This window comes from Denticeps clupeoides, chromosome 3, assembly GCF_900700375.1.
Source record: "Denticeps clupeoides chromosome 3, fDenClu1.1, whole genome shotgun sequence".
NCBI classification, from domain to species: Eukaryota; Metazoa; Chordata; class Actinopteri; order Clupeiformes; family Denticipitidae; genus Denticeps; species Denticeps clupeoides.
The window spans coordinates 20,484,603-20,628,422 of NC_041709.1; the positions used below are offsets into that span (position 1 = coordinate 20,484,603).

Here is a 143,820-nt window from a genome sequence, read left to right on the forward strand (position 1 = left end):
CACTATGTCTTTTTGCACACTGTTAATCCCTAAAACTTCGCAATCTCATTTCTCTTTGTACTTGTATAAGGTGAGATGACTAAGTCGACTTTGACTTTGGCTATTTCTCAAATCCACTGCATTAAGTCTACACATCAAGCATTACTGCATTTGATCCCTCTCCTGATTTTTTTTGGACTCGCAATGCATCGCTGCTGTAAGATGGGAAATTCTAGTACCATAGCATTTCGTGCTTTTTGTCTGTGGCAAAGTTATTTCCAAAAACTTTTTTCTTTTCCCCAAAGCCCCCCATTTGTGTGGACTGTTGTTTTGCTGAAAAAGGCTGAAGTATTAGCCCAAACACATGGAGACCACTTGGGATAGTGGTGGCCTAGTGGGTAAGGACATGGACCCGTTATTGGAAGTTTGCCAGTTCAAATCCCGAGCTGCAAAGGTGCCCCCGTCCCCACACACTGCTCCCCGGGCACGTGTCATGGCTGCCCACTTCTCACCAAGGGTGATGGTTAAAAACACATTTCGTTGTGTCGCCGTTGCCCATGTTTATTTGCCCATAAACTAATTGTTTGATTTTATTTAAAAAGAAAAATAATTACTGAGGTCACGCAGTAATGCATGAAGAGCAGTAGTGGCCTAATGGGTAAGGAAAGGTACATGTCATCGGAAGGTTGCCAGTTCAAATCCCAAATCGCCGCGGAGCCACTTAGCAAAGCACCATACCTACACACTACTCCCCGGGCACCTGTCACTGCTGGATTAAATGCAGAGAACCCATTTCACTGTGTGCTCTGGTGTGTCAGATGTGACAACTATTCAATTTATGCGCGTAGAGTTTTGTGCTCATCGTCGGCATTTGCTTAAATTTCTGCAAAATCTCCCCTACAAGCTCTTATTGGGATTTATTTCCCGGTTAGGATTGTTGTAATTGTTACACATTAACTGTGTGTGTTTAGAGATGAATAAATCTGACTCCTCTATTGGAAAGCAAGTGTTCTCCATTATCATTTTTCATTTTATTCCTCTCTTCACCTGTCCAGCCAGTGCTTGATGACTTGGTCTGGAATAATTTTATTGGATTCCTTCCTCTGTCTTTGATTTGTTTCTTATGCCTCTCTACCTTAATACAAGATGCTGTATATCAGTGTTCTGTCAACCCAGGCTGAATCTTATTGAGATCCCTCATAAAGCTATGATCCTGGCTAAGTGTTTGACCTTGGGGGAACATGCAAGTTTTCAAAACAAATTGTTGTGCTGACCAAAAAAGAGCTTGTGTTAATGTTAATGCAGGGCCTCTTATGTGTTATTGATTAATTATATTGTAAGGAATTCGTTCAGATAAATGCAACAAATAAAAGAAAATTTGTGATGAAAATACATTTGGATTGGAGAGACGTGAAAAAATATCAACAGGAATTCTATTTTTCCTTTTTTTCTTCTTCTTCTTTCTTGAGAACAACTCTTTCCGCTCTCCCCTGGCCTCCGCTTGCCCACAGTCTATCAGACCCAGGCTTAATGAAATGCTGCTACCCACAATCCCTCTCTCCACAGGAATGGTAGCCCTGGGGCCATTAGTCGACTGTCTGCAGGAAAAAGGCACATCTACATAAGTTATTTCATTATCTCCCCGTGCGGCGAGCACGCTCCCTCTCCACCGCTCCTGCTCCAAGCATCCAGACGGAGGTCACTGCAGGCAGACGGAATTATGAGAAAAATAAGAGAAGACTTTCTCTAATGGCATCGCTGGCCCAATATTCAATATCATCACCTTAACTCTTGCTCGCTGAATAACTCTGATTCAAGAAGAGCTATTTATATATATATATATATATATATATATATATATATATATATATATATAGAGAGAGAGAGAGAGAGAGAGAGAGAGAGAGAGAGAGAGAGAGAGAGAGAGGTGTGTTCTGTCTGAAATGTCTGTAAAGTTTGTGAGAATGAACTGTCTTCCTCTCCCTCTCTCTTGCACTGATCTGGGCCCGCTCTTTGATTTGGGGAGGGTGATCTGGCTAAGACTCACTGTGAACACGTGGATTAGGGCTCGGACGTTCCGATAACGCTCAGATCAAAGTGCCCCTCCCCTTCTGCCCAGGCTGGAGAGAACGGACGTGTTGATGGCATTGGCCTCCACCGTGGTTTTATCAGCTCATGCACAGGTTGAGATCCTTTCTTTTTTATTTTCTGCTGCCTTCACTCGGTTGGCTGTCAACGGCTTTACCGGAAAAAAATATCCCCCAGCAATCATACTGCTTCTGCGCCCGCCAGGGACACATTGAAAGCATGACCATTCTGACTCGGATTTATTTTTGTTGTCTTACCACCCAAAATGTGAACTTGCTTTTCTTCCTGTGTCTCATTCTTAGAAAGACAGTACTAACACACTCACACACCTAAAAACAGGCATGTTCACTCCATTGCCTGACTAGTCGGACCCTGACGTTGATGCATGTGACAGAATGACTCATAAAACAGACATGCAAAACAGACGAAAGCCTGTTAATATTTTATGAGCATATTGCACATGATGGCACATTGTTTCACGATGTTCATAGCTGGGGTTTGGAAGGAAGGTCACCGCTCGTCCCCAAATCATTTTAGAACGCACAAATACAGTATACAGATTTAGGATGAGGATGCCAAAGCATGTGCCCATGAACATCCTCTAATAAAGCCATCAAACTCAATCCAGTAGAAGTTGTACCCTGTAACCATAAAATGACTTATTTCAATTATTGCTTAAAGTGTTGCAAGATTTCTTTGCATAGGTTCCGTCTTTATTTTATTTTTTTGATAGACAGAGATTAAGCTGGAAAGCAGGAGCTCTGTATCGAGATACTGAGGCAAAATCAGATCAGATCTGTGGATTATGGGTATTCTTGCAAGAGAGTTTCCAAAATCTAAACCACAGAAATGTGACCCTACAGGTCAATACAAAGCATTCCACAAAATTCCAAGAAATTTCCATAAAAAATCCATGACAAGATATTGGGTAGCTGTTTTTCAAAAACATGTGTATTTCTCCTACAGCTTTTTCATAGAAGGCAAGTCTTAAAAATATTATACTGGCTCAAGTGGTAACCACAAAGGCAGTACTTTATGTAAATAAACCTTTAAATGAAGAATATCATGTCTGCATTAATGCATATGACATGAGAAGGGCAAATTCTTAGTTCTCAAACAACATACCTTAAAATAATGTAAAAATGTTCATCAAAATAATGTAAAATGTTTGTCATAAACTGGACCATTTAGAAACTGAAATACAAAAATATAATTTGAAGCAACAACACACATACATACATACACACATACATACATGCATATATGTATATATTTTTATTCTTACTCCAAAAGGCCAAAACTGGGTGGGGGACCTTTGGAAGTGGATGATTAAACCAACTGATTACTGCAGGAAATAGGCACCGTGCACACTGCATATTATGGGCTGCTCATTGCATGTGACACCATTAAGGGCAGCATTAAACGCTAATTAACACGTTTCCATTTCACAACTCTAATGTCTCTTGACATGGGTGCCTTTTTTTTTGTTTTTATTAATCCATCCTCCATGCCATCGGGCTGCACGCCCCAGAACAATGTAGGGCCTTAACTCAACCACCCAGAGCTGTTCAGCGCTCCTCTCTGAGACTTTAATTCCCACCCACTCAACGGCTCCCAGGATTTAATAGAAAATGTGTTTATCTTGTTTTTTTTTTTTTTAATGATTGCATGTGAAGTCTCTGTATGAAAAATGCATAAAGAATGAAATTCTTTATGTAAAAAGGCTAGATGCTGCTGACTTTTGCATGTAAAAGTCAGCAGCAGGTTAAAAGAAGGGGCGGAAGACTCCTCCGCTAAACCTCTAATAGAGATGCATCGCCATATTTGATGGAGTCTTTTATTTTTTCCATTGCCGAAAAGATTATGCATGAGAGCACACCATTCTGCATGCAGTATTAAACAGGCTACTGAACACTTGCAGAAACAAGTGTTTCGCTTTCGTTCTGTGTTCAAACGTGTTGATTAGTTGCACCAATAGGTTTTGCGGCACACCTTAAGGTGAGGAGCACAAAACTAAGCAAAAACTAAATGTAAACAGAGACTATGTCCAAGGTCTCTGCACACTCACTACCACTGGTGTGAGGAACAAACACAATGAGAGAGAGATACAGACAGGCAGAGAGAGGGTGAGAAGCATAGACGTTTAAAGTAGAGAAACATGGAGATAAACAGAAATGGAGCAACAAAAAAAAAATAAAAAATTATTAGAAATAGAGCAAAATAAAAGACAGCGAGAGTGTAGAATATATGGGGCTGAGAGCAGGGGCAGTGAGAGAGGGGAACGATCTGATTTGTAAGACGACAGAGCCCCTCAGCAGACAGTGAGGGAATCGCAGGATGAAAAGATGACTACACAGCAGAGCGGAAGATGAATGGGAATGATGAGCAATACATTGTGGTGAAATTAGCCTCTTACAGGCTCCAGACAGACAGCCATTGGCTAATTCCCCCTTTTCCGTTGCAAATTATCACACTAGAATCACCAAGAAAACTTGGTGTCACTGATCAATTGAAGAGCTGATGCTCTGCAGGAGAGGAGCTGCTTGACCACCGACACACATTCATTTGAGAGGGGTAGGAAGTACTTTGACACATACTAATGCCAAATACTGAAATCTTGCTTCTGTCTAAAGTTACAAAATCCAAAAAAATGTACATTTATATTGCTAATAGCATAAAGTTGTTTTTTTTTATCTGCTTTCTGTCTGAATGCCTACATTTGTCTTCCTTGTTGGATTGCTGGTCTGGTCTAAGCATGAGTAAAATTAAAATCCTTTTCTGTAATCTGGCTGCTACAAATGTACGTGTGTATGTGTGCATTTTATTCTGTGCATTTCTTTCCTCTGGCAGATAAGATTCTGACTGGACGGAGCACCGGACACATGAAAAAGCTGTCCATTAGATATCAAGGCAAAGATGACGAAACTCCCCAACCATGAGATGAATGAAAGCAAGAAAAAAACATAAAATTGAATTCTGAGGCAAGAGGACCTCACAATCTAGTCTTTCATGTTCACTTTTCACCCCTCATATGCTCTTACACACATACGCGCACAGACACGCAAATAATCACGTGCAATGTCCCGATTAGCAGCTGTCTTTGTCCCTTGTCGGCCTGCCAATGCTGAGCACAGAGACTGACGTAGGAAGTGACAACTGTGGCACACTCAATGTCCTCCCCCTCTTCTGACAAAAGCCAGCAACTGCATGTAATAAATTCTGGGTGCCCCATTGAGCTGACGTTTTCTTAAATAATTGATTAGGTAGAACTGGTCGGCTGGCACCCTCCCTCCCCAGCACTGGCACCCTGGTGGCTGTAATGAGGCCCAAACAGAACCTGGGGACACGCCGAGTTTGACACGTTGTCTACCGCATGTCTGAGAGTTCCTCCCTCTGTTTGTATAATACTGTATAGTGCAGTGTGTGTGTGATTTGATCACAATTTAATGAAATGCAAAGGAGAAATGAAAGCCAGGAGGATATCAAAAGTCCCGTAACATCTTGTTCTGCGTCTCAACTCAGTGCGGCTTTTCCCTGGTCTGAAAAGGATGTGTACAGCAGACACAACAGAGTTTACATACTCACCTTGGTTGGTACAGGTTTCCCTCTGACACCATGAAAAGCCTGCACTCTAAATTAGCTGTGAGTGTGTGAGTGAATGGTGTGTGTGTGTGTGTGTGTGTGTGTGTGTGTGTGTGTGTGTGTGTGTGTGTTTGCGTGTGTCAGTCCGTGCATTTATGATATCTTGGACTGATCAACTCAAAAAAAAAAATGACCAAGACGACAACATCTGTTAGGTTAATTTTTTAGGTTAATGGCCAAACTATTCTTTTGGAGATACTTCTATTGGAGATACTTCTATTTCCTTCTAGTACTTCTAGTTTTTAGTTTGCTCCTTGTTTCAACAGCTTTTATGCGCCAGTCTGTAGTGATACTGAGGACTGTAAAATTCTGTTTTTATCATGTGCCGGTGTCTCTGATTGATTGGATATAAAAGAGGCATTGTGGTAATAATCAGCCACTGTAACGAATCTCAGCTAAATTACTCTCAGCCCACAACCAAAACTGATAAAAGAACAAAGTAGAACATTGTAATATAGTACTTTTTTTCAGAAGTTTGACAGAATACAAATACAGAGACAAACAATTCCCAATAACACACATTATTAAAATATTATATGGGTCATTTTTGTTGTATTCCTTTTTGTTGCATTGCTCATTACATTTGTCACGTATAACCATGCTAGCCTGTAGTTGGAACGATTAGCTGAAGTTTACTTAAGGCTTACGCTTTACGTAAATAATTCATTATTTTTGATTTCTGCAGGATTGTGTGAAGTTGTAAATCATCATTACCAGTGAGTTGTGTAGTTCAAAATGAATGGCCATTAATGCATTATGCAGTGGGCTTAATCTGCATTATGAATGAAGTCTTTAAGTTAAGGGTTACCTAAAGATGAAAACACATTGATTGCTGTGGCACCCATTCATCTTTAAATTAACCAGGAAACTCAATGCGCCAAGCCCTCACCCCCTAAACAGTCCCGACACAGATCAAATGCACTGGGTCATTTGAAAGGTTGTTCACAGTCATAGTTCGGTTTAATAGTGGAATTCATACTTACATACTTACATGCTCACAACCTCTGCTTCACCAGACCCTATATGATGAAACCAGAGCACCCATAGAAATTCCCCACACACAGAAGGACTCAAACGGGAGACAACAGCGCCATGTGACTCCTGCATATAATACATTTAACTGTATTCCCCAAGCTAGTGTATTGCAAACATATATAGACGCTCCTTTTCATTTCACGCACATTTCTGAAAACCTGTACAGTGTCATTGAAAATATGTGAGGTTATATGTTCTTCACAGAAAATGAGCCAAAGCCATGAATAATTTATTTTTTCTTCTGTAAACACTGAAATGCTATCCATGGGCTCGAACACCACAGAAGGATTAAACGTAAAGTAGAAATAATGGAAGATAACGTGAATAAATTTTCCACTAGATGATTGAATGGATGGATGGATGGATGGATGGATGGATGGATGGATTGTTATTCTGGTAGTCTTGGCCTCTGCATTCCTTCCTGCTTTGACTCTCACTGACTTCTGCAGAAGCTGTACATTTTTGCAGATTATGTTTGAAATACAATGGACACACTCAGACCGAAGTTGAAGGTAGGCAAGGAATTCAAGAAGCAGGCGCGTTCACCACACACACACACACACACACACATTTATATATTAGGATCTTGTTAAGAAAATGTATATAGATGACAGGGGGGGCTTTCATTTTGCTGAGCCCATTTGGGAAACGTATTGCTGCTGCGCTCAGGTCATTAACACTGTGTCTGGCCTCCAGAAATGTGGCATGAGGATGTCTATAGATTAGCTCCAATGCACATAACTTACATTTACCGTCCGGGTGTCAACCATTAGGAAAGAGGAACGAGCCCAGCACTGTAAATGGATGACTTTGGTCAATAAGTGGCATGATAATCCATCCAGCGGTAAGATCAGGGCTTTTGTTGGGAATTGATCTGAGGGGTCATCCTATCGGACCGGCCTCCTGGCATATGTAACTCCAAATCGGTATGGCACTTTTTTATTATCTTTTTGATATTGAAACAGAAATGTTACAGCTGTTGAGATTTTTTTTCTGGCCAATGAACATCAGAAACCACAGTGTGAGCTTCACTCAGGTTAGTTCCCAGTCTGAGAATGTAACCATAAAGCAACAATTTGACAATTGTCAAAATTCTGGATTAAAGAACAAGTTATAGGAATAATTTTGAATAAATCTGAATTATCGTAACTTTTTATGAACCAAGAGATAACAACATGGTAGGTCCTTGACCTCAAGAATGAATCCTTGACCTCAGGAATCAGGGATCATACAGCTTCTCTGTAATGTTCAGCAGATAATTTTTTTAAATGAATGCAGTAACTACAATGATGGTGGGTTGACAAAATAACATAGAGAGATGGTCACTAAAATCCCAGACAAAATACATAAAAAAAAAAACATTTAAAAAAATGCAGAATATTTGCTGTCAGTGACTTAACACATTCATCATGAGTGTACTGACAAGCATATTGACATATCAGACTTATCATCCAGGATTTCGGGTTTTGCATATCTGCACCAGAATGTTCTCTGCTGTGCGTTACATTTAATGCTTGTTTTTTTTGTTTTTTTTTTGAGAAATTAAAAACTTCCACACACAACAGGCACAACATTTCCCACAAGTTATATCTGATTGGATACCTTATGCAGTCCAGTCATCATTTCCTTTTTTCTGACGTTCACAGCAAGAGAGAGATCCTTTACACTTGGCTGATGAGGTCACGCCATCGCTGGCTATCTCCTCTCGCCCAGGCTGTTTCACAGGGATTTTTGCTTCCAGCTTCCCGGTAATTACATACGCCCTACCCACCCCGTCACATAATCAACCCCCCTCCCACCACCCCCCAGTTGGGATCCAGTGTTTGTGTCTCTGCACCTGAGAGGCCCGAGCCAGATTTATTCCTGAAGACTCCATCTCCCCCTCGCTCACTCTTTCTCTGGTGTGACGCGACAATGAGACGCTGAGATAAGAGTTTTCATTATCCTCCGTCTCCCCGGAGACCCCTGGCCACACTTTCTACGTCTCTCTCTCTCTGTCCTCTCTTCCCCCTTCCCTCATCTGTAGAATCTGATGCTTTCGTACAGCTGACCTTTTTTGGTTCCCTCTTTCAGTGTCATTTCTTTTTTCTTTTCTTTTGTTTTAAAAAGATATGCAGAAGCACCTCCTCTCGTTGACTCCTGAACCCCGCACCCTTTTCAAATCTCTGCTTCTCCCCCTTCTCCCGCCGGGGTTTTTTCTCGGAGACTGGCGCGCGTCACTGTGATAACCGCCTTCGCGACGCACGGTCCCCTGGTCATTCTCCTTTCAGCGTTGGCCGCATTGTTGCCGTGGCAGCTGCGGTGATAACGCTGTGAGGAGGCAGCCGCGCCTTATCGCTTCGCCTCAGCGAGAGGGGTCTCTTTTCCATCGGCACGTTTGTTGTGGCACATTTGTTCATTGCTGCTGTGTGGCATGCGGATAATGGCCTGGAACAATGGTGTCGTATTCCTGACGATTATGCAGACCAGGTCCCCGCAGCTCTGTCTCCTCTCTTTCTCACCGTGTGGTCCACCACGAAAGGGTAATTAAGCAGTGGTTTCAGTGTGTCATTGGCGAGTGATTCTGAACACGTACTAAAGCTGGCATTCAACATTCGTCATAAAGACCCTACAGACCTTACCTGTATGTTTGTATAAAAAATTTGCAGCGTTTCAGTTAAGGAGTTAGATGAACATCGAGATAAATTACCAACGTTGATCACCATATACTCCATATACACCTTCCGAATGGGGATCTTATCACAGTAACACCCCGAGGGTCAGGAAATTAAACTAAAAGTAAGAGCCGACACTGGTGTATGTGTGTTTGAAGCCCACTGGTGAATGATCTCAGACAACAGGTTAGATAAACTTTAATATAATTCGGAGCAACATTAGAACAACACCTTAACTGTTTGCTGAGAACATGTGGTTTGCTCCTTGCTAAAATAAAGACTTTGTGGTTTGCTGAATTAACCTTTTTATAATATTTAAGATGAAGAAAGGTATTGGTTAGTGAAGTTTACTGGGAGGGTACCATAAAGACTCAAGGGGTTGGTGTACCTTTATTAAACATGCATTGCATGTTATTATTACTACAGAATGGGGTATGCCCATGTGTATTTGAACTAGCATGTGTTCAAGGAGGTGTTCACTAGCAGTGACCAGAATAGCTCTAAACTAGTGTTTATGTTTTGCATGCATGGGGTTCTGTCTCCCATTAGGCAAGGCTGGGGCTCCAGGAGCAGGAATTATTATTTATGATCTTTCGCCAACCATCCAAAATCGTCATTAAAAATACAGAAAAATACAAATATGTTTGCAAACCACAGAGCAGCTAACTGACATACTCATACTCACACCGATATACATGATATGTGGTCGTGTGATTTGAATGTTTGCATAACTACAACCAAGATGGAGCCCCAATCTGTTCTTATTTTGGCACCAAGCCACTTTCAGGGACAAAATCTGATTCCGGCCGTTATAAATTAAGTATAAATAATCATATTTACTTTAGATTTAAATGGCACATATATGTATGTGCCCCAATAGCTGTAAACATTATATAGTATAGGATAAAAAATAGATGCCAATTGCAGTAATTGTGTTTCTTAGTGAAAAAAGCAAAATTCATATATTTCAATTTGGCAGAATAATTCCCGGTTACACATGCGTAGTAACACCTTTCAACATCAAATCAGCTTCCCCGTGCATGTTTGCTTGTGTGTGAGATGATAGTGAGAAAGCAGCATGTTTGGAAAAGAAGAAAATTAAAAAATGAGCACCAGAGACAAAGACAAACAGTTTGCAGATTGTATTTAATGAAGATTCTGGTGTTAACGTAAATATAATTAGGTTTTGGAGGTGAACAGAGAGATGATGCAAACGCAAATGCGGGTGTGTAAGCTGGAGATGGAAAGAGGAAAAATAATGTGCCTCCATAAAAGCGGGGAGGGAAAAAGAGGAGGTAATAACTGTTAAAGGGAAATCAAACCGGCCTGTAGTGTAATGCGCCTTATTTACCTTTCAATCAATAGCCAACATCCCATTAACTTTTAATGTGCGCTTCCACGCTGACCCGGAGATTGAACAAGCCTGGGATAGCCCACCGGGGCCAGGCCGTAAAACAGCAGCGCAGCAGCCAGGGCGGTCAGTCACTTCACCGGCGGCAGGGAGCGACTGACTGCATGCCACGCCCTTCGGTACGTTTATTTCAGCCCACGCACGTGCCGTCCCAACACAGCCGCCACCGCAAACAAGTCCATCAGCCGAATCAGTCTAGATCATTTGGGTTCATGGCTGGATGCGCTCTTGGTTTGTCGCAAGCAAGATAACTTCAGCAAATACAAATCGTATTTGATCATTTATTTATATGTAACACTCAAACATATCCATAGTCAGGTTCACTTAAGGAATATTTCTGTTTTAAATGTCTCAGTCAGCCAACCAATCGCTGATGTTGCATCAGCACGCGGCACAGTTTCTGGTTCATGTTTTCAAGTTATCGAGCACGATCGCTATTTCTGTGTTTGTATGTTTGCAGTGGAGCTGCAGTGTGTGCAGTTTCTGCTGAATGATGTGGTTGAGAGGAACGCGGCTTTTAGTGGTAGTAGGGAGGGTGGTAGTAGCCTATTGGGTAACACACTTGCCTATGAACCAGAAGACCCAGGTTCAAATCCCTCTTACTATTGTTGTGTCCCTGAGCAAGACACAGTGTCTCCAGAAGGGGGGCTGTCCCTGTAACTACTGATTGCAAGTCCCTCTGGATAAGGGTGTCTGAAAAATGCTGTAAATGTAAATGTAAATGTTTTAGAAAGAAACTCTATTATGTAAGAATGGACATCGCAGGAGCCTGTTTTTGCATTGCATAACAGATGTCTGCAGGGGGAAGTGTAACATTCCTGTGTCGATGGTTGAGGGTGAAGATTCGACACCCCGGTTTTTACATGCCTTTGTCCGACATCAACGTGCGAAGTATCAGCCGTCAGGACCGCCCACCCTCTTTGTCTTCACCAAATGGGAGGCACCGGGGGCGTGACATCAGAAACAACAGGTTCTGATTGGTCAGTGACAACTTCCTGTAGGCCAGTGACAACTTCCTGTAGGCCAGTGACAACTTCCTGTAGGCCAGGGGTATAAATGTCTGCACACATGTGGAAAAGGGACCTCTGAGCTATCTTGCTCAGGGGGGTTTCCCTCTCTTTCCCTTCTCTTTCTCTTCTCCCTCTTTACTCTTTCTTCTCATGTTTACTTTCTCTGTAACCTTGGTACCTTTTTACATTCAATATTCACATGTAACTACAATAATTATTTACCGGTGTTAATAAATTAGAAACTGTTCATTTCTAACCTCTGTTGTGCCATGCCTCTTTCTGCCAGGTAACATCAAATTGGAGTGGTTAAATACAGTGCTTTGTGTGGAGGGAGAAAGAGTTTTTTCTACACACTCTATTCTCTTCTCCAACACCACATGGTCTTCATGTGTGGCTTTTTACAATTACATCAAAATAAGGGTCTGGGTCGGGTGGTGTGGAGCAGCTCCTTTTTTTCTCCTTTTGGCCTGTGTGTGTCTGTGTGAGAGGGTGTGGTGTTGTGTGTAATGTTCTCTGCCCATTTACAGGGACAGTGTTCATCTCTTTCTCTGATTAACATCCCACCTCGGACCATCCCCTACTTGTATCTCTGCTTTTATCTTTTGCTCCATTCTGCCCTCCGTGTCACATCAGCCGCTCCTCCGTCACACGGCTGAAAATGTGCTGAGTCACGTCCCCTCCTCCAGGCACGCGCAGGTTTCCTTCTGATTCCGTTTTTTTCTTTTTGTTGAACGGTTGCGGCTATAGATGTGAAGGGAGGTACTCCAAAGCGGTTGCGGTGGGGTTGGGGGGGGGGGGGGGGGGGGGTGTGCATGTGTTAGCGACATCGCAACGGCACACAGGACTCACCCGTAAATGAACTCATTTTTCATCCTGCTGGCCCGTTAATGACCGCCACTTTCCCCACCCAGAGCCCCGGCCTCCAAAGAGACGTCCGACTGACAGCCCGGCATTTATCACCCCACGGCACGGGACAGGAGAGACAGAGAGAGAGAGTGGGGGAGCACTGACAGAAACCATAAGGGGAGGGGAAATGAAGGAGCGAATTAGAAAAGAGGAAAAGGAGTGAGACGAACATCGTGACTCCAGCTGTGCGTGCTGCATGGAGCAAAACTTAAGGGTCTTCAAGCAACGTCTCATTTTGGGTTCAACCGATAGATTATGCTAAAGTTGTTTTGTACAGAAGTGTCTACAGACACCTGAAATTAAGGTGCCAGTAATTGACGTGAATTCATATTTGTCCACATCTTTTGTGGATCACTACATGGCTGTGCTCTGCACTGCAATGGGAGCAGAAGCAGCACAGCACTGTTCAGACAACAGCTAGAGGGAGCATCTTGGCTGATGCGGAAGGCACGGATAAATCAGACAGGATGGGAAATGGGCTTTTAACATTGTCTACAATAAGAGGTTGTCAAGAAACACCCAAAGAAGAAAGGTGCTGAGAAAAAGAAAATGTGAACACGAAGAATGAATAAGGAGATGGCATTGCATTGGTAATGCATGTCTTCAGGAGTGAGTGCATTGGGCTGGCTGTGGACTTCAGTTTAAAGATGAGTCAAACTACTGCACCAATATACACTGCTCAAAAAATAAAGTGAACTTAAACAATATAACGTTACTCACAAGTCAGGTCACACTTTTGTGAAATTAAACTTTCCTCTTAGGAAGCAACACTGATCAATTTCATATGCTGTTCTGCAAATGAAATAGACAACAGGAGGAAATTATATGTAATTAGCCAGACATCCCCAATAAAGGCGTGGTCCTGCAGGTGGAGACCACAGACCACTTCTCAGTTCCTATGCTTTCTGGCTGATGTTTTGGTCACTTTTGAATGCTGATGGTCCCTTCACTCTAGTGGTAGCATGAGACTGAGTCTACAAGCCCCCCTTGTGCTCACCAGAGGTAACCTGACTGCCATTAGGTACCGAGATGAGATACTGAGACCCTTTGTAAGACCTTATGATGGTGTGGTTGGCCTGGGTTCCTCCAAATGCAAGACAATGCTAGACCTGGCTGGAGTGTCAGCAGTTCCTGCAAGATGAAGGCATTGTTTCTATGGACTGGCCTGCCCGTTCCCCAGATTTAAATCCAATTGAGTACATGTCTCAGTCCATCCACCAATGCCATGTTGCACCACAGACTCGCCAGCAGTTGCTGGATGATTTAGTCCAGGTCTGGGAGGAGATCCCTCAGGAGACCATCTGCCACCTCATCAGGAGCACGCCCAGGCGTTGTAGGGAGGTTGGATCAGCCTGCACTTTCACATTTCCATTTCTACACTCAAATGAAACATATTAATAATGCAACAACTGCATTAAGTCTTTGCACATTTTGGCACTTGGAAGTGTTTCCAAAAGCAACATCTGTAGTATATTTTTAGTAATCCTACTTTTGCAGGAGTACATTTTTCTTGGGTTCTTGGACTGTAGTTCTCCTTGAGTAAAATGTTTGACTGCTTCCTCAATCCAATTTCCAAAAATTCCTCAATAATTTCTCTTTTATTGTGTTTCACATCACACTTCAATATCACTCTATATCACAACCAAAACAATAAATCACCTCAATCACTTTTTAAATGAAATGAATAATAAAGATTTTCTCTATTGAAAATTTGGATAGCATGTTTAGAAAGAGGTAAGTTGTCCTTTTTTGTCTGAGTTGAACTGAACCACATTCCTCCATTTTTCAATTCAGTCAAAGAACCTTTACCCTTTGTATTTTGCATTTGGGTTTGGTCAGTTAATGACAACGCTCTTGACATGATGGGTGCACACCAGTGCCACGTGACACTGGTCAGCCCTCAATGTTCACTGTTGGTGAGGGTGGCGCACTGTTACATGCAAATTATTCTGCCGTCCTTGGTTCGTGTTACACGGTTTGAACGATAGGAATTTAGCACAAAACGGCTTCAGAGTGATATGGGGAAACCTGACTGGGACAATGGTGCTCATCCTTCAGGATGAAAGGATGCGTGGTATTTGTAACCAACACAACGATGCTGCCGTGAATGGGGCATCTTCTCACGCAAAAGAAAAAAATGTCTAAAAAGTAGGTGTTGGTGGCGGTGCTGTGGGGGTGGAGGGCGTTGGAGGGAACGAAAACCCATGAAATGACTCCCTCCTTATCTCGCCTTACCTGTAATTACGTTCAATTTGAATACCTATTGAATACTAATCTCAAGGTCAATGCGAGGGTCTTTTTTTTTTTTTTTTTTCTTCCCGCCATGACTTGTCCTTGGAACTCTGGGAAAGCGCTTATGAGGCGTATGAGGCTATTGTTTACCCGGGGAGAGGGAGCGAGAGGAGTGCGTGATTAAAAATGCAAGTGGGAGACAAAAACAAACAGCTCCTGCTGTCAAACACAAACCTAATTGTGCTGCCTGGAGTTCGGGCTCTATTGCATTACCCCGCTCCACGGCGATGAATCAAGCCCCCCCATCCTCCCCCAGAAACGACGCTATTATGAGTTCACAAAAGGCCCGGTTCAAAGTTTAGCCGCTGCGGGAGAAACAAAAGTAATTCTTTCCATTTAAGGGCCCGATTCATTACGGCAAATCAAGTTTCAGGGTTCAGCACTCGCTGGCCGAAGTTGTGAGGGACTGTACATCAGGACTGTACATCGGGGCAAGAGGTTTTGTGATGAACAGACCAGAAACAGGGTAAATATGCTGTAACATTAGAAGTTTTTACTTCTGCAATAAAAGAATCAGTTTTCTGTCTCTTAGAGTGAAGGGAGCTTCTAAAAAGAACAGATTCTTTTTTGTTCCATGTGTTTTTATGCACTTTTATTTGTTTCACTTCTCCTACTGTGAGATTTGAGTTGGTTGTGCCCAGAGCACCTTTACAAAGTTAATACATTTCCAAAGTAATACAAGGCAACGTGAGACAGAACCTGACCAGCAGAGAAAAGGATGCAAGAGCCTCCTTTTCTTAGTAGAGACAGACGAGACTTAAAGTGGAGGCTCAAACTGCCTTACTGCACAGATGGAGGATCTGAGTGTGTTTTTGTGTGTGTGTGTGTGTGTGTTTTCGTGTGTGTGTGTGTGCGTGCGCCTGTTTGAAACCACACCTGGCAATGAGTTTTTTTATCTTCAGCGGCATCTGCCGGAATGAGAATGGACATGGACATCAGGGCCAACACAGGCACCAGGCATTGTCAACTGAGCTTTACCCACCATCCGTGTTGCACACACACACACACACACACACACACACACACACACACTCACTTGCTAAATATAAATGCATCTTGACTCTGCTCTGCATTAATTTTTCCTGGCCAAATTCAAAATAGGAATTCTTCTGCGTGAATGAAGGGGGCTGATCTCCTTCAGGTTAAGGTTGTCAAGGCATGATATGTTTAAAGACCTCGGCATGGAACAGGCAGACAGAGGTGCATATTTTGGTGTAAACCAACCTTCCACACATTTACAGACACAAGTTGTCAATTGAATCATGGGTAAAGGTATGGAGGGGAAGGTGGAGCAATGCAATGACACAATGTATAAAATGTTGGATAGTTCAGATATTTAGCTCTTCCTCATTAGGAAAATGTACATAATTAAATGCATAATTACTTCCAACTGTACACATAAACACATAAAACAGACATGTGTGCGTGTGCCATTACCGAGACCACACCCCAAGAATCACTGCATTAAAGACAGATTGACTGGATCCTCACTGAGTGTACATTGGTGTGTGGACATGGATGAGTGTATATGTGTGTGTCAACAATGACTGCCATGTTACATGCCTTGCACAGACATATTCACAATGACACACATCTGGATGCATTCACACCAAACATAGCCAGTGTCTGTGTGTATGTGTGTGTGTGTGTGTGTGTGTGTGTGCCCATATCGGCTGCAGTGTCAGGGGGAGGCTGTGAGTCAGAAGTCATTACACCCACTATTAACTCCTGCTCAGCATCATTAAGCATGCTAATTGAGGGGGGACAACGACTCAAAAAACTTTCTAATGTCCACTCTGCACACACTTGAACACCATCACACACACACACACACACATACACTTACTTAAACCTCCATGAATCACAAAGATCACAATCACACACAGACACATATACAAAGACTTATAAACAGCATGGCATATACACACTAATGCACACATTGCATACACACACACACACATGCTCTTAAAGTTATATTAAATACCCAAACACTTAATCCCATGTGTGCATGCACACTTAAAACCTAAATGGTATATGGGTATAAACTAGCTACAAATTTGCGCGTGCACACACACCCACACACCGTGGCATATGTTAATTTCTCTCACCTGCTTGAATTATTTAGATCAGCATCCAACATTGGTTGACTTCTGGAACATGGACACACACACTATCCCATTCTCTCATAAGTCTGTAGAAGCATGAAAGCCAGTTGCTTTCAGAAATGGCACTTATACACGCACTCACGCAAGCTGTGTCAGAACAGGATGTTGAACAACAGGACTGCTGTGTTCACACCTCAATTTAAAAATAAATACTGTTTGTTAATAAAAATTACTCTTTTCCGACATGAGGAGAAGGATTCCTAATAAAACATTTGTGAGAAAGATAATTATTCTGTAGACCACAGTGGCCTCCATAGGACATTTTTGGAACAACAGGCTGGCGTAGGTAATGTCACTGAGTTCACAGCTTTATGTAGCTGATAAAGGAAGAACAGACATCAACAATGAACATTTCTGACTGGCATTTGAATATTTAGGGCAAAATGCTAATCAGTGCCCCCTATTTATACAAAATGCACACTCACTTGGGTAATGGCTTTGCAAAAAAAAAGTGGTGTGGCACTCAAAATAACAATTTGTATGCACAATTCAGATTTCAAAGATCTCACAGGCCTTCATAACCTCCAGAAACATTAATAATAATAAAATAGTAACAAAAACAGAAAATTAATTCCATAATTAATTCCATGTAGGCCTTTGATAGAAAATTTAAAACAAACAGTAAATGTTTACTGAAGGTTGTTTAATTCCAAATGTCATTTTTATACTAATCATATTGGGATTTCTATGGTATATTATCAATTATATATTTTTTATAATAAAAATCCATATCCACATTCATACCTACAGCACCATGCCACAGTGTCTGTTCTGTGTACTAATTAGGTGTTTCAAACAAATCCTCACTCAGACAAATGTTTGTCCCACCAATTTCTAGATTGAATAGAGGATGTTGCAATGAGGAAAGTCTTAGTTAGTGGTGAGTTCTGCTCATTTTCTCATTCACATTCCAAAATTGAGACTAATCCAGGACGGGGCGCCAGCCCACCGCAGGGCACACACACACACAAGCACATAATTCACTCAGACATAGAGTCACCAATTCGCCTAGTGTGCATGCCGAAAACTAGAGAACCCTTAAGAAAACCCGCACCAACACGTGGAGAGCGTGCAAACTCCACACTGACACGCGAACCGGGATCAGAATGAGATAGACGTGTAGGAGGAGAAGAGACCTCGGTGTTGCGGGACGCACGGAGGCAGGTAAGTTCCTCCGCGTTACTCTGCGAACGTGGACAGTGCGAGCCGCAACACCATGCTGATGTTGTTGTTTCCGTTTAAGGCACAAAGACACGACAGGACAGAACGGGATGACAGGAAGGAGTTCAGGTTTCGGGATGACAGAGAGGACAGGTACAACCCTTACTTTGCGTGAGGGTTTCGGAGCCGGGTCTGATGACGGATGTCATTCAATGACCGAGCAGCTGGCAGCTGCTCTCTCGCCAATTTATAGGAGTCACGTTACCTCGTTTCCGTGTTGCTCCAAGTCACATGATGGAATCATGTGACAGTACCCCCCCCCCCCCCTCCCCCTCCAGGGCCGACCCCCGACTCAGTCACCAGGTACTCAGTCACCAGAGACGGGTCCAGGAAGAAGCGACTTGGGATCCAGGACCATAGCCGGTCCAATGTACCAGATACTGGACCCCCCGACCCCTGCGCCGAGAGGCAATAATGCGCTCCACTGTGTACGCCGGTCCCCCATCAACGATGCGTTGCGGTGGCGGATCCGGAGCCGGAGGATGAAGAGAGGATCGGACAAAGGGTTTAAGTTTACTGACATGGAAAACTGGATGGACACGGATAGCAGGAGGGATTTGGAGACGGTAGGTGAGGGGGTTGATCTGGCTGAGGATCCGGAATGGCCCGATGTATCGAGGGGACAGTTTGTGTGACTCAGTCCTGAGACGTAGGTCTTGGGTGGACAGCCACACTCTCTGTCCCACTCGGAAGTGCAGTCGGCGAGGGTGCCGGCGGTTGTGCTGGGTGGACATCCTTCGGGAGGCGTCAAGGAGGGCCGACCGCACTGATTTCCAGGCCTTTCGGCAACCACGGATTAACTGACGGGCCAAGGGGACCCCACCTACGGGCACCTGGTGAGTGAAGAAGGTGGGTTGATATCCATGGCAGATTTCAAAGGGGCTATGGCCAGTGGCGGAGGAGACTTGCAGGTTGTTGGCCAGCTCCGCCCAAATGAGAAATCTGGGCCAGGTGCGTTGAGGTTCCGATGCAAAGCACCGCAGGTATCGTGCCAGCTGTTGGTTGGCCCTCTCGCTCTGGCCATTGGTCTGGGGATGGTAGCCAGAGGAGAGGCTGCAGGTTGATCCAATAAGGTGACAGAACGCCTTCCACACAGCTGAGAAGAATTGGGGTCCCTGATCGGAGATGATGTCTTGGGGGAACCCATGAAGGCGGACCATATGTTGCAGCACGAGGTCAGCGGTTGTGGCAGAGGATGGTAGGCCGGGCAGGGCGACCAAGTGGACCGCCTTGGAGAAGTGATCCACTATGGTCAGGATGGTGGTCATACCATTAGCTTCTGGCAGACCGGTGACCATCCACAGAGGTGATTGTGAGAGGATTGGTGAGGAGTTCCAGGGCAATGCGATGTAGTTGGATGAAAGAGTGGTCTATGAAGTTTCCAGCCGCCCCGGAATCCACAAAGGTGGTGGTGGAGATGACTCCCTGGTTCCATTCCAGGACGGCCGGAAGAGTGAGTCGGGAAGTCGCCGTCATCAGATACTGAGGAATTGACACACCGGCCTCCCAGCTGGGAGTCCCGTTTCCCAGGCGAATAGGGCAGGTCAGGCGGAGATGTGAAGGGGAAGCGCAGTACGCACACAAACCCTCCCGAAAACGCTGCTGCTTTTCTTCGGGCGTGAGGGTTGTCTGTCCCAGCCGCATGGGTTCCCCCCTATGGTCTGGAGGAGTGACGGTGGGCTGAGGTGTTGAGAAAGGCGGTCGGGGAGTCCGGTGCAGGGTTGGAGTGGGGGCCGCAGTTTTCGGGAGTGCCAGCTGCTGGCGATCAATCCTCAGCGTGAGTTGAATGAGGGTCTCGTACGTTGCTGGCATCTCCTGGCTGACCATCTCCCCCCGAATTTGTGGGGCCAGTCCCTCATAGTACATCATCCGGAGGGTGAGTCTTTGCAGCCATGGTCCGGAATCTTGCGGTGAACTGGCTGACAGATGAGGAACCCTGGCGCAGATGGTAGAGCTGCGACGCGACGTCTTCCACACAAAAGGTGTTTTTCAATTCCTCCACGAATTCGGAATATGACAGGGATGCTGAACTGGGTGAGCTGATTCGCGCGGCCGCCCACTCTGCCGCGGGACCCACGAGCAGGGTGAGTAGGAGGGCAATTCGGGACCGGGAGCTGGGGTAGCGGCTAGGCTGCAGCTCGAAAATTAACGAGAGAGTGGTGAGGGGCGCCTCGTCGCTCCCCTCGGTCCCGTTCCAGCGCTCCGGGAGCGGCAAACTGGGTTCGGGAACCACGGGGGGGAGAGGGCTCTGTGCAGCATTCGCCGCTTCATGCTCTCGGTGCGCGACAGTCATCTCATGTAAATGCTGCCGAAGGAAGCGAACCTCCTGCGACAGACATTCAATCAGATTTTCCTGCCGCGCTACTCGATCACATAAAGCAGCGAAATCTGAAGCGCTTACCGGCTCGGTCATTCTGACACGCGAACCGGGATCAGAATGAGATAGACGTGTAGGAGGAGACGAGAGACCTCGGTGCGGCGGGACGCACGGAGGCAGGTAAGTTCCTCCGTGTTACTCTGCGAACGCGGACGGGGCGAGCCGCAACAACACGCTGATGTTGTCGTTCGCGTTTAAGGCACAAAGACAGGACAGGACAGAACGGGATGACAGGAAGGAGTTCATGTTTCGGGATGACAGAGAGGACAGGTACAACCTTACTTTGCGTGAGGGTTTCGGAGCCGGGTCTGATCACGGGTGTCATTCAATGACCGAGCAGCTGGCAGCTACTCTCTCGCCAATTTATAGGAGTCACGTTACCTCGTTTCCGTGTTGCTCACACAGGGTCCGAACCAAGGTTTGGACACACAGAGTGACTGAGCAACATACAATCAGTAGTTAGATGGATACTCAAGGTCCTCCTGAGGAAACAATGGTACTGTGACACCCTGGGGTCATTAAGCCGTCACAGCCGTTGCAAAGGCATAATATGGAGTTGTGAGTAATCTCTGGTGATGCCAATTCAGCATGATTACTCAGGACTCCTCAAAAGCAGTTCTGAAGATGCTGCAACATTAATATTGTTACCTATTGAGACATATGTTTGTTTTCTGTCCTTTTGACACACGCCTGCAGGTTACTTTTAGGTCATTCCTATGTTACTGGTTTTTGGCCCTCATACCATTTTAGCTGTCATTTTGAATACAATTCGCAACCTAAACCAAAAGAAGAAGTGCAAAAGAAATAGTAAGCAGAGAAGAAGAGCAGCTGAGAAAAATGCCCCTGTTTGTGTGCCAAGACACCGCCAGCGTGATACACAGGATTGTGTTGCGGCGTGAGGTGCCATGGCAACCATACGACCTCTGTGACTTATTTGAGAGGTCCCTTTCTTTCGAGTCACACCAGTCACTCATTTTCTTTCTGCATGGACATTAACCAGCAGAATGGCAGCACAGCAGCAGCACGGTGGCCCTGCCGCAGAGTGCGCCCACCCTTTCTGACAACCACCGATACCAGCTCCCCGCACACGCCTCTCAACACCTTCATGCGTGACAGCGGAGCCATCAGTGGTCACTGACATTCTGCACCGTCCGACTCTAGCTCCCCACAAATGTCCACCACCAACTTCCAGCATGCAGGTGGAGTCAACCGCTGCCATCACCAGCCACACTCCCCACACCACTGCCTGTACCACAGAGTCCATGGCACCTCAGTGGCACCTTGGTGGATCAGGATTTGAACCAGCAACCTTCTGATTACGGGGCCACTTCCTTTTTCTGCTAGGCCACCACTGCCCCCGCTAGGCCACCACTGCCCCACTAGGCTACTATCCCCCTACAGACACCATCAGCCACTGACACCAGTGCTGCGGAGTTGTCGTGCGGGCTGTGTGTGTTTTTTCTGACTGAATTTAAACCCAACTTTGTTGAAAGACCACAGATGCGACAAAGATAATCTGAAAATCTGCTCAGATCTGTGTGAAATCTGCGCCATCCAAAAGCCCCACCATCACAGTGTGTTAGGATCATCGTGATACTGGGTTACACATGAGATGCCAAATATGCTAATTTGTGTAATGAACATGTAGAGGATCAAAATAATTATTCATGTGATTAATCCATTTAAATCAATCCGAGAGAATAATCTATGTAGCATATCAAGCAGCCAGTTGTTGCTAGAGGATTCACTGGGTCTTTTTTATCTGAAGACCATTGCTATTAATAGTATTAATAGTATTGTAGTAATAGTACTATTAGCCTGCCTTGGTATCAAAAATTATTTTAAATGTGATTTCTGAACATTTAAAATCATTGCTAACACTTTAAGTAATTAATTTTACACAGCACAGCACGAGGTGTGTCCTCTGCATTTAACCCATCACCCTTGGTGAGCAGTGGGCAGCAATGAAAGGTGCCCGGGGAGTAGTGTGTGGGTACGGTGCTTTGCTCAAAGAGACCTCAGTGGCGGTTTGGGATTGGACCCCGCAACCCTTTGATTACGAGTCCGTTTCCTTCCACGCTGGACCACCACTGCACTTAGGGTGACAAGGTGTCCCACTTGCATTTTTCCTGCAATCAACAAATGTTATATTCATTGGAATACTGATCATTGTTGTTAATAAAAAACTTGTTCATACATTATCTGCCAGTGTGCAGTTTCTTCTCTATGCGCTTTCCAGCATTGAAAAAATGAACCAGAGATTAAGGGGAGATGTCGTTAGCGCTCAGTCACTCGTATCTCTTGGTCTTGGAGGGAGTCGTGTGACTTTGCGTCTTTGCGTCTTGCTTGATTTTCAGGTGGGGGAGTGTCCTCGTGTGAGTGTGAGCCTTCGCTTTTCCTATTTCCACTTCCCCTATTTCAAAGTAGAGCCCTTTGTGTTTGTTCATCCAGTTTAAATAAAGAGATTTGGCAAAACTTACTTGCGACTGGGTTCTCCTCCCTTTCTGTGTCGTGACAGAGCCAAGCAAATCAGATAAAACATTTAAACAGGCCCTGTCCTTTCAGGTAGTTGTAAAAGAATCTTCCCAGAGATTTCATGACCACAGACAAAAATAATCGTTCTTTTAGTACAGCGTGGGCAAGAAAAATGGGCCAAATAGTCAAAAAGCTACAGTATAGACTGTGGAATAAAAGTTTAGGTTAAAGAATTTGCATTGGTAACCTATTTCACATTATTCCACACAGATATACTACTCGTGCCCAGTTTGGTTTGTCTGCATGTGGTCACCCAGGTAACAGTGTTTAAAAAAAAGACCCTTGGGACCAAATACTATGGGCTCTAATTTCTATTTGCAATCCCTAGTGTAGAGTTGAAGGCAGAACATTTTAATTACATGTCAGTGCTACAGAATGGGCCAAGAGGGGCGTTTAAAATCATATGAAAGTACACAAAAACGGTGCTAAGTGCAGGCCAGATACCTAATTGTTGAAGCCCATAGTTAAGCAAAGTTGTGTCCTAAACGCACACGAAACCACCAAATCTATTTGACAAGTGTTTACCTGCCTTAACAAGCAATTTATTGTGAAACAACAGTCCACTCTTGCAACACACGACTGGAAGCCTGAATAACAAGCTGCACCAAAAAGTTTTTGGGAAAGGTGAGTGGGACAGAATTAATAATTAGTAATGAGAAATCAATTTAGTGTTAATTGGACTCCTTCCTCCCCTTAATTCATTTGGAATCATTATATACTATGTGACATATTTTCTACATGCGCATATTTTATATTTATCCTATTTACTTGCTTGTATTTGTAAAGTAGAGGTGGCTAAAAGTCATGGTTAAGTTTAATCATGGGTAATGATGTTTCATCTGTATCGGACAATAGAAGTTGACTGAGAGTGACCATTGGATATGTTTTCTGAAATGCGAATACATGCATCAGTTAAGATTAAACAGGCTTATAACAGAAAGAAAGAAATCAGTATGTGACCAATGAAAGTCTTGCGCCTATTAGCTCAATTAAATTCAGCAAACAGCAAATTAATTCATCTGCTCTGCATTTCACTCGTGTGCTTTCCTGGTGTTCAGTTTTCCCCACCTTGAAGCGAAGAGAAACAGGTGGAGGAGTAATCACGCAGAAAATGAGTCCTTTAGAGAGGTGGACGAGGAACAGGGTTATGGCAGGAAGTGTGCCTGTCGACTCACCCGGGACTCAACCCGACCCAGTCTGACTGGAACTCGACCAGAGCTGCTCCATTTCAGTTGCCAAACCACCTCCACACTCTGACCCACACCATCATGGCGGTCATCCTTAGGCCTCCCCTCTCATTAAGTCTCCACCCCACTGGCCACACCTCACCTCCCTACAGACTGAGCAACTGTGACTGGGTAAACATGTGTGGCCTGATCTTATCCGGGGTCTGCATCATCTGAACCGCCAGCACCAGCCACAGCATAGCACAGCATAGTGCTTTCAGTTATATTTTACTCCTAATGGGTTCCAGCACAATCATATTCAGAAGATCTGGTTAGTCAAAGGTCTGCTAGACAAAAAAAACAAAAAAAAAACAAGACCTAAAACAATACTATTTATGGTTTCTTATTTCTTCTTCATTTTCAAGTTTGGATGAGTCAAAAGTATAAAGTCAGATGCGATTCATAGATCATCTCTCGGCTTTGAACCTTTGCCAGATATCGACTCCACGGTGGTTATGAGTCAAGAGAACAGAGGGCTTCATCGTTGGATGTTCCCCTTTCCCAGAGCCCTTCCTTACCAAAGGGGGGACTGACGAATGAAGATTATCACAGCGTGCCGCTGCATGTGCATGACTGCACTGATGTGACTGGACCCTTGGTCTCCATGGGTAACCTCATTCATGGAGAAAATAAAGACGGAAAGCGGGTCAATATCCCAGGATCTTCAGCAGGGCAATTTGCTTTAAGAATGTGCAAAAACAGCTGAGGTGGACCATTGATTGGCAACTGGGACTCAGAGGGGATTCTGGAGTCCAAGAAAAAAACAGTCCTGCCATCTGACAGACACCAAATGACTGGTGTTCGTAATTCCTTATTGTGCCAGAAGGAGTGCAGAGAAAAGAACTTTTGATTTACAACGTTTCAGAAAGCTTAAATGTCATAAATGTGATGGACTGTTGTGTTATCCTGGGCAGTTTCTGTCTTGCACTGACGGATGGGACCATTCAGCGTAAACCTTATTTCGACAACAAGCCATGTGGCTACCATTTGTTTGCCTTTTAACCACTGGTATAACAAGTATCACTCATTGTGTTTGTCAAGCAAGACAAACATTTCTCTTTTCATAGTAGAACTGCAAATATTTAATCATGCATCTCACAGTTCCAGACAAGATAGACTGTCTCCGTACAGCAGAGCCTTTAATTGGTGCAGTTGCATCATGCATCACACCACTACTCAGATCATCACACATATCTGTACCAATGAACACAGTACGATTCAGACATATCAAGGATACTAATTCAAAAGGCTGAACTATTTATCCTCTAAGTGAGGTCATGTTTACTGACATCAGTTACACTTTTTTTGTTGTTGTTGTTCGTGCCAAGAATTTATCCATAAGTTCAGAGTAAAAATGAAAAAAAAAAAAAACTTGATTTGCTTTCAACTTCCCCCTTGGTTTCGTTTAGCAACAGCTCATATTGCAACAGCCAAAATACCTGCAGCACTGCAGATATTTTCATTTATGCACAGTGCCCACAAAAGCCCACACACACCTTGCAGATATTACCTTTCATTGCATCACACCGTTAAATGCAACTTTCTTGCCATTTTTTTGCATACATTTACACTTTAACATTAATACGTACGTAAAAAACACTTTCGTGCAAAATAATAATAATAAGCAAGAAAACGTGTGATCTTTTAAAAAATAACAACTATCGTAAATTACCCAGAATGTTTAGCAGTTGATAAGGAATTTAGCCTCACTGTGGTTTGATGGTAGAGATTAGTTCAGAATTAAGTAGTCAGATCTTTAGCTGAGCACTGTTGCCTAATGTATGAAAATCATTAATATACCATTACGGACTTAGATATTATATATTATATATTATACTGTTCAAATAATTGTCTGATTAGATTCTCATTCAGTAACAATTAATTGTTTGAATGGTTTGTTCATTTTGTATAATTATATTGTGAATTATTCAGTCATAATATATGACTGAATAAGCCTAGCGGTTAAGGAAGTGGCCCCGTAATCAGAAGGTTGCCGGTTCGAGTCCCCATTTGGCAAGGTGCCACTGAGGTGCCACTGTGCAAAGCACCGTCCCCACACACTGCTCCCCGGGCGCCTGTCATGGCTGCCCACTGCTCACCAAGGGTGATGGTTAAAAGCAGAGCACAGATTTCGTTGTGTCACCGCGTGCTGTGCTGTGTAAGACAATCACTTCACTTTCACTATTTACTAAATATGAAAGTTTTTTTTTTTAAGTCTGCCTTCACTGAACATTTCAGTTTACTTAAGAAATCACTCCAGCTCTGTTGAAAATGTATGTTTATAAAGCACAGTAACTTATTAATACAAGTATTAATACAAGTCAATGTTTAATATTGTAATACTATATTTCGTTCTGGGTGAGTACAAACTCAGAAAATTGGAGGAGGGGTATGATGGGCAGAGCTTATGAAACAAAACAGAAGGGAAATCAACTTCCTGTCTGCTGGCCATATGTTATCACGGTGACGTTCCATGAAACCAGTCCCAACCTCCATCTCAGCCAGGCGCCCGGGCCCACACTGCATCCTCACTCATCCAACTGGCCAGTCATACTGAAATGCCCCAGATCCTCACATCATTATTAATATGAACAATAAAAAGGCAACTTTCTCAATTCATTCATAGAGCTGAACTGACTTCATTGACTACATAGACTAAAAAATAGAGACATCTAATACATCATGGCAACAGGTGCAATATGTGTATACAGTGCATCAGGAAAGTATTCACTGTGCATCACTTTTTCCACATTTTGTTATGTTACAGCCTTATACACACAAAACATGATGACAACATGAAAAAAGTTTTATTCAAAATAAAAGATCATGTGTACAAGTATGCATAGCTTTTTTTTTCAAGTCTTTTTGAATATGATGCCACTGTCACTTCCATGCGGGCATGACGCAGCGGGTGAACGGAGAGGAGGACGAAGAGTGACGAGGAATGAAGGACGCTTTCAATTGACATCACGGAACAGGGGTTTAATGGTGAATCACAGGACAGGGGAGACATCCGAGACGTAGACACTGGTGAACACGGAACATAACGTTAAAGACCTGACAGCGGACAGAAACGAACAGGGCAGCTTTATACAATTAACACAGGTGAAAACAATTAGGGAACATTACACAGGACAACAATGAAACTCCGTAACCCCCATTTCGGACCGGATCGTGACAGCCACAAGCTTGGCACACCTATCCTTGGCCAGTTTGGCCCATTCCTCTTTGCAGTACCTCTCAAGCTCCATCACATTGAATAGGAAGCGTTGGTGCAGCCATTGTACCTTCTCTTCTGAGATGTTCAATCGGATTCAAGTCTGGGCTCTGGCTGGGCCTTCAGGTACCTTCTGGGAAACATTAGGCGGGCTGTCATGTGCCTATCACGAAGGAGTGTGGGTGGTAGTAGCCTAGTGGGTAACACACTCGCCTATGAACCAGAAGACCTGGGTTCAAATCCCACTTACTACCATTGTGTCCCTGAGCAAGACACTTAACCCTAAGTTGCTCCAGGGAGACTGTCCCTGTAACTTCTGATTGTAAGTCGCTCTGGATAAAGGCGTCTGATAAATCATGCTCATTGGGACCTTCAAAGCAGCAGAATTATTCTGTAACCTTCCCCAGATTTTGTGCCTAGACACAATACTGTCTCGGAGGTCTACAGACAATTCTCATGACTTCATGCTTATATATGTTATATATTTCATATATTAAATTATATTATTGTGTGTAAAATTCTGAGGAAGAAATGAATTTAATCAATTTTGGAATAAACATAACAAAATATGGATAAAGTGATGCACTGTGAATACTTTCCAGATGCATTGTATATCCACTCTGCATATATCCCTACATTTATTCTATGTGTACATACTGTACAGTCTAATTGGTGTTTTTTCCAGAACATGTCAGCATGATTTCATTGTGTAAATCATCAAATGCAGTTCAATTATCAAGATGATTCAAGAACACAATCCCATGAACACCATATTTAATTTTTTTGGACCAATTTGATAAATTCATGACAGTACTAGACAGTCCGGTGAAATTAGAACTTAACTAACGAAGGAGAAGTTTACCACATGTCAGATTACCAAGTTTATTTACCTGACATGTGTGAATGGTTGCAAATGCTGAATGACAAACATATAGAACTTGGCCAGGGCCAGTACCATTTGCAGTATGAACATGAAGAAGAAGAAGAGGAGGATTGAGGATTCGTGGTGGTGGAATAGGGGGAAGAGGTCGAGGACAAAGACATCATGCTCTCCTGTATTAAATTTGGGCCACAATTATAGAGCATGATGTCAACCATCGCCTCTCAATGTCAGAAGCAGGTTGTATAGTGCAGCCTAATGTGCCTCGCTCTACAGTCTCCTCCATCCAAACCTTTCGCAGGGAAAACAGGTATGTAATTAGTCAATGATGGAATTATTGTATAGGAGACATTACCGTATACAGTACTGTGCATTCTGTTAAGCAAGACGTGTAAACTATTAATTTTGTGTGTGTGTGTGCATTTGTAAGTAAAATAGCAATATAGCAACATTGATAACTCATTCTGTAACAGATACATAAAGCATACAGTGCAAATTGTCATACAGTGTTGTCTTCTATGTGTAGGATTGTACGACAACCTCACATGGGTGACAAAGGAAAACTTCTAAATGAGCAACAAGAACAAAGACCTGTAACATGGTAATTGCAAATAATGCTATCACACTGAGACAGATTCGTGATGCAATCCTTCAAGACATTGCCATATTTCCAAATGTCGACTCTGAAGAAGCATCAGGGAGGAACTCTGTTCCATTTGGGAGGAACTCTGACAGGTTGAAAGAGCTGCAGTACCAGTATGTGTGAGTAAGTCAGTTATTGGTTGCCTGTCATTTTAACCTTACAGTAAGCAGTGGTTCTCAGTTTTTTTTTTTTTTTTTTTTTTTTTTTTTTGGGGGGGGGGTTCAGTATTCTCTTTACCGTCAGAATCCAGCTTTATCTGATTACAGCATTTTGTCAGAAAACTGCAACAGGAAACTGTCTTCAGTGTTTCTCCCTCCTCTTTGTGTGAAAAAATACTCTGCATAGGCCTTTACCCCAGGTTTGGTGTAGATTTGGCGGCTGATACATTTGCGCCGTTTCTTCCCTTGCTGCATCGCAAGTAAAAATATCCTCTGCAATGTGGATGAAAATCTATGGCCAAACAGAGAGCAGCGGAAGGATGGCCAGGAGGATGAAAATTGACAGCAACCAGTGAAAGTGTGTCACGCCTACGGACTGACAGGGGAAGGAAGCGCAGAGGCAGGACATGCTGGGAAGGGGGTTTTATACAAATGAACAATAAACACAAATAAACGCGGCTCGGTGGCCGAAAACAGTTTCACTTAAGAAAAGAACTCAAACAAACCCGCAGGGGGCGGAAATCTCCGGCTTTTATGTGCCGTCAGGATTGGCCACAGGTGATGAGCCCAGCTGCAGTCAATCCTGACAAAATGTTACTGTAAATGTGAAACTTTATTCACAGAACTGTAGACAAGATATATTTTTGTTTGTTGTTTGTGTTAAGATTTTGTACAGAATACTGTATACATTTTTTGTGTACTCTAATGTATGGAAGTTACTTTATGTGTGTGAATAAAAATATTTTTTCGGTGGTATGAGGGCAGTGTGTGTGATGTGGGGACGGTGCTTTGCTCAGTGGCACCTTGGAAATTCAGCATTTTTAAACCGCCAACTTTCTGATTAGAGGTCCACTTCCTTAGCCGCCCTTATCAGTTTTATACATAGTTGTGTAAGGATGGACATCACGGGAGCATGCCTTTTGTGTTGCAAAACAGCTGTCTGCAGGGGGAGCTGTGTCATTCCTGTGTGGATGGTTGTGCGTGAAGATTCAGCACCTCTGTTTTACATGCCTTTTGTCTGATGGCAACGTGTGAAGTGTCAGCTGTCAGGACCGCCCACCCTCTTTGTCTTCCCCAAATGGGAGGCACTGGGGGCGTGACATCAGAAACAACAGGTTCTGATTGGTCAGTGACAACTTCCTGTAGGCCAATGACAACTTCCTGTAGGCCAGGGGTATAAAGGTCTGCTCACATGTGGAAGAGGGGGAGGGAAAGCCTCAGAAGCCTTCCGGCTTCCGATGGAAAACCCCCTGAGCAAGAAAGCTCAGAGTCCCTTTTCCACATGTGAGCAGACCTTTATATCCCTGGCCTACAGGAAGTTGTCATTGGCCTACAGGAAGTTGTCACTGACCAATCAGAACCTGTTGTTTCTGATGTCACGTCCCCGGTGCCTGCCATTTGGGGAAGACAAAGAGGGTGGGCGGTCCTGACAGCTGACACTTCACACGTTGCCGTCAGACAAAAGGCATGTAAAACAGAGGTGCTGAATCTTCATGCACAACCATCCACACAGGAATGACACACCTCCCCCTGCAGACAGCTGTTTTGCAACACAAAAGGCATGCACCCGTGATGTCCATCCTTACAGTTGTATTCTGTTATCTAGACTTCTTCCACAGTGACAAGACATCCAGCCATTTTGACTAGCAGTGCTTGCACAATGCCAAATGGACGATGCATTTTTGCACTCATACCTATAGATTTTAGAGTTGCCAATGCACATACCTTTATGGAGAATGAGGAAGAAACCCACTGCCATACACAGGGAGAGCATTCAAACTCACCACACCCAAAGCCAGATTTCCTCACAACCTTGTTGCCCATTATTTTTCACAAATGCTTGACTTTAATGAGTATTACTTGTGTCAGACAGATGAGTATTACTGACTACAGCCTGAACAGATCAATATGAAGTGAAAGGGAAGTGATTGCCATTCTGAAACACAGCAAGCACAGCACATGATGACACAACAAAATGTGTCCTCTCCATTTAACCCATCAGCCTTAGTGAGCAGTGGGCAGCTATGACAGGCCCCTGGGGAGCAGTGTGTGGGGACGGTGCTTTGTTCAATGGCACCTTGGCAGCTCGGGATTCGAACTGGCAACATTCCGATTACAGGTCTGCTTCCTTATCCGCTAGGCCACCACTATCCCGTATAGGTAGAGAAGCAGTGTGGCAGAGGAAAAGAAAAAAACTGCAGAAGGGAAAGTGTAGGAGATGGGGGAATGAGATTTGATGGATCAGAATGAGGGAAGGAATGAGGCAGATAAAAAAAAGGGGTAACCAAAAAAAAAAGCCTTTTCTCACTCACCTCCATTAATTTGTATGAAGCAGTGAAATGGCAGGGGCATTAAAGGTGATGCTCTGCAAGCGTCGCCTCCCTCCGCTGCGACTACAAATTAAAAGATGGAAAACGGTGGGACAGAGGGAGAGAGAGAGAGAAGGAGGGGGGAAAAGCATTAATTGCTTGCCAATCGATAATACGATAATGACTTTGTGACAAATGGGCCGCTCGCAGTGGTAGGGGAGGGGGCCGTGGAGGAGGTCTCTGTGTTGCGGGAGACGTTTAAATAGGAACAGATGTGATTGGAAGTGGAAATATTTACTTTGGTTCCTACAGGCACATCCACCTTGGGCATTGCGACAGGTTTAAACAAGAGGCAGATGCCTCTAGGGAGGTTGTGTCTGGAGCTTTGAGCGGAAATGTCCTCGGTGCAGAGGGGCTTTACCGATGCGATGTGGAGAGCAAGCTGGTCACCTCCAACCATTTGATCCATTTTGACTTGTGTTTCCACCGAGGAATACTGCTCAAAGAGCGCAATATGCATGCAGTACAAGACGCTTGAAATGTCATGAAGTTAATTGGGCAATGACACATGAAAGAGAGCATTGTGGGTGTGTTTGTTGTTGCTATAATACCACTTTTAATCAGTTTAAACTATTCATAATTGGCTAAGTAGTTCTGCTCTGATAGAAAAGTGTTATCACAATGAAAGGGATCCAAGGCACGTTGCGATCCAAGGCACGTTTGTCGACTGTTGGTGTTGCTATTTTTAGGCAGTGAGATGACAGAACACTTTTGACCAACAAAAATGACATTGGTGGCACATTATTAATCAATATTTAAGTAAACGTGGGAAGGGGTTCAGCCCCCTCGGGCTGGGTTGTGTAGCCATTTTTGTTGTTTTGTTGTGGTTTTTTTTTCTTGATGTTTAATTCCACAAATAAATGTAAAATAATGAATGTAAAGTTTTATTCTCTAAATCACTGGGATTTTTTTGTTCATCACAAGGATGAACAGCGTTTGCCAGGTCGAGATTAGCTGAAAAACAATCTGGACATGCCATAGAGGGCATTGGTGACCTTCGAGGGCAGTGGTGGCCTAGCGGTTAAGGAAGCGTAATCAGAAGGTTGCCGGTTCAAATCCTGACGCACCAAGGTGCCACTGAGGTGGCACTGAGCAAAGCACCTTCCCCACACACTGCTCCCCAGGCGCCTGTCATGGTTGCCCACTGCACACTAATGGTGATGGGTTAAATGCAGAGGACACATTTCACTGTGTGCACCATGTGCTGTGTATCACAATGACAATCACTTCACTTTTTAAAAAATAAATAAATAAAAGCAATGTCCCAGTGACCGAGCAGGCAGGCAAGAGGACACAGGTAGTTTTTTAAAGAAAAATAGCAGGTTTTATTTAAACAAAAATTGACAAACAACTCAAAGTAGAAAATGATATTAAGGGGCTTAAAAAAGATACGATGAATGCCAACTGAATAAATCTACTAATTCCAAACCAACTTAAACTAACCTAAATCTAATTAAAAACTGACCTAACAACTGAACACAAACCATCAGAGGATACATAGGGTTAAGCAAAACAATCATGGGTGCAGAAACCCACCAGCTGTATCTTTCACACTGCAGTTAGTATAGTAAAGAGAAAGACTTCCCAGGCATTTTCCCTCTTGTTCTTGTTCGTACGGACCCCCCATGGAAGTAAATGGAGATGGATGAGTGAGCCTTCCGTATGTTCGATAGTCTTCCCTGTCATTCAAGCCGCCATAGAGGCAATTTGGGGCCTGGGGACAGAACACAAAACTGCCTAAAGACGGGGGGTGGAGGATTTTAAAGACAGGGAAGCATGGAGAGAGGGATGAAATAAAAAGAGAAAGGCTAAATAGGAAAAAAAAGAAGTGGCATGCAAAAAATGAGACTGAAAAGGAAAAAGAGACAGAGATCTCTTTTGGACCTGAGTGAGGGCATGAAAAAGAAACTGAAGATCAGAGAGTGACAGTGGAAAAGAGCCTCGGTAAAGAGAAAAGAGAGAGCGTGAGAGAGACTGTGAGATAAAACAAGGGAGTTAGAAGAAGGAGGTGAAGCCCGAGACAGGCTAACTGAGAGAAAGAGAGATACTAAAGAGAGGGGGAAAGAAAGAAGAGATTTCGGGGAGAGACTGAGAGGGAAAGAGAGAGTGACAGGGAGGAAGAGAAGGCCCATGTGGAGATTGATTGCCTACGATTGCCCAAGTCAAATCACCTGTCAGGCCGTCTTTGACACAGAATCCATTTTGTTGCACGCAGCCATTAACCTTGAAACACCTGGATTTATTTCCTCTCCCCAATGGGACGGGCCTCGACCTGAGCCCAGTGCCACCGACGTCGGGCTTTATTTAACGTCCTCTTCTCATCCAAACAAAATAAAGAGCGAACCAGAGTCAGTTGACTCCCAGGAAGAAAATGACTGAAAACACAAGGCTACGAATGCCAATTAAATAATGTAATTAGTACTGTAATCTGGCCCCTTTTTATTTGGGTATCCCAACCAGCGGTTGATAGTGTAACTTGCATCTCTTCAAGAAAACATCAGTAAAAACTAAATTGAGGGGTAGTGGTGGCCTAGCGGGTAATCAGAAGGTTGCCAGTTCGAATCCTGAGCCGCCAAGGTGCAACCGAGGTGCCACTGAGCAAAGCACTTGCCTAATAACCAGAAGACCCAGGTTCAAACCCCACTTACTACCAATGTGTGCCGGAGTGTCTCCAGGAGGACTGGATAAGGGTGCCTGATAAATGCTGTAAATGCACATGTCTAAAAGTGTAAATACTTTGTAAGAGTATGTATGTGTAAGTGATTTTTACAATTTAAGCACATGGTCCCCCCGCAGTCTATTAAGTTCCAGTTTCACAAACAAATCACACTGTATTATATTTCCACCCACTCCATTAAAACTTTCAAGTTACCCACCGAAACCCATATACGTCCACGTAAACACATAAACAGTTGAACTGGAACATCAGCCTGGAAAAAGTGGAAGATGATCCAGAAAGCATCAAGGAGGGAAGAGATGGCCAGAGTGAGCAGGTAGTGGCTGACGAGACTTTCTGTTAGCAGTGGCTCCAGATCACAGGGTGTTTCCACACACTGTCATGGTTAGATCTCTGTCAGAGATATCTTACTGAGCCTATAAAGAGGCTGTAAAATTGTGACTATGTTCCCTATAAACATTAACAGAAGTGAATTTTAATCATGTTACATGCTGAATGTGGGACTTTTTCACTTACCTGGTGACACCATATTGCATAATCTATACATTCTGCAGAAAATAATCACAAATACCATGCAATTCCTGGAGGCAAACCATTCGTTACAGCATCTGCATTAATATTGGCTAGGTTTGGAATTCCTGACAGACATCGGTGGAATTGCTTGTAGACAAAATGTGTTCCGCCAATGAAATGCTGTTATTCTGCACAAATTGATGTGCACTTTAAAGACTTAATTAAGCAAAAAAAAAAAAATCATTCTTGCCATTAGCCAAAATGGAAAGAGGGAGAATGTCACACAATCTGCAAATGTAAGGGCAAGAGGTGAAGACAAAAGTAAATAAAGGAAGCAAGGAACAGATGAATGGAATGAACATCCTGGACTAAAGACATGTAAACACAAAAACGACAAGATATGAACTGAAGATGACAATGAATATGAGACCTCCATCTGATGACTATAGTGACAGCTAATGAGACCGTGACATCCTCAAGGTCAGGCCCGGCAGCCTTTCCCCATATGCCCCTACCACAACTGGGCAAGCTTAAGTCAGCAGATGCATGTTCCACAAGGGTGTTCTCCAGGAAGGTGTGTAAGAACCTGGTACAAAGGCTCCTGCTTGTAATGCAAATGATCTCCATGCTCTTGCATTATTTATTATTTATAGAAACAGACTAATCATGTTCATTTTTCACATAAACAGCATCTCTGATGCCCTGTAGGTGTCCTGCTGTTCTGCTGAGCTATGCCTTATTACTGTTCATATTTTTTAAAATTCCTCCTTTCTTTTTTCCGGAAGTCTTTTTTTTTTTTTTCTTTGAAGATTGTTCTCTCATCAGTTTGATACGAATAAAGTGAATCATCAGCAGGCCTTTTTTAACCATCCAGACTTATGGCGACTTTCTTAATGCTGGATTTGCATAATAATCAAGGGCCAGTTTCGACTGCAACATCAAACTTTCTGCGGCTTCATTTGTGCCCAAATCAACACAGAAGTCTCATTAGCCGAGGAGCACTCTTCAAGTCCCACTCAGAGAGGGGAGAGCAGACGGACTGGAAAATAACTTCTCCAAAATGTGGCCAAGCTTCACTGAGACTGAGCAGCAGCATTTGTGAGCTTCTCAGGATGTGACACCCACCTCCCCGGGGCAAGCCGGCTCTGCAATGCTTCATCACTGATGGCACTGAGGGTAAAATGAGAGGGGCGACATCTCACATTGTCACGACAGTGTCGGCCCAGGTTATGGATGCACTAATGTGTGTCAGAGGAGAAAATAAAAGACCAAAACTCACACAGAGTGGCACTGAGGTGTGATAAATTTTTGTACCCTGTTTGTTCTCAATGCTGCGTGTGATCTGCAGTGACAAAATGTCAAGTTGGATTTCTTGGCCACCTGTTCTTTAGTCTCAGCTGCACAAGTGGGTTGATAAGTAGGAATACGATCCTTCGTCCAGAACATAGGAAAATCGGACAAACTAGATCCATTTTAGAAATGGATAACATGAGCCATACATGTGTGTGTGTGGGTGTGACCGTGTCCCCACATGTGAAAGTGAAAAAGTGAAAGTGAAGTGATTGTCACATGTGATACACGGCAGCACAGCACACGGTGCACACAGTGAAATTTGTCCTCTGCATTTAACCCATCACCCTTGGTGAGCAGTGGGCAGCCATGACAGGCGCCCGGGGAGCAGTGTGTGGGGACGGTGCTTTGCTCAGTGGCACCTTGGCAGATCGGGATTCGAACCGGCAACCTTCTGATTACGGGGCCGCTTCCTTAACCGCTAGGTCACCACTGCCATGTGTACAGCCCCAATTCCGGTGAAGTTGGGACGTTGTGTAAAACGTAAATAAAAAACAGAATACAATGATTTGCAAGTCCCTTTCAACCTATATTCAATTGAATACAATACAAAGACAAGATATCTAATGTTCAAACTGATAAACCTTTTTTTTCTATCATTTTGAATTTGATGTCTGGGACAGGGGCATATTTACCACTGCGTTGCATCACCTTTTCATTTAGCAACACTCAATAAGCATTTGGAAACTGAGGACACTAGTTGTTGAAACTGTGTAGGTGGATTTTTTTCCCATTCTTGCTTGATGTACAAGTTGCTCCACACATTTTCAATGGGAGACAGGTCAGGACTGCAGGCAGGTCAGTCTAGTACCCGCACTCTTTTACTACAAAGCCATTCTGTTGTAACGCATGCAGAACATCTCGCATTGAACGTGGCGCCTTCACAGATGCCATGAGCACTAACAATCACAGATACTGGCTTTTGAACTGATAAGAATCCAGATGGTCCTTTTCCTCTGTGACCCAGAGGATACAATGACCATGATTTCCAAAAACAATTCGAAATGTGGACTCGTCAGACCACAGCACACTTTTCCATTTTGCATCAGTCCATCTCAGATGAGCTCGAGCCTAGAGATGCCAGTGGTATTTGTGGGTGTTGTTGATGTAGGGTGGTAGGATACAAATCCAGCATTAAGAAAGTCGCCATAAGTCTGGATGGTTAAAAAAGGCCTGTTGTTGATTCACTTTATTCATATAAATAGGGTGTTAGTAGCCTAGCGGATAACCCACTCGTCTATGAACCAGAAGACCCAGGTTCAAATCCCACTTATTACCATTGTGTCCCTGAGCAAGATACTTAACCCTACGTTGCTCCAGGGGGAGCTGTCCCTGTAAATACTGATTATAAGTCACTCTGGATAAGGGCATGTGATAAATGCTGTAAATGTAAAAGTAAATGTATGGCTTTCGCTTTGCATGGTAGATGCTTGCACTTGTAAATGTAGCCTTACTACTTATGTGCAGAGATTTCTCCAGATTATACTTTGGGCGGAAGATGAAAATCTTAGATTTTGTGCAATTGTATGTTGAGAAATGTTTTTATTAAACTGCTATTTGCCCATGTTGACAAAGTGGTGAAGCTCGCCCCATCCTGGCTTGTGAACGGCTAAACCTTTGGTGGATTGTCCTTTTATACCCAACCAGGATTTGGCTAACAAGGTCCCCATTAGCTCCACACTGTCCATTCTGCCGTAGAGTTTGAAGTGATATTTTTTAGTACTCGTCACTCACTTATTGTGTTTGGAGTTTGATTTTGGTAAATTGAAGATGTTACAGGAGCTCTGACGGGAACGTGTACTCTCTTGGAATTGCTCACCAGCGCCCCCTTGTATATTACATTTGTACCAGATAGACCATGAAGTATGTCCTCAGGATTTATATGAACAAATAATTAGAAAGAACCACTTGCTAGTAAATTGTATTTTGAAGAGGTTTGTATGCCATATTTTGGTCTTCCAGAAATCAAACTCTGGTTTTTATAATTACATTTTAAAATGGGAGGAGCCCATAGCAGTGACTGACAGTGATGCCTGGGAGAACTGTCTGGAGTCTGATGAAGATGAGTGGGCATTGGAGAAACCCTGTGAGAGCTCTACAGGGTCTTCACCAAGTATGTCCCCCCGGTCCTATCCTACAGAACAGACATTCTGTTTCAATAGGATGGTAACAAGTCCAGACTTCGGGGCCAATGGGATCCGATGCCATTGCATAGAGGACTGTACAGGACCCAGCATGATGGGGCAACCACCGGAGTAGATGGATCAGGCCTCTTGGATTCTGAGATGGGCTGAAGGAACATGGGCTAAGACAAACCTCTGAGAAAGAGGGATGTCAGAAAGCAGCTAGAGAAGACATCAAGACAAGCCGCATTTGGAAACGCATTTATCTGCTTCTGGCCTGGACAGCAGTTTACAGCAGCAGTAGCAGAGTTTTTTTTTTTTTTTCAACAAAGAAAGAAGCACTTCTAAAGAATTGGATCACTGAGGGGGACATCGCTGGCACCCCCTTCTTTCCTCCTTGTTTGCAAGGCCGCGCTCCGGGGGGCTTATCTTAAAAACACCATCTGTAACTTGTTTAAAGGAGCAGCTCTGCCCAGTAACCTTATCATCCTGATTATGGCACAAGCTGAACTGATAGAAGGAATCATTATAGTTTGAATCGTCATTCGAAGCTGCCCTGTCTGTTTTATTTTCTTCCTTGTATCCCAGGCTGCTGTCACAAGTTGCATTCAGCATAAAACTCATTACCTTCTTGCGGCAGGTTTGGGAGGGGAAACTCAGACACTGTGTCTCCATGGCTGAAGAGAATTAATTAGAGGATGCAGACACCAGTGAGCCAGTCGGTCCTGACAAAGCTCCCTTCTTCCTTTCTTTCTCTCCCTGTATCATTATTTCCAGTGTTGTCACTTTAGTAACGCTGGGTGCATCCAAGGGATTGTGCTATTGATCCGCTGCGGCCTTTTTAAAATTTTCGGGATTAAATTTGCTTTTGTGTCTGTGTTTGCTGGTCACGGCTCTAAAAAATCCTGTTTACAGCAGAAGCGAAGGGGGGGTTTGGGGGGGGGCGGTAGAAGGACTGAGTTTCACCTCTTTTCATTGTATCTGCCGGACTCTCTGTCTCTCCTTCTATCTGCATCCTTCATAGCGGACCCTCACACACACAATGCGGTTTGGACGGGTTCATGCCAACAGGGAGAATCCTTATGCCTGAAACGTTATTGCGATGCAGATTACAAATCAGTTTCGCACCTCATCTTCTCACTCAGGTTTAGACTGACATGCACACACACACACACACACAACCATCTACAATTATAAAGTATTGAGTGAAGAGATGATAACCTCTTTTGTGCGTCCGTATCGACACCGGTGCATTCAAACGGCACTTCACTGAGCACCACTGGTCGATGTTTCAGCGCACGCTCCTGGCTGTATTAGTGCCATCCTTCTTCCAGAGGATGAAAGGGCAGAGGCTTATTGAGGCCGGGCTGGGCGTCCCGAAGGGAGTGGGCCTGTTATTGTACAGGAGGTGATTGGGGACGATTTCAGATGGTGCAGGCTGGGGGGAGCGAAGCACCTTGCTGATATAAAACATTGATCAGCATTGATTATGTGTGTGTGTGTGTGTGTGTTTGAACCTGAATGCTAGCCTCCATCTCTTACCTCTTCCTTCTCTCCTTACTATTTCTTCCTTGTTCTTTTTCTCTGGACGTCCAAATTATGTTTACTATAAAGAGGTCTTGGTGGGCGGGTGTTTTATTCGAATGGTGAGATGGAGAAAATCTATACAATAGATAAATAGCAGAAAGTGGGAAAAAAGCAAAGCACTGGCTGCAGGGTTGGGGATTGCTGTAAGGGGAGGGTGTTGAAAGAGGGTGTCTTCCAAAGTGTAAAGTGAAGCATTTAGTCCCGTTGACCTTCTGCATCGACTCCTGCAGAGATCCCTAAATTGCACTGGTGTTAACGATCGTAATGTGGCACTGAGTTAGAGTCCCCGGACACAAGTTTCATCTCCATGTTCCCATCAGAGCTCTCAGTGAAGACGTGCCACTGTAATAATGTCCATTCATTTAAAGCAAAACTAGATTAGCTAATCTGTTGTCTTCCAGACAATTTAGACTCCCGTTCGTTCCAAAAGTGGCTGAGTTGTTCTTATACATTCATTGCTCCCAATGAACTGGTGCATGGAAGTTGAATTTCAAATAAAAAGTTTCCCATTGTAAATTCTGCTCTACAGTCACTCAAGCAAGAGCATCTAAAGATCACGGCAGCTATACACCCATACACAATGTCAGGCCAAAGAAAAAATCATGTTGGGCGATATTATCCCAATAACAACTGCCCAATCCGTTCTGTGCATGTGTCATTTACTGCTCTCTAAAAAATCGGGACTGGATCAGCAAATAATAAAGGAATGGGAAAAGATTTTGTTTATCTGCCGACACAATTGGAGCAGCAATAGTACCCTCCATCTGCCCAGTGTCCCAGGAAGCCAGGAACCCAAACTTGACATCAGAGGTTGTGAATGGTGAGTGACATTAGTTTCCAATACTGCATACATGGCTGCAGGTAGCTGACCATAGAGCATAAGGCAGAAATTAGGAGAATTAAAATAGACCCTTTTGTCTTTTTGTCTAGCATTTGAAATGATCTCGTCTAAATTTCAGGTTTTCTTATCTATCTGAAGGAATTTGGTCAAGATACTGACACGCGCTGAAGGCCCTGCTGATTCTCTAGTATATTTCTGTCAAACCTGTGATGGATTTAGTATAGTTTCACATATATATAGTTTCCGACTTCTAGCTGTAAGCCTTTCTGTTTCTCTATCCTCTTTCTATTGTTTGTCATGGAATATTGTTTTTCTTCCAAGGTCAAGCTCTGATAAACAATGTGACCACTAGCAGGGCTGGCTCCAGCTATTTGGCCTTGAGACCCACACAGTAGATAGTAAGGTATAAGAACCTTGTGTGAGTGTGTGTGGTGAGTGTTTGCCAAAACGAAGAATCACCCAGATTCTTTGACTCTTCACCTGAACCTCAGATTTTGTCCTGAGAGCCTATCACCCGAGACAGTGATCTGTAAGATTCCAATCCGCGCACGCACACAGAATCCTGTGGAGAAACTGTGGAGTGCAGAGGGTGAGGCTCATCAGATGCCAGTTCCAGACTAATAGGCAGAGAAGATGAACCCGCCCCAACCAGCTCATCAAAAAGCCCATGGCCAAGCTCACAATCTCGATCTTTTCCTCGCCCCTTCTCTTTTGCACTGTGTGTCTCACTCTATTTCCTCCATCTCCATGCTCTCTCCCCCTCTGATCTTTCTGAAGTGTGTAGTGAGCCCATCCAGCTGTAACCTCGGCCGCTGGCCCCCAGGCTGCGTCTATCCTCTTGTTAAATAAAAGCTCTGACTAGCTGAGTGATGGACCGGCCTCCACCACTGGGCCCTGCTGGGCGGATCCCATATCACTGCCGTGAGCCGGCCCAACTCTGCCGTTTGTTAAATCTGCTGTGTGATGGATGGCACCAATTTCAACACCCAAACCCCGATGAAGCACCTAAGCCCCTTTTGTGCGCCTGCCCTGGCCCCCAAATCACCTCCAGCCCATCTCCACCTCTCCTCAGGTGCCTCCTATTCCTGCCCCCCGTGTGGCGAAGGACAGGACTGTTCTAAAACGGCATCCATCACAACAAAGGCCAGCGTTGCCACGGTGCTACATTTCAATTACAACCCCTTCCTGTACGCACACACACACCCACACTGACAGCCCCACATCTGCCTCCTGGCCCCTGAATCACAGCTGGGGATTCCTGAGTCACCCTTTAATATCAGACACACCCGCGAGCCGCTCCATCTCATTTTCCATCTCATTTGGGAGGCTTGTTTGTCTCCTCCAGCTGTAGGGGAGGAGCCCCAAACGAGGTCCCCTACAGGGCCAACGCGGCGCTGAACGCGGCTGGAGTTGTCCTCACAACAGAGTTTTGTCAGTCTGGCACCAGGGGAGACGGACGGTGCAAGACAGTGAGCAGGTGCGGCAGCGTGATCATCTGTTACACACACGTGTGTGCACATGAAAAAATATCAAATACAGCTGGGATCCAGAAATCTCCAATACCTATTTAGTTCTACAAATACATAACTGAATTCATAATTCATAACTATTTTGAAATGCATTTTTCAGTTTTTTTATGTAATTGTTCTGTCTCTCACTGTTATAATCAACCATTGAAATTAGACAGCTCTGGATAAAGGCGTCTGATAAATGCTGTAAATGATCATATATTTGTTACAAAATCACCAGGGAATCACATAATATTTATCCCAGGGTTATTACGCTGTTTTGACATGGCGGGGCAGTAGATCTGGAATGATGGCTGGACATGGCGAGGAACGACGTCTCAAACCAGGAGTTTAATACATGGTGAACAGGACAGGGGAGACATCAAGTAACAACAACACCACGGCGAACAGATAGAAAGTGAAAGAAAGTGAAGGGATTGTCACTTGTGATACACAGCAGCACAGCACACGGTGCACACAGTGAAATTTGTCCTCTGCATTTAACCCATCAAATACAAACAGGGCAGCATTATACAATCAGACACAGGTGAAAGCAACCAGGAACCATAATAACACAGGACGAACAACCATAATAACACAGGACGAACATGAAACTCCGGTCTGCATCCCAGACCAGGAGTTGCCCCTTCCGAATTGGATCATTACAACTGTATTCGAACTGTTAGAAGTTCCACTGTTAACAGCCTGTGTTTGGTTGCATCTTTTTTCAAGTGCACCAAGAGCATATGTGCCATTTTTGGGTGCATTATTTAAATCATCTTACTGTCAGGGTCTGCATGGTGATTATTCAGTTTTATCTTAGCAAATAGCACCTGTCTCAAAGCATTCATAGCAAGCTTTGGTCTAAGGAATGAATCATTATTAATCACAATGAATTAATTGCTAGTATTTTTGTTTTAGACCAAACTGAAAAGTATGATGTTCCTATCTAAATTTCTTTTTTTAAGTGTGTTGCAGTGCTCATCCATTCACGCAGTCCATTTTTTGGTCCACGGTTACCAAAGTCCTGTCCTGGTGTGACTTGGTGTGATGGGGAAATGAGCACAAAATGAGTTTTTATTAAACATAAGAAAAAAGGCATGAGGGCCAGAACGGAAAATAACTAAAATGAACCTGAAGGCGTGTGACAACTGTCAGGAAAGAAATAAACAGTTTTTCCACGTCAATCTCTGCTGGCAGTCTAGTGCATTGATGGCTCCTGATGGCTCCTGCTCCATTGGATTCATATCAAGTGAAAATGAAGTGATTGTCATCATGAAGCACAGCAAGCACAGAACACAGTGACACAACGAAATGTGTCCTCTGTTTTTAACCATCACCCTTGGTGAGCAGTGGGCAGCCATGACAGGTGCCCGGGGAGCAGCGTGTGAGGACGGTGCTTTGCTCAGTGGCAGGATTCGAACCGGCAACCTTCCGATTACGAGTCCGCTTTGTTACCCGCTAAGGTAAGGCGCCCATTGGCGCCCAATGGCCTCTGGGTGTCACAATCTGCTGCTTGATTTACAGCATTAATGACTCAGTTTGATTATTGAATTCAGCTGTTTTGTCACAGTGGATTCCGGGATGACCTGACACACCCCACAATGGTTCCCTATTTCAGTTTTCCTGCATCAGAGCTCCGTGTTCCGGAATTGCACCCCGAACCGCTGGGTGAAGGGATACGCCTTCATTTTGTTAAAGTCTTGGTAATGGTCATGGTCAGAGGTGGCATGCCTCCAGGGGTCTTGTGTGTGTCTTGCTGTGTGTGTTGATTGTTTTGAGTGTTTTGTGTTTTGCGGGTGGTGTGTGTGTGGAGTGTCCCTGCGAGAGTGTGAACCTTCCCTTTCCCGTTTCCACTTCCCCCCTCCCAAAGTAGAGTCCATTATGTTTGTTTTGTCCAGAATAAAGTAAAATAAAGTGTGTAAACTCTGCACCTTCTTCCTTTTGGTGTCGTTACATGTTTACTGATATTCCAAAAAAAAAAAATTCTCATTAATTATGAACGAGTGAAAATTGCCTCCTGGAAATGCTGAGCGATGGAGGACACTCATTGCGTGGAGCTTTAATGCATGAAATTTAGTGCATGCATTCGGATGTAGTGCATGCGCTGATTAGTTATTGCATCATAAAGCACAACGCATTGTATATGAGGCATTTTATATGTAGTAGCAACAGTTCCGCTTGTTTTCTTAACACAAAAAACAATTAATCAGAATAAACGATCCAACTTCCTCCGGAGGGTGCAGCAGAGAGTGTTGCTGGGCAATTGAGCAGGCGTCATGACTCATGGCGCACACAGTGGCATTTCTTCAAGAAGCTTCAGTGTTGCATCACCTTCAAAATGGAAAAAAGAAAAACACACGCTCGATACCAGCTTCCATTCATTCACTACATTTAAACCGACGCTCACAAGAGGACAACGGCCCTCGAAAGCTGACAGGAAGAAAAAGCCTACACTGGATCAAGCTTCTCATGTATGATATGCTGCATATGCTTATTATTGTCAGGATAAAGTTTATTTAGGAGACTCGTGGTATTCCTTATGCCTTAATAGTTTTGGTATCCACATAGCTTGTTAAAAAAAACATATTTTCCCAGAAACTAATGTGTGTGAACATATACAAAAAAACACAAAGACAAAAAAAAATATCCCAGAGCCTAGTCCATCTGAGCCGAACGGCAGTTCCTCTCTCACTGACGTGGGCCGGCCATTATCAGCTTCATTAATTAGCCACTTTTTCATATCTCCCAGGGGCCGAGGCTGTCGATTTAAAAATTCAAAGCAAGATGAGATCGGATCAATGATTCTCCTCAGATACGATCGGTTCAATGCACCTCGCTGCTGCTGAGGCCAGTGTTGGTGGAAACACAGGTCTGAGATCAGTTCCCATTTTATCTCATTATGGATCAAATTAGAATTGCGTGGGAAGGGCTGCTCCTAAATCAGGACACCTTCCTACACTGCTGTTAAACACCGGAATACTAAGAAGCCCAGCCAGGAGACGAACCCAATGCAGTGAGGAGAAAAGATATCCCATATTTTCTGCCTGACAATGCTATGTAGTGAGGTGTGATTTAGGGCTGTCAGGGGTACCATTAGCAAAGATGTGTCGATATCCGCACGGTGATTTATCTCTTCGCAAAGCCTGGAAAGCACTTCTATCTCATGTAACCGGAGTGAAATGTTAGATGAACTTTTGCTAGTTTCTGGCATCTGAAGTAAATTAATACATATATATACATGCTTACTTACTATGCCCATAACTTCTTTGCCAGTTACTTTGTCAAATTGACTGAAATGGTTCCCTGCTGTTCTTGGCCAGTGACAGTTTCGCAGCTTTATCACTTTTCATTTCATTTCTTTGGTTTTCAATTCCATTAACACATTTCTCATTGCGGGATGACCTTGCAGCAGGTCTAAGTACTGAAGCACAACAGCGACGTATAATGGAGGTGGAAAAAGCGGCTGCAAAAAAACAATTTAAAACTCTGCACACGCAAATTACTCCAGGGAGAAAATAGCACCTCCGTCATTAACCTCCCGAGCAGAGGAAGGGAAGAAAGGTGGAGTTTGACAGCAAAGAGTCGTAAGCGGGAAAATAGCCTCCTGGTTATGGTTTTAGCTTATTTTTAAATTGACAAAGTTCTTCTCTGGTAAGGCCTCCTACTTTCAAGGTTTTTTTTTCCCCTTTATTCTTAAAAACCTCTGATCTCTAATCCGTCTGATGAAATAATCATATTGGTTGGTGAGATTCCCGTAAGATGTTTTCTTAATTTGAAAACAACAAACACATATCTATGTGTATGTCTGTGCACATATCTGTTCTATCATTTATATGTTTCTAAGATTTTGTATGGATTTTACACATTTTAGAATTATGCTTAATGCCACTTTCGGCTGCTTCCTTTGATTGTTGTGGCTTGGCACCTGGACTGATACAGGAGGGTGATCTCTGGCAACTCTAAGATAAGAGCAGCGTTTTTTTTGCTTTTTTTTGCTTTTGGCGAGGCTGCGTGGGGGAAGGCAGTCTGATAGACACACCTGTACGGTGGATGGGGGGCTGTTTGAGACACCCTGGCACCCCCTCAGAACAACTGGCATCACTCCTCCGCAGATGGACACACAGGTGGGCAGCAGACAGGACGCGGAGAAGGGAGGGGACGGGTGTGGAGGGGGGTGAGTAGGGGGGCTGTGCCAGGTTTGTGTCTTCCTTCCTGGACGCAGCAGAGTGTTTTTGCAGCTCACACATCTGGACTGAGGGCTTTGTCAGTTTATGGGTTCATTATGGTTTTATACTGCCCCCTACTGCCCATAAATAAAAAAAAAAGGTGCGGGTAGGTATTATTCCTTGATAGAGTTCACTCTGCTCATCACTTTATCATTGTCAGAGTTTGTTAACTAAAAAAAAAAAGTAAATGTATTATATTGTATTAAAATAAATCTATACATGTTTAAAAAGAGAGCAGAACACAACCTTGTTTAGGAAGACGTTTATTCTATTTGAAGTGGTGCTTTGGTGCTGACCCCTAAAGATTTAACCATACCCCGAAATAATTTAACATTATTTTAACATCTTCTTTAACACCTCAATTTCACACTTAATTTTATTCTTCTGTGATTATTATTAGAACAGCTTTATAACATTAATTCTTCCAAATGCCTAACTGTATTATTATCGTCATTATAAACATATATTATTGCATGAAAGCTAAGGCACAAGCGCACAACCAATATTTCATTCAGAACAGAACTCAAAAACAGGGCTGGATGCTCAGAATTATAGCCAAAGAAATCTGTAAGAATAAATGGCTGACAAAACTAGGTACAAAAGGGGGGGATAAATATAAATAATAATGTTAACAGGACTGCAGACATTTGTGCAAGAAAGTAAATTGACAGTAACTTTCCTTTAGAATGCCACAGTGGATCACATCTTCTGCGTCTGTAGCTCTACTTCTGACTTTTTCTTGGCAACGCAGCTGCAGACAGGTTCTCGCATTCTCCAAGGCTCCAAAACCACATCCTCAACGGTTTTTAGTTTTACATTTAAATGTTCTAATTTCATAACCTTAAACAACCATAAATTCTACAGATTTTCCACCGATTAAATTGCCTTATTGTACAAACATTGTTTTCAACATTGTGTGTGCGCGTTGTGTATTTACTTATTTATTTAATTGCATGGAAATCTGCATGTAAATCTCTTCATACGCCTGCACTGCGGAAATCACAGAGGGTTTTCTTATCCGCAGGGTTGCACAGGGTCCCTAGCCTTGCTGTCTCATTGGCTATTCTTTTGCCCTTTATCTTAAAAATGTGATTAGAAAACTGCCGGCCTGTTGTGCCTTTGAAGAAAAAACAATATCATCACCAGCTGGCAAATGTGCAAATAGCATTGATTTTCCTAGAACGAAATACGGACATCTAATCGATGCACGAGTGTGTCTTCTCTGCGGCAGGCATGGAGCCCGGATCAATTTTCAAGGGGGAGAGCCGTCACTGATAAATAAAATAAACCTGTTCCCGGCCACATTTGCCTGACCTGGCAACCATTAAATTTGCATCAAATAAAATACAAATGCACTCATACTCTTTCAATGGCGTTCGCCCATACAGATTAGTGATTGCAGCGTTTCAGCTTTCTTTATTTGCTCAGCATCCAGAGGCAAATCACACACCTTGTTACCTTGCTGCTGTTTTGCCATTTAGTAACATTGATCGTAATTATTTTTGGCCAGTTACTGTCAGTGGAGCGGCCCGGCCGCGTGGCGCCTTTTTTCGGGCAGGTTAATGGTGAGCCCTCACCTTTGGCTCTCTTTCACAGAACTCATCTGGCCACCAAACTCCAAAACTAAATGATTTATTGATCTGCGACAACCTCCATATAACCTGTAAAATTACTTTATCACTCCGCTATTACCCAGCACGTAATGAGGAGGCTCCTAAAAGGCCAGAGAGATGGCAGGGTGGAGGCAAACTCATTCTCGACTGGAGGCTCTGTGAAATTTGAACTTTGATCAAGCGTTTTAAGATCTGATCTCCCTATACTACTTCAGCCGTCTGCAGTGGTCCACAATTCCAGCCAGACCGAGGAAGGTGATGGGATGGGAGCACCATGGGAAATCATGGCCAGCCACTCCAAATGGCCCACCAGAAAGTTTTGTACAGCCACACTGTACTGTATACATTATCTAAAATCTATTTAAAAAAAAAAAAAAAAAACATAATGCATTTTTTAGCACTGCTGCCTCACAATAAGCAGGTCTCCAGTGTGCAGTTTTCTCCAGGTGCTCTGCTTTCCACACAAAATCCAAAGGTAAGCAGTTTATATGAATTTGTGACTCTTTAAAACAGGTTTTCGGTTCCTAAAAAACTTTTTTCATGTATGATTTGTTCGGGGTTATAGGTCAGGTTGGAGGCGGAGCTTTGCTTTGCTCTGAAACCCATTAATTTCTATTGAGCAGTTGAGTCATGTGTCATGCACGCCGTAAGTGCCACAGTGCGCTATTTGGCGGCCTTGTGCATGTTGAACTTTGACCTCTAAGTGCTGTGACGCATTTTCGCACGACCTGCATTGAAGCAGGCTAGTGTTCGGTCTGGCCTTCTGAAACACACACACACAAAAGCGGTAATGGAGGAAAAGCTGATCATATCAGCTTCTGAGTGGCCAGAGACCTACAACATGACATATTCATCTTACCGGAAGTTTGATAAACCACGTATATTTTCTGAGCTGAGCCCCTAGGCGAGACCTATGAATGTAATTCGTTGTTTTTTGAGAGGAAGCACAAACCATGCAGCTGAGCAGTCTCACTTTTACTTTATATAGCTGAGCTGGGTCGAGTTGAGTCAGTGTTGATGTGAACCAATTCTTTGTCCAGTGTTAGGTTTATGTTATGGGAATCACCTGCTTCCGCCTTCCCAGACCATCGATAATGAGTTACATAACAGATATACATTAGCATTTTCACGTTACCGCACACGGAGATGTAGGAAAGCCCAAAACTGTAACATTTTTATCTTGTGTGAAATGGGGCCTATATTGCACTAAAGTAAATTGGCTCCACTAATTTGACAGTGTAGGTGAGTTTTTTTTTTTTTTTTTTGGAGGTTGTGGTGTTTGAACATAATGAAAATCTTTCAATGAGCCAAAGAGCAGACAACATGAATTTCCAATTGCATTGGCAGAGTAAACATCATAGTTTTTAATGTCTCTTAAAAGGCATCCTTTGCACGGTGGTCCTCTTACGTGTTAAGCTATTTATATTGAGGAAAAAACACTGTGCCATGATTTTTACAGGGATGGATTTTATTTTCAAATAAAATTTCACACAATATGACACTTAAACCCAATATGATTGATGAGCAAGACTTTACTATTACATCCAAAAGTCTTTTAATTGCATGGCAAATTAAGGTTTTCTTGACAGTGTGCAGCAAGTTTCCAGAATTGTTTGGCACTGTTTCAGGAGTTACACACTAGTGTCATTTGTAGTTGACAACATGTCTCGAAAGCAGCAAGACACTCTGCTTTCATTGTCTCATGCCGCCTCCTTGTGGAAATGGAGAAGAATTACATGTGGCAGAGCAACTGGTGAGACGTTCATGAGAAGGAAGCACACCTTATGTGGCATGCAGTGTGCATGCAGTACATTTGTTTTTGACACTGAAAAGCAATGCTTTTTTTATGCCCTCATGCTGGTAAACATTCACAATGTAACTGCAGACTTAATTGCACTGGTTTTACTATTGTACATTTTAATTATTCTAGATTTCACACAATGCATTGTTAAATCTCACAGTAAAAATATATATATTTTTTTAGCTTATAAGTAACAATAGCATGTTTGGCTATGCTGCAGGTGTAACAAAACAGTGAAATCACAAAGCTACAGGAGTGTGCTTTCATAGAAAACTGAATTGCAAAACCATATAATCTGTTCAACACGGACAAAAAGAAGAGTAAAATAATACCACTTCTTGTTATGAAATTCCAGTCAACTTTTTTTTTTGTGCAAGGGACTTCCCTTATCCTCTGTAGACATTTCTCAATAACGACATGCCCACTAAACTACAGCAAATGTGCATCAAATTAAAAGCGGTTATATTTTCTAAAACAAAAATAATGTATAGTGTAAAATGCATGACAACCTTGACACATGAAGCGAGAAATACTAACGGTAAAGTACTATGTTCTGGATTGGTTTTGATGTTTTTGACATGAGGTTATTTGAAAATGGCAAAAAATAATATTAATATTAAAGCCTGGCCATGGCACTCAGGCAGAGTGAGGTAAGAGTACTTTTGTACAAGCAGCACATAACAGGCAGCTGTAGAGGTGAAACGCAGGCAAAAAGTCCTTGAATTTAGCTGCTGAATCAAGCTTGAGGCTGAGGCTGACGCTAACGTGAGGTCGTTGTGCGAACATGCAGAATACAAAATGCTGCAAGTAAAAAGAGACTGTTCACACAAAAGAGGCAGTGAAATAGACCAACACAGTGACACAATACAATGTACAATTAACGATGAGGGTTAAGACAGGACAAGTGAGCGAATTATAAAAATAAGAATCCTTGAGTCTAAACAGACAAGGCTGACTGCCACATGGATATCAATTCTAGGATAGAATTGACGGCATCTTCAGCTATTTTCATATTCAGGAAGAGTGACTATCCAATACACGCAGACACATAATCATGTACATATCTGCACATGAAATGGTACGGGCTGTTTTTCATTTTAATAAAATAGAATTTTAACTCCTGGGGATTTCCAAAAAGAAAGATTCCTCAGCTAAAGGCCATGCAGTGCACTGTTGCCAGGCAACCAAAATAAGACAGAAACCCTAGATACAAGTCCAACACCGCACAGCATTCAACTGCGTTACTAGTTTGTTTAGCATGAGTATCATTTGCAACACTGCACATGAGGCTAGTAATTATTATTTTATACTAGAATTGATATGAATAAAGTTAGGTGAGAAAAAGCCTAATCGTTAACTTCTTAACCAAGGAATCTTGTTTTGAGGAACAGCCCCCGATTAGTACAGAATGGATCTCTCACTTGAGTTTTGCAAATTAAAAAAACAACTCTAGACAAATAGGAAACAGTATATAAAATCCCTGTGGCAGTTCATAAGGTGTCTGTAGGTACAGGCACGCTCAGCTTTCACAGCACTCAAAGACTAAAAGACAGATATGACAATAGAAATCACCCGCGGCAATCAAAAAGTATAGCATTTAACAGGAAAATTGGCAGAACAAATTGGCATCATACAGAGAAATGTTACTTTTCACTGCATAGAATAATTGATCAACAGCATAACATGCAAATAGCACAAAATAGCAGCGCATAATATTAAAAATAAAACACTCTTGAGCCAAGCTTGTACCATTTTAGAGTGGTCATTTTTAAAGGTTAATTACTGAATTTAAAATATACTGAAGTCACAGCCGAGTAAAAACATTATCTAAAATATATAAAGATTGGCATAGGTAGATTTGAGGACGTCACATTTCAGAGTGTATTATATAATGTAAAGCCTAAAGTCACATAACTCAATGCCTTCCTCTTCAACTTTTCCCATTAGGGGAATTGGACATTGCACATGGACGTTTTATGCCGTATGCCCTTCCTGATGCAACCCTCCCTATATACCAGCACCAAGAAAAGCATGGTCACATGGTTCCTAGCTGCTGGGAGAAATCATTAGAAATCATTCTAATACAGTATTATTGCATTGCATTGCATTGTACATTCAAAAGTTAAATAGAAGGCACAGGAAGAAGCATGAAGAGATATTTGTTCTCTGTAGTCTGGCCAGATGTTGTGCATAGAACTATTGATTAAAAATGATATTTTAATACTCCAATGTAAAGCTTAGAGAAGCAGAGAAGAGGCTGGCTACGAGAAGCAAAAAGGTAATTTCAGATCTCCAAGTTCAGGCCTTTTTGCCTTGCAGAATAGCAAAACAATATTATATGTTTAAATTATAATATTAAATTATCAAGTTTACTTCAGTGCACATTCAAGCAAATGCTAAAGATCCACCTGATTTTACCCCCTATCTGCTATTTCTACATTCCATTTTTTTTAATTATACAAAACCTTTCTTCATTCTCTTAAGCACATGCTTTCAGAAAAACCTGCAGAACTCCATCCTAGCAACTAAACCCACAGAAAATAAGCAATCTCATCAAGGTCTACTGGGTAATCAGTGAGGTGCTGCGGCTCTTTGATGTCAAACCGTTCCCCTTTATAGCTCTTCCAATGGCCAGCTGGTAAGTAAATATCCCTCTCCTGCTTCCCAGGCTCAAGCACTGGTGCCACCATGAGGTCATCTCCAATCAGAAACTGTGAGTCTATCTTATAAGCTGTCTCATCTCCCGTGGCGATCCACCACAAAGGGCGTATGATCGGATCACCGGTAGTCAGTACCTCTCCGGCTAGCTCCAACACTCGCGGTGCAACAAGGTTCTCATGGAGGCTGGTGAAACGACGTGCAATCTGGACCACTTCCTCATCGTAAGCCCACGGCGGGATGGAGAACTGCATCGAGGGCATGAAGGCCGACAGCTCTAACCAGCGGATGTAGAGCTCTCGATCTGGCAACCCACGCATTCCCTCGGTCCGGTTTGGGTAGGAATTTCCACCAATCATGTCAGGCAGGATGAACTGGTAGCCTAGGATGCTGATGGTAAGGACAGTGGGGATGAGGGACTTCAATCCCAGCTCGTAACCCCACACCGAGTCACGGTCAATAAGACGAAAAAAGCAGGAGATATTCTGTGACTGGTAGCCAGATCGAAGCTCTGCACGGTCATTGAATGGGATGGCCATCTCTGTGTAGCGACGTGTGAAGGTGCTTGGGTCATGGAGATGCACCCGTGTACGGAATTGCCAAGGTAGGTAATTTGTCTCCCCAGCATCCAGCTTAAAGGAGGAGATTCCATACTTTGATCGCAGTCCACGTAGCTGGGATGCATACCAATTCCGTGCTTCATGATTTGTGAAGTCTAGAATCCCACCAACACCGTTCCACCACTGTACCAAAGCTGGAAGATTCCCTGTTGGTTCCCTCACAAACAGTCCTTTCTCCACACAGTACCCAAAATTGGTAGAGTCATAGTTGACAAAAGGATGTGTCCAGACTGATACCAGGAAGCCATCTGCACGCAGCTGTTGGAACATTGATGTTGCGTTGGGGAATTTCTCAGGGTCAAACTCAAATTCACCATATCGGCTGGTATAACGGTCATCTAGCTCGAGGTGGCTGCAGTTGAAACCATGTTTGCGTATGTTGGCTGCAAACTCAAGAAACTTCTCCTGGTTGATGTCTTTCTTATGCAAGGCCCAAGAAGACCAGATGGGATAGCGGAACGTGGCTTTGGAGGGCACCTTGTTGGGTTTGTTGAAGTACCTACGCACCATGTACTTGTGAATGGATGTGACGTCTGAGCCGACACAAACGCGGTAGCTGAGTTCTGAATATGGAAGCTCCCCAATGGAAGTTTTGTAAGGGCTGTCTTGATATCGTGCCTGAAAGTACAATGTCATCTCTGTGTCATTCCATCCCAGGTGAAAGGGCACTGAGTCGTTGATCTTAATGGCAGTAGCATTTGATGACAACCAATAGCGTTCCAGGATGCCACCAAATTCATTACGATTGGAGTAAATATCACTTGTCACGAAGGGTTTGGCTGCTTGTTGGCCGGAGATTGAGATTGGCCAGTGCTGGGTAGCAGTCTCAGCTCCACCATACCAGTGTGAACCATTATAGGACATGGCATGTTCTACTGGCCGGTCTGACTCAAGTTCTTCCCAGCGAACACGGTAACACATGACAGTCTCTTTCGGTCTGACCGTCTGGATGAAGAAGTTCAATCTCCCAGCTTTGGAACGTGAGCAGCTCAAAATCGGACCTTCTTTAGAACATGAATCCAAGTCCAGTGTGCCTGACCTTGAGGTGAGATCATAAAGCAGTTAAGGCTTTTAATGCAGTTATTTTTATGCATCTGGTGTGAAGGTCACTAAATATAAACAGAACATGCATGATCTCCTAACAAACTGAAGCAGCAGCAGACATCGAAACTGCAGAGCATTTCAACATGTTCTGCAATGGTACTCTAGGCAGGCCAAAAAAAAAAATACTGCTCATCTCAAACAGACATCTTGGCCATGCCTTATGACGATGTTATACTCTAATGAATAATAATTACCAACACAGAAAGGAACATACTCAACTCCAACTAAGGCTTATTTACAGGTAGAACTTTTTTCACAGTGATTAAATGAATGTGTCCATGTTTTAATTGGCACAATAACATTTTAGAATTTAGTAGCCAAATAGAAGAAATCATATGAGCTTCTGAGAATGCGAAATTTGTAATCACCGAATTGTCTTAAGTCTTAAGGTACACTGTAAAAAATAAAAAATTGGGAAAACTGAAAAATTTAAAGCAACCTGCTGCAAAGCGTTTTCTTTTTTTGGTTCTCTCTAATTTACTTAGCAAATGAAGTTCACAGAAGGTTGCATTCAACTTTTAAGTTTTCCCAACGTTTTATTTTTTACAGTGTTTAAGCACCCCAAAATACAGTCAATTAGTAAGATGAACATAGTAAGATGAATGTTAACTTAGAAGTACATTCTTATAATTGAATAACATTTCACAATATTAATCATAAGAGTCTAGCAGAATCACAATAGTACATAAAAACTTCTCAAGTTTTCGGAGCAATCAAAAGAACGTGACAGACATTTGAATTATTTTATGAAAGCACACATTTATTACACTACAATGTTAGGGTTTGCTCAGAATTGAGAAAATAATACAATACATACCTGAAAGCCATCTTAAAGACAATAGCCCCTGTCTGATTCCGGATAAGGAAACCATCTTTGTTGAGGTCCAACAATTCCGTCTTCAGCAGGTCCGCTTTGCGCAGGGAGGCAATGTAGTAGCACCAGGCTGTTACCGCGGAAATGACGAGCACCACGCCCAGGACCCCCGCAGCGACTATTGGGCGAGTGTCCTTAGAGACCTTCTTGATGGGTGTGACATCAGTGATGGTCCCACCTGCTCCTCCAGGTACTACTTGATACATGGTGGGTTTCACCAGTATTCAGACATGCCAGAGTCCCCTGGAGTTTTTGCTTCCTATAGTCAAAGTTAGTCTTCTGTGTGCTTAGCCCCACTCCCTCACAACCTGGAGGTAAGAGAAACAAAGACTTGTTATGGGAACATAGAACGTTTCCTATGAACAGTTCTCTCTTTTCTGCTGTACAATACAGACTTGTGTGACACAATAAAAATGAAGTGACAAGATTAAGTCGTTGCATTTAAACTACGGCACCGAGGGGAACAGCCACATCCTTCAATGTTATTTCTTAGTCAGTTTGCAAAACAAGTACAAATAAATACATTTTTGTTGGATGATTGACAACAGAATTCACAACAAAGCATGTGACATTGAATGAGAGGAGTAAGAACATTATTAACCATATGAATAACTTCGTATACATCCTCTGCCAACAATATATTAAATTACTATGAAAAGTACAGGAAATTAGTGATCACCTCAAACAGTAGTAAAAAAAACTCAATAGTAGTAAACAGTGGTAAAATGTTGATATGTTGTCCATGATAATAATAATTTCATAATACAGATGGACAGTTCTTTACAGTACGGTCATCCATTGTTTAACTTTATGCTGAAAGTCTGTAGTGCACTGTAAACTGCATCTCATGAAGTGGTACACTTACGGCCCGCTTTTCATCCCCCCGTCTGTGTTATTTACACCAGATTCCGAAGATTAGACTTAGGGCTGGAGGTAGTGGCGAATGGCATCAGTTCAAACCGGGATTGGCAAATCTCTGCTAATGAAGTGTGAATCGGAAACTGTTCTTATTCCCTCAGAAGCCTCATTGCCAGACTTCATTACAGCCACCCCTATTTCTGTCACTCAGAGCCCCAAAACTACAACCAACAGCGGCCTGAAGGACCGCGTCCTGCCGTGTTTGCTCGTCTGTGAATCTTTGACTTGAGTCGTGTCATTTTAAACTGAAGGTAAAATCCGATAAACTGTGAAAACGCTGAGCTCTGTCAGAAGGGGCCGGTTTACGGTAAACACAACACGTGCTGACGTCAGCAGCGTCTCCGCGCGTCATAAACAAACCTGGAGTCCATGCAGACGCGATATTTAAAAGAAAGACAGAGAGAAGGAACCGCGGGAGCGCACGTACTCCGTGTCCCGGGCTTCCACGGGCTCCGCAGTGGCGCAGTTCAGGACGCGAAGAGCAGACGCCTGGACACCGCGTACCCGTCGCCGGCCCTCGCCGTTCCGCAGAGGACTAAGTTGTGGGACGAGCCGGTCCCGTCCCGACACACCGAGGAGTCGGGGAGGGGAGGAGCTCGGCTGTGTCACTTTCAGTCGCCAACACTGATCCTTCAGGAGAGAAGTGGGATTTGTAGTTTTACCGTGACGTGGTGTCATAGGATCTTCTGTGCGTTATATGTCCGGAGACTCGAACCCGAGCCTCGCGTCAGCAGGGAGACGTCGACCGCAAGGCTGACATCAGGCGAACGCGTGTGCGCATGCTCCAGGTTTACCCACAAATCATTGAGCCTTTATAAGTGACAGACTTGCAATACATTGAAATTTCCACTCTACGTTTATTCCACATTCCGTTCATTAACAGCCATTTCCATTGTCGTTTATAACATTTATGATCAATGTGTCCATTTAATTGGCAAACAATGACATTTCTAAATGACTACAGCCTTGAGAACAGTGATCTGCTGCATCACTGCATCCTGTAAAGGGTAGTATCTCCATAGGAACCTCCATTCAGCCTTATATAACGTCTAATATCTTCTCCTCTCAGTCATTAGACAAATTTCTTGACCATATATGACGACAGGGACTGATTTTAAAAATTGGCAACATTTACCAGCACCGCATCAGCTCCATTGCATTTGAAAGCTATTCCGCATTTCATTTATTGTGATCATTCATGTGCATTTAATTGTATTATACTAAATGATACATTTCAAACTTGAAACAACCATATTAAGTAACAATTTATTAAATATATGACTCCTGAGAAGATCATCACACAAAGAAGAAGCAAGGTCCCCATTCAATGAATCCACTCTGACACAAACTCGGGGTGGATGATGTAGAAGCCAGCCTTGTGCGGTTTGACCACATGGAAGCAGCTGTGTCCCCCACTGTAGGCCAGAAAAGTAGGATTTAGAGCCTTTTTAAAGCCACAGCCTGCCTCCTGCCATTATGGAACGTTCTCATCTGACACATTTTACTAGTGCAGGAATGCTCATGTCATAAGATGGAGAGCAACAGGAAATACCTTCTTATCTTCATTTTGTATTTGTCCACTACTGTGTGGCCATTTGTGAAAGTGCCGGGGAGAACAGTTTCATCATGGTGTGTGTAGTATCTTTACCTGGAGTCCGTTCTTGAATTGATCTGGGCAAACTGTGGTCTGGTCTGTGGTCTGAAGGGCAAGATGTTTTTTTGCGTGCCTTGAGTGTTTCTCAAAATCCCAGAGTGTCTCCTGTGGACAAGTTAATAGTTTATTTGAACACGATGTTTCCACTTTTGGCTGTAAAATGAGAAGCACATTGTCAGAAGGCACTTTTTTAAAGGAAGAGCCTAAAGCCCATAGAGAAAGCCCAGCAAGAATAAGTGTTGGTAGAATCCGATGCTGATCAGGAGCTCAACCATCTTTGGCAATCCCAGAAAGAGAGTTTGGGGTGAGATTCAGTACATACCTATGACCTAATGCGTGATGGGAGGTGAGGCCATTGCCAATTGGCTGGTGGGTCATCATTGTACCTGGCCTATGAGCAGAACCCATACTGCTGTAAACAACATATTTAACGCATATGCATATTGGAATGAATACATGTCTGTAGAATTTCTGCATTAATCTGAAACTGTTATTTTTGGTGGTGCTGAAAATGGCAGAAGAGTTTCTATAAATGGCACCATAGGGGCATAAATAACAACAATATTATTGATGGAAATATTAATTAGAGTGTTATTATTTGTCTAGACAGAGATCCCTCATTACCCTCTCAGGCTGTGGAGATCTTGCTTCTGTCTTAGTGCAGCATCAGGGGCCTGCGGTATGTTGATCCTGCCAGCACGGCGCAGCACACAGACTCGGGGAGAATTCAGGCTGCCCTTTTCCGCAGCTTCCACCTCCGCAGTGCTGAGTTTGGTCTTTGTGTGAGTGACCACGCCATCTAATGATTAAAAAGTGGGATTGTAGTTGGTTGAGGCTGATCTACTGATCTCAGTCCTTTATTTATCTGGTCCAGGGCTGTTAACATGCAATATGGCCTTGGAATCATTCTAGGAGTGCATGCAATTTCATAAAATCCTAAAGCAGTGGGCTTTCAATTTTACAATTTTTGAATACATTTACAGCAGCATTTATCAGACGCCCTTATCCAGAGCGACTTACAATCAGTAGTTACAGGGACAGTCTCCCTGGAGCAACTTAGGGTTAAGTGTCTTACTCAGGGACTCAGGATTATGAATAATATACACGATTGTTATTTACTGTACAAGTGGTACCACTGTTTGAGAACCAATGGCTTACACCATTGTTGTGAAATATTGTCTCTGCCCGGTTAGAAGTCATGGGTCTTTATGAGATAGCTGCCTCTAGATGGCTCTATAATCCCAATTTTACCTGGACACTGAACCGAAATGTGTCTGACCGGGGGGAAAAGTGGCCCACTATCCACCAAAGGATCCTTCACCCGGACCAGAGGTCTGGAGCCACGCTCCGTCTGCAGTCTCCTGGGCAGCAGAAAGTCCTGAATGAATGACAGAGATGAATGGGGAAATAAGAAACCTTTCCATTCTGCAGGAAGCAGGTTAGCATGGCATCCTGGAGCCCTGTTGAGCTGTGTGCCCGAGGTAGGTGAATAATTAATGTCACCATGTGACAGTCCTCCAGCAAAAATAAAAAAGCTTTAACTTAAATGTTTGTTTTATTATAAATCTTAAATATAGATAATGACTCATACGAGAGTATATATTATGAATAAGCTATACATTGTTAATGTTCCTGACTGTATTGTGCTAATGGTTGCTCAATAGTTCTCCACCCCTGCTGAAAAAAACACATAAACATGGAGAAATTGTATTCTAACACTTCTGACACATATAAACCATTATTCTTTACTTCACATTACTTGTTTTACGTACAAGTACACTTATGATAATTACCAATCAGTTTTAATCACTTAGTGCATTTGTTTCAATGTCACTGTAATACATAAATATTAATTTCCTCCATTTTATTATTTTACTGATCTTAAATTTAAAGCAATTAGCAACTTTAACAAGATACTTTGCATAACCAAATTCAGATAGCAACCGCAGCAAAAATGAATATTTACAGTATGTCCAGCAAGGCGAGTTTTTGCAAGGCACCAGATGAAGTGGCCTCCAGGTGACAATGGAGTGAATAATTAATGGGACACTCCTGGCTTTCACCTGCTGAGGTGTAATTAACACCTCCTTCTTCAGTGTAAGACAATTTAAGACTTACTTCTGGATTTGTTACTGCACTAACCGTGAAGCCGTAAAGGAAAGTCAAGCACCTGCGTGATTGCGGCTTTCAAATGAAATGAATAAAATCAGATGGGGGAAATATAAATGAATGCCATATCTATTGATTGACTGAAACAGTTGCATCCTGATTGGAGCACTGTCTTGCAGGATAACAAGGTCTCAATCCACAGTATGGTGAAGAGGAAATTTATCACAAGCAAGTGTGAAATATGGCATCGTGGACCAGTTTGGTGAGTAGAGGTCACAGTTACGCTGCATACACACTCATCAAAGCCGATACAGCCTTGTGTGCAGGACGCTGCTGTAAAATGCTGTAAATGTAAATGGTGTAAATAAGCACTGTAGAGATTATTTATATTTAGTTTCAGGTCAAAGTACCTAGTTCCTGGTTGTTAGTATCCATATGAAAATTGCAAGTAGTTGCAAACATTTGCAGGAGTGAATGAATAACAATGGCGCGAAACTTTAAATAAAGCGGTGTTGACATGACGTAACTGAAAAGTGTGCGTGTACATATAGTTCTTACCGGTCGCGGGTGGGGGTTGTTCTTGCGGTGCGCCGATGATGGTTGAGGTCGAGCCGGCCTCCCGCGGCTGGGAGGCCTAAATTCTGCTGAGTACGTACTGAGGGGAAGCTGGGGGCTCATCGTCTGGTCATGCACACATGGACACTCAGTCAGCTACCGCACACAAACAACACAGTGTGTTACTCCTCTGGGGTGCTGTGTGTGTGTGTGTGTGCCTCACTGATCACCACAGACACTCCCCCATTTGACACAACCTCCGTTTGTCAATCTCTCTGTCTCTCTCACACACACACACACACACACACTCACAGAATTTTCCTAGCACGTTAATTAATTAGAGATACAAGTAGTGGCCATTCCAGTTTACCTCACACTTTAACAAAAAAAAAGAGCTGGATGAATCTGTTAAAATTGGTCCCGCTGATGACAGCATGTGTTTTAAGCTCCATTGGTTTGAGGTGAAATCAGGGGGCCAAGAGCGGCTGTCAGCTGACACAGGCCGTAACTCATCGGGGTCTAATCTCTCAGTTCACCCCCGGCTTCACCCAGAGCCAGGTCTTTTCTCCGGTCTCATCTGTCACACACATGCAGAGACACACACAAACAGTGCACCCCGGGGAGCACAGCGCTCATCAATAATGCAGACAACTGCTGCAAAGGTGCATTGGACCCTGAAATGGACCCCAACACACATATACACTCAAATACATATATTTTACATACATATACATGTACATTACAATGCATGACAAATGTGGTACTTTTGTGGAGCCTCCAGATGTTCTCTGAGCTTTTGGAGAACACAAGGAGGTGATATAAAATTTGCAAGTTCCTAAGTTCCCTTCAGTATTGCTTCCATATATGACAGGGAATACCAATGAGCCTTCAGAGCCCTGTTTACCTCAGTCTGCGAATGCATGAGAAGGCTTGATAAATACTCGAAAACATCGGTGTGTATTGCATATTCACATAAATGGTGGTAGTAGCCTAGTGGGTAACACACTCGCCTATGAACCAGAAGACCCAGGTTCAAATCCTGCTTACTACCATTGTGTACCTGAGCAAGACACTTAAGTTGCTCCAGGGGGGGGACTGTCTCTGTAACTACTGATTGTAAGTCGCTCTGGACAAGGCCATCTGATAAATGCTGTAAATGTAAAATGCTGTAAATGTACACATGCATTTTTAAAGAGGAGGACGCTCAGACATTATTCTAAGAAGTGTCACATAAGACACATAACACAATACATTTTGGGGTGCATTGGTTCTAACTACAAACGTTGTGCTAAAACTCTTATAGTGTACACATTAAACCCTCAACACATGCCTGGAGTATAATATACAAAATATTGTATGGACCATAAAATAAAAAAATAGATGTTCAATCAGTCCTCTTTTATGGACAGTTCTGTTTTACGGGCCTGGAAAATATAGATGTCCCAACATGGCGTAAGTCATGTTGTGAATTGTGCTTCTGCATTGAGACCAGTGGAGGAAAATACATTGCTGATACGTTAAGTGCTACGTTCTGATTACTCTTACAATATCAACTGCAGTTACACAGAGGGGGGTGGAGAGCCTCATTACTTACCCATGAGTTCCCCCACAGCCCACAGCCATATTAAAATTTCATGGCAGTCACTCTCCCCGGTCCAGTTAAGAATCTAATACTCAGGACAGACTGGACTTTGTTTTAAACTGCATCCCAAGAAACTGCATGTTTCTTGGGGATTATTTGCATGGAACACAATCCCCACAGGGGCAATAACATCAAGCACCATCCATCCAGGATGGTCACAGTTGTGAGGAAGATGGAGACTCTTCCAGCAATTCTATAATGCTAGATGTAACCATTAAACAACTTCTGAACAACCTTTTTGTGCAAAAGAAAGGGCGACGCATAGTATGTTAAAATATATTTTAATGAAAAAATGTGTAGAAAAATGCACAGAAGAGAGGAGTCCCAGCTGGATTTAGTCCTGTGGTTAGTGATCTCACAATTAGTTACAGGTAGATTTTATTCAGTAAGAAGTGCACTCCACCAGCCATGTGACTCTCACTGACTCTTGGACTTTACAACCAGCTTGAGTCTACTGTAGATGTTTCCAAAATTCTGTTAGGAAAAGGTAATGAGACACAGTGAGAAAATGTATAATAAGCTAATTTACAACAGCCCATGACCTAAGTCTTATACTGAATACACACCTGAATACCGTAGTACACGACACCCAGGTATGCAGCTATACAGCCACCCAAGAAGAGGTCAAAAGCTGCTGGTTTTACCCTGATAAGCAGTGACATCATCAGAAATAATTATGTTAATTATTAACATTGACCAACTAAGCTGCTTGTATTGGCAGGTTCTGACCTGTACATCATCATCGGCTGCTTCATCTGGTCAAAAAAGGTGACCTCAGGGTCCCTGGGAGGGGTCAGAAATAAACTTGAGTACTGTGTGTATATCTATTTAAATAAAAAAAACCGATATGAAGATATCAAGGTTACACATTTACAATACAATTAGTGTAGTGTGTTTGTGTGTGTATGTTTGTGCACATACCTGCGGTCAGGTTTAAAGGTGTGTTTGTAGACTTGCACCAGGTGCTGCCGCAGCTCCTGCTCCAGGCTTGAGATCAGGAGTGTGTGTGTCGGCTCTCGGTCCATCAGCTGCGTTGCTCGAGGAACCGAGGTAAGAAATGACATCAGAGCCGTCAAACGACTGTCCAGGATCTCCTATTCAGTACCAGCGGAGGGTGAGGGTGACAAAAATGTGGGTTTCTTTTTATTTTGAATGTTAATGAAAATAATGAAAGTGTTTACATGGGGCAACCCTTCTTTACAGCTACAGAAGTGAAGTGATTGTCACTTGTGATACACAGCCGCACAGCACATGGTGCACACAGTGAAATTTGTCCTCTGCGTTTAACCCATCACCCTGAGTGAGCAGTGGGAAGCCATGACAGGCGCACGGGGAGGTGCTTTGCTGTTCTTTGCTTTGCTGTGGGGACGGTGCTTTGCTCAGTGGCACCTCAGTGGCACCTTGGCGAATCGGGATTCGAACCGGCAACCTTCTGATTACGGGGCCGCTTCCTTAACCGCTAGGCCACCACTGCCCCAGGGCAACTTTAAGGCAAACATTTTAAGAACTGATTTAATTGTATAGCAGAGTTTGTGTAGTTTATCTGTTACTGTAATTTGCAGTATTCAGACTGAGTGTTTGTTTTAGATTACTGTCTTACCATCTGACCCTTGAACACTTGAATCTCCTTTGGTGACCCCTGCAACACACAAACACACAGACAAATGATGAAGCAGACTTACATAAATGATGTGGTCTGCGTCTTTGCACATGTGTCTGCAAGTGCAAGCATTTGTGAAATTCCCCCAATTTACCCAACCTACTGGGATAATGTCCCACAGTGTCATTGGCCGTTCCATCTTCTGAGGCTATTTTATGAAATAATTCAACATCAAGGACAAAAACACTTTTTTTAAAAAGATGTGATGACGTCATGTAAGACGTAATATCATGACCAAAAGAAAATCGCAGAATTGTGTAATTATATGTTTGTTGTGTTGTGTTGTGTGTGGGTGTGTGTGTGTGTGCATACACATGTACCTTGTCAGACAGGCCATACATAAAATGGGCCAGTGACTCAGCAATGATGACGGCGTTGCGTTTGAGTTTCCTAAGATCTACCTGCGACCTGAAAGAGACAATGAGAAAGCAGACAATTGAGAAAGCAGACTGCAACAAACCTCATACAGTATAATAACACTGAACCACACGGGTCCTTCAGAAGATTTTTTGAGACCCATCCGACCTCCCTGAACTGAACCCAGGTTACAGAACACTCACATGGTATCTAGAACGGACCCCCTGACCTCAGACTTGTGGTCTTCCACATGGGACAAGGTGAACCCTGGAATTCGGCGAACTGCATATCGTTCGTGTTCCCAGGCCACAGTTGTCTCACCCAGATTAATCTTCTTATGGACCATCTCAAAGTGTACCCATGGAAACCGAGATGAGATCACCTGATAGGAAAAATGGTTGAACGCATTCCACATGAAAGTGAATGTTTTTGTCATGATACACAGCATAGCACAGCACACAGTGCACACAACCAAACATGTCCTCTGCACTTAACTAATTACCTCAGTGTTGGTTCAGGATTTTGGTTACAAGTCAGCTTCCCTACGCACTAGGCCACCACACATACTTCAGTGGATATAAATAATGTGCAGATACACAACTCTCCACTTTTAAATCAGTAAAAGTATGGAATACTTTTTGGAATACTATGGAGTTTCTATTTAGAATAAATACACAAATGAAAGTGCAGACCTATTAAAATGTTTAAACCCCTTGTCCCTGAGTCTGATCTTAAAGTGAAAGAATTGCGCTCTTTTCCTCTTTTTCGGTCTGTCACCCCTACCTGTTCCAGCTTCTGAATGAAGGTGTGCAGTGGGCTTCCAGGTCTGGGTGGACGTGAGACGTGAATGTAAAGCTCGTCACCACTGGCCAGCGTGTCCAGGCACAACACAAAGGCCACATTGTCATGCAGGAGGCTGGACTCTAGAGGGCAGCAAACAGAAATTAGTGGATGTGCAAACTAGAGGCTTTAATAATGCAATGCATGCTATTTGTGTTTTACCACAAATGCTGAAATCTGCAATTGTATTGTTAGAGATCAGCACTATGACGAGGATCCCCTGATCCCTGACAATACGTCTCTGGTACAAATTGAAGTCAACGAACTGTGATGCACTGCAGCTCAGCACATGATGCACACACCATTGGAGAGCAGTGGGCAGCCAGGACAGGCGCCCGGGGAGCAGTGTGTGGGGATGGTCCTTTGCTCAGTGGCACCTCAGTGGCACCCTGGCTGTTCGGGATTCGAAATGGCTACCTTCTTGTAAAAAAAAAAAAAAATGTCGGAAGTTTGTGAGTGTGACTTTCACCTGCATGGTCCATGTTCTCCTCCAACCAGCGTTTGGTGCCCAAGAAGTTATATTTTCCTCCACCGGTCAGAGAGAAAAGCAGATGGTAGCTGAGAGGAAAAGAGCGGCAGAGATGATTTACTGGTTTGCGCCTACACCAGACAGCACCTACTCACACGTTCCCCTTCTCCCTTGGTTCTCTCCTTATCTTGGCAAATCTGGAGCACTCATGCCATTAAGAGTTCCTCCTTCAACTTTAGCTTTAACTTACTCTCCTGTCTGACAACGAGGACAAATGGAGGGTTCCCTCTTTTGCCTTTTTATTACCGTGAAATGTTCTTGCCCCCCCAACTACTTACGGTGCTTTGCTTCGGGGGTCACTGTATAATCTCTGAAAGATGCGAGCCAGTTCCAGCAGAATGGTAACACCGCTTCCATTAGAATCTGCTCCAAACGACAACCACTGCACCCACACACACACAAAATATATATATTTGTATATATATATATATATATTAGTTTGAACACATAAAAATGTTTCACATCCACATGTCAGCTCTAAGATCTATGCTGCCTCCATCAGGACTGTGTTAAATCTGCCAGGATATGTTTAGCCACCGCAATAATGACAAACATATTATCCATGGCGGCATCTTATGAAGAGGAAGGCTTGACCTCTGATTATCAAGTGAGTAATGCATTTGCTAAAGGTAATGCTATCTGATGAAGCATTTTTGCTGAGCTAAGCACCGTTTTGTCTGGATCAAAGAAAGAAAAAAAAAATACTCAGGCGGTTCACTCCAATAAGCTGAGTGTAATTGCTTTATCAAGGCAAAAGGAGGGACACTGGGTAATTCCTGAAGTTGAAATGACTTTTCTCTAATTGCTGATAACATTCAAATTATCTAATTCGGCATGCAACCAGTACATTCACTTGGAAGTACTGCGGAAATTGTATTTATAAAATGCATAAAATATTAATCTCATGCTAAACCATAACAGGTCAGGTGATGTCCAGACAGTTTGGTCCATAAGACCAAACCCAGCACAGTGCATCATCAACAACAACAACAACATTTATTTCTTATATAGCCCAAAATCACATACAGTATGTCTCAATGGGCTTTGACAGGCCCTACAGTTGATACCCCCCACACTTGACCCTTCTGCACACAAGGAAAAACTCCACACAAAAAAAACTCTAGGAGAGAGAAAAAAAGAAAGGAAGAAACCTTGGGAAGGAGTGATACAGAGAGGGACCCCCTTCCAGGGTAGAGTGAAACTGCAAATGGTGTCAGTGCAGGGTTGGGGATGATATAATAATAAGTCCAGGATGTAGTCAGTGTCATGGTCTAGATTATGTGTCCACAATGATGTTACTGGTCCATTTGAAGATCCCTGAAGCTGTAAGATCCCTGAAGCTGTAAGATCACTGCCAACTGGTATTTTAAAAGCAGCTCTGAAATGAGATCTTTGATCTGTGCGTGGATAATTTAGGCCTGCAAGAGAAGATTAGCGACACTCACTGGAGCCAGACCATAGGAGTCATAGTGGGCAGTGATGACAATGGTCTGCGGATCCTCTCCTGCTCCTGGCAGCACCCCCTAGAAAAAAAGTCCCACAGAGGAACAGTTGATGGACCCAGACTTTCACTTCACCTCAGGACTATTGACACTCGCAGCGTTCAGTAAAAATGAAAGACATGGGTGGAAAAATGATTGTACAACTATTAGTTCAAATTTAGACATTTTCTGTGGCATCCCAAACGTCCACCTATGACTCATTTACTAAAATATACTGTCCACTTAAGTCTTTTTGTATCAGGAGAAACTGTATGTTTGATGAATCAGTTTTTTCCCCAAGAGTCACCTGTTTGTACCTTCATGACTGTTTTAATTTTTGTCATCATCAAAATGTGATGCTCATGAGTGAACTAAAAAAAGTGTTTGGCATAAATCTTCAGGACAGTTGGAAACATTGATTTTTGGTCATTTGTTTATTACATAACCTCATATGTTATTTCATTGTGCTGTGTTTTTGTCTACAATGTAAAAAAATGCAAGACCCTTAAATGCGTAGGTGCATGCACCTACAAGCAACCCCTTACATTCCTAATATCACATCTAAATGTATTGAGTTGGGGGCTCTAAAATCTGAAGGGAAATCTGTGTTCTCACCTCTAATGTAATGATGGCATTGTCAGTCACAGGCTTGATTGGGTAGCTATTGCTCACTAATATCTGAAAAGCAGTGGTGGAGACCATGCTGTGGAGCACTGTAGGAAGACAGGAAACATGAATGAAAACCTAATGCACTCACCATCCCCACCCCTTATAACAGGATGGGCTTGGGTTATATTTAGACTCTGTCACGATTCATCCAAACCATTACTCCAGACCTTTTTCAGTATGCAAACATTGTAAGACTTGTAAGCTCTGAGCTCTGCTCCTCTAGCTCCACCCACCTCTCACCAGTATGGAGGACACCCTGGTGGCTGCAGCGAGCTTCACTTCTTCATACATGCAGAGTAGCTGCTCATCTTCAGGCACCACATAGACGGGCATCATCGTGTCCTTCAGCAGGGTTTCCCTCTCTGCCCGCATGAATCCCTATGGTCACACACTGTTAGGTTTTTGGATTTCATTTTGAATGCTTCCTTTTATGCAGTTGGGACCCTCACTGAACACAGGTTTCTAATGTTTCCAGTTGTGTTTATAGACAATTACCAACAGCCATGAAGAGATCATAATGACCTGTGATATAAACCTGAAGATTACTTGACATTAAAAATATGTAGTATACTACATATACTACAATGTGATTATAATTAAAGACATGGATAAATATATAGATACACTATAAGGACAAAAGTATTGAAATGTTCTCAGTATTGGGAATTTGTTGTTTCTGTGTTAATGTACACCATCTGGCCTTGCAGGTAAAAAAGCAGACCCATAATCATAAGGTTGCAGGTGCAAATCCAGAGTTGCCAAGGTGCCACTGAGGTCCCCTTGAGCAAAGCACCGTCCCCACACAGTGCTCCCTGGGCGCCTGTCATGGCTGCCCACTGCTCACCAAGGGTGATGGTTAAAAGCAGAGGACACATTTCGTTGTGTGTCACAGTGTGCTGTGCTGCAGTGTTTCACAATGACGCATGTCTTTGAGGACCTTGCTTTGAGTACTGGGATAGGCATGCTGACAGAGATCATGATCTTCCCCAAACTATATTCACAAAGCTGGAAGCATGGCATTGTCCAAAATGTTGTGTAAAGGGGTGGCATTGACACTGGCCTTCATTGGAAATAAGTGGCCTAAACCAAACCCTCACACCATTATCATTATCACCATTATCGTACCACCATTAACAGAGAAGCACAATTCATCACTCCAAAGAACGTTTCCACTGCTCCATGGTCCAGCGATGGTGTCGTATACACCACCAACCCATTGTATGGGTCTTGGTGTGATGAAGCTTACTTGCAGATGCTCATCATGGAAATTCATTCAGTAAATGACACTTTTTATGACACTGGATGTTTAGAAATCTTTAGCTTTAGTGACTTTGACATCCTATGGTCTTCTGCTTCGAGGTTACTGTTGATCCTAAATGCTTCCACTTGTCTGGTATTATATGTCTGCATGACAAGGTGCTTGAGTTTATCTATGCAATGGGTCTAATTAAATTCAGTATTTAAGAGGTCCCAGTAATATTGTCCATATAGTATATGTTCTAGATATACAGATGTCTTTATATGGTTGAACAGTTTTTGCTTAGGGTCTTTCAAAACGTGACTTCCAGATTAAGTGAGTGAGAAAGGTGAGTCTACCTGTACAACGTCAGCGGGAACACTAGAGATGTTCTTTGGCAGCAGGATGAGAACTGCAGCTGCATTTTGGCTCAGGGCATCTTGGTAATGCTCTGCCGTGAAGTCCGTCAGCTTCATGATGACACAGCGACGCATCAGGCTGTGGTCATCTGAAGAACGCGCCTCAGCAACCACGATGGCGCCTCGACAACCTGAGGATAGAGAACTGAGAACTGAGAAAGGTTGAGACAACCTTTTTTCATTGCTGGACATATGCTGGGTTTTATTACACCACAAATTCTGCGACTGAATTCATATTTGATATTGCTGATGCTTCTGACAATGTGTTCCACACAAATTTCACAGTGTGTGTAATTTACATTGTAATTCTACATTGTATGAAATGAAGCCCATAATGCAGCCCTCAGTCTGTCACACTTCTGTCTTAAGCAGACCTCCATTATTTGAGATGATCCAGAGGGACTATGGTAACTACTGTCTCTGAATAAATGCTGTAAATCCTGGAAATTAGTTGCTCTGAGAAGAGAATGAAAAGGCAAATTGTCAATTTCTACAAAAATACACAGAGGTGTTAGTTCCTGTCAGGGTACCTTGCTTCTCTTGCAGCAGGTTGTAGTGCTGCATCCTGTAGGCGTTGAACTCGTAGGAGGAGGAGGCAGCCGGTAGCGCAGTCCCACACACCATCTGAGCAGTTATCAGCAGCAGAACAGATACTGCAGATGACTTTGGCCACATGGTGACACTTCAAATAAATCAGCCTACGGCACAGGTGAAAAAAGTTGTATCCGAAATGTAACTAGCAATAGTAACGTTGCAATAGAGGGTCATGGCTATTTCATTGGAGTTCCTAAGACGTCTGGTGTGTCACTGTAACCACAATGGCAATACAAAAAAAGTAGTGTGCAAATTAGTTGAGCAACAAAGGTGCAGAATACTCACCCAGTGAACAAGACCCTCCTGATGGAAACCCTTCAGCTGTAGAGTAAATGGGGCTTTAGACTCTTGAAGAGGCTGCTGATGTAAGACTAAAGTGCCTGTAAGCCCAGGCCACCATCTGTCCCCCCCAGCTAACATGCCTCTCCGTCAGTCACCATCAGACCAATAAGGCTAATCACCCCCTCGACCAATCCTGATTCCAGCAACAAGGCTAATCGCCAGATCCTCCAATCACTGTCATCAAACCAAGGCTAATCACTGCTGCCATACGGCATTGTATTGCACTACCAGGGGTGGTAGTAGCCTAGTGGGAAAGACACTCACCAAAATAAATTTAAAAAAATCCAAATTGTGTCCCTGGGCAAGTCACAGAACCTTAAGTGTCTCCAGACGGACGGTCTCTGTAACTACTGATTGTAAGTCGCTCTGGATAAGGGCGTCTGCTATAAATTCCATAAATACAAATGTATTGACAGCCAGACTCTGGTGTAGAGATGTTGTCCTGGAGAGACTACAGAACAAGTTTAGAAGAAGTTTAACACCGAAACTTTCTTTTCTGAAAAGTTTACTTGTCAGAACAGACAATGATTGAATTAATTGAGATAAGAGGTATGTTTGGAGGAGTGAAGGTAGGGCTGTCAAACATGGCAGTGGTAGCATAATGCTCTGGGGATGTTTTGCTCCCAGAAACAGTGCACAAAATGGATGGGATATTAAAGGAGGAAGATGACCTTGTAATTCTTCAATACCACCTCCGCTAAGTGGTTGAAACCTATAAAAAAAAAAAGGGTCCAACAATTTTAAATAAACTCTAGAATTTAAGACAAGATGAGTAGTCAAATCTGTAGCCATTTTGCGAGAAGCTTGCTGATAGCTACCAAAAGCATCTGGCCAAGTGTAACTTTTCTTGGAACATTTCACCCAATAATAGAGTGTGTGGCCCTGGGCATATTTTTGAAAATTCAAGAGTTTGTGTATCCATTTTTCTTAATAATCATTGAATTATAATTACATATATATATATATGTGTGTGTGTGTGTGTGTGTGTATACTATACACACACACACACACACACACACATATATATATATATATAAAATGCAATCATTAAAGCGCCTAAATAGATTAAATTCCAAGGGGAAAAGGATTTTAATTTTTTATTACTATTATTATTTTAGTCCAATGCATTACATTTATGTGGTCCCCATCATCCTTTGGAACAGTAGAAGGATAATTGCATATTTTATTAGTTTATTTATTCATCAGTTTACTCATAAAAACAGGATTTCGTCATTAATATGTTGCTATGGTTGGTGTTATTGATATTAGAATTTTTTTTTCTGACAATAAATAATTTATCATTCTTTTTTGTACAACCACTATTTTACAACAGTGCTTGAGATAACATGACATAAAACAAAAAAACAAGCCCACGGCAATGCAGGTAAAGTGACCAACATTTTAATGATATGCTACACCACACAGAACAGTAACATTGTTAAATACTGATATTGTTAACATTTTTACAATCATGATAATTATAACTGCAATAAAAAATGTGTTTCTATGTTAAAAAAAACCCATGAAATTCTTGCTTCCAGTTTTAAATAAATTAAAACAAGCAAAATAAACTGGCAATAAATATAACAAAAAAAAAAAAAAAAAAAAAAAACCCACCGCAGAGTTATACTTAAGGCGCTTTCTAAATTCTCAAATGCTGAGCCTAAGGTGGGCTGAGACAGTGAGAGAGAGTGAGAGTGAGAGAGAGAAATGATCTGCACTTCCATCATCCATGTCAGTAAAACATATAGTGTGTTAGTGGACAATTCGGCCTCCAATAGCACCTGACCATTTCGGACCCATGTGACATCCTCAGTGTCTGCAACAGGCAACACAGAGAGAGATACCCGCCTTTCACATGCATCAGTACTGTTCAGCATTAGCAAACCAGACAGCACAGAGCACAGACCTGTCTAGCATAACTCATCCATGGACAAGCCCTACCAGCAGAGGGAGACAACGGCCTCCATCGGCTAAGATATCATGGACACGCTGGCAGCTACCAGAGAAACAGGACTGGTCCTGCGATCCACTGAAAACTTCATTGGGGTCTACTCATGTGCAGAAAAGCAATCAGTGCTAGCTATTTATGGACAACTGAGAGAGTTCTGAATGGTTTAGATGGATAGAATGACTTTTTTTTAAAGGAATAAAATGTATTGCAGAAGTTTTAAAACTTGTATTAGTTTTGTGGTTGCTCTTTTAAAAAAAAAGTAGTAATAGTATCCTGGCAGTAATACTTCAAATCCTTTCAAAATTTGGTGTAAGAACGAATTGACTTTAGAACAATATTTGTAAGATGCACCATTACCTATCATCTCATGCACATGGAGAAAGATGGTATAAATTAATATTTTCCTGTAGTAATCATTCTTTTCTATATACCAGTGTGAGCAGCAGGACAAGTACACGAAATGTGTGTGGGGTGTTGGCAAGTTGCCAATGTCTGCGTGTTCATTAAAGCAGAATTCTGACAATTTGCGATATCCGAATTCATGTTAGATCTAATACAGTCATGCAGATTTGGTAAAAGACCTTCTGCCCCATAATCATTAGTTGAAACATCAGAAGAATTCAATAGTGGAACAGGCCCTTCGATTCTTTGGTTATAAAATGAAGCAGAATGTGGGTTTGTGAGTGGAAAGCAGACACTACCGTAAATGCGGCCTTAAACAAACATGACATGGTTATGCAGAATCGGGGTATGGCAAACTTTTTCTAATTCTATTCCCTCAATATGAAACATGTAAAAAAAAAAAAAAAAATTGACAACTACATTTTTGGAATTTTGTTGAATCATGGTTTGTCAGCACTGTTGCCATTATCCAGATTACACAACTGGTCGCTACTGAAGGATGGCACATGCTCTGGTCTAGCCAATCAACAGCTTCACGTGGCTGTCTTGTGACAATGTCACACGTGAAACCAAAAAAAGGCAAGCCACAAGCCATGTTAGTAATGAATAATTCAAGCAGAAGATGCAATTGACTTCATATATGCAGACAGGTTTGTGGCACAGGGAGGGAAAAGACCAGCAGTGGGAATCAACGGCATATCCAATAACAAACTGCTCAGTCTCCCAAGATTTTATTCCAGTCGAGTTTTGTATTATGGCTAGTATATCCTGGGCCTTCTATCACAGCATTCAGCATCCAAAAAAACAAAAAACCCTTAGTTGCAATCTTTCATCAATTCCTCTATCCTGTCTACATAAATGTACCAAAAATTTTGTTCAATACAAAGATTTGAATACCAAACCATTTTCTAATTGTTTCTAAAAGTGCAAGGGTGGCAATATCACATGGGTGTGAGGAAAGAGTATAATTTGGCAGTCCTACGTACAACCTCTGCAAAGCTTTCATTTGATGGTCATTAAAGACATCTGTGAATTTTTCATGTCATATTTTCAGATATATTTCAAATGTAGAGACAGACAACTAAATAAAACTGTATGCAAAGTACCATAATTACAGTATTTCTCTCCCGGCTGCATAGCTTCCTAAATTCAATCTTGTCCGATGCTACGTGTAAAGAAGCAGACACAACCAAACCATGACCTTCAACCATGGTCCTTGGAGAGGATCTTGTTTTACTGCTTTACTCAGCTGTGCAGCAATATCCAAAGCTAAACTGTTATTGTGGCAGGAGTGCAAAAAAAAAAAAAAAAAAATACATTTGCTACACATTAATGCTAGCTATCGTGGCGGTTAACCTGACAACACCTTCGTGCAAACTTTATGCACGACCTTCTAATGCAATGAGCTCAGCATTCCCTTACAACAAATGTCAAAACGCACAAGCCAAAATATGGGTACATCCAAAAATGCACATGAAACTGCCGATGAACAGTCATGGTGATGAACTGCACGTGTCCTGCCATAGGAGGAACTAATAACCAGTAGTAACCTTTTTTGTGCATTTTTTACATTATTCCTTTTCTCTTTAATATTAATAACAGTATATCTTAAGCTCACTTTAATCTTCCGTTACTTTAATAATTATTCTAGCTGGAGAAGCAGGGACCCTTCACCACCTCTCTCTCCCAATGGAGAGGACAGAGAGACCTGGGCTGGGAGTGACAGAGGGGTTGAAGCTTGAGATTGAAGAAAAGAGTGCTACTGGATCTGACAGGCGGTGGAGGAAGTGGCTTGGCAGCACATGCAGGTGGGGTTGACGGATTTCGGGGGGATAAGGTCCAGGTCCTCATCGTCGGGGATTTCGTCAAGCCTATAGCCATCCTTCAGCAGCTGGATGTTCAAGTCCTGGTTTATCTGCTGCAGGGGGCAGAAGGAGAAGATAAAATAAATCAGATAATAATTGTAAACATAACTGCCAATAAGTGCATACTTCATGCCAAGCATGAGGCTTCTTTGCTACTGTAAGGTCAAATGAGTCCACAGATTTACATGAACAAATATTAAACATATTTAATAATTTTTGAGCATCTGATGCGCTGACAAAGTTTTAAATCATCAAAAATGAGCAAGTGGCATGCATTTTGGGCGATTACACACCAAAAACAACAGTTGGTGTATCTTCAGGTTATAGATAACTTGATTATATACATAAACCCTGAAGATGCAGAGGACCAAAGCACTGTGCTTAGTGTCAGCACTTGATGACCGGTATAGATTTTGCAAGTGTTTTTTAGGTTGTAGTATAATACAGGAGGTGTACAGGTTTTTCTATATTATTACAGTGATATAGAAAAAGTCTATAGCTAGAGGGACAGATATGGTGAGGTCACTGGATGTTATTGGAGATACAGATGGATGGGCTGGTCAACAAGTAGCTGTTTTTTAGACATCTTACCTCTGCTGAGGAGTAGCCAGAAGAGGAATATCTGGACATATCAAAGTCATCATCACTGAAAAAGATAAAAAGGCGGTTAGGCATTTATTACGGTGGATATGTGTATCAAACAAATTATCTATATATACACACATCAATATGAATGCCTAAACAAATTAGAAGAAAAATATAGATATAGATTTGAAAAAATTAATACGGTTGTCCATCATACACAGGATGATATTGACCCCTTGACCTGTGCTTAAACATTAATTAAAAACCATCATGTCTGGTGATAGAGACCTGCACCAACAAATTAGTCTATGAAATCCATGAGGACAGGAATGCCATTCATGACATTCATAAGAGTCTATGTGAATGTGTGATCAAATAAATGTGATCGAGCTTGTTTCTGCAGTAGTAGAGATGAGATTCCCATTAAACTGAAAACATTTATCATTAGCAGACCAATAAAATACAATCCAGAATCATCTACTATTTCCTACAGTAATTTTAAATACACAAAAAGGCTATGGAGACCATGAAAGAGGCTTTTTGAAGACTAATATTAGAAACATTTTAATGTTTTGTCAAACAAAATAAACTATTGTGAGACAGTTCGATATTTTTGTCCATTTCAGAAAACGAAATTCATATATTATATAAATTAAAAATCACACAGAGTGAATTTATTAAAGCCTTTATTTCTTGTAATTCTATATTTCTTGAAAAGTTCAATATTTAAAACTAATCCAATGAGCACTTACCCTAATGAGCTAACTAACTCAAAAAAGGCCACATCCCACAACATCATTTTATATAGATCTACTATTATGAAGTGAAAGTGAAGGTAACACAGCACACGGTGACACAACAAAATGTGCTCTGCTTTTAACCATCACCCTTGGTGAGCAGGGTGATGGTTAAAAGCATTACCATGACAGGTGCCCAGGAGCAGTGTGTGGGAACAGTGCTTTGCTCAGTGGCACCTTGGCGGATCTGGATTCGAACCGGCAACATTCTGATTACGGGGGCACTTCCTTTACCGCTAGGCCACCACTGCCCCATTTGTCCCGGCAATAAAAAGCACTGATAACACAAAAACTACAACTTACAATGCAGTGCTTCAGGACCCTGCCAAATGCAATCCCATAATGCAATGCGCACTTTGTTGACAAACTAAGTTCACATGGCAATTTTCCAATGATGTGGAAAATGCTCCTGTACAGAATCAGATGGAGCTGATTTAGCTGCCGTGTAAAGATCGAATTCGGCAAGGCAACTGAAGCACTGAATTATGGGATCTGTAGTTTGTGCATTATCAGCACTTCATATTACAGTAGATCTATATAAAACGATCTTGCGGGATGTAACACCAGTGCTCTAAATGGTATCTCAGTCTGTGGCAGTAGGCTACACAAACATGGGGTAGACTGCTGACTTTACATATGTCCAGAAGACAGTCATTGACAAAGTGTGGTAGGAAGCGGTGCATCAGCAATGAATGAAAAGCAGCCAACAATGTGAGCAACATTGAAAACATTCCCTTTGTTTAAGAAAAGTGACGCAATGCTGTGAAATGCTGTCATCACTGCTGTGAAGAGACATATTAAACACGTTTACACTTTTTTTGTTTATTACATAACCTCATGCATGTAATTTCATCATTTTAAGTCATCGGCTTTATTCGACAATGTAAAAAAGCAAGAGATGGGGCTTTATGCTTTGCCCTTGCAAACTTGTGCCGGTTTGTGTCTGTGTCCTTGCTCTTCTGGGCATATCAAATACACTCACAAAGTCAGAAATTCAGGGAATATCATTAACATTAAGTGACCATTCACTGGACCTCACTGGGGAGTCTAAAAATGTTGCTTATTGTTATTACCTGAGAGCAGTATAAAAGAGAGTTAGTGTGTGTGTTGTGCAATTATATTACATTATATATGTTATACATGTTTTAATAGTGTGTGTGTGTGTATAGAAGAGAATTACAGACACTCAGCTCCAGTTGGAATAAAGGCATCTTGATTCTTTGTGTGCTATGTGAGTACCACTGGTCCTCCTGAGCCTCTCATTTACATGCAAATCTCAGCGTCCTTCAGTGGGCCCTGTAGACACTGATTATTTCTGCCTTTTCGGATCAGCACATTTTCCCTGTTCCAGTCGAGTGTATACGTCCATCTTAGCCAAGGCTATGGCTGATAATTATAATGACAAGATTATCCCTGACCAAATGAACCAGACTTTTATGTACCCTAGCCTCCCACACCATGGAAAAAAACCTGCAGAAACATAAAAAAAATCTATTTTAGGCACAAAAAGTGTGCACAGCCCTGTTAAAATTTTATTCAATAGAAAAACAGCATTTGGTCATGTGCATGCCTTTGAGGGCCAGAGGAAACTGGAGACCCAAAGGAAACCCGGGCCAACATGTGAAGAGCATGCAAACTCAGATTCGCATTGCCAACATCAGATCCGCATTGCCATGAGGCCCCATAGCAAATATTAAACTGAGAAAAAGACACACATTTCCTTAAATTTATGTTTATAAGAGTTTTTATATTTAAAAAAATAACTTAGGTACCTATCTGTATCCAGTGCTACCAGTGGTTTCTCATCTGGACACTGGTCTAACGACGAGTAACCTTTGTTGGGTACGACCAGCCTACAGAGAAAAAGAGAGACATGTTTATTAAGTGTCATAATAAACAGCATTTTCTATTGGGTGCATAAAGAATGTGTTTATACCTGTCTGACACTAATCAGACCTCAAGTGTAGGTTAAAACTAAATTTAATTTAGCAAATCAGTTTATATTCTCCGATTAATGTATAACGAAGCCGAGAATTCTGGAAAAAAAAAGCCCACACACAACTGTAATTACACTGATTTCAAGGTCACAGTGATTATAAGGACTCAGAGTCCAATCTCACCAGATGTGATTTTTTTGCTGTATCTCACTAATTACTTTACTAATTAATAATTACTAATTATTAATTTCATAAAAAAAAATCTGCATATGCACCAATCCTGAGGTATTGTTTGCGTGTGTGCATTAGTGTGAAACTCTATGCAAAAGTTTTTTGTTTTTTAAATAAATAAATAATGGCCAACAGCCTGTGATAGCATGATTAAATCACATGTTTTGTAGTACTTGTGTTTTGTTTTTGGAAATGTGTCTTGGAACAAATATCTATATCGAAAAAAAAATACTTTTTTTAATATACATGTAACATTGTGGTTTTGATTTCTGAACAGAAAGCTGCATTGTGCACTATAAACACTAACATGTGGAAGTTCTCAGGGAATCCTAATACAAATGTCCCTCATGAATTTATAAGGACACATTCATGTAGCATTAATGTAACATAACAAGATGCACAACAGAAATTTTCCAATGAAACCATAAACTGACAGCACTACTGAACCTCAGTCATTTCTCATTCTCCTTCATCACATTCCTGTAGTTGTAAGTAAAAGGAAAGGCATTTTGGGGCGAATATCCCATGGGTCCCACTGAATCTCTGTATAGATTTTTTTAAACAAAATGATGTACTAAGGTTTCCAGGTTAAAATGCATTCGTGCATTTGTGTGTCCGAACTGCCAGTCTGTTCCAGATGACTCTTTAATCTTCACACTGTAAACGGCCTGTAATGTACAGGCTTCTGTTAGCACAGAGGGCCTTTCCCGGTCGGTTAATCTACCCAGGGTTAAGCACTAAGGCCCAGGGACTGGGATTAAGGACCAGGATCAATTCTAAGGCCTCTGGTGCTGACTCACTTTAATTAAGATGACCAAAAGCAGGGTTTAATTTAAGGGTTTAAAAGTGTCTGCAGGCATCAATCAACCCAAATTGCTGGAGTTATGAAAGTTGTTCATATTATCCACCAGCACATCCACCCCAGTAAGGACTTTCTGAGAAAAGAGCAGCTCTTTTAATCACCAGTGTTTGACCTTTAAGACAGAATTTTTATTCCTCCTGTGCAGGAGCGTATTATTCGCATCTGTTAGACTAACCGCGTTCTGGACATCACATTATTCTTCTTGGGTTGCTGGTTGACTGGACTTCCCACAGTCCCATTCTTCACTGAGCCTTTTCTGGCCAGCTCCCTCTGTTTCTCTAGAGGAAAAAGGAAAAAAAAAATGACACTCTGAATAACACTTTCCAAACATATTGAAGGGAGGACCAGACCCAGGTCCATGTGAGAGATGATGAGTTGAGGCACCGGTCCATGACCCCTATTCCACCACGTGAATTTAAAATGTAGATGTTTACCAAGAAAGACAGTCAAAAGTCTATATTTGTTGTATTTGTTACTTTTTGCAAACCTAAAAAAGAAGCAAAACTCATTTTATGAAGAGAAGCTGTGTAAGTGGGACACACTCACCAATCTTGACCTGTAAGGGGGAAGGCTTGTAATTCATGGCCACGCCCTCCCCATCTCTCGTCTCTGTGTCTGCCTCGCAGGTGGCAGTAGCAGTCGGGTCCTGAAGACAGAAGAGAAACAACACAAACCCAAGATGGTCAAAAACAGCCTTCAAACGCACAAGCAACAAGGCAATGAACAGCCGTATGAATCTCTGAAGCCTTTGACACCCAGAGGAACGTACAGTGTGCGGTTCTCCCTCCTTGGAGTGTCGGTTACAGGAGCAGATGGGGACAGATACTGTGTGACATTTCACAGGCGCAGAACTAGTCGCCTGTTGTTCTCTCTGTGACAAAGAGGCCCTGAGCTGCTCTCACAGACACTGAGGTTAATTTAGTTCCCTAATTTCTTATTTGTTCAATTATTTATTCAATATGATTTTTTTTATACTGATTAAACAAAAAAAAAAAAAAGAAATTGATTCCTTTTGTGGCTAAATATTTGTTGTGTTATGAGTTATGGTGCGTTTTGTGAAACGAGAATAGCCCACATGAAAACGGGTAGATTGGTCAGTGCTGGGACAAACATTCCCCAGCATGGCTGTCCTACATGAACCAGTGCCAGTATGGGTTGCCGTGGCGATCTGGTGTTGCGCTTTGGGCTTCTCGTGACATCATGGGGGTGTCGTGAGGAGAACAGTGTATCTCTGTTTGAATGTGTCAGTGTGCTAAGTGGGTCTCACTAGAGGTTTCAAAGCAAAAACCCATAGGTTTTACTCTCTCACACACACACACACACACACACACACACACACACACACACACACACACACACACACACACACACACACACACACACACACTTAATTATGAGTCCTATTTAAAAAAGGGTGGTGTAACAGCTGAAAACACAGTCAACAAATTCTCTGTGGCAACGAGCCTTAACCACTTCATAGTGACTATGCCAGAGTTGGGTGGGGGAGGAAGAAGTGGAGCCTGTCCTACTCAGAGAGCACGATGACATACAGCCTGTGCAAGGACTGAGCAGCCATTGTTTGATGAGTAGTGAGTGAATAACCCTTGTGTGTGTGTGTATGTGTGTCTGCTGTTACTAACCAGCTAATCGCCTTCGTATCAGGGCCTTGATGGGCCAGGTAGTTCAGCGAGGCCAGAAATAGGACCATGATCCATGACAAAGTCCTATACTGGCATCACAGGGAGCCATTTAGATGTATTTGGGAATTTCAAATGTGCATCGGCAAATAAGCGTACTGAATATGATCTTGATTGAAATGTACTGAGAAAAATAATAGCACCCAGACTGTGTTCAGTCTCTCTAGTGTATACTTATATGTGCTGAAGGTCATTTCTAACAAAAAAAATAATAGATATGACCCAATCTCTACAACAGCACGACAAGATTGCAGCTATAATTATTTTCTGACTGAATCATTTACTAAAACACACAGAAATGCCTCTACTTTGATGAATAGCATGGCTGCAGTCACCTGCTGGCCGTTTTCGCTGGAGAACACACGAGTGAATGAGACAGGTGAAAGATACAGGATAGGCTGAGACCCATTTAACCCTGCAGTCACACTCAGACCAAAAGCAGAAGACACGTTTAATAGAAAGGCATGTTTCCTGGTAGATCAAGAGCGAGACAGAGAGAGGTCAGATTGGGCCAGAGCATGTGACAAAATATGCCTTAACCACTTAACCGCATTGGAGTAACAGATGTAGAGGGCTAGAGCAAATTTCCACATACTTTCTCCAGCTTTCCACCTTCACGGTGTCATAGTAAGATGATACGGTTGAATTAAATTGTTATAATCAAACATGATCAATTGCTCCTCCATCTTGGTTTCAGAGCTCACTTTGATTATTTGTTTCTATTGGACCCGTGTCAATGCGTCACAGTGAGCAGAGATCAAATTCAAAGCAAATTCAGTGCAAAATAATTATTAAGGCACACAGAAAGTGGTTTTAATAAGGATTTAAAGGTCCCTGATTATCTCACTTTGTGAGGTTATTTAACATTATTACGAGTTTCCCTAGCCTGTCTATGGTCCTGATGTAAAAATGAGCACAAGTATTTTTTAGTTCTGTCACAGGAAACTCTGAAGAACCAGTGGGCTAATTAATTTTTTTTTTTTTCCTGGAAAAATGCAAAACAAACAGTTTGCATCAAACATTTTTGTTGGTGAACAGTGTTCATGCCGTCATTTCCAACTTCTACAGGCCGTCTGCTTCTTGTCCCGCATCTCTCCTCCTCATTAACGATTAAAAGCTACACACAGTGAAATGATGCGTCCTGGGAAATCTCATTGTGGGACTGGAACAAAGTGGCTGTAATTCTGCACCAAGGCTGAATTTTGGAAAGAGACCTCAGATACAGTATTGGGACTGATCATGGGACTGTGAAGTGTAAATGTGGGAAATATTAATAATCACTGATTATCTCAGCACACAATTTTCTGATCAGTATCTTAAAAGTGAGCAGTACCTACAGCAAAACTTGTATTCATGATTATTTACAGTGTTATATAGGCTACAAGTCCCAAGATGGGTCAGACATGGTTGTGATGTACGTTTAAAAATCTACTAAAAGATTTTAGTAGTGTTTCCATGCTATTCATTATTACCAAATGCCATTCTCATTTTGCACATTTTATTTGTGCACTATAGTCACAATTTGTCTACTTCAAACTCTTGGGTAAGTGTCTTATTCTCAGTAATCTGGGTAACTGAGTACAGTATTCTGCTGTCCACACAAATATGCTTGAACTACTGGCATTGGTCGTTTTAAAAGGAATAAGTGATGTAACCAAACTGCTGAGTACTCCATCTTGAGCACATCTTGAGACATATTCCCTGTTATACCAAGTCAAGTTGGCAAATGTTTATAAAAAAAAAAAAAAAAAAAAAAAAAAAAAAACACACACACACACACACAAACACAAACACCATCTTGAAAAACATAATTTCACGTTTGCGATTGAATCAGACAATGATGTGAAGTCAGATAAACCCACGCAGCTCGACATCCTTGGGAAAAGCTGCTACAGCGTGAGCGCCCACTTTTAACCACACACTGTAAAACTAGTCGAGACAGAATCACCTCGGCAAACAAGAGAGTAGAAATCTGAAGTTTGAGGGACAAACAGGTTAGTAAAGGAGCAGAAGGAACGGACAGGGGAAGCCTTCATCATCAATTACCCTGATCTCGGACCCACGCCAGGGCTGGACAAACAACAACAGCCAAAGCACACACAATCGTACACATTCATACACGTACACATGCGAGACAAAGCGTTTCTGTACAACAATGGCTAAATTAGTAAAAATGTGTCTTCAATGACAGCATAATGTCCCTCAGACAGGCCTGGAGCTTCAAATTTTAACACCTGCAGCATAGCACTTCAAAGTGACACGGACATTCGTATCTGCAGAGTTTGTGGGTTTAATGCGGCCCACTCCAGCCGAAGGGCTTTTTCACGCTAAATGGCCAAGCTCATGATTCACAATAAAATCGTAGAAGCGATGCAGCAAAGGATTGTGGGGTGCAATCTAGGGCTATCAATCCATTGCAGGGACAAGGTTCCAGGACACCAGATTAAAACGGTGTTCATCTCGTAAATGGGCATCCAATGCATAGCATACTAGTGTTTGTTTACCACACACAGAGAGCATAGTGTTCCAGTCAGGCCGCGTGACAATGTGATGTATGGCAGGTTATGTTCAATCAAGGACACTTCCCAGCATTCTGCTGGTAAGGCACTGGGGTGTGAGAGCGTAGTAGGACGACTGCAGTCGTGCTTGCAGAGGTCAGATTAACTTTCACCATCGGGATTTTGCACCTTTTTTTTTTTTATGCACTAAATAACTAGCTGGCCTGCAGGTAACATCATACAAATTAAATCAATGTTGCTTTTAAGTAAGATTACAATTTATTTGCTTTTTTGATTGTAAACTTCAAATGCAATGCATGCTGGGAAGAAACAGCACTGTCTGACCCATATCAATGAGTCCTTTAACAAATTTCTCTAACAAATTAATCAGTGGTCAGAGTGCTTACTCTAAACAGTGAAAAATGCATTTTAGTACCCCCACGGCTCCAGCAATATCAGCTCTGCACCCAACACAGCACACACTTTCATTCCAAAATGCCCAAAGTCTGCTTCTTTTCACCCCAAGGAATCACCTTTTCCAATTTACCCACATGGCCTACTGGACAGAGAACTACTGGGGCGGATGACATGAGTGCCGATGATCCGTGATGACAACTCCGCTGTCAGAGATATGGCCCACACTATAGCTCTTCAGTTTTATTAAGGTGGAAGGACTTCATGAAGGAAGGAGGCCAGGCTCTAGACCAACAAAGGGCTACGAGGTCGATATCGGCGAGGCGCAGTCAAAAATTGAGGGATGCCTTTCGCTGACAGCTTGATGGACAAAGGATTTGTTGTCTGTTGCCCAAACTCATAAGGAAACTCATCTGTCAAATCCAGACAGCAAAACAGGCCAGACCAGACGTGGACTAGCAGCGCCGCTGCCCATCGGTGCCAGATCCCATTTCATGTATCTGATCTGCTTTTCCAACAACGTACGAATGACGTTGTCTGAAAAAACTGTGCAATCAGATTACTATGAGTATACTGCGGTTTCTAAAAATTCCTAAATGAACACATTAAGCCGTACATGTGGATACATGCATCACAAAAGATGCGTAGACAACAGCAAGGCCAACAGAGCACAATTAATATTATAACATAACAGAACGTTTTCTACACGTGTTCAATTCAACGTGGTATAGTTTACATGTTACCTGCTTTCAAATATATAAAATAGCGTTTTAATGTACATTTCGTTTAAATCTGTGAGCAGCGTAACATTAGGTTTTCTCTGGTTTGCTCGGTTTAGATGTTCTTCCTGAAAGCAATTGAAGATGAATGATGCAAAATCCAGGGCAAATATTTCTGCGGACCACAAATGCCAACAAACACAGTGGAGCAAACAGCTTTTTTAGCGCCTATTTATTTGGACTCTTTAGGAACCGTCTGGACTGGCCCGTGTAGCATCTTCGTGTAGCCCACCACCCTACACAACAGCAGACGTCTGCCTAGAGCTCCCACTACAGCCCGAGAGGACGTCAGAAAACCGGCCGAACGGGCGGCACCATCACCGCAACAGCTACTCACCAGCGGCTGCGTCTCCGGGTTCACCGGCGGGACGTGGAATCTGTCCATTTCCTCCATCATTTTGGCATCGAGTGTCGCTGCTCGGCTACGTGACGAGAATTCGCGCTATTTAACGGGGTTGCACAAGCATCCGTCCGATTTTTAGTTTGCCCGACGGACGCTCCAAAGCGTCTGCATCATCCCAGCCGAGCGTCAATCTGACAACATTACGAGCGCTTCCGGAATTACGTGGGACGTGCAGCGGAAGTGGCTAACGGAGCGCGGTCTGTCTTTTTAAAATCCCCAAACAATAAATCATTTTACTAATAATTACACGTATCATCACCAGATATAGCATTGTCAGCGATAGATTCTGGAAGATTTATTGCTAGGTGAAACTAATATTCGACGACACCTGAATTGTTATTTAATTGTAATTCTTAAATTGCGCTGCAAATAGCATAATGTATATTTTGTTAATTAATGTATAAGTACCCAGTAAGTAGTTATTAATTATCTGTGCTCAGTGTGAAGAATGTATGTATTTATCAAATTACGCATGTGTTGCAGATACTGATTTAAAGAATAAATGAATTCAGTGACATGCAATTCATATTATACATTATGGCATTCAGTGACGATTTTCTATCTAGCCCCAAGTTTCAGCTTTATGAGACCAGGAGTTGAATACAACATGAAGATTCGTCACAGTGTGTAGAGCTGTGATACTCGGTTCTTTTTTAGGATCCGGCTCCCTCTGAATCACTCAGTGAACTGATCAGGGTGCCTGAGTCAAATCGACAGATGTGACTCAACTGTAATTTTTGAATAAAAAAAATTAAGTAAAATGTCTTGTAATGAGAATGAATCGATTTCTAATTTAAACTGCTCGTTTGAGCGATTCCGGTTCGGTTACGTTTCCGGCCAGAGGAACTGCCGGATTCACTGAATTGAATTAAAAGGATTCAAACTCAGGTGGTGCAAAGAAACTGTACGTTTTTAACTTCCATGGTAGTAATCGGTGTTTTGATGATTAAAATATATATTTATGTGACGGAATTTAGACATTGTGTAGTTAGAACTCAAAGGATTTGGTTCAATCGGGACCTCAGATTCGCCCGAGTGACTCATGAATCACACAGGCTCTGTCGCTTAGCAACCGTCGGTATAAACAGAGTTCAGTATATTTTTACTATGATGCAGAGAGTCGGAGCGGCGAGAAAACAGGTAATTTGGAAACTGACTACTCAGATTAATGAAGAAATTTATACATTCCTTCATGTATAAATTGTTTTTTTGTTTCGACATGTCTACATTAATGAGCCATTAAGAAAAGTTTGTATTACTTAAAAATATCTATCAGACTAGACGTCCAGTTACTCGATAAAATGGTTGTTTTGCCCTTTTGCGGTTGTGTATTTTACTCTAATAATTTTTTCTGAGCCTGTACTTTTTCGCTTTAACTTGGGTAAATAACTTGAGTCATTACTTTTACCAGGGGATTTTTAACACTAGTACCTATGCTTTTACTAGAGTGTACTTTTACCCCCTTTTAGGCTCCCCTTGCACCTGCTAAAGCCCCTGCTGCTAAGACAGGGAAGGCAGCGAGCAAGAAAAAGGTTGTTTAAAGTTGTTTAAAAATTGCTAAACATTTTGTTAATTGTTGCATTGGTCTCATTCTCTTATTGTGAAGCAAAATGTTGACCTATTTATTCTTTAGCTATTGGCTGATTTCATAAACCTTGTCGGGTGATTAATGGCATTTTTGTGTCGTTTAGGATGATATTGATGAGACAGAGATGGGTGGTGGGGTTGAGGAGTGGACGCAGGAGAGGACCCTGGAGAAACCCGCCAACCAGCTGGACCTCAGTGAGGAGGTGAGCTTCACCCTGACGGCCTGCGTGTGGCTGCCAACCCACGGTTCAGTTCTGATGCCCCTGGCCACAGGCCGACCAGGCTGTTCATGCTGACCTAAAACAGGACAAATGGAGGCCATTATACATTAGCGCTGCAGTAGCACCCAGCATACCATAGTGAGCCAAGGACACCCGTGACCCCATCAACACTTCACTGTGTTTTCTTCCTTGGACCACATTTCGTAAGTCCTGACCACTGCAGACTAAGAATAACCCACAAGAGCTGCATTTTTGGAGATGCAATGACCCAGCAGTCCAGCATCATTGTTTGGCCCTTGTCAAAATCACTGAAATCCTTATGCTTGCCCATTTCTGCAACATTTTCTACGTTTCACCTCCTGTTTAAAATAGCCCACTTCACCCGTATTGTTCAAATATGGCTGACTGGTGTACTTTTGCTATAAAGAGCTAAGTCATTTTCCTCAGTAAATAAATAATCAAGTTTACTATTTATGACTGTTTTAGAAATATAGACATTTGTAAGGGTTTCACAAATTTTCAGGCACCCCATACAGTTGTGGCCTAGCGGTCAAGGAAGCGGCCCCGTAATCAGAAGGTTGCCGGTTGAAATCCCGATCCGCCAAGGTGCCACTGAGGTGCCTCTGAGCAAAGCACCGTCCCCACACACTGCTCCCCAGGCGCCTGTCATGGCTGCCCACTGCTCACCAAGGGTGATGGTTAAAAGCAGAGGACACATTTTGTTGTGTCACCGTGTGCTGTGCTGTAGTGTATCACAATGACAATCACTTCACATTCTTATAGAATACATTTGTGACATTAGCTGACATGCTGTGGCTCTTTATCTGTGTGTGTTCACCCTTAGGAGCTGAATGAAGAGATCACAAGAATCCTGACATCCAACAACCCCCACGCTCCTCAAAACATCGTTCGCTACACATACAAAGTACAGCACGCCTGCCATCCATTTTCTCTATGCTCCCTAAGGGGGAGCATAACAAGCATGTCAATTTAGTGTCTGCTATTATAGAGACAGGGTCTCATGTTAAAGGTCCCAAGACATGAATTTTTTATCCTTAGTATTCCCTTAATACTGTATCTGAACTCTCTTTCCAAAATTCAGAATTACAGCCACTTTTAGCCAGTCCCACAATGAGATTTCCCCAGGACTTCAGTGTGTGTAGCTTTAAATGCTAATGAGGAGGAGAGAGGCAGGATTCAAATTCAAATTCAAATTTTATTTGTCACATACACAGTCATACACGGTATGATGTGCAGTGAAATGCTTTTTGCAACTGCTACAGACCACAGTATTGCAAATGTTGCAAGTAAACAATGAACCAATATGCAAATATTGCAAACATAACCAAATATTACACTTTACGTCTTTAACATAAAATATGTGTAACTGGTAGGGTGAAGGTGTGCAAATGAGTTACAGTTTTTTTTTACAATGTTTAAAGAAAGGAGAAAAAGAGCCATAAACGAAAAAAAAAAAAAAAAAAAAAAGCAGTAAGGTAAAAAGCGCAGAGTCCTTACTGCTCTTTCTTTATGGCTCTTTCTTCTTTCTTTAAACATTGGAAAAACTGTAACTCATTTGCACACCTTCACCCTACCAGTTACACATATTTTATGTTAAAGACGTAAAAGTGTAATACTTGGTTATGTTTGCAATATTTGCATATTGGTTCACTGTTTACTTGCAACATTTGCAATACTGTGGTCTGTAGCAGTTGCAGAAAGCATTTCACTGCACATATGACTGTGTATGTGACAAATAAAATTTGAATTTGAATTTGAGTCATTTTGTGCAAAGTGGTTTTGTGCAAAGTGATTTTGTGCAAAGTGGTTTTGTGCAAAGTGATTTGTGCAAAGTGGTTTTGTGCAAAGTGATTTGTGCTAAAGAGTCCGGAGTGATTGGAGGTGAAAGTGCATGAGTTCTATGTACTGTTGTTGAGAGCCTGCGGGAAGAAGCTCCTCCTCATTCTCTCTGTGTTGGACTTCAGGGAGCGAAAGCGCTTCCCTGATCGCAGCAGAGAGAAGAGTCCATTGTTGGGGTGGGTGAGGTCCTTCACTATCTTCCTGGCCCTGGTGCAGCACCGTTTGCTGTAGAAGGACGGGGAGGAGAGGAGGTAACCTTTCCCGGTATGACGACATAAAGGGACAAATTCCAGATCCGACCATCTGAGCTGCCGCTCTCTGAAAGGGTGAATCAAAATGGTCAAAGCACCCTTTAAACCTATCGTCATTTCTAGCCACTGAGGTTGAGGTTGAAGTTTATTGTCATATAGGAAAGTAAAAGGTGACAGTGCAGGGTGGCTGGGGTCCTTCAGGATGCTCTTCGTTTTTCTTAGAGAGCGCGTGGTGTAAATGTCCGTTATTGCTGCAGGTGCATAGAGGGGCTAGGGGAACTCGCATTAATGTTAAATAATCTCACAAAGTGAAATGTTCATGTCATGGGACCATTAAACTCTAATTGGTTGAAATTGTAACTGTGTTGTGTGGTCTGCAACAGGAACGCACCTACAAGCCCATGAGTACTGTTGACCAGTTGGCTGTTCACTGTGTCCTGGAGGGGAACCTCATTCATAAGGACTCAGATGAGGCACGCAGCCAGAGAGCTCAGCAGGGGCTCATAAAAGGTCAGTATACAATGCAGACATCTTTAAATCTAAGTATTTATAAAGCCCACAAATTCACCTTGTTTAGTGTATTACTGCAGTTACACGTGGCCCCGTAATCAGAAGGTTGCCGGTTCGAATCCCGATCCACCAAGGAGCCACGGAGCAAAGCACCCCACACACTGCTCCCCAGGCGACTGTCATGGCTGCCCACTGGTTCCTTCAATAGCTCAGCTGGTAGAGCAGAGGACTGTAGTTGTACTGCCTGTATTCCTCAGGTTGCTGGTTCAATTCCGGCTCGAAGGACTTTTTGGGGGCAGAGGTGGCCTAGTGGTTAAGGAAGCGGCCCCGTAATCAGAAGGTTGCCGGTTCGAATCCCGATCCGTCAAGGTGCCACTGAGGTGCCACTGAGCAAAGTACCGTCCCCACACACTGCTCCCCGGGCGCCTCTCATGGCTGCCCACTGCTCACTCAGGGTGATGGGTTAAATGCAGGGGACAAATTTCACTGTGTGCACCATGTGCTGTGCTGATGTGTATCACAATCACTTTACTTTATCACTTTATTTTTTACAGGGAAATTCAAAATAACTAATATGTTAAATCCAAATAACATCCCAGTTGCTATTCTTCGAATCGATTGTGTTAGTATTTAATACTAATGGCGGTGTGTTTCAGAGAAGTCAGTGGAGTCTTTGCCGTCTACTGAAGTCGGCACTGATGGAGAAAAAATAGAGTTTCCGGTAAGATTTGTTCCACTGCTCATAAGTTGATATTGTGGTATTGTGCATTGTCCTGGCCTGAATGGAGATCTGGGTGAGGCTAATACCAACTACTGCACAAATAATGCAAGATATCTTTGGTCAAGCAAATGCCGCAGTTCATCCAGTTTACCCATATTGCTGACTGTCAACCAATGTGTCCAAGATACAGGACACACAGTTTTTCAACATTGGTGTATTATACATGCAATGTAACCATCAGACAATCCTCTTTATGCCTTTATGTCAGTCTAAACCAAGTGAATTGTGCGTATAGCCTTAGCACCTGAAAACACTGTAAAATCTGTCATAGGACGAAGACCCGGGAGAGGAGGCAGTGGAGATGGTGGAGGGAGAAGGAGGAGTGAATGAGGAAATGGGTGATGAAGAGTCCAATGTCAGGAAGGAGAGGAAGTTGAAGAATCAGTTCAACTTCTGGGACAGAGGTTCCCAAACCCTCAACAACCCACTCAGGGTAAGAACATGGCAGCTACCCACAACAAGATATAGCAAAAAAAAAAAAAAAAATTAGCTTGCAACCATTATAAAATGCCATTATAAAAAAATATATACACACACTCAGTCTTCCAACGAGTGGGCATCCCAGTAAATTCATCCCAATATCAGACTCTTTAATGCTCCGAGAAATTAAAACATCCCACAAGTTAGATCTTGGGTTATATGGGTAGTATTTTAATTATTGTCCATTTGGAATAAAATAAGGCAAGACCTGTTATCTGGCACTAAAATATTTGCATATTTTTACTACTATGTTTTTTCCATTATCTGTTTGAGTCAGTGCAAGCTGTGTATACATGTACTTTACAAATACATTTCACTTCCTTACATATTATATGCCTCAACAGTTGCTATGCATCTTTCATGGAAGATGAATCAGAACAAAATATCTTATTTTTATAACAATCTTAAAACATGTCTTGGGTCATGCAGCAGTGAAATCTGGTTTAAAATTAATTAATTTTACAATAAAGATTATTATTTGATTTTTGGCATATCATCTGCTTCTTATGATTAAAAGTTCTGTCATTTCAGCTCAACTCATTTTGTATGTCTTTTTGTTCATCAGGGTTCCTAACATGTCTTTTTCTTTTTCCAGCAACGAGGAAATCAGACGGAGCTGCCTCCCCGTGTTAATTTCTCAGATACAGCCAACTGGGTAAGGAGACACCAAAAGCAGGTTGGCTGGAGATATGTGAACTATAAAACACTGGCAGCCACAGCTTAACACATATACTGTTGTGTTGTTTTTATCTCTTTTTGTCTGATAACTCACTTTTTTGTGTGTGTGTGTGTGTGTGTGTGTGTGTGTGTGTGTGTGTGTGTGAGAAAGCCAACAGTCTTAGGCAGTTTTTTATACAATAGAAAGATGTCAAAGACCAAAGTCTCAAAACCCTTTTCACTTATCTGATTATGATTTGTGTGTGTTCATGTTGTATCATATGAGAATGTGTGTGTATCTATATTTGTAGTGTACGATGTATGATGTATACACTGAGGAGCTGCAGCTGCAGGAGAAAAATAAAGAAAAACAGAGAACACAATCCAGTAAAGAGGATAAGAGAGAGACAAAGCTGGTGCCGACAGAGACACAGGTGAGAAACCTGCAGCTCTGCTGTCTTCCTCACAGCACAAAAATACTATAAATTTAAAATGCTATAAATAAGAATAAGATTAAATTGTCATATGCACATTTTTTCTGTACAATGAAGTTCTTTCATGTTCTTTCATTATCTGCGACAATGAACGTAGCCAATCTGTTGTGCAGTGAAAACTTCAGGGCCTCAGATGTTTAAATGCAAGAACATGAATTAAATGCCTAAATAAAATGTAATTAATTAATAAATATTAATAGTAGTAATAAAAAGAAAAACAGTAACATTGTTAGTATTATAGCAATAGAGCCTTAACACATCTTATCAGTAGTATAACACAGAAAGTGTCTCTTTTGACCCATATTCTAACAGAAGCTGCTCATTTTCAACTACTTGACATCTTTTTTTTTTTTTTTTCAGAGCGATGACATCAGCAAACTTGCGAGGGTGTCCACGAACATGGAGCGTATGGTGGTTCAAAATATATTTGATGACATCGCCCAGGGTAAGTTGCCTTTATCAATTTCATGTAGAATTAAATATAGTAGCACATTTTCATGAACTCAATATATATTAATTGTAAGTAATCTTGTTGGCAACAGTCATCACCTTATGAAGTGCTCTGGAACGCTTACCTTCTCTGTCTCTCCTTTGGCAGATTTTCAGTACTTTGAGGATTCAGCGGATGAGTTTAGTGAAGGTGGCACTCTTCTCCCTCTGTGGAAGTTCCACTACAGTAAAGCCAAAAGACTGTCTGTCACGTCCCTCTGCTGGTCAGTTTATACTATTACACTTGTCTGAAAGTTGAGTCATGGCAACTGGACTTTCTTTCTTTAATGTAGAGATGTTTCATTCTGCATCCACAGAACTTTGTCAATCAACTATTATACTTGGTTACATGAGTATATTTTCACCTTAAAATTGAACACACATAGGGTCTAGCTTACAGAAATGCAGAGTATTATAAGAGTGTTTTTTTGTTGCTTTTTAGGAATCAGAAGTATCAAGATTTGTTTGGGGTTGGCCTTGGATCATGTAAGTGCTGCATTGTTTCATTCAAAATTGCTTGTTGAACTCTGTGTTCACGTAGATTTTTGTCCTTCCACAGATGACTTCACTAAACAGGGCAGCGGCATGTTGCTTCTTTACACTGTGAAGAACTGCACCTTCCCTCAATACATCTTCAGCACCGACTCAAGTGTCATGTGCCTGGACATTCACACCAAGATGTCCTATTTGGTGGCAGTGGGCTTTTACGATGGCTGTGTGGCTGTCTACAACCTGAAATTAAAGACTATGCTTCCCACCCACAAAAGCTCAGTGCTCTCTGGAAAACACACTGACCCTGTGTGGCAGGTATGTGCATCTCTATTACCTGCATTTCTATATATTTTCACATTTTCGATGTCCATCATTTGAGTTGGTTTTATATGATCATGGTTCTTTGACATATTTTTAAATGAGTTTGGAGCTATTTTCATCTTGGTCACTTGTATCCATTGACTGTGTGTCTGTCTCAGGTACGCTGGCAGAAAGATGACATGGACAACCATCATAACTTCTTCTCTGTGTCATCTGATGGACGGGTTGTGTCGTGGACCCTCATTAAGGTACTAAAGGAATATGTGTACATAAGATATACGCTATCATTGAAACGTTTGGATGCGTCTACTCATTTATGGTTCTTGGTTGTCATGGTTCCCATTCCACCTCCCCGCCCACAGGAGGCACGAGACCACACGTGAGGATTGCCGCTCATCATTGTGGTTTATCCCTTGTTGTAGCTTGCCTTCTTTCCTGGATTGCCTACTGCAAAAAGTGAGCAGCAACAGGAGGTAAACCACAATGATGAGCGGGCAAGGAATCAAGGTGGCAGTTGAGTATTTACTGTATTTACACTATCGAGTAATAAGGTTAAGTACACACTGAACATGAAAACTCTGGCCCGTCACACAGGACCAGAGCACACCCAGGGTCAGAACCGTGACATTATGATTTGAGCCTCTCCAAATTCTTTAAAAGGTCTCCATAACCAGCACAGAGTAGGTGCATCCAAACTATTGACTGGCAGTGCAGGTATGATGTGTTTTCTAATAACTCGTTTTGTGTGTATTTGTGTTCTTTTTCCATGTGTGTATGTGCATGCAGAATGAGTTGATGCACATGGATATCATCAGATTGTCCCCTGAGGGAGCTGAAACAGTGGGTAATAAACATACATTACACGATTGCATTATTATCTGTACATTGAAATGTATATAGTCCAGGATGTAAATGGTTCATGTAATCAGAAAACAGAAATAACCTGAATTCACATATTTATCATAATGTATTGAGAATAATGTTGGACCTTTAGCACACACATACACCAATAAGTTAGAAGGTGGGTCACTGACAGATTAGATTTCATCAGATTTCCCATGAATCAGGTCACCTGGGATTGGAGAATCTGCAGCATCTGTAGTTGTGTGCTAACCCCCATTGTGCCAGTGCCCTGAAACTGAGCTTCTAAAAAAACCTAGTAACAAAATGAATGAACTTATTGATTAAATATGTGTATGATAATAACATGTTTAATGTTTTTAGGAGTCTCTTTTAAGCTGTTTTTTTTTTGTTCTCTGTGAAGCTGGATATCCTTAAAATAAAAGACATTTCCAGCTATACTAACACTGTTTATCTGTCATGCAGATAGCGGGAGATGTATTGACTTCCATAAGGAGTTCGACAACATGTTCCTGTTGGGGACAGAGGAGGGCAAAATACATAAGGTGGGAATAAGACACCCCACATACACACACACATACAAACATGTACAAACATGAAAATTAAAATTTTTTAGATCTCTATACAATGAAAACAAACATTTTCCCAGCAATTATTACATAAATGTCCTCATATTTACACATTTAGGTCTGTGTACATGTGTGTACATTGATTCTTACACAGGGAAAATATTTACCTGTGAAGTTATGTTTTTGGTTGACGTTTTAACACTTTAACCATGAAGTATGAAGTCAATTGAGCATGAGACCATATTTGATGTTTCAGCAATTTTGCCTTTTCCATTTTTTGTAGACTTCATTCAGCAAATGTTAATTTTTCTTATAGATTTGTGCTTACAGGCTTTAGCCTTACAGGCTAAAAATATATGGGTTCACTAGAGGGCATCTGGACCTAATATGACTACTTTGTGTAAGAAGTCTAGGGCTGTCAAATTATTTTATACAGTTATCTTAAATGTATTAATCACACATTTTACAGTGAATTATTGTATTGTATTTTGAAGAGTAAAGCTCTAATTATTTCCTAATGGTTTAGGAACCAACAGATGATAAACCCAAATTTATGTGAACTGTGTGTCACATAATAAATTTTTATAGTGATTCCCATTCTCTACATGTCTGCAAAAACACATCCAAGTGCATAACGGACCCCACAAGGGTATTTCTCCAGTGTTTGAATGGCAGTTAATGACTGCTATATTAACTGCAAATTATATACAAGTCTCTCCCTCTCAGAAATACATACACTAATTATTTACTCCTCTCTTAGCTCTCCTTGGTCACATCTGACCTCTATACAGCAGTAAGATAAACCCCACCTCACCACTGGCTCACTAGGAACTAGAGGCATAAAAGCCCAGACAGGCAGCATGAGATTACATCAGAGCTGCCTGATCCCACTGCTGTTCATCTGTGGAAACCCTCTGTCCACTTCCTCTTACTCTCTGCGTTTCCCCACAAACCACCTATCCTGATAGCACTGCTGGGGATTGCTGAGTTATTCTCCTACGTGCTTATCCTCTGCCTTTTGTCTCTGCACTTTCTGTAAGGGCTGCGACATTCTGTCACATCGGCGAGCTGACAGGGGAGGGAAGTGCTTAGGTGGGACATAATGGGAACAAGGATTTATTAACGGTTATGAAACAACGGCACGATGGTCGAAAACAGGGGAAATAAGGGGAGAACTTAAACTAGGCGTGTGGCGATTGCCAGAACTCAAAACACTATCAAACAGTTGCCAAGTCCACAAAGAATTTCGCAGCCCCTGATAGGCGGCTGCATAGCGCCTTTTATATGCTGACTTGATTGGGCACAGGTGAAGTCTCCAGCTGCAGCCAATCCTGACATTCATATACACTCATTCACTCAAAAAGCATCTTGTTTGTTAAACTGCATTTAATTTAGTCTGAACTTCACAGTTAGTAAATCTGACTATTATCACTGTAAATACATTTTCTGTGATGGAATGAAATTAATGTCTGGTCTGCGCTTTAACTCAACTGTTTGTCCCTTTTCAGAGCTCCAAGGCCTACTCCAACCATTTAATTCAAACTTACAATGCCCACAACATGGCTGTGGAGGCAGTCCGATGGAACCACTTCCATCCCAGAGTCTTTATCTCTTGCAGCTATGACTGGACCGTCAAAATCTGGGACCACACAGTACCGTACGTTCGCTTCCAAGCTCACACAAACATGTACACACAGATACACACAAACAACACACAAGCACTACCAGTCAAAAGTTTGGATGCACCTACTCAATTATGGGTCTTGTGTTCTTTTATTATAGAAGATTATAGAACACCAAATGCTGTGATTCTCTTAAGTTTGACAACAGGGATGGAGGGGGTTCCAACACTCCTGAAGGTTTATTATGCTGAACATTTTCTTATCATTCACTCATGTTAATGAGCATCTTATGAAGTGGCTTTAGATGATGACATTAGTGATCAAAGCATCAAAATCCAATATGCCGCCGATGAGGTCGGCTGCCGTCGCGACTGCTCCGACCTTGTTTACCTTGTTTTTGTCGTCTAAGCTTACTTTTAACAACTCTTCACCGGTAAATCAACCACCATTGAGCACATTAGGTACAATAGAGACACCCTTGTTCTATTAGTATACAATGCATTGTATATGAAGCGGCGGCCCCGGGGAAACGAGTCCCGTCAAGGAACAGGCTGAGAGCCCGTGCACACCGCACACCTCTGCCTAGGGACATGGAACCGTATATAGCTGCGTCGTACAACGTCAGGAAAGCGGTGAAACGCTACGGGAAGAAAAGAGACTATCAATGCTACGTCTAGCGGAGCCAACAGCTGCGGACTGGAAGACTCTGCCAGCACAGAGAACTGCATCTCATCTCTCTGTCAGTGGATCTCCAGCTTCCTAACTGGGAGACCACAGGAAGTAAGGATGGGCGGACATGTCTCAGCCACCATCACTCTCAGCACTGGAGCCCCCCAGGGCTTTGTTTTGAGCCTCCTGCTGTACTCTCTGAACACCTATGACTGTGCAGCCACTACAAATTCCACCACCATCATTAAGTTTGCTGACAACACTGTCGTGGTGGGCCTGATTTCTGACAACAACGAGACAGCCTACCTGCAGGAGGTTGGAAATCTGGAGAATTGGTACCAGAGGAACAATCTCCACCAGCAAGACAAAGGAGTTGATAGTCGACCTTAGTACCAAGTAGAAGAGGAACTACCAGACCCCTGTCATCAACAGGAGCCCGGTCGAGACAGTGGACAACCTGGTTTGGGAACGGCATCATGCAGGATAGGCGAGCCCTACAGAGGGTGGTTCTATCAGCTGAACGCATCATCTGTACCAAGCTCCCTGACCTTCAATCGATCTACAGCAAGTGGTGCTGGACCAGTGTCAGGAAGATAGTGAAGGACCTCAGCCAACCAAACAATGGACTGTTCTCTCTGCTGCGATCAGGGAAGCACTTCCACTCCATTAAGTCCAATACAGAGAGAATAAGGAGGAGCTTCTTCCCGCAGGCTATACAAGCTCTCAACAACAACACTACATAGGAAATAACACTAATACACTCCAGCACTTCACTTTCAATCACTTCTGGACTATCCCCCTAGAATCCTTGCACAAATTCTTTTACAAATGTTTTACTTTCTCCTTTCACTTTACTCATTTGCACACCTTCACACCTTCAAATGGCACAATGGCATGTTAAAAGCATAAAAGTGTAATATTTGGTTATGTTTGCCATATTTGCATATTGATTCATTGTATTCTTGCAATATTTGCAATACTGTTGTGTATAGCGGTCGCTAAAGCATATCACTGCATATCATAGCGTGTATGACTGTGTATGTGAATTTGAAATTTGAATTTGAAATCATGAAGGTAAAAAAGAGTTGACTGAAAAAACAGATTCATCAAACAATAGCTCCATATTAGTCTCCAAAACCACCACAGAGTAGGTGCATCCTAACATTTGTCTGGTAGTATAATTGTATACATTGAAGTATACAATTTCAACTTCAGCACATTGTTCGTATACTGTAGTCACAATCCATATTTAAACCTACTTATGTTATGTTTGGTTTCAAATTCAAACATCGAAAAACAATTTTGAGCAATTTTATTGCACACACAAACACACATTATAATCAATGAGATGAGCCATGTAGACAGATGGTATTGTGTGATTGTCTGATTGATTGTGTGATCTGGTTACTTACTAAGGTGGCAGCGGTGTTTGTCAGTAACACTTCTTCACTGAATTTCTCCATTTTATTTATATCACAGTTAAAAGGCTGATTATGTTTGGGTGAAATTACCTAGTGCAACTACAACTTAATATGTTTAAAGTATTATATTAATACTGTTGACTCTGTGTGTGTGTGTGTGTGTGTGTCACGACTACGGACTTACGGGGGAAGGAAGCGCAGAGGTCTGACATACTGGGAAGGGGGTTTTATTATACAATAACCAAAGAAATACAAATAAACAATGGCGCGGTGGCCGAAAACGATTTAACTTAAATACAGATAAACTAAAACTAACCCGTAGGCGTGTGGCGATTGCCAGAACTCAAATTACAAACAGTGTTACCAACTGAAGTTCACGAAAATGCCAGCGACCCCGAACGGGCGGAAACGTCCGGCATTTATGGGGCGTCAGGATTGGATTCCGGTGTGGAGCCCAGCTGCAGGCAATCCTGACAGAGCCCCCCCTCCAAGGGCTACGTCCTCGGAGCCCCAACAGTACCATCAGTGGAGGCGGCGGGGCAGACGGCGGCAACCACAGGGCTCCTGCCCTGCTGTATCCTCCCCTTGGAGGACCCGGTCCCTCGGGCTGGCTCCCCGGCGTGGTCAGGCGTGGCGGCCCCGGTCCCTCGGGCTGGCTCCCCGGCGTGGTCAGGCGTGGCGGCCCCGGTCCCTCGGGCTGGCTCCCCGGCGTGGTCAGGCGTGGCGGCCCCGGTCCTTCGGGCTGGCTCCCCGGCGTGGTCAGGCGTGGCGGCCCCGGTGCCTCGGGCTGGCTCCCCGGCGTGGTCAGGCGTGGCGGCCCCGGTGCCTCGGGCTGGCTCCCCGGCGTGGTCCCGCTTGGCGGCCCCGGACCCTCGGCCTGGCTCCTCGGCCTGGCTCCCCGGCGTGGTCCCGCTTGGCGGCCCCGGACCCTCGGCCTGGCTCCCCGGCGTGGTCCCGCTTGGCAGCCCCGGACCCTCGGCCTGGCTCCCCGGCGTGGTCCCGCATGGCGGCCCCGGACCCTCGGCCCCGGACCCCTCGGCCTGGCTCCCCGGCGTGGTCCCGCTTGGCGGCCCCGGACCCTCGGCCTGGCTCCCCGGCGTGGTCCCGCTTGGCGGCCCCGGACCCTCGGCCTGGCTCCCCGGCGTGGTCCCGCATGGCGGCCCCGGACCCTCGGCCTGGCTCCCCGACGTGGTCCCGCATGGCGGCCCCGGACCCTCGGCCTGGCTCCCCGGCGTGGTCCCGCATGGCGGCCCCGGACACCCGTACCTGCACACAATAATCAGGGCCGATCCATCTGGGTACGTGTGGGCCCTGTCTCCACATGTCCCCTCTGACACGTCTTGTGTCACCCCCTGCACCGCGCAGGGAGATTGTCCCAGAGCCTCCGGCGACTGTTCCAGGCACCCCAGGCTGGTGCCTTCTGGGACTATGCAGCCCCTCTCGCTGCACGGCCCTGGTGCCAAGGGGGGGGCATTGCCAGACCATCCGGCTAGCCCCTTCTGCGTCCGTTGGGACAAGCAGGCCCTCTTCCTGCCTGTCCCAGCTGGGTCCTCATGCCTACCCGGGGGCTCTATGGCGCTCCACCCCTCTGGAGGCAGACGCAGGCCCCTGCCTGGCCCGCCCTCCTCACTGGCTACCGGAGGACCCAGCTCCATCGCTTCCCCACCTCCCCTCCCCTCAGGAGGAGTCCCCAACCGCCCTCAGTCTCTGTTGGAAGTCCCGAAAACTCCTGTCTGTCTCTCCCTGCTGCCAGAGGGTTGTGCTCCAGCCCCATGCTGATCCAGTCAGACACGTGAGGATGGTAGTGATCTCGTCTGTGTCTGCTGCCCCACTGAAGGGTCCCGGGACAATTGGGCTATCCCACATGGGGCTGGGCACGTCGCTGGAGATGGTGGTAGGTGTGTGGTGTGGAGGGGGGTGGACGTCTTCTCCAGCAGGTGTGGACGCTGGTGCTGCGCTGCCATTTCGCTGGGGAACGTCCGGGCAGAGGGAAGGCGGGTCGGCGACTGGAGCAGGAATGGAGGATTCCCTGCGAGGCAGTCCCAGCAGCGCAGTTGCTGGCTGGCGACCTCCCGTCGCCCTCTTCCACCAGCTTTCACTGCTGGGAGGGACGTGGGTCTCCACGGACCTCGTGACGATCCTGGATGGGCGCGATGGGCGGAGCCATCCCGGCACCGACTGCCCAAACGGCGTCATCCTGGTCGTCGTCCGTGTCAACCTCGTACCCCCGGAAGTCACATGGGTCATCACGGACGCCGCAATGATCTCGGACGCGCACGCTGGGCGGAGCCATCCCGGCACCGACCGCCCACCGAAAATCCACGTCATCATCGCTTTCGTCATCCGTGTCCTCCCACCGGTGACTCCAAGGGTCGTCCACCCTGCGGACATCCTGGACCCATGGCGCGATAAGCTCCCATGGGCAGTACTCTGGCCATTCGGGCTGGAGGCTGCCCACCTCCTCGCTGGAGGAACGCCGCCGTTGTTGTTGCCGCTTCTCACCCCCCTGGAAGTGACGTGGGTCCCCACGGACCTTGCGACGATCGCAGACTGGCGCGATGGGCGGAGCCCAACTCTCGTCTCCCGTGCTCTCGTCGTCGTCCGTGTCGTCCACGGGGAGCCTTGCCAGCAGAGCGCAGAGTTCTTGGCTCGACATGGCGAAGATCGTGGGGGTCGCATCTTCTGCGCTCGCTGCCCACGTCACTTCCTCGCTGCTGCCGACGCCAACGTCCTCGCTCCGCCCACTCACCCGCCGACGTTGTCGCTTCCGGGTTTCGCGGAGTTTCCCGGGGGTGACGTCATCACGCGGCGCCGCGTACCACGGCTTCTCGGGGAGAAAACGCTCCACCAGAACGGGCGGCGCGTCTCTCCCCTGGCGTCCGCGTTCGCCGCGCCGGGCTGCGTCCTTCGCGGCGTTTCTTCTCCTCTGCTCTCCACCTCTGCGCTTTTGGGTGGGTCGCTGGCATTTTCGTCACGACTACGGACTTACGGGGGAAGGAAGCGCAGAGGTCTGACATACTGGGAAGGGGGTTTTATTATACAATAACCAAAGAAATACAAATAAACAGCTGCAGGCAATCCTGACAGTGTGTGTGTTTGTGTGTGTGTCTGTAGGACTCCCATGTTCACCTTTGACCTGAATGCAGCAGTGGGAGACGTATCATGGGCTCCATACTCCTCCACTGTCTTTGCTGCTGTGACATCAGATGGAAAGGTCAGTGACTCCTCATGACTATAACTAACATGCTGTGTCTCAGTTCAGATGAAGCAGAAGGGAACATTAAAGACTTTTGTTAATACACAGCCTGTCCAAAAAAAGAAGTCACACACTCTAAAAGGCCGTAAAACTGCCTCTAGCCGTACATTCGCTGTGTTTCAATGAGCTTCTGCAATGTCACAACATTTAGTCCAGAGTTGCATTCATTTTAGACACACTGCTTACTTTTTTTAATAAATAGTTGCAAATAATGTAGACTGTTTTATTATGCCAAGATCTTGTAGAGGTGATAGGACAGTTGGACCGCTGTGTAAGTTCTATAGCAGGGCAGGGCAACCTAGTGTGTTATATGCATAACCTGACATTCCCCTTCAGTCGATTCTGCATAAGAAGATGGCCTTCACAATCCAATGTGACAGACGCTGATTTGACAGTGCCGGCCCCCTCGCCTGGCTGAAGCCAGCGCCAGCAGCAATGCAGTCTTGTAGGAAGACTTACTATATGGGCTCAAATGGAGCTTCACACAAAGCATCCAGAACTTCTGTTAGGACCTAGGAAGGAGCAGTGGGCCTATTGACATATGGCAAGAGGGTGAAATAGCTGCCAAATAAACCTTTATAGTTGAAAATGAGCCCCCCCGAAGAGGGAGAAACAATGTGACCATTGTGTCCAGGGAGACCAGTGCGTGTTTTCTCTGGATGCGAACAGATCTGCGCCTGCCCTGCCAAATTGATCCCAAAGTTGATTCACCACTTGTGGGTGGAACCTCCATTCCCTCACAGAAGGGAGGAGATCCGGCCCTGTGTTCAGATGAACGTGGTTGGCTCACAGAGTCAACATGTGACATGTGCTGCAGAACAGGAGAGCACGCGCCAGGGACAGCAGCGATAGGGAGCGTAGCCACCTCCTGTCTGTTTATGTGTGACACCACCATCGTGTTGTCAGCCCGACCTAACACGTGACAGAACGTAGAATGTGGAACTGAGTGTTCTCTATAGATTAATTAATAAGTTGAACTATACATCATTTCAGAAAATTAATCTAGTCAAACCCCTCAGCCAAATGCCCTCTGATCGTCTCTCAGACTGGCCTAGCATCAGTCCTTTTCCAATAACCCTGGGCCCTGTGCTGTTGTTACTAGAGATCTGTCTGAAGTAATCACTGTGTTAAATAAACCTACTTAAACACACACACACACACAATTATTGTCTCATTCTAATCTGATTGAAGAATGGAACACAGCAGCCCAGAATGGTCCCTTCAGCCACTCTACTCAAGGCTGTCATGACAGGTGTCTGTGTGTTTGAGGTTTGTCCAAGACCATTGTGCACAGTTTGTGTTTTGATGTGTCTTTTTCTGCCCAAAGGTCCATGTCTTTGACCTCAACACCAACAAATATAAGGCCCTCTGTCAGCAGCTTGTAGTGGCCAAGGACACATCCCAGCTGACACACATTGAGTTTAACCCTGTGCACCCTATCATTATTGTGGGAGACGACCATGGATACATCAACTGCTTTAAACTCTCTCCAAACCTTCGCAAGAAACCCAAAGTAAGTCTACTGACCTTGAGTGGATTTCCAGTAAAATAATCTTTTTTTTTACTCCATTACCTATTCTGATTTTCCCCAGTTTTGCATTTTTAAATAGGTTGTAATTAGGTTCTGTCACTGCCTTCCATCATTTTTTCTTATAGGATATGTTTGCATGGCTATAGACCAGATTTATTTCCTAACTACTTAAAGAAAAAAGTCTCCAGATTGCTTAGGCATAAACAACAATCACTTATCTGATTTTGCATATACTTTTAAATAACTAAACAAATTAATCACTGATCCATATTACCCTTAAATGTCCTATTTGCCTGAATTACATTTTTGACCAGACTAGATCAGATAGCAAGTATGGTTTTTGTACGTATTCAACATGAAAGGACTAATTTTTATTCTTGTTACACGGTGAGGTCTGTGACACATTGGCAGACATGCTAGGGGCTGGGGAGGAGGATCTGGGGCGTTTGGTCTGTGGGGGAGAGACTGGCGGGGAATGGGGACGTGGAGAAAGTAGGGGACGCGCCGCAGTGCGACGGGAAGGGAAGTCGGGATCCGTGGGGGTTACCGGGGCAGAGGAGAATAGGAAGACGGCGGGTTTCAGGGTTGTCCAGGAGCGTGGGCGGGACGAGAGGACGGCTGGGGAGGCAGGAAGGCAGGGGAACTGGAGGGGGGTCAAGCAATTCTCGGAGTCGGGGGCAGGCGAAGGTCGTAATTCATTGGTCGATAGATCTAGGTCGTGGTTTAATATAGCAAACGTCTCGAATGAGTAGTCTCATACAAAGAGCGTGCAGCGTCTCCTCGGGGTCACCCGACTTTTATACTCGACGCTGCACGCTTCCGTTTCCTCTTCCGGGTCGTGGTCTTTCTGGTTGGTCTGGCGCTCTCTGGTGGGCTGGATGAGTGTTGGCCATGACAGAGCCCCCCCTCCTAGGCCCGGCTCCTGAAGGGCCCGGCAGATCAGGATTGCGGTCATGGAACTCTAGGAGTAGGGCCGGATCCAGGATATCCCGGCGGGGAACCCAGGACCGGTCCGCTGGCCCGTAGCCCTCCCAGTCCACCAAGTATTCCAGGCCGCGGCCCCGTCTGCGTATGTCCAGGAGGCGACGGACTGTGTAGGCGAGCGATCTGTCGATGCGCCGCGGAGATGGTGGCCGAGACGGTGGGGGCTGCAGGGGGGACGAGTGTGCTTTGCGGAGGTGGGAGACGTGAAAGACAGGACTGACGCGGAGGGTGCGAGGAATGGCTATCTGATAAGCCACAGGGTTGATGCGGCGGGTGATGCGGAAGGGACCAATGAAGCGGGGTCCCAATTTTCGGGGGTTGGAGTGCATGGGTAGGCCTCGGGTGGAGACCCAGACCCTGTCCCCGGGGTGGTAGAGTAAGGCCGGTCGGCACCGTCGGTCAGCCTGTCGTTTCATCCGATCGGCTGTGTGGTTGAGGGCTCGGTGGACTTGGGACCAGACCCTGTGAAGCAGGTGGAGTCCCGCCAGGAGGAGATGTTGAGGCCAAGAGGTGGGTCGGGTCGAGCAGTAACACCATAGGTATGTCTCCATCTCCTGGTTGATTCTCTCCGTCTGGCCGTTGGATTGGGGGTGGTACCCCGAGGACAAGCTGACCGACACCCCAGTTGTCCCCAGAAGTGGCGCCAGAATCAGGCGATGAATTGGGGCCCACGGTCGGAGAGGAGATCCTCCGGGGGTCCGAACTGGCGTACCACTTCGTGGAGGACTATGTTGGCAGTTTGGGCAGCGGTGGGGAGTCCAGGAAGGGCCACAAACCTGGCCATCTTGGAAAATCGGTCCACTAGGACCATTATGGTGGTCATACCTCTGGCTCGGGGTAGGCCTGTGACGAAGTCCATGGATACGTGAGACCAGGGGCAATGGGGGCGAGGTAGAGGGAGGAGAAGGCCTTGTGGTCTCTGATTATCGACCTTATGTGCTGCGCAGATGGAACAGGCGGTGACGTACTCCTGTACATCGGCAGCCAGGTCTGGCCACCAAAATGTGTTGCGAATGTTGGCTAGGGTGAGCTGCCTTCCGGGGTGTCCGGCTAGTGGTGTGTCATGCCCCCATTGTAGGACACGTGGACGGAGAGCGGGTGAGATGTACGTGAGGTTGGGGGGCATGGTTAGAGGTGGGGGGTGGAGTGCGTGATCAGCAGTGACTTCCTGCATGAGGGTCCAGTGCACAGGGGCCAGGAGGACGGGTTGTGAGAGGATGGATGAGGGCTGATTGTCCTCAGCCTCCGGGACGTATCGACATGATAGTGCATCTGCCTTCGCGTTCTTGGTGCCGGGGAGATAAGATACGGTGAAGTTGAAGCGGGTGAAGAACATGGCCCAGCGGGCTTGGCGTGGGTTGAGACATTGTGCGTTCTGTAGGTAGGCCAGGTTCTTGTGGTCGGTTAACACCAGGAATGGGTGGATCGCTCCCTCCAGCCAGTGGCGCCATTCCTCCAGCGCTGATTTGATGGCTAAGAGTTCCCTGTTCCCAACATCATAGTTTTGCTCAGCTGGGTTTAGCCTACGGGAGAAGAATGCACAGGGGTGTCATTTGTTGTCTCGAGGGTTACGTTGGGAAAGGACCGCTCCCACACCGAGACTGGATGCGTCGACTTCTACCGTAAATGGGAGCTGGGGGTCCGGGTGGGCCAGGATGGGAGCCGTGGTGAAAAGTTGCTTCAGCTTGGTGAATGCCTGCTGAGCCAGGGGGTTCCATCGGAGGGTGGTGGGTTTGTTCTTGAAGAGGGAAGTCATGGGTTGGGCCACCTTGCTAAAGTTACGGATGAATCTGCGGTAGAAGTTAGCAAATCCCAGAAACTGTTGGAGGTGTCGGATGGTGGTGGGCACAGGCCACTCAGTGACTGCGGTGGTTTTGACCGGATCCATGGCGATTCCTTGTGGACTGATGAGGAATCCCAGGAAGGAGGTTTCAGTGGCGTGGAAGGTGCTCTTTTCTAACTTGACGAACAGACGGTTTTGTAGGAGACGCTGGAGGACTTTTCAGACGTGGGAGATATGGGTCAAGAGGTTGGGGGAGTAGATAAGGATGTCGTCTAGGTAAACAAACACGAATCGGTCTAACATGTCTCTGAGGACGTCGTTGACAAGCGCCTGGAAGGCGGCTGGGCTGTTGGACAGGCCAAAGGGCATGACCAGGTACTCATAGTGTCCCGATGGTGTGATGAAGCCAGTCTTCCACTCATCCCCCTCCCGTATCCGAACGAGGTGGTATGCGTTTCGGAGGTCCAGTTTGGTAAATATGGTGGCTCCCGACAGGAGTTCGAATGCGGTGTTCAGGAGTAGGAGGGGGTACCGGTTCTTCTTGGTTACCGCGTTTAATTTGCGGTAGTCAATACAGGGTCGTAGGCCCCCATCCTTCTTCCCCACAAAGAAGAACGGAGCGGCCGCTGGAGAGGTGGAGGGGCGGATGATGCCACTGGACAGGGACGCCGAAATGTGTTCATCCATTGCCCTCCGTTCCGGGAGCGAGAGGGAGTATAAACGGCCCCGCGGGGGTAAGGCGCCAGGGAGCAGGTCGATCGCCAAATCATAGGGTCGGTGCGGGGGCAGTTCCGCGGCACTGTCCTTGTCGAACACGGGGGCAAGGTCATGGTAACAATCGGGGACGCCTGGTAAAGGGGGACATGGTTTGGTCAGGGTTTCACAAGGGAGCAGGGTGGACGAGGGGCTGGCTTGGGCAGGGGCATGTGGCTGCATGGGGGCGTGGTCTTGTTCCCTTTGAACCGGGGACGTGGGCTTGGGTAGGCAACATGGCATTGGTTGAGGGGCATGGCCGAGTCGTAGCGTAGAGATGTTCTGGGGACGAGAGCGGTTCGTTGGTGTGGTCTGTTGGGGTTTGTGGCGGAAGCATTGGCGTCCCCACTGTTTAATTCGGCTCTTGGTCCAGTCGATGTGGGGTTCGTGGGTGGTCAGCCAGGGGTAGCCCAGCACGATGGGGTCATGGGGAGTCGTGGTCAGGTAAAAGGTCATGTGTTCGATATGGTTGGGTTTGAGGTAGGTGAGTAGGGGTTGAGTCTGGAACAGAACCCGACCCGAGCCCAACGGGTTTCCATCCAATCCCATGATTGCGCGAGGTGGATCGCACCGGGTGACCGGGAGCTGAAGTCGGGTGGCCAGGTCAATATCCATCAGATTCATGGCCGCCCCGGAATCCACCAGCGCTTGTCCCTGATGTCGTCCGGGTTTGGGCATCCTCCAGCAGAGGGCGATTGGGAGCAAGCAGCGGGTGGCAGAGCAGGGGGGGGATTTGGTGCTCACCAGGGGGCTCCAAACCTCGGGTGAGCGGGGGAGTTTTCCGCCGGTCGTGGTGGGATTCGCCGGTTGGGACAGCTGGCGCTAAAATGATTCCGACCTCCACAGTAATAGCATAGCCCCAGGTTTTCTCGTCTTCTGCGTTCCTGTGGAGTGATCGGGGGTCGAGCTCGGCCCAGCTGCATGGGTTCGTCAAAACCTCGGGGGGGCGGAGCCGTCGGGGCATCAGATCGGCGTGCTGCCGGCGCATAATAAGAAGGGGCGGGGTTACGCCGCTCGTGGCGGCGTGATTATACTGTCCAGAGTGTCCCCCCAATCGCGGTTTACCATCTCGTCCTTTACCGCCTCCCGGAGGCCGTTGTAGAACGTGGCGGGGAGTGCGGCGTCAGTCCACTCGCTGTCGCTCGCCAGGGTTCGGAACTCAATCGCGTAATCACTTACGTTCCGATTTCCCTGACGTAGCGACATGAGCCACAGTGACGCCACGCGTCGCCCAGTTTCGCCCTGAAACACGAGCTGGAGGCGGTCCAAGAAGGCGGGGACAGAGAGGCAGACCGGGTCGCGTCGTTCCACCAGCGGCGTGACCCACTCCAGCGCGCGTCCCGTCAGCCGGGTGATTATATAAGCGACCGCCGTTTCGTCATCGGGGAGGTGGGCGGCTTGGAGCCGAAGGAGCAGGCGGCACTGGGTTATGAACCCGCGACACCTCCTTGGATCGCCGTCGTACAGCGGAGACGGTGCGAGGCCCGCCAGGGCGGACGTACGTGGAAATAGCGCGGGAGCCGCGGGAGCCGCGGCGTCCGCGGCGGGACTGGGGACTGAAAGGCCGGGACCGCCGGGTCGGGATTGCAGCGCATGGACCTGCGCAGACAGATCGGCGAGCGTGGAGCTAATTTGCATTAGCGCGTTCTGCTGCTGCAGCTGTGTGTCGTGTTGGTCCCGGATTGTGTCGTGCTGCAGCTGCAGGGACGCGATCAGCTGTCCCAGCGTCTCCTGCATGGAGCCGATGTCTGCTGCGTCTGGAGATGGCATGCTCTTTCTGTCACACGGTGAGTTCTGTGACGCATTGGCAGACATGCTAGGGGCTGGGGAGGAGGATCGGGGGCATTTGGTCTGTGGGGGAGAGACTGGCGGGGAATGGGGACGTGGAGAAAGTAGGGGACGCGCCGCAGTGCGGCGGGAAGGGAAGTCGGGATCCGTGGGGGTTACCGGGGCAGAGGAGAATAGGAAGACGGCGGGTTTCAGGGTTGTCCAGGAGCGTGGGCGGGACGAGAGGACGGCTGGGGAGGCAGGAAGGCAGGGGAACTTGGATGTCGTCGTAGATCGAAGGGTCAAGCAATTCTCGGAGTCGGGGGCAGGCGAAGGTCGTAATTCATAGGTCGACAGATCTAGGTCGTGGTTTAATATAGCAAACGTCTCGAATGAGTAGTCTCATACAAAGAGCGTGCAGCGTCTCCTCGGGGTCACCCGACTTTTATACTCGACGCTGCACGCTTCCGTTTCCTCTTCCGGGTCGTGGTCTTTCTGGTTGGTCTGGCGCTCTCTGGTGGGCTGGATGAGTGTTGGCCATGACAATTCTATATTTTTGCAACAGAACTTGGGCAAATTAGAAACACCAGCCTTGTACATATTCTGAATGAGGACTGTCTGTCTATTCATCTTGAAATATTGTGTTTTCAGGGTCAAATTTTCTAATTTAAGTCCATGTAATGACTAATTAATGAAGGTGCCAGACCTGGTGACCACTGTTGTATAGGAAGCTGTATGTATTAGGCCTACCCTTTTAATAGTTAATTAATGAATTAATACATTATTAAAACCCATAATTACATCTCAACAAACAAACAATCTCTTAAATTGTTTCTCGTCCTCGTCTTCCTCCGTTTATCCGGGTCCGGGTCACGGAGGCAGCATCCAAAATAGGGAATTCCAGACAGCCCTCTCTCAAGCCACCTCCACCAGCTCCTCCGGCAGGACCCCAAGGCATTCCCAGGTCAGACTGGAGAAATAAATTCTCAAGCATGTCCTAGGTCGACCTGGGGGCCTCCTGCCAGCAGGACATGCCTGAAAAACCTCCACAGGGAGGCATCCAGGAGGCATCCTGACCAGATGCCCAAACCACCTCAACTGGCTCCTCTTGATGTGGAGGAGCAGCGGTTCAACTCTCAAGGCTGTGCCTGGCCACCCTACGGAGGAAACTTATTTCGGCCTCTTGTATCCACGATCTTGTTTTTTCAGTCACTAACCAAAGCTCATGACCATAGGTGAAGATTGGGACTGTCACGTCCCTGTCTAGGGGTCAGGAAACATGACAACAAACTAGGGGAATGTGTGCAGTGGGAAGACACAGATACCAAGCCCAAGTGAAATATTGTGCTTTTATTTACAGTGAGCAGTGAACAACAAACCAAACCAAAAGTGCTATATACACAACGACAACACAACAATCCACAGGAGGACAACACACCATGAAAGGAGAGACAAAACAAATATACAACAAAGCCACAACTAACCACACTAATCACTAACACACAACAACTCTTATCCAACTCTAACACAATCCAAAAACTCCAACTCCAAAACTCTCCTCTCGCTTCCTCCTCCTCCGGCTCCACAACAATGAGCCCTGAATGGTGGCTGGAATGGTCCTTATGTAGTTCTCTGTCCTGTGCGTTGATTGGTTGCCAGTTGACGAGGGAATTGGTGGGTGGAACTGTAATCCAAATCTCCTCCCCCAGCAGACAGCCTAAAAGAGAGAACAAAACAGAGCACCCCAAGCCATTCTACGGCCTAAAGGACGTAACAGGACGTAGATCGACCAGTAAATCGAGACCCTTGCTTTCAACCCGGAGATGGCAAACCCAGTCAAGAACCATGGTCCTCATCCCAGCCACTTCACACTCAGCTGCGAACCTACCCAGCAAGAGCTGACGGTCAGAGACTGATGAAGCTAAGAGGACTGCATCATCTGCAAAAAGTAGAGATGAGATTCTCCTGCCACCAAACTCGACACCCTCCACACCACGGCTGCGCCTAGAAATTCTGTCCATATAGGTTAAGAACAGAACCGGTGACAAAGGGCAGCCCTGGCGGAGTCCAACCCTCATCGGGAACAGGTCTGACTTACTGCCAGCTATGCGTGTGACAGACCAAACTCACACTCCACTGGTACAGGGACTGAATGGCCCTTAACAATAGTCCGTCCACCCCATTCTCCTGGAGAGCCCCCCATAGGGTACCCCTGGGGACACGGCCATAAGCATTCTCCAAATCCACAAAACACATGTGAATTGGTTGGGAAAACTCCCATGCCCCTTCCATCACCCCGCCCCTCCGCTGCTGTGTAGCTGTTTGACTACCTCAGCAACTTCTGCCCCTGAGATTGGACAGTCTGTACCCAGGTATCCCAGCTCTGGTTCCTCCTTGGAATGCGCTTTGGTGGGATTGAGGAGCTCCTAAAAGTATTCCTCTCCCGAGGCATCGGATGGTTTGCCAGAACCTCTTTTCAGCCGATCGGTAGTCTTTCTCCATGGCCTCACCAAACTCCTCCCACACCCGAGATTTTGCAGAGTGGAACAAGGTCCATTGGGACTCAATGTTCCACTACTCTCGGGACGCGGTCAAAGCTCTGCTGGCCGTGGGAATTGAAGACCATCTTGACAGGTTCTTCTGCCAGGCGTTCACTATACGTTTGGGTCTGTCAGGTCTATGTGGCATCTTGCCCTGCCATCTGATCCAACTCACCACCAGGTGGTGATCAGTTGACAACTCCGCTCCTCTCTTCACCCGAGTGTCCAAAACATATGGTCGCAGGTCAGTTGATACGACTACAAAGTCAATCATCGACCTGCGACCTAGGCTGCCCTGGGCATCTTTATTTTCGAACATGGTGTTCGTTATGGCCAAACTGTGGCTTGCACAGAAGTCCAATAACAAAACACCACTCAAGTTCAGATCTGGCGGGCCATTCTTCCCAATCACCTCCAGGTCATGGCCCTCCAGGTCATGCTGTCATTGCTGTCATTACCCATTCCCTGAAGGCGCAGGGAAATTCATCCCCCGGGGTTAACCCCAACAAACAGGCTGAGAGTCCAGAGCCAATGTGTCGAGGTGAGTCTGGCTATATCTTGCCAGTACCGCTCTACTTTTTCCACAAGCTCTAGCTCCTTCCCCTGCAAGAAAGGTATCATAGCCAGTTTCCTTGTCCGGGGATCAGACCCCAAAGCTCCCACCTTGGTCTGCCACCCGATCCACATTGCACCGGACCCTTAATGTTCCTCCTGCGTGTGGTGAGTCCACAGTTGGATGAGCCCATGTATCCAGTTCAGGCTGGGCAATGGGCAAAAGGGGCAAAAGCCCGGCAAATGCCCGGCCACCAGGCGCTCGCTCACAGGTCACATCACCAGGCCTGGCTCCTGGGTGTGACCCCGGTAACCCTCCGGGCCAGGTACACTGGCTCTTTGTTTTTCCTTTCATGAAAGGTCTTCTGAACTGGTTTTTGTCTCACCCTTTACCTGAGACCAATTTGTTGTGGGAGACCCTTCAGGCAACAAGTGCCCCAGACAACATAGCTCCTAGGATCATTAAGGCTCTCAAAACCCTTCACCCTGATAAGGTGACAGTTCAAGGAGGAGTCTTAAATTGTTACTAATTAAAAGATGTCCATTCTTGAAATAGTCACATGACTAATTTATGCCTCTTGTTGGCCCTTCACAACCATGGGCAGTGGTGGCCTAGCGGGTAAGGAAGCGGACCAATAATCAGAAGGTTCTGGGTTTGAATCCCGATTCGCCAAGGTGCTACTTAGGTGGCACTGTGTCAAAGTACCGTCCTAAAACACTGCTCCATGGGCACTATGCATCGTGTGCTGTGCTTGCTGTGTATCACAATGACAATCACGTTCACTTTTTCTTTCACTTCATTTTCACCACTCTCTTATTTATCTAGCACAAATCTCTTTTTGTGCCTACAGGAGAAGAAGGGACAGGAACCTCAAAAGGGCCCTGAGGCGGAGGCTACTAAGATGGAGAAGTTGCTGAACTTTCCCCACTTTTGATTTTACCAGCATTCAAGTTCAAGTTTTTCATATGACTCATAATTGAGTGATTTACTGTTTAATATGTCAATTAAATGTATCTGTTCAAACATCTCATCAAGTCTGTCTAAACCCAACTGTAATATAAAAGTTTGGCAAAGGTTTGACCCTTCATGAAGCAACCTTCCCCATTTTACACTGTCTCATGCGTCATTTCTTTATGTGTGAGTACAGGATGAAAACACCTATTGTAGACAGAAGACAGTTTAATAATTTGATAGAATTTGAAGACAGGTAATCTATGGTTTTAGACAATATTCACCATATACTGTATTACAAGTCCACTTACATAATGCATTGGCCATGGGTTTTTTTTCTTTGTTTTATAATTTTTTGACCATGTACAGTTGTGGCCAAAAGTTTTGAGAACGACACAAATTCTGGTTTTCACAAAATTTGCTGCTTCCATTTTTATTATGGCGAGTGGGCTCACAATTTTGCCTAAATACACAGCTATGAATAAAGAATGGTACCAAACCATCCTTTCATTGCAAGTTCTCCCAATCATGCAAGAACATTTTGGTGAGGAACAACGCCTTTTCCAGCATAATGGAGCATCATGCCATAAGGCCAAAGTCGGAACCAGGGGATCGAAACATTGAAATTTTGGGTCCATGGCCAAGGAAGCTTCCCCTTAAACTAATTGCGAACTTGTGGTCACTCCTCAAGAGGCGGGTGGACAAATAAAAATCCACAAATTCTGACAAACTCCAAGCTTTGATTATGAAGGAATGGGTTGCCTTCAGTCTGGATTTGGGCCAGAAATTGATTGACAGAGGCCTTAAAGAATGTCCAACACTACAAATATTGACTCTTTGCATAAATTTGATATAATGATCAATAAAAACCTTTGAAACGTACAAAATGCTTGTAATTGTACTTCAGTACACCACAGAAACAACAATTGTGTGTCGTCAGCATAGCAATGAAAGCTAATACCGTGTTTGCGAATGACGTGACCTAAAGGTAACATGTATAAGGAAAATAGCAACGGACCTAGGACAGAACCTTGTGGAACATGAAACTCTGTTTTACTATGTGAAGACGAATCACCATTGATGTTTACAAACTGATATCATTCAGTCAGATCTGATCCATCTGAGGGATATTCCCTTAATCCCACCACCAGTCTGTAACCTGGCAAGGAGAATAGCATGATCAATAGTGTCAAACACTGCACTCAGGGCAAGCAGGACAAACAGCAAGATCAGAGTCCAACAGCAGGTCATTAACCACTCTAACCAGTGCTGTCTCAGTCCTATGATGACGTCTAAATCCTGATTGATATACTTCATGAATGTTGTTGCTGTCTAGGTACACGCACAGCTGCTGGGCTATGACTTTTTCTAAAAAAAAAATTATATAAACAGAAGGTTGGATATCGGTCTATAATTTGAAAGCTGACTGTGATCAAGATCAGGTTTCTTAATCAGGGTCTAATGACTGCTACCTTGAATGGACTTTTTGTACGTGGCTAATGCTAAGCGACGAGTTAATAATTTTAAGGATAGGTGTCACAACTACGGACTTACGGGGGAAGGAAGCGCAGAGGTTTGACATGCTGGGAACGGGATTTTTATTATTAAATAAACAATAAACACAAATAAACAAATGCGGCTCGGTGGCCGAAAACAATTTAACTTGAATGAAGAACATAATCTTGCCTGCAGGCATGTGGCGATTGGCAGAACTCAAAATTACACGTGAGACAAAACCAGGTCAAGTTTGTGCAGAGAGTCCACGAAAATGTCGTCCCTTTCGAAGGGGCGGAAATCTAGGGGTTTTATGCGACGTCAGGATTGGCCACCGGTGATGAGCACAGCTGCAGTCAATCCTGACAGAGCCCCCCCTCCAAGGGCTACATCCTCGGAGCCCCAGCAGTACCATCAGTGGAGGCGGCGGGGTAAATGGCGGCAACCACAGGGCTCCTGCCCTGCTGTATCCTCCCTTTGGAGGACCCGGTCCCTCGGGCTGGCTCCCCGGCGAGGTCAGGTGTGGCGGCCCCGATCCCTCGAGCTGGCTCCCCGGCGAGGTCAGGCGTGGCGGCCCCGGTCCCTCGAGCTGGCTCCCCGGCGAGGTCAGGTGTGGCAGCCCCGGTCCCTCGAGCTGGCTCCCCGGCGAGGTCAGGCGTGGCGGCCCCGGACCCCCGGCCTGGCTCCCCGGCGAGGTCAGGCGTGGCGGCCCTGGACACTCGGCCTGGCTCCCCGGCGAGGTCAGGCGTGGCGGCCCCGGTCCCTCGGGCCGGCTCCCCGGCGAGGTCAGGTGTGGCGGCCCCGGACACTCAGCCTGGCTCCCCGGCGTGGTCCTGCATGGCGGCCCCGGACCCTCGGCCTGGGAGTTGGTCCTGGAGCCTCCGGCGACCATTCCAGGCACCCCAGGCTGGTGCCTTCTGGAACCATGCAGCCCCTCTTGCGGCACGGCACTGGTGCCAAGGGGGGGGCATTGCCAGACTATCCAGCTAGCCCCTTCTGCGTCCATTGGGACAAGCAGGCCCTCTTCCTGCCTTCCAGCTTCATCGCTTCCCCACCTACCCACCCCTAAGGAGGAGCCCCCACCCCAAACTGCACCCCCAAAAAAAATTATTTGAGGGAGCACCTCCCCGACTGGACTTAGGGGTACCTTGGGGCTCGTCCACCTTGCCAGTGCAGTTAGGTTAGGAACTCCCTCCCTGGGGTTCGGCTCCGCTGCTGGCTCGCCATCTGGTGGACATAAAGAGGGGAAGTGGGGGCGACATACAGACACAAATGCAACGCACACACACACAGACAGAGACAGACAGAAGAGAGGGAATGGGTAACTCCCTCTCTGGGCTCTCCGGGACCTCCTCTGGGGGCACAGCCAGGATCTCGGGAGGTGCGACCTTTTCGAAGCCCACCAGTGCTGGGTGTTCTTGCCCCGGATCCTGACTGCCGCTGGATGTGGTGGAGGGGCAGAGTTCGATCCCTGGCTAAGGTTCTGGCCGATCAAACTCTGCCCTCAGTCTCTGCAGGTCCCGAAAACTCCTGTCGGTCTCTCCCTGCTGCCAGAGGGCTGCGCTCCAGCCCCATGCTGACCCAAGCAGACTGCTGCCCCACTGCAGGGTCCCGGGACCCTTGGGCTGTCCCACACGAGGTTGGGCACATCGCTGGAGATGGTGGTAGGTGTGTGGCGTGGAGGGGGGTGGACATCTTCTCCAGCAGGTGTGGGCGCTGGTGCTGCGCTGCCATTTCGCTGGGGAACGTCCGGGCAGAGGGAAGGCGGGCCGGCGACCGGAGCTGGAATGGAGGATTCCCTGCGAGGCAGTCTCGGCAGCACTGTTGCTGGCTGGCGCCCTCTTCCACCAGCTTTCCTCACACTGCAGGGAGGGACGTGGGTCTCCACGGACCTCGTGACGATCCTGGATGGGCGCGATGGGCGGAGCCATCCCGGCACCGACCGCCCAAACGGCGTCATCCTGGTCGTTGTCCGTGTCAACCTCGTACTCCTCATACCCCCTGAAGTCACGTGGGTAAACACGGATGTCGTGACGATCTCGGACGCATGCAATGGGCGGGGCCATCCCGGCACCGACCGGCCAAATAAAATCAATGTCATCGCCGCTTTCGTCATTCGTGTCCTACCACCAGTGACTCCGAGGGTCATCCACCCTGCGGACATCCTGGAACCATGGCGCGATCATCTCCCATGGGCAGTACTCTGGCCATTCAGGCTGGAGCCTGCCCACCTCCTTGCTGGAGGAACACCCCTGTGGTGGTCGCTTACCCCCCCTGGAAGTGACGTGGGTCCCCACGGACCTCGCGACGATCGTGGACGGGCGCGAAGGGGCGGAGCCCAACTCGCGTCTCCCGTGCTCTCGTCGTTGTCGTCCATGTCATCACAGTCCACGGGGAGCCTTGCCAGCAGAGTGCAGAGTTCCTGGCTCAACATGGCGAAGATCGTGGCAGCATCCTCTGCGCTTGCTGCCCACGTCACTTCCTCACTGCTGTCTGGCTTTTAAATTTGAATTTAGGTACATTTACATTTTACAGCATTTATCAGACGCCCTTATCTAGAGCGACTGACAAAAACTAGAGTTCAGGGACAGTACCCCTGGAGCAACGTAGGGTTAAGTGTCTTACTCAGGGACACAATGGTAGTAAGTGGGATTTGAACCTGGGTCTTCTGGTTCATAGGCGAGTGTGTTACCTCTAGGCTACTACCACCCTGTAATTCTTAATTTAGAGGACGTTCAGGAAGACGTTGTAGGCTATGTGTCAAAGATCTTGTCGGCACTCAGTTCCTCATATTCTTCTAGTGTTCGGGAATATCTAATGAGGTCATACAGGAATACCAAAACCATTCTTAGATTTATGGAATTGGAATTCTCCAATTCTCTTTGAAATGTACTTGGGACATTAGTAATTCCTTTGGCCATTTGATTGAATTCCCAAAAGGCAAGTGGACAGACAAAGTCTGGTAATAACCAGATTTAAGATCAAGAACAGAGAACCATTCTGACCCAGTTAAAGCTGAGAAGGATTCTTCAAGATTTGGCAAAGCATAAGAATTTTTTACTGTTTGGTGATTCAAGTGCTTTCAGTATAACCCTGTACCCGTACTGACTTCCAAATGTGCCTGAGTTGGAACATTCATTGTATAGAGAATCAAGAGTGTTGGTACCAATTAAAACTTGAGTCTTGTTATTTCCAAAATCTGGAACAACAAGCGCAAGTGTGGATATTTCAGTCTACAATATCTTGAGGAAAGGTGATAGGAACTTCAATATAGCCCTCATATGGGACAGGTTGACCACGTGCTCCACTGACTTCAAGCAAGTTGTCTAAAGGCTTAATAGGCTGTGCTGACAAGCTTGCTTGGTAAAAGGACCAGGGAACGATGGTCACTTGTAATCCCGTGTCTATCAGACAACTGCAGTCAATGCCAGGAATTTTTACATTAGCTGTGCACTTTGAGCCTACTAAATTCTTAGGTAGGGCCCTTGAACTTTTAATGGACTTATAACGGATTGTTGCTTCTCACTTGTGGGTCTGGGGATACTTTGGGGGTCTGTCCCACAACAGGAACTCTTACATATTTAAAGAATCAGAACCATGTAAATGATTCCGTCAATCCCATTCTAGCTGTTTTGCTTTTAAAGCAGCCTTTTTGGTCACTACCAGTTAAGCATTTGGAAAGTTGTCACATGTAACAGAAATGTGTCCATCCTCTCAACAACGAAAACGTATCCTGGCCTTGGTCTTGAATTTTTAGGTTGCATCTTGCTTGCTTAGAATCCAAGAATTGGGATTTGAAACTGCCAGTGAAGAAGGCTGTTTGGATCTTATTTTCTGGCTTTTATTTAAGTGCAGTTCAGCAGTTTCTGAAGATGTCTTGCCACTGATATCAGTGCCTACAATAGTAGCATCTTGATAATAAGCATGAGCAGGTTGGCAATGAGACTGTTCTTTCTGTTTTGAAGTTGTTGTTTCATTCGTGTAAGTTTGGCATTCTTGTCTTCCCTTGGTCGAAGTAACAACAGGACTTCCTAGAGGGTTTCTCCCCAGCATTCTGAAAACAGTTCATGAACTTTGCAAAGAACCCATCCTTGTCTTCAACTGTGCCGTATGCAGAATCAAGTAAGTCAATATAAGCATGAAGGGCAGAACAAAAACCTAATGATTTAATGATGTCTGTGGCTGGGGGCAAGAGGCTTTCCAAACTCCTCCTGACTTTATGCAGGTCAGATACGGAGTCTTCTTCAAGAATTAGCTCGGCTCTGGTTCACCAGGTGTCATAAAGTGAAGTGATCACATGTGATACACAGCAGTACAGCACATGGTGGACACAGTGAAATTTGTCCGCTGCATTTAACCCATCACCCTTAGTGAGCAGTGGGCAGCCATGACAGGTGCCCGGGGAGCAGTGTGTGGGGACGGTGCTTTGCTCAGTGGCACCTCAGTGGTACCTTGGCGTATCGGGATTCGAACTAGACACCTTCTAATTACGGGGCCGCTTCCTTAACTGCTAGGCCACCACTGCCCCAAAATGACTTCATAGTCTTCTTCAGTGGTGGGACACGGAGTTCTTCAGAAAAAGTCCTGAGTTTTGGAGCTGTGTGAGCTGAGGCTACAGAACTGTCACTGTTCACAATGTGCTCTACAATAACTCCACAGAAGTACCTGGGGCAGATGTTCTAGCTGTCTGCATGGGTTGCAGACCAAAAGATGCAGAAATATCAGTGGATTTTCCTGTTCTGACATCTTGATGGCAGGTGTCATCAAAGACATCGAAATCGACATGCTCACTTATGGCGCTCAATGAGTCTGAGATCTGGGACAGCTCTCTCCACAGTATTTTACAGTATGTCATTATAAGACTTTGTGAAGCAATGCTCTTCAATGTATCAAGGTATGATGCAGTTGCATCCGTACTGCCTTCAGAAGGGTAGACAATGCTTAAGGTTTTAACTTCATGTATGAGTACTGTTATCTGTGTAATAAGGGAGCTATGGATTCAATGGCTGAATACTATAATTATGAAATTAGCTACAGCACCATGTTTTTAAAAGCATCCATTCTGCTATTCTAACTCAATCAGTATGATAGAATGATCTCCAGCCTTGTGCTCCTCAACACTCTCACTTGTGTTAACGAAGAATCACTGAAATGATCTCAGCAGGTTCTTTTTGTGGCGGGGCTGAAATGCAGTAGAAATGTTTTTTTTCTTTGCATTTTCATGGCAATTCATCTGGTCACTCTTCATTATATTCTGAAGTAAATGCTAATTGCCATAATAAAAACGGAAGCAGCTAATTTTGTAAAACTGTACATACAAATTATGAAACAGAGAAAAAATCCATGGTCAATGCATTATGTAAAAAATTGCTACAAGCCTAGTTCGTGGACTTGTAATACAGTATATGGTGAATATTGTCTGAAACCATAGATGACTTGTCTTCAAATTCTATCAAATTATTCTGCTGTCTTCCGTCTACTATGGGTGTGTCCAGCCTGTACTCACACATAAAGATATGAACCCAGCCACTGGGGACGCACGAGACAGGGGAAACGGGGAAGGTTGCATCAAGAAGGGTATCAGTGTAAAACCTTTGCCAAATCAATTATGCAGGGAACCAGAGCAGCTGATCTGCTGTGGCGACCCCTAATAGGAAACAGGAGCCAAACGAAGGTGACAATCACACACATTGGTTCCTGACTTACACAAACCTGTTTGTCCTGGGTCTAGGGCTTGTTATCTGGGACGTTAAAACTTTTATATTACAGTTGGCTTTAGACACACTTGATGAGATGTTTGAACAGATTCATTTATTTGACATATTAAACACTCAATTATAAGTCATATGAAAAACTGTCCATGTGAATGTCTGTGAAGATTCTGAAAGTTGAGTCATGGCAACTGGACTTTCTTTCTTTAATGTAGAGACCTTTCATTCTGAATCCACAGAAATGTGTCAATCTGAGGGAAGTTGGCTTGTGCCCCCAAAATTTATCCTCCAGGTTGGTTTCACCTCACTCCCGCCTTGAATAGGCTCATTAAGTGTCCTCATGAATGCTGGTAAACTCAAACGTGGGGAAAGTTCAGCAACTTCTCCATCTTAGTAGCCTCTGTCTCAGGGCCCTTTACAGGTTCATCTCCCTTTGTCTCCTGTAGGCACAAAAAGAGATGGGTGTTAGATAAATAGAGTGGTGAAATGAAAACACAGTGGTGAAAATGAAAGTGAATGAAAATGACAGAAAAAATGAAAGTGAAAGAAAAAATGAACGTGATTGACATTGTGATAAACAGCAAGCACAGCACACGGTGCCCAGGGAACAGTGTGTGGGGATGGCACCTCAGCCGAATGTGAGGGCCAACAAGAGGGATGAATTAGTGGGAGTATTTCAACAATGGACATCTGTTAATTATAAGCAGTAAAAATTTAAAAGCTTTTTTGTGTGTTGAGATGTAATTATGGTATTAATAATGTATTAATTAATTAAGTATTAGACACCTTTCTGTTACATGTGACAACTCTCCATACAACAATGGTCACCAGATCTGGCACCTTCATTAATTAGTCATTACATGGACTTAAATTAGAAAATTTGACCTTGAAAACACAATATTTCAAGATGAATAGATGGACAGTCATCATTCAGATTATGTACAAGGCTTGAGAGTCTAATTTGCCCAAGTTCGGTTGCAGAAATATTGAATAAAATCGTGTCCTCTCATGTTGAAGACATACAAAAACTGTCAAAAAAATAATTCTTCTCAGGAAACGTAGGACATTTAAGGGTAATATGGATCAATGTCTGCTTGTCAGCAATTACCACAATTAATTGTTTGAGTAATTTGTTTAGTTATTTAAAAAAAGTATATACTATGCAAAAGCAGAGAAAATGTGAAATGTGAACTTTTTTCTTTAAGTAGTTAGGAAATAAATCTGGTCTATAGCCATGCAAACATATCCTATAAGAAATAATCATGAACGGCAGAGACAGAACCTAATTACAACTTATTTATAATGCAGAACTGGGGAAAATCAGCATAGTTAATTGAGTAAAATGGAGTAAAAAAAACTGACCACTCAAGGTCAGTAGACTTACTGTTGGTTTCTTGCGAAGGTTTGGAGAGAGTTTAAAGCAGTTGATGTATCCATGGTCGTCTCCCACAATAATGATAGGGTGCACAGGGTTAAACTCAATCTGTGTCAGCTGGGATGTGTCCTTGGCCACTACAGGCTGCTGACAGAGGGCCTTATATTTGTTGGCGTTGAGGTCAAAGACATGGACCTTTGGGCAGAAAAAGACACATCAAAACACATTCACTGAAAAGCAATTAAAAATTGCATTAATTGACACACCTAAATTAATTTTCTAAAATGATGTATAGTTCAACTTATTAATTAATCTATAGAGAACACTCAGTTCCACGTTCTACGTTCTGTCACGTGTTAGGTCGGGCTGACAACACGGTGGTGGTGTCACACATAAACAGACAGGAGGTGGCTACGCTCCCTATCGCTGCTGTCCCTGGCGTGTGCTCTCCTGTTCTGACTCTGAGAGACACCCACGTTCATCTGAACACAGGTCCGGATCTCCTCCCTCCTGTGAGGGATTGGAGGCTCCACCCACAAGTGGTGAATCAACTTCGGGATCAGTTTGGCAGAGCAGGCGCAGATCTGTTCGCATCCATCCTCTATAGAAACAATGGACAGGGCTTCCTCAACCAGGGGCCTCTATGCTTATAAATGTCTTTTTTTTTAGCTGTGGTGTCAGGAGAAGGGTCTAGATCCATTCCTATGTTCCATTAAGGGCATTTTAACTTTTCTGCAGGACCTGCTGGAGCAAGGTCACTCATTTTCAACCATAAAGATTTATTTGGCAGCAATTTTAGCTTGTCATGATGGTATTAATGGGGTGCGCCAGGGTCTCACTCCCTTGCCATATGTCAGTAGGCCCACTGCTCCTGCCTAGGACCTAACAGTAGCTCTGAATGCTTTGTGTGAAGCTCCATATAGTTAGAGCCCATATAGTTAGTAGTTTCCTACAAGACTGCACTGCTGCTGGCGCTGGCTTCAGCCAGGCGAGGGGGCCAGCATTGTCAAATCAGCGTCTGTCACATTGTGCAGAACCAACTGAAGGCGAATGTCAGGTTATGCATATAACACACTAGGTTGCCCGCCCTGCTATAGAAGAACTTACACAGCGGTCCAAATGTCCTATCATCTCTACAAGATCTTGGCATAATAAAACATAGTCTACAGTATTTTCAAGTTAAAGTAAGCAGTGGGTCTAAAATGCAACTGTTGTGACATTGCAGAAGCTCATTGAAACAATGCCACAGGCAGTTCTATGGCATATTAGACTTCTTTTTTTGGACAGGCAGTGTATTAATAAAAGTCTTTAATGTTCCCTTCTGCTTCGTCTGAACTGAGATACAGCATGTTAATTATAGTCATGAGGAGTCACTGACCTTTCCATCTGATGTCACAGCCGCAAAGATAGTGGAGGAGTATGGAGCCCATGATATGTCTCCCACTGCTGCATTCAGGTCGAAGGTGAACATGGGAGTCCTACAGAGACACACACACACACACACACACACACACACACACACACACACACAGAGTCAACAGTATTAATACTGGATTTAAACATATTAAGTTGTAGTTGCACTAGGTCACAGTTCACACAAACATAATCAGCCTTTTAACTGTGATATAATTAAAATTAAGAGATTCTGTGAAGAAGTGGGACTGACAAACACCGCTGCCCCCTTAATAAGTAACCAGATCACATAATCAATCAGACAATCACACAATACTATCTGTGTACTTGGCTCATCTCATTGTTTATAATGTGTGTGTGTGTGTATGTGTAATAAAATAGTAAAATAGTTTTTTGATGTTTGAATTTGAAACCAAACATAAGTAGGTTTAAATATGGATTGTGACTACCGTATATGAACAATGTGTTGAAGATGACATAAATGTACACAATTATACTACCAGACAAACATTTGGATGCACCTACTGTGTGGTGGTTTTGGAGACTAATATGGAGTTATTTTGAAGAATCCAATGCAAGAAACATATTTAATATTTGTTGTATCAGGAGAAAGACCCATAATTGAGTAGGTGCATCTAAACATTTGACTGGTGGTGCATGTGTGTTGTTTGTGTGTATCTGTGTGTACATGTTTGTGTGAGCTTGGAAGAGAACGTACGGTACTGTGTGGTCCCAGATTTTGACGGTCCAGTCATAGCTGCAAGAGATAAAGACTCTGGGATGGAAGTGGTTCCATCTGACTGCCTGCACAGCCATGTTGTGGGCGTTGTAAGTTTGAATTAAATGGTTGGAGTAGGCCTTGGAGCTCTGAAAAGGGACAAACAGTTGAGTTAAAATGCAGAACAGACATTAATTTCATTCCATCACAGGAAATGTATTTTTTCTTAAAAAAAATAATTTTCATGTTTGTACATGTTTGTATGTGTGTATGTGTGTGTGGTGTTTGGGGTGTCTTATTCCCACCTTATGTATTTTGCCCTCCTCTGTCCCCAACAGGAACATGTTTTCGAACTCCTTATGGAAGTCAATACATCTCAAGCTATCTGCATGACAGATAAACAGTGTTAGTATAGCTGGAAAAGTCTTTTTTAAACATTTTAAGGATATCCAGCTTCACAGAGAACAAAAAAACAGCTTAAAAGAGACTCCTAAAAATATCAACGTTGCATGTTATTATCATACACATATTTCATTAATAAGTTCATTCATTTTGTTACTAAGTTCTTTTAGAAGCTCAGTTTCAGGGCACTGGCACCATGGGGGTTAGCACACAACTACAGATGCTGCAGATTCTCCAATCCCAGGTGACCTGATTCATGGAAAATCTGATAAAGTGTAATCTGTCAGTGACCCACCTTCTAAATTATTGGTGTATGTGTGCTAAGGGTCCAACATTAGCACACACATTATGATTATGATAGCTCCATACATTATGATTAATATATTAATTCAGGTTATTTCTGTTTTCTGATTACATTTACATACTGGATTATATACATTTCAGTGTACAGATAAGATTGCAATCGTGTAATGTATGTTTCTTACCCACTGTTTCAGTTCCCTCAGGGGACAATCTGATCAAATCCGTGGACATCAACTCATCCTGCATGCACATACACACATGCAAAAAGAACACAAATACACACAAAATGAGTTATTAGAAAACACATCATACCTGCACTGCCAGTCAATAGTTTGGACACACCTACTCTGTGCTGGTTATGGAGACCTTTTAAAGAATTTGGAGAGGCTCAAATCATAATGTCACGGTTCTGACCCTGGGTGTGCTCTGGTCCTTTGTGACGGGCCAGAGTTTTCATGTTCAGTGTGTACTTAACCTTATTACTCGATAGTGTAAATCCAGTAAATACTCAAAGGCCACCTTGATTCCTCGCCCGCTCATCATTGTGGTTTACCTCCTGTTGCTGCTCACTTTTTGCAGTAGGCAATCCAGGAAAGAAGGCAAGCTACAACAAGGGATAAACCACAATGATGAGCGGCAATCCTCACGTGTGGTCTCGTGCCTCCTGTGGGCGGGGAGGTGGAATGGGAACCATGACAACCAAGAACCATAAATGAGTAGACGCATCCAAACTTTTCACTGGTAGTGTATATCTTATCTACACATGTTCCTTTAGTACCTTTAAGAGGGTCCATAACACAACCCGTCCATCAGATGACACAGAAAAGAAGGTTTGATGGTGGTCCATGTCATCTTTCTGCCAGCGTACCTGAGACAGACACACAGTCAATGGATACAAGTGACCAAGATGAAAATAGCTCCAAACTCATTTAAAAATATGTCAAAGAACCATGATCATATAAAACCAACTCAAATGATGGACATTGAAAATGTGAAAATATATAGAAATGCAGGTAATAGAGACGCACATACCTGCCACACAGGGTCAGTGTGTTTGCCAGAGATCACTGAGCTTTTGTAGGTAGGCAGCATATTCTTTAATTTCAGGTTGTAGACAGCCACACAGCCATCGTAAAAGCCCACTGCCACCAAATAGGACATCTTGGTGTGAATGTCCAGGCACATGACACTTGAGTCGGTGCTGGAGCTGTATTGAGGGAAGGTGCAGTTCTTCACAGTGTAAAGAAGCAACATGCCGCTGCCCTGTTTAGTGAAGTCATCTGTGAAAGGACATAATTCTTTGTGAACAGAGCAAGTTCAACGAGCAATTTTGAATGAAACAATGCTGCACTTACATGATCCAAGGCCAACCCCAAACAAATCTTGATACTTCTGATTCCTAAAAAGCAACAAAAAGACACACTTATAATACTCTGCATTTCTGTAAACTAGACCCTATGTGTGTTCGATTTTAAGGTATGTATGTATGCTTAATAAACCAAGTGTAATAGTATAAACTGACCAGCAGAGGGACGTGACAGACAGTCTTTTGGCTTTGTTCTAGTGGAACTTCCACAGAGGGAGAAGAGTGCCACCTTCACTAAACTCATCCGCTGAATCCTCAAAGTACTGGAAATCTGGCAAAGGAGGGACAGAGAAGGTAAGTGTTCCAGAGCACTTCATAAGTGCATAAGTTCATAAGCTGTCGCTGACAAGCTTACTTACATTAATATATATTGAGTTCATGAAAATGTGCTACATGAAATTGATAAAGGCGACTTACCCTGGGCGGTGTCATCAAATATATTTTGAACCACCATATTCTCCATGTTCGTGGACACACTCGCAAGGTTGCTGATGTCATCGCTCTGAAAAAAAAAATTTCAAGTAGTTGAAAATGAGCAGCTTCTGTTAGAACAACATTACAAATATGGGTGAAAAGAGACACTTTCTGTGTTATACTACTGATAAGATGTGTTAAGGCTCTATTGCTTAATATTTATTTATTTATTTATTTGAATTTATTTAGGCATTTCAGTCATGTTCTTGCATTAAAACATCTGAGGCCCTGAAGTTTTCACTGCAAAACAGCTTGGCTACATTCATTGTCTCAGATAATGAAAGAACATGAAAGAATTTTATTGTACAGAGAAATGTAATTTCTTCTGTGCATATGACAATAAACACTTGAATCGTTATTTAGAGCCTTTAAACAGTTCATTTTTGTGTTGTGAGGAAGACAGCAGAGCTGCAGGTTTCTCACCTGTGTCTCTGTCGGCATCAGGTTTGTCTCTCTCTCGTCGTCTTCACTGGGTTGTGTTGTCTGTTTTTCTTTATTTTCCTCCTGCAGCTGCAGATTCAGCTCCTCAGTGTTTTCATCATACATAATTCACTGCAACTATAGATACACACACATTCTTCTATAAATCAACATAAATAGAATAGCTATTTAGCTAAAGAATAAAAAGGTCAATATTTTGCTTCACAATAAAATAATGAGACCAATGCAAGAATTAATAAAATGTTTAGCAATTTTTAAAGAACTTTAAAAAACCTTCTTCTTGCTCGCTGCTTTCCCTGTCTTAGCAGCATGTGCTTTAGAAGGAGCAAGGGGAGCCTAAAAGGGGGTAAAATTACTCTAGTAAAAGCATAGTTACTACTGTTAAAATTTCCCTGGTAAAAGTATTGACTCGAGTTATTTGCCCAAGTTAAAGTAAAATAGTACAGGCTCAGAAAAATTCTTAAAGTAAAATACACACCCATGTAAAACTGGTGAGAACAGAGTAAAAAAAGCACTGTATTCAAACCACTCCAACTTGATGTTACCTGACAGAAAGAGACATGGCACAATAGAGGTTAAAAAGATGATCAGTTTCTAATTTATTAACACCAGTACATTATTATTGCAGTTACATGTGAATATTGTATGTAAAAAATGTACCAATATTACAGAGAAAACAAAAATGAGAGACAGGAGGAAAAGATAGAAAAAGACAGTACAGCCAGAACCAAGCTTCAGAGACATCACCTGATCCAGGAGAAATATGGGAGGAGAGAAAAGACTCAAAAACCGGAAAGTCAGATTTCGGTGGAAAAGCAGCTCAGAAAGAAAGTCAAGTCTCGCTACCACACGTGAACAATCCTTTATACACCTGGCCTACAGGAAGCTGTCACAGACCAATCAGAACCTGTTGTTTCTGACGTCACGCCCCCGGAGCCTCCCGTCTGGGGAAGACAAAGAGAGCAGGGCGGGGTATCACAAGAACCTGTGGCAGGCATTTCACACCTCTTGCCATTTGACAAAGATATGGAAAACGGAGTTGTTGAATCTCCATACAAAACAAAAGCACAGAAACATCATGTTCCTGCGACGCCCTTTCTTACAGATGGTCGCTTGATCCCCGGGGCACTCGAGTATTCAGGTCCACAATGATTGTGCATCTGCTTGTTCGTCCTGCTCCTTCCTGTTCAGTTGGGAATTCAAATGTAGCCGATGGTGGGGGTTCTGTGTCCTTTACGATCTTCAGGCGTCTGAGATCACACTTGTAGGGAAACCTACCTCCTTGACAGAGATCAAATACAGCAGCATACATAGAATATTTGACTTGATCAAAGGCTTTGCACACTTGGTTGGGTTCTTTGTCTGGAGTCTGAAGATTTGGTGGGGTTCTTTGTTTGGAGTCTGATGAAGTCAAAAGGTTGTAGTTTTGCATATGGATTGTACACGTAGAAACAGTGACCATTGTACATTAAACCAAACCAGAAAATAAATGACAGAATGATCAGATATTGTACTGCAAAGACATGTAAATTTAGTGAGAAGCTTAAAATGATATCAGGGAATTCATAACTCTGCGAATTTGCATTGACTTATTAAGTCTAATCAACAACAGTGGCCGGAAAAATAAATACAAATAAAATGTCCCGCTTGTTGCCATATAATTAGAGAATTTCCACCTTTATTAGGGAATTCATCACTCTGCAGATTTGCACCGACTTACTGAGCCTAATCAACAACAGTGGCCGGAAAAATAAATACAAATAAAAAGTCCCGCTTGTTGCCATGTGATTAGAGAATTACACCTTTATCACTAAAAGTTATTGTTTGAGATTATGGCACTGTTGAGATGTTGCGAGAAACAGTTTCACATAAATATAAATTCTGATCCTAAACATGTTGACCAAACTGAACATGAGTTTAAACTGTAAACTATTAATTTTAATCCCTGATCAGTTATTATCAAATTGTTCAATGTGGGACATGGTTTATGATGTTCAATGTAATACCGGTAATCTAAAATGTCACAAATCTGGGTTATTACTGGTTACAGTTTGGTTTGTGAGTTCATCTATTGTGCCAGCCATATCCACATACCACATTGTAAGTGATACAGTTATTAGTCCATGTTCATTTTATACCTTGTCGGAGTAGATCTGGATTTAGAAATGCCTCGGTTTCTACAGTCCCAGGCTTTTTTTAGGATATGTAGATCCTTTTCATTTAAATTAAAGCACAGAGATTCTATTCCTCTCTATGCAGTCAAATTCAGATAAAAAAAGACTTACGGTTGCAGATCCAAATCCGAATAAAGGTATCACGTCAGGGTTATTATTTGTAAAACTGGTAAGAACAGAGTAAAAAACTCAGTCTCTCTACACACAAAAGCACTGTATTCAAACCACTCCAACTTGATGTTACCTGGCAGAAAGAGGCATGGCACAACAGAGGTGTTGAATCTCCATGCAAAACAAAAGTACAGAAACATCATGTTCCTGCGACGTCCCATCTTACACCCACAAAGAGGCAGAACAACCATTTTATTGAGTAACTGGACATCTAATGTGATAGATTTTTCAAAGTAATAGGAACTTTCATGATGGCTCATTACAACAAACGTAGAACCAATTTAAACATGAAGGAAGTAGCATTAATTCTCAGTAGTCAGTTTCCAAATTACCTGTTTTCTCGCCGTTCCGACTCTCTGCATCATGGTAAAAATATGAACTCTGTTTATATTGACGGTTGCTAAGTGACAGAGCCTGTGTGATTCATGAGTCACTTGAGTTAATCACCCTGATTTATAGAAGAACTTTCGACTCACGAATGTGAGGTCCCCATTGAACCAAATTCTTTGATTCCTATCGCGCCTGCTGGGAGGACAGCAACAGTGAGACACAGGATGAGGGGTTGGTACGAGCTGCTGCACTGTGGGTCACCACCCCCGACAACAGCTAGACCCTTGCTATCACTGCTACAGCAGTGGAGCAGCACGCACCTCGCGATCGAACAACAGCAGCAGCTGCGAGACCTGTTGACACCAAACAGCCACCTTTTTGTGGCGCGTGACAAGGATTGTGGTTGCACCAAATGGCTGCAACACCCTATCGACAAAGGGGAGCTGCCCCCGATCCGACTGCGACCCCATCGGATGCTGTTGGCCAAGCAGCAAGCAGAGATGGCGGCAGCTGGAGTTATCCAACCATCGGACAGCCCAGGGGCGGCGCCTCTTGAAAAGAAGGACAAATCCTGGTGGTTCTGCGTGGATTACCGGCACCTCAATGCTGTGACACGCAAACCCACTATGTGACCAGATCGCGGTGGTTCAGCTCCCTCTACCTGCGGAGCGGATACTGGCAGGTGGAGCTGACCCCGGAGGCCCGACCGAAAATGGCCTTCACGATAGGCCAGGGACTGTGGGAGTTGACAGTTATGCCGTTCAGGATGTGCAATAGCCCGGCCACATTCGAGCAGCTGATGGAGCGCGTGCTCACTGACATTCCTCTGACTAAATGTGTTGTCTACTTGGACGACATATTAGTGCACGCCCCCACCTTTGAGGAGGCGGTGGAGAACCTGAAGAAAGTGTTCGGAGCAGTACAGCGTGCCAGGCTGTGGTTCAACCCTGCAAAATGCTCCCTCCTACGGACGCAACAGGCAGTTTATTAAAGACTTCATGACACCAACTGCCCCGGCTGACAGAGACCGGTTGAGGACGGACCACGCCTCACTCACCTGGCTCCTGGGAGGGACAACTCGCTCAATGGATAGAGGCCCTCCAGGAGTATGGTTTTCATATCCAGCACCGGGCGGTTAAGCTGCACTGCAACTCAGACGCGCTCTCCTGCCATCCCTGTGAAGCTTTGCAGTTTCGTTTTTGCACACGTGCAGAGGAGCGAGAAGGGGGGGAGGCCACTGTACTTGTACTCGTTAAAAGTCCCCTCATACCGGGGGACCCCTTACATGCCGCTCGAACACAGATTTCTCAGACCGTGGTATCGGTATACCACGGTCTGAGAAATCTGTGTTTGAGCGGCATGTAAGGGGTTAATCACAGGCGCCAAGTGCCCGCCCCCTTGACCCAGGCCCCGCCCCCAGCTCAGAGTGGGGAGAAAGCGAGGCAGACATGTCAGCCATGTAGAACTGTTTCAAAGTGAATGAAGACGACAAAACAAAGGCAGACTGCAAATTGTACTCAGGTAAATTGTCCAGAGGAGGCTCAAAAGCGTATTTAACCCAAGTAGCCCTGTGTCGCTAATTAGCATAACCTTCCAGTGGATAGACGAGAGTTGCACTGTTCAATTTGTCTTATAATTATTTATTCTGTAATATGTTGAATACAGCATTCTTTTCATTTAAAAATAAATGTTCTTAATTCCAAACTAGTCCCCTGTTTTTTTGTTAAATTATATGACTAAAGCTGTTACCTGTACATTTAAATCATGTTTTTATTAAGTACTTGGTATCGGTATCGGCGAGTACTGAAATGCAAGTACTCGTTTTCCAAAAAAGTGGTATCGGTGCATCCCTAGTGAGGAGGCTATGAGACCGTTTTTATTGGCCAGGCTGCCTGTATGGCAAAAACGGGACCAAGTGGGTGCTCGCATGCCCCTATGCAGTCCTACATCGCAAGCATGCCCATGGAACGAGTGGCTGGTGGAGTGATTTTACCAAAAGCTCGCCACACAGCTAGGTATCCTCAACGCACAGCACCAGAGGGACTGGGACATGCAGATTTGATATCTTCAGATTTCCCATGAATCAGGTCACCTGGGATTGGAGAATCTGCAGCATCTGTAGTTGTGTGCCAACCCCCATTGTGCCAGTGCCCTGAAACTGAGCTTCTAAAATAACTTAGTAACAAAATGAATGAACTTATTAAAGAAATATGTGTATGATAACAACATACATTCTCTGTGCTTCACCTGTGTGTAGCTGGATATCCTTAAAATGTTTAAAAAAAGAGACTTTTCCAGCTTTATTGACTTCCATAAGGAGTTCGACAACATGTTTCTGTTGGGGCCAGAGGAGCGCAAAATACATAAGGTGTATTTTGGGACCATGCCGGGGAGCCAGCTGGAGGGTCCGGGGCCGCCATGCGGGACCATGCCAGGGAGCCAAGCGGAGGTTCCGTGTCCTTTAAGGGAAGGACACAGCAGGGCAGGTGCCCTGTGATTGCCGCCGTCCGCCCCGCCGCCTCCACTGATGGTACCGCTGGATGTAGCCCTTGATGGTACGAGGACCTAGCCCTTGGAGGAGGGGCTCTGTCAGGATTGGCTCCAGGTGAGGTTGCCAGCTGTAGCCAAGCCTCTGACTCGGCCCCTCTGCAGCGGCAACATTTTATTGAACTTGTGTGAACTTGACCTGGCAATGTCTTATGTGCAATCGCCACATGCCTGCAGGCTAAAGCATCATAAAGGTAACTCTGAAAAAAAAAAAGGTTCATCAAACATACTTCACTTTCTCCTGATACAACAAATATTAAATATATTTTTCCTTGCATTGGATTCTTCAAAATAGCTCCATATTAGTCTCCAAAACACCCACAGAGTAGGCGCATCCGAACGTTTGTCTGGTATTATAATTGTATACATTGAAGACGTCTTCAACACATTGTTCATTTTCACGTTCCTAACCTGAGGGGTCTAAGAAATGCAACAAGGGTGTGGAGTGGAGGACATCCTCTGTAACGCACACAACCAAACAAAGCATACATTTACAGTGAGCTAACAGATACAATAAAACAGCTGACTCAACACAACTAACCAACATCAGTAGGGGTGGTACAGAGGGGATTACTCAAACACGCACAAAGGTTAGCAAAAAGACACATTAAGCTAATAGGCTAACACAGGCTATCAACAAATCACACAAAGCAACAAGACATACGAATGAGATCCCCAACAGAGCTCCTTGCAGATCTCCGTGGACCCTGGGGACCTCCCAAAAGAGTAAGGGCCTAGCAGACCCTGGGGACCTCCAGAACACCATGTGAAGTTTATATAAGTGGAGGTGACCAATAGGCAGATGGTAGGTGGAGCTGGTAGGCTTCAACTCCTCCCATGAAGTCAACCTAAAAGAGAAAGGACACAGAAAACACAGCCAGCTACACAGAACACATAGAAGCATACATCCAGGGACGTAAAATTCATATACTGTAGACATAATCCATATTTAGACCTACTAGGTTTATGGGTGGTTTCAAATTCAATGATAGAAAAAGCTATTTTGTGCAATTTTATTACACACACACACATTATTAACTATGAGATGAGCCAAGTAGACAGATGGTATTGTGTGATTGTCTGATTAATTTGTGTGATCTGATTACTTACTAAGGTGGCAGAGGCGTTTGTCAGTCCCACTTCTTCACAGAATCTCCATTTTTGTTATATCACAGTGTTACAGAGCGAATTTAGTGACACACTTGCAGACATGCTTGGAGTGAGGGGAAAAGTCGTCGTACAGGGAGAGGACACTGGACGAGCTGGTTTAAGGACTGTGTGCTGAACAGGAGAACGTCTTGGGTGGCAGGAAGGTATGGGAACATGAATTGCCATCTTAACAAAAGGGGCAGGCAAGCTCAAGGTCAGGTTGGTGGCAAAAGTCTTGGTCAGGAGGTTCAATCCGTTAATCGATTGTCGTATGAAAAGGGGCAGGCAAATCTCATAGTCAGGGAGAGGCAAAGGTCATGGTCAAGAAGTTTAGTTAATCAGGTATGGGAAAGCAGGCTAGTGTCTCTGGGGAATAAATTCAACAAAGAGCGGGCAGCGTCTCCTTGGGGTCACTCGGCGCTGCCTGCTCTCATTTCCGCCTCCAGGTTGCTGTCTCCCTGGCTGGTCTGGTGCTCTCTGGTGGGCTAGAGGTGTGTTTGCCATGACAGAGCCCCCCCCTCCTTGACCTGGCACCTGAAGAGCCCGGCAGATCAAGGCGGCGGTCGTAGAAATCCAGGAGCAGGGCCGGATCCAGGATATCCCGCTGGGGAACCCAGGACTGGTCTACCAGCCCGTAGCCCTCCCAGTCCACCCCACCAATGGACATCCAGGAGGATGCGCCGCAGAGACGGTGTTGGGGGGGTGGGGTTGCAGAGGGGATGAGTGAGCCTTGCGGAGGTGGGAGTCGTGGAAGACTGGACTGACGCACAGAGTGCGGGGGATGGCCACCTGATACGCTACACGATTGATGCCACGGGTCACTCAGTCCTAGTTTTCAGGGACTGGATGACATAGGTAGTCCTCAGGTGGAAATCCAAACTCTGTCCCTGGGGTGGTATATTAGGCCAGGTCGGCGACGTCAGTCCGCCTGTTGCTTCATGTGAGGATCCGTACGATGGAGAACCCGGTGGACTTGGGACCAGACCTGGTGGATTTGTCAGAGTCGGCTGTTGACCGTCGGCACCGGTCCCTCGACCGTGGGCATGGGGAACCAGGAGGCCGGTGACCACCTCAAAGGGAGAGCCATAGACACATGGGACCAGGACGATGGGGGCGGTTCAGAGGGAGGAGAAGGCCTTGTGGCCTCTGGTTGTCGACCTTGTGTGTGGCGCAGGTGGAACATGCGGTGACGTACGCCTGTACATCCGTAGTCACACCTGGCCACCAAAACGTCTGGCGAATGTTGGCCAGGGTTCGTTGATGTCCAGGGTGTCCAGTCAGTGGAGTGTCATGCCCCCATGCGTGGACGGAGAGGTGGTGAGACATACTTGCAATTGGGAGGTACTGTTCGGGGTGGAGGGTGGCGGGAGTGGTCTGCCATCATCTCTTGCATGAGGTCCCAGTGTACGGGGCCTGTAGGAAGGGTTGTGAGAGGATAGAGGAGGACAGATTGTCCTCCGCCTCCGGGGCGTATCGGCGTGACAGGGCATCGGCCTTTGCATTCTTGGTGCCAGGGATGTAGGATACAGTGAAGTTGAACCGTGTAAACAATAAGGCCTATCGTGCTTGCCGTGGGTTGAGGTGTTGTGCATTTTGTAGATAGGCCAGATTCTTGTCGTCGGTTAAGACCAAAAATGTGTGGACTGCCCCCTCCAGCCAGTGACACCATTCCTCCAGGGCCAATTTGAAGGCCAGGAGTTCCCTGTTCCCAACATAGTTCTGCTCCACTGGGTTCAGTCTCTGGGAGAAGAAGGCGAAGGGGTGTAGAGGATTGCGTTGGGATAGTACTGCTCCCACACCAAAACTGGATGTCTCGACTCTACGACAAAGGGGGGATCCAGGTGGAACAAGATGGGAGCTGTGGTGAACAGCTGTTTGAGTTGGGTGAATGCTTGCTGAGCCTGGGGGTTCCATTTGAGTCAGGTGGGTTTGTCCTTCAGGAGGGAGGTCATGGGTTGTGTCCGGACAGCATTAAGAAGCCAGTCTTCCACTCGTCCCCCTCCCGGATCCGAACGAGGTGGTACGCGTTTAGGAGATCCAGCTTAGTGAAGTCGTTGGCCCCTGCCAGGAGTTCAAAGGCATTGTTCAGAAGTGGGAAGGGGTACCGGTTCTTTCTGGTCACTGTGTTCAATTTCCGATAGTCGATGCATGGTTGCAGTCCCCCGTCCTTCTTCCCCACAAAAAGAATGGGGAAGGAGAGGTGGAAGGACGGATTATGCCACAAGCCAGGGATGCCAAGATGTACTCATCCATTGTCCTTCGCTCCGGACGCGAGAGTACAGACGACCTTGCGGTGGTAAGGTGCTAGGGAGCAGGTAGATCATCAAATTGTAGGGTCTGTGAGGGGCCCGATGAGTAGGGACTCGGTCTGAAACACTACCTGACCCGAGCCCAACGGGCTGCCATCCAACCTTTGACCACACATGACCGGGAGCTGGAGTCGAGTGGCAGGGTCAATGTTGATCAGATTCATGGCCGCCCCAAAATCCACAAGAGCTCACCCCTGATGTTGGCCGGGTTTCTTCCAGCAGTTGGTGATGGGAAGCAAGCAGCGGATGGCGGAGCAGGGGAAGGATTTGGTGCTCACCAGGGGGCTCCGAATCTCGAGTGAGCGGGGGAGTTTTCCGACAGTCGTGGTTGGGTTTGACGGTTGGGCTAAAATGATTATTTCCCCCACAATACAGGAAGTGCAGAATTATTAGGCAAATGAGTATTTTGTCCACATCATCCTCTTCATGCATGTTGTCTTACTCCAAGCTGTATAGGCTTGAAAGCCTACTACCAATTAAGCTTATTAGGTGATGTGCATCTCTGTAATGAGAAGAGGTGTGGTCTAATGACATCAACACCCTAAAACAGGTGTGCATAATTATTAGGCAACTTCCTTTCCTTTGGCAAAATGGGTCAAAAGAAGGACTTGACAGGCTCAGAAAAGTAAAAAATAGTGAGATATCTTGCAGAGGGATGCAGCACTCTTAAAATTGCAAAGCTTCTGAAGCGTGATCATCGAACAATCAAGCGTTTCATTCAAAATAGTCAACAGGGTCGCAGGGGCGCAAAATAACTGCCCAAGCGTGCAGCTGCCAAGATGCCACTTGCCACCAGTTTGGCCATATTTCAGAGCTGCAACATCACTGGAGTGCCCAAAAGCACAAGGTGTGCAATATTCAGAGACATGGCCAAGGTAAGAAAGGCTGAAAGACGATCACCACTGAACAAAACACACAAGCTGAAACGTCAAGACTGGGCCAAGAAATATCTCAAGACTGATTTTTCTAAGGTTTTATGGACTGATGAAATGAGAGTGAGTCTTGATGGGCCAGATGGATGGGCCCGTGGCTGGATTGGTAAAGGGCAGAGAGCTCCAGTCCAACTCAGACGTCAGCAAGGTGGAGGTGGAGTACTGGTTTGGGCTGGTATCATCAAAGATGAGCTTGTGGGGCCTTTTCGGGTTGAGGATGGAGTCAAGCTCAACTCCCAGTCCTACTGCCAGTTTCTGGAAGACACCTTCTTCAAGCAGTGGTACAGGAAGAAGTCTGCATCCTTCAAGAAAAACATGATTTTCATGCAGGACAATGCTCCATCACACGCGTCCAAGTACTCCACAGCGTGGCTGGCAAGAAAGGGTATAAAAGAAGGAAAACTAATGACATGGCCTCCTTGTTCACCTGATCTGAACCCCATTGAGAACCTGTGGTCCATCATCAAATGTGAGATTTACAAGGAGGGAAAACAGTACACCTCTCTGAACAGTGTCTGGGAGGCTGTGGTTGCTGCTGCACGCAATGTTGATGGTGAACAGATCAAAACACTGACAGAATCCATGGATGGCAGGCTTTTGAGTGTCCTTGCAAAGAAAGGTGGCTATATTGGTCGCTGATTTGTTTTTGTTTTTGAATGTTTTTGTTTTGAATTTGTTTTTTGTTAAGTTGCCTAATAATTATGCACAGTAATAGTCACCTGCACACACAGATATCCCCTTAAAATAGCTAAAATAAAAACAAACTAAAAACTACTTCCAAAAACATTCAGCTTTGATATTAATGAGCTTTTTTGGGTTCATTGAGAACATGGTTGTTGTAAAATTATTCCTCAAAAATACAACTGGCCTAATAATTCTGCACTCCCTGTAATAGCACAGTCCCTGTATTTCTCATCGACTTCGGTCCTGGGGAGTGAGCGGGGGTCGGGCTCAGCCCATCTGCATGGGTTCGTCGGATACGAGGGGGGGCGGAGTCCTAGGAGCGTCAGGCAGCAGTGCTGCGGGGACACAATGGAAAGGGGTGTGTCAACTGCGTTCTTTGCCGCGCTCAGCGAGACGTCGGTCTATGGACATGGCCAGCGCGATTATACTGTCCAGCGTGTTGCCCCAATCGCGGTTCATCATCTCGGTGGGGAGGGCGACGTCAGTCCACTCACTGTTGCTCGCCAGGGAACTCTGGCTCCGTGGGAAGCACTGGGTCAGCGGAGAAGAGGAAGACGGCTGGTTTAAGGATGGTTCGGGAATGTGGGCTGGACGGGAGGCTGTCTTGGGCGGCAGGAAGATAGGGGGACATGAATTGGTGTCTTAAAAAAAGGGGCAAGGATGGACAAAAGTCGTGGTCAGAAGGTTCAATCCGTAAATCATATCAGGCAAATCTCAAAGTCAGGGACAGGCAAGGAATTAATCATGGGAAAGCAGGCTAGCGTCTCTGGCGAGTAAATTCAACAAAGAGCGGGCAGCGTCTCCTCTGGGTCACCTGACTTTTATACTCTTATTTTATACGCTCTCATTTCTGCTTCCGGGTTGCTGTCTCCCCAGCTGGTCTGGTGCTCTCTGGTGGGCTAGAGGTGTGTTGGCCATGACACACAGTTAAAAGGCTGATTATGTTTGGGTGAACTGTGACCTATAGCAACTACAACTTAATGTGTTTAAAACCAGTATTAAAACCGTTGACTCTGTGTGTGTGTGTGTCGGTGTCTCTGTAAGATGGGCTCCATACTCCTCCACTGTCTTTGCTGTTGTGACATCAGATGGACCTCTGAATAATGGCAATAACATTAGATGGCAACCCTTTAGCTACAAGCTTTGACGCACCACAGCTCTGGCCGTGAGTGGATCACCCCCCTGCCTATGAAGAGGGCCAAACAATGTGTCCATTGTGTCCATGGAGAGGCCAGTGGATGTTTTAAATGGATGCGAACAGATCGGCGCCTGCCCTGCCAAACCGATCCCAGAGTTGATTCACCACTTGTGGGTGGAGCCTCCATTCCCTCTCAGGAGGGAGGAGATTCGACCCTGTATTCAGATGACCCAGAACGTGGGTGGCTCTCAGAGTCAACACATGACGAGTGCTGCAGAACAGGAGAGCACGTGCCAGGGACAGCAGCGATAGGGAACGTAGCCACCTCCTGTCTGTTTAGACTGTCTGTCAGACTGGCCTAGCATCAGTCTTTTTCCATAACCCTGGGCCCTGTGCTGTTGTTACTAGAGATCTGTCTGAAGTCATTACTGTGTTAAATAAACCTACATAAACCCACATACACACACACACACACATTGTCTCACTCTAATCTGATTGAAGTGGAAATGGAACACAGCAGCCCACTCACATGGTCTCTACTCAAGGCTGTCATACATTGTGCACAGTTTTTCAGTGGCTAGGTGTGTCAATTAATGCAATTTTTAATTGTTTTTCAGTGAAAAACAATTTTTCTGCCCAAAGGTCCATGTCTTTGACCTCAACACCAACAAATATAAGACAGTTTTTGTACATATTCAACATGAGAGGACACGGTTTTATTTATGTAATGACTAATTAATGAAGGTGCCAGATCTGGTGACTACTGTTGTATAGGAAGCTGTATGTAGTAGTTAAGCATTTGGAGAGTTGTCACATGTAACATAAATGTGTCTAATACTTAATTAATTATCTAATACATTATTAATACCATACTTACATTTCAACACACAACAAAGCTTTTACTGCTTATAATTAACAGATGTCCGTTGTTGAAATACTCCCACTAATTCATCCCTCTTGTTGGCCCTCACATTCGGCTAAGGTGCCGTCCCCACACACTGTTCCCTTAGCACCGTGTGCTGTGCTTGCTGTGTATCACAATGACAATCATGTTAATTTTTTCTTTCACTTTAATTTTTTCTGTCATTTTCATTCACTTTCATTTTCACCACTCTGTTTTCATTTCACCACTCTATTTATCTAACACCCATCTCTTTTTGTGCCTACAGGAGACAAAGGGAGATGAACCTGTAAAGGGCCCTGAGACAGAGGCTACTAAGATGGAGAAGTTGCTGAACTTTCCCCACGTTTGAGTTTAACAGCATTCATGAGGACACTTAATGAGCCTATTCAAGGCGGGAGTGAGGTGAAACCAACCTGGAAGATAAATTTTGGGGGCACAAGCCAACATCCCTCAGATTGACACATTTCTGTGGATTCAGAATGAAACGTCTCTACATTAAAGAAAGAAAGTCCAGTTGCCATGACTCAACTTTCAGAATCTTCACAGACATTCACGTGGACAGTTTTTCATATGACTTATAATTGAGTGATTTAAAACCGTTTAATATGTCAAATAAATTAATCTGTTCAAACATCTCATCAAGTGTGTCTAAAGCCAACTGTAATATAAAAGTTTTAACATCCCAGATAACAAGCCCTAGACCCAGGACAAACAGGTTTGTGTAAGTCAGGAACCAATGTGTGTGATTGTCACCTTCGTTTGGCTCCTGTTTCCTATTAGGGGTCGCAACAGCAGATCAGCTGCTCTGGTTCCCTGCATAATTGATTTGGCAAAGGTTTTACACTGATACCCTTCTTGATGCAACCTTCCCCGTTTCCCCTGTCTCATGCGTCCCCAGTGGCTGGGTTCATATCTTTATGTGTGAGTACAGGCTGGACACACCCATAGTAGACGGAAGACAGCTGAATAATTTGATAGAATTTGAAGACAAGTCATCTATGGTTTCAGACAATATTCACCATATACTGTATTACAAGTCCACGAACTAGGCCTGTAGCAATTTTTTACATAATGCATTGACCATGGATTTTTTCTCTGTTTCACAATTTCTATGTACAATTTTACAAAATTAGCTGCTTCCGTTTTTATTATGGCAATTAGCATTTACTTCAGAATATAATGAAGAGTGACCAGATGAATTGCCAAGTCCCTCTTTGCCTTGAAAATTAACTTAATCCCCCAAAAAACATTTCTACTCTATTTCAGCCCCATCACAAAAGGACCTGCTCAGATCATTTCAGTGATGTTAACACAAGTGAGAGTGTTGAGGAGCACAAGGCTGGAGGTCATTCTGTCATGGTGATTGAGTTAGAATGAGACTGGATGCTTTAAAAGCAGGTCGATTCTTGAAATCATTGTTCTTCCTCTGTTAACCATCATTGCCTTGCATAAAAACGGCTTCACAGGCAAGGATGTTGCTGCTAATAAGATTGCATCAAAATCAACCATAGATCAGGTCATCAAAAACTTCAAGGAGAGAGGTTCAAGTGTTGTGAAGAAGGCTTCAGGGTCTCCAAGAAAGTCAAGCAAGCAGCAGGACTGTCTCCTAAAGAGATGGTTGCAGGATCGGGGTGGCACCAGTGCAGAGCTTGCTTAGGCAGGTGTGGTTGCATCTGCATGCACAGTGAGACGAAGAGTTTTAAAAGATGGCCTGATGTCGAGAAGGCCAGCAAAGAAGCCTTTTCTCTCCAAGGACAGGTTGATATTCTGCAAAAGGTACAGGGATTGGACTTCTGAGGGTCAAGTCATTTTCTCTGATGAAGCCCTTTTCTGGAATTTGGGGCTTCCTGAAAAAATATTCCCTTGTTGCTTATTAGATGTAACTTTCAAAGTGGGGATATTTTTACTGAAAAGCCAAACACTGTAGCAGCACTGTGGGAATGCACCTTGCTTTAATGTTTTCTGGTACTTCAGCATCTGCAGCAACACAGAAGCGTGGGATTGGCAGAGATATTAGCTGAGAGGTTGAAAGTGGAGAATAATTTCCAAGAGTGTTGATCACTGAATGCTAGTTCCACGGCCCAGTAGAGAGGAGCGAACATGTCCATGAGGATCGTTGTAATGGCCTGATGTTGGCCAGATATCTTTGACATCTGCACGAGTGCCTCTGTGACCTTGCTCAAGCAGACCTCTTTGCTGCACATGAGGAGTGACACTTTTTGGTGAAAAATGTTTCACTGAACATGTCTGTTCGCACATTAGATATTACTGACACCAGGTGAAATTTTCTCATCGTCATTATGTGGTGTTGTGTGTAGAATTCTGAGGGGGGAAAAGTGTTTAATTCATGTACGATTGGACTTAAATAAGCTTTTAAGTGACCTCTGATCATGATCATTCAAGACGTTTTCTGATAACAGTTGGTTAGAAGATATCTACAACATCAGTAAAGATGAAATAAAACATACTAATCGCTGAAGTAATTAAATAAATCATTGTAACACTCCCACTAAACTTGTTTTTACAATGATGAAATTTTAAAGAACCCACCACCAGATTCACCTATATATGATGCAAGGGAGGAGTTTAAGTGGAAGTTACCAAGTACATTTAATTTCTGTCTAGGGTTATGAACTCGCAGTGTGTCGAAGAGCTCAGGCTAGCCTGTTGGAATGGCTATAGCTGTATGCGATTCACCTCCCTTGCACTAATTTATAATTCCCATAAAACCACAACACATGACAACACACGTACAATAGAACTATATATTACAACTGAACATTTATTTCCATCCCCAACAATTATACAGGGGAAAACCCACACCACATAAACATTAAAACAATAACTCAAATAAAATAAAATACCCGGGTTTTAAATGTTCACACCGTCCAAGTACCTTTTAATATCGTTGGCGCGCTTGGTGGAGCTCAAACTGGTGTGTTGAGTCTACTCACTACTTCTTCCAATATTGTCCCCACGATCCGCTGCACTTCTGCCGTCTGCAGAATAAAACTTTCGTCGGTGCAGCTCCTAATGTAGAATTAACGCTCCTCGCGTGGTCCAACGCCTCCACAGCACCGGGCCGTCCCGCGTCGCGCTGGTCTCCCGGTCTCCGCCGCGTGCAGAGTTCCCACCGAAGTCTGTGCACTTCTACCCTTTATAGCAATTGCTATTTTTCTAGAAGTCAGCGAACCTCCGTCATGCACTATGCACCCTTATGCATGAAAAATATTTAACTCCCAAACTAGTACAACATAAATGCATGTGAATGCATTTGCTATTTTAACCAAAAGCGTGTAACTTCACTAATTAAATTAAAACTAAGAAAAAACGCTGTCTCCTGTCTCTTCTCTCCCAACTCTTCCTGTCACATGCTCTCCCCCTCTATGATAGGACAGCACAAAATAAACTCTGCATACCATTACACAGTTTAAACAAGATATAAACATATTATATGAACATATAATGAAACAAAAATACACTTGCTGTACAGATAATAACAAAAATAATACAAATAATATCAGTGCACCTGAGAGGGTGCTACATCATTATTTATGGCAGGGCAGCATATAAGCATGTCTAGATGTAACCTGTTTATGAATCCCAACTGAAACACTGGCCTGTTCTTCTATTTATTTCCGCTAGAGGGCGACATGACCATGTCAGACCCCCACAGAAACACACATTCTTCACCCATCTTCACTTTCCACATTCTCATGTTCTCTCTCTGGCACACACACACTTCTTTTTATGTCTTTATTACTATGTGGCATGTAAATTGTAACTGGAAGTTACTCAGAAATGAGCATGATGTCTGTGCACACAAACACATATCACAACATCCTTAGTCTCTCTTTCATAGCTTCTCTTTCAGTCTCTTATGCACACATTCAGATTCACAAACACATGTCAACAGAATAAGTGTATATACTCCTCCGTCAGAACTAAGCTCCCTCCAGCAGTAAGATAACCCCCATCTGTGGGCACAAAAGCCCAGACAGCCAGCAGGAGAGCCGCCTGATCCCACTGCTGCCACTCAGCCAGGACGCGGTCATCTGTGGAAACGCTTCTCCATAAACCACCTATTCTGATAGCACTGCTGGGGATTTGGGGGTCTTTCCTGAAATGTTTGTCAAGTGTTTCATGTGATAACTGTGCTGTTGTCTGCTTTTCTGACATAAGGCCTTTAACCCACACACAGAGTATTGATCCAGTCTTTTCTGGGCCCTGAAAAGCACCTCCTGTTTACTTTTGCCATTCAGTGTATACTTGGAAATATGGAATAAAGCAAATAAATGTGAGGCATAAGATGTTGCATAAGGGGCAGTGGTGGCCTAGCGGTTAAGGAAGTGGCCCCGTAATCAGTTCGAATCCCGATCCGCCAAGGTGCCACTGAGGTGCCACTGAGCAAAGCACCGTCCCCACACACTGCTCCTCGGGTGCCTGTCATGGCTGCCCACTGCTCACCAAGGGTGATGGGGGTGCCCACTGCTCACCAAGGGTGATTTCACTGTGTGCACCATGTGTGACAATGACTTCACTTTAAAGGTATTATATGGGTTAAGGAATGTCTGATTTCAATGGTCCTGACACGATTATAACAGAGGAGGAGGGAGCAGACAGGTTGTTGTGCTCAGTGTTGCCAGATTGGGCAATGTGCAATGTTTTTAACATGCAGGCTGCACACTCTCCATCTCCCCACTTTTCCAGGTAGAAATATCCACTGTGCTGACACAAACTGTGACTATTTAAAAAGACCAAAAACAAAACAACAAAACAATATTCATCTAATATTTGCAAAAATCTACAGTGCTTATCCAAATACGATATTCAGATTCAGCTCTACGCCTATAATGTTTCACACTACCAGTACATGCAATTGGTTTTCCACTTTAATAGAAAATATTTAAATAATATATATATTTTTTTTATTAACACTCCTCTCCTTCAGAGTAAGTAATCTGTGCTCTAGAGGAGAGCATCTCAGTTCTATTGTTCATGAAGAAGCTGACCCCACCGGTGATGTACGGCCTCCTCCAGCAAGCTTCTGCAGCCCTGTGATGTCGCAAGCATGCGTCTGGATGCAGTCAGGTGAAAGCACCTCCACTCCAGGCTCTTTATCTTGTTAATACGAGTGTATGTGTTTGTGTGTGTGTGTGTATGAGTGTGTGTGAGTGTGTTTTGCATCTGCATCTGCAGGGCCAAATTAGAAACCTCTCATTGTCCCTTTCAAAGTAAATCCATTACATCTGCACATTGTGGTTTTATGGAGCATGTAATCATCCTGACACTGCGGTTATTTGACACATCAATTAATATCCCTTTAAATGCAGAGAAACTCACTAGTGAACATCCTCACATTAACTGTCATTTTGGCAGCTCTCCTTTGTGTTGCCTGGTTAATTTTGATAGATCCATTCCTAACTGACACACCAACACACACACACACACACACACTGTTTGAACAATTGGATTTACCAGTTGCAGTACTTTGTTCAGCCAGCAGATGGCTGTGGCTCAGTGAAAGGTCAGCAGACAGATGGGATTGTGTGATCAGGGTTTGAGCGCGTTTCATGTTCACAGAAAAACAAATGGCATCACAACAGGGATTACTTCCTGTACAAGTTCACATGACTGTGTGATGTG

The 143,820-nt window shown here is 44.3% G+C and overlaps 6 protein-coding genes and 1 non-coding gene across 11 annotated transcripts; 2 read left to right on the forward strand and 5 right to left on the reverse strand.

Moving 5' to 3' along the window:
• Positions 1 to 49,696: 49,696 nt before the first annotated feature.
• On the reverse strand, positions 49,697 to 56,927 carry myorg (myogenesis regulating glycosidase). Of its 3 annotated transcripts, none has more exons than XM_028974905.1 (3): positions 56,652 to 56,927; positions 55,250 to 55,614; positions 49,697 to 54,367 (listed from the first exon to the last, which is right to left on the reverse strand). In XM_028974905.1, exons 2-3 carry the CDS (start codon positions 55,510 to 55,512, stop codon positions 52,576 to 52,578), a joined length of 2,055 nt encoding a protein of 684 aa, XP_028830738.1. In that variant the 5' UTR covers positions 55,513 to 55,614; positions 56,652 to 56,927; the 3' UTR covers positions 49,697 to 52,575. The 3 variants fall into 3 exon arrangements, with proteins under 3 accessions (XP_028830738.1, XP_028830739.1, XP_028830740.1); XM_028974906.1 differs by having other exon boundaries at positions 56,585 to 56,927; XM_028974907.1 differs by lacking the exon at positions 56,652 to 56,927 and adding an exon at positions 55,986 to 56,092.
• Positions 56,928 to 57,151: 224 nt separating this feature from the next.
• On the reverse strand, positions 57,152 to 61,102 carry LOC114787121 (uncharacterized). Its single transcript, XM_028974908.1, has 7 exons — positions 60,913 to 61,102; positions 60,546 to 60,698; positions 59,130 to 59,256; positions 58,503 to 58,677; positions 58,201 to 58,290; positions 57,873 to 57,983; positions 57,152 to 57,639 (listed from the first exon to the last, which is right to left on the reverse strand). Exons 1-7 carry the CDS (start codon positions 60,976 to 60,978, stop codon positions 57,549 to 57,551), a joined length of 813 nt encoding a protein of 270 aa, XP_028830741.1. The 5' UTR covers positions 60,979 to 61,102; the 3' UTR covers positions 57,152 to 57,548.
• Positions 61,103 to 62,448: 1,346 nt separating this feature from the next.
• Positions 62,449 to 70,403, reverse strand: LOC114786170 (nicalin-1). Of its 3 annotated transcripts, none has more exons than XM_028973046.1 (16): positions 70,256 to 70,403; positions 69,907 to 70,000; positions 69,317 to 69,507; positions 67,954 to 68,098; positions 67,667 to 67,764; positions 67,016 to 67,093; positions 65,849 to 65,952; positions 65,511 to 65,599; positions 64,985 to 65,124; positions 64,405 to 64,583; positions 64,165 to 64,252; positions 63,785 to 63,823; positions 63,106 to 63,278; positions 62,914 to 62,967; positions 62,751 to 62,829; positions 62,449 to 62,658 (listed from the first exon to the last, which is right to left on the reverse strand). In XM_028973046.1, the coding sequence occupies exons 1-16, from the start codon at positions 70,388 to 70,390 to the stop codon at positions 62,602 to 62,604; spliced, it is 1,743 nt and encodes a 580-aa protein (XP_028828879.1). In that variant the 5' UTR covers positions 70,391 to 70,403; the 3' UTR covers positions 62,449 to 62,601. The 3 variants fall into 3 exon arrangements, with proteins under 3 accessions (XP_028828879.1, XP_028828880.1, XP_028828881.1); XM_028973047.1 differs by having other exon boundaries at positions 69,907 to 70,074; positions 70,256 to 70,393; XM_028973048.1 differs by lacking the exons at positions 62,449 to 62,658; positions 62,751 to 62,829; positions 62,914 to 62,967; positions 63,106 to 63,278 and adding an exon at positions 63,292 to 63,668.
• A 3,427-nt stretch (positions 70,404 to 73,830) lies between these two features.
• fam219aa (family with sequence similarity 219 member Aa) lies at positions 73,831 to 84,878 on the reverse strand. Its single transcript, XM_028973199.1, has 6 exons — positions 84,671 to 84,878; positions 79,492 to 79,591; positions 79,121 to 79,223; positions 77,688 to 77,768; positions 75,125 to 75,179; positions 73,831 to 74,586 (listed from the first exon to the last, which is right to left on the reverse strand). Exons 1-6 carry the CDS (start codon positions 84,728 to 84,730, stop codon positions 74,428 to 74,430), a joined length of 558 nt encoding a protein of 185 aa, XP_028829032.1. The 5' UTR covers positions 84,731 to 84,878; the 3' UTR covers positions 73,831 to 74,427.
• Positions 84,879 to 85,762: 884 nt separating this feature from the next.
• Positions 85,763 to 112,297, forward strand: dnai1.2 (dynein, axonemal, intermediate chain 1, paralog 2). The gene is made up of 20 exons (XM_028973013.1): positions 85,763 to 85,876; positions 86,206 to 86,268; positions 86,428 to 86,526; positions 87,389 to 87,469; positions 89,039 to 89,165; positions 89,822 to 89,886; positions 90,218 to 90,379; positions 91,022 to 91,081; positions 91,395 to 91,517; positions 91,938 to 92,022; positions 92,176 to 92,290; positions 92,509 to 92,552; positions 92,626 to 92,873; positions 93,038 to 93,127; positions 93,666 to 93,723; positions 94,206 to 94,285; positions 95,818 to 95,966; positions 101,136 to 101,235; positions 102,605 to 102,790; positions 112,039 to 112,297. The coding sequence occupies exons 1-20, from the start codon at positions 85,844 to 85,846 to the stop codon at positions 112,120 to 112,122; spliced, it is 2,052 nt and encodes a 683-aa protein (XP_028828846.1). The 5' UTR covers positions 85,763 to 85,843; the 3' UTR covers positions 112,123 to 112,297.
• trnay-gua (transfer RNA tyrosine (anticodon GUA)) lies at positions 89,364 to 89,450 on the forward strand. The gene is given in 2 exon segments: positions 89,364 to 89,400; positions 89,415 to 89,450. It is a non-coding gene; the product is annotated as a tRNA-Tyr (tRNA).
• Positions 112,298 to 119,495: 7,198 nt separating the features above from the next.
• On the reverse strand, positions 119,496 to 125,990 carry LOC114786699 (dynein intermediate chain 1, axonemal-like). The gene is made up of 12 exons (XM_028974031.1): positions 125,819 to 125,990; positions 125,339 to 125,423; positions 125,078 to 125,192; positions 124,911 to 124,954; positions 124,588 to 124,818; positions 124,334 to 124,423; positions 123,738 to 123,795; positions 123,156 to 123,235; positions 122,851 to 122,999; positions 122,098 to 122,197; positions 120,729 to 120,914; positions 119,496 to 119,784 (listed from the first exon to the last, which is right to left on the reverse strand). The coding sequence occupies exons 2-12, from the start codon at positions 125,417 to 125,419 to the stop codon at positions 119,701 to 119,703; spliced, it is 1,218 nt and encodes a 405-aa protein (XP_028829864.1). The 5' UTR covers positions 125,420 to 125,423; positions 125,819 to 125,990; the 3' UTR covers positions 119,496 to 119,700.
• Positions 125,991 to 143,820: the final 17,830 nt, after the last annotated feature.

Coding starts and splice junctions, on each gene's coding strand:
- myorg (XM_028974905.1), bottom strand. CDS start 55,512: ATGTATCAAGTAGTACCTGGAGGAGCAGGTGGGACCATCACTGATGTC. Junction 54,368..55,249: donor GTCTTTAAGATGGCTTTCAG/GTATGTATTGTA, acceptor TCTCACCTCAAG/GTCAGGCACACTGGACTTGG.
- LOC114787121 (XM_028974908.1), bottom strand. CDS start 60,978: ATGCTGTCATCAGCGGGACCAATTTTAACAGATTCATCCAGCTCTTTT. Junction 59,257..60,545: donor ACAACCCCCACCCGCGACCG/GTAAGAACTATA, acceptor TCATTCATTCAG/GACTTTCTGCTGCCCAGGAG. Junction 58,291..58,502: donor GATCTCCACAGCCTGAGAGG/GTAATGAGGGAT, acceptor TGTTGTTTACAG/CAGTATGGGTTCTGCTCATA.
- LOC114786170 (XM_028973046.1), bottom strand. CDS start 70,390: ATGTTAGCTGGGGGGGACAGATGGTGGCCTGGGCTTACAGGCACTTTA. Junction 65,953..67,015: donor ACTCCTATGGTCTGGCTCCA/GTGAGTGTCGCT, acceptor GTGTGGGTGCAG/TGGTTGTCGTTTGGAGCAGA. Junction 62,830..62,913: donor CAGCCGATGATGATGTACAG/GTCAGAACCTGC, acceptor ACTGCTTATCAG/GGTAAAACCAGCAGCTTTTG.
- fam219aa (XM_028973199.1), bottom strand. CDS start 84,730: ATGATGGAGGAAATGGACAGATTCCACGTCCCGCCGGTGAACCCGGAG. Junction 79,224..79,491: donor CCCCTTACAGGTCAAGATTG/GTGAGTGTGTCC, acceptor TTTTTCCTCTAG/AGAAACAGAGGGAGCTGGCC. Junction 74,587..75,124: donor CTGGCTACTCCTCAGCAGAG/GTAAGATGTCTA, acceptor TGCCCCCTGCAG/CAGATAAACCAGGACTTGAA.
- dnai1.2 (XM_028973013.1), top strand. CDS start 85,844: ATGATGCAGAGAGTCGGAGCGGCGAGAAAACAG. Junction 85,877..86,205: donor TCGGAGCGGCGAGAAAACAG/GTAATTTGGAAA, acceptor ACCCCCTTTTAG/GCTCCCCTTGCACCTGCTAA. Junction 92,874..93,037: donor ACACTGACCCTGTGTGGCAG/GTATGTGCATCT, acceptor TGTCTGTCTCAG/GTACGCTGGCAGAAAGATGA.
- LOC114786699 (XM_028974031.1), bottom strand. CDS start 125,419: ATGACATCAGCAACCTTGCGAGTGTGTCCACGAACATGGAGAATATGG. Junction 123,236..123,737: donor TGAGGGAACTGAAACAGTGG/GTAAGAAACATA, acceptor TCTGTCATGCAG/ATAGCTTGAGATGTATTGAC. Junction 123,000..123,155: donor AGGAGGGCAAAATACATAAG/GTGGGAATAAGA, acceptor GTCCCTTTTCAG/AGCTCCAAGGCCTACTCCAA.